This window comes from Thalassophryne amazonica, chromosome 17 (genome assembly GCF_902500255.1).
Source record: "Thalassophryne amazonica chromosome 17, fThaAma1.1, whole genome shotgun sequence".
Classification (NCBI taxonomy): Eukaryota; Metazoa; Chordata; class Actinopteri; order Batrachoidiformes; family Batrachoididae; genus Thalassophryne; species Thalassophryne amazonica.
In genome coordinates, this window is record NC_047119.1 from 2,061,235 (window position 1) to 2,205,413 (window position 144,179).

At 42.3% G+C, this 144,179-nt stretch overlaps 3 protein-coding genes across 3 annotated transcripts; 2 read left to right on the forward strand and 1 right to left on the reverse strand.

The window, feature by feature from the left end:
• Positions 1-33,159: 33,159 nt before the first annotated feature.
• Positions 33,160-70,172, forward strand: aebp1 (AE binding protein 1). The gene is made up of 20 exons (XM_034192270.1): positions 33,160-33,771; positions 47,132-47,776; positions 47,965-48,039; positions 50,572-50,640; positions 50,719-50,778; positions 50,857-50,916; positions 53,287-53,364; positions 54,719-54,828; positions 54,910-55,049; positions 57,282-57,366; positions 57,446-57,590; positions 57,809-57,888; positions 62,383-62,506; positions 63,699-63,895; positions 66,432-66,605; positions 66,685-66,810; positions 66,903-67,152; positions 67,302-67,441; positions 68,066-68,165; positions 69,372-70,172. Exons 1-20 carry the CDS (start codon positions 33,543-33,545, stop codon positions 69,929-69,931), a joined length of 3,447 nt encoding a protein of 1,148 aa, XP_034048161.1. The 5' UTR covers positions 33,160-33,542; the 3' UTR covers positions 69,932-70,172.
• Positions 70,173-85,744: 15,572 nt separating this feature from the next.
• Positions 85,745-119,475, reverse strand: ddx56 (DEAD (Asp-Glu-Ala-Asp) box helicase 56). The gene is made up of 14 exons (XM_034192663.1): positions 119,351-119,475; positions 107,553-107,714; positions 106,769-106,923; positions 103,911-104,081; positions 96,000-96,090; positions 95,651-95,892; positions 93,197-93,328; positions 90,975-91,088; positions 90,751-90,845; positions 89,576-89,649; positions 87,506-87,595; positions 87,329-87,434; positions 87,161-87,261; positions 85,745-86,087 (listed from the first exon to the last, which is right to left on the reverse strand). The coding sequence occupies exons 1-14, from the start codon at positions 119,405-119,407 to the stop codon at positions 86,016-86,018; spliced, it is 1,662 nt and encodes a 553-aa protein (XP_034048554.1). The 5' UTR covers positions 119,408-119,475; the 3' UTR covers positions 85,745-86,015.
• Positions 119,476-121,979: 2,504 nt separating this feature from the next.
• On the forward strand, positions 121,980-141,804 carry LOC117529567 (group 3 secretory phospholipase A2-like). Its single transcript, XM_034192389.1, has 7 exons — positions 121,980-122,526; positions 135,964-136,096; positions 136,169-136,303; positions 137,589-137,902; positions 137,984-138,113; positions 139,204-139,314; positions 141,581-141,804. The coding sequence occupies exons 1-7, from the start codon at positions 122,004-122,006 to the stop codon at positions 141,774-141,776; spliced, it is 1,542 nt and encodes a 513-aa protein (XP_034048280.1). The 5' UTR covers positions 121,980-122,003; the 3' UTR covers positions 141,777-141,804.
• The last annotated feature ends 2,375 nt before the right edge of the window (positions 141,805-144,179 follow it).

Here is a 144,179-nt window from a genome sequence, read left to right on the forward strand (position 1 = left end):
AAAAAAGCACGCGCCAAACACATTAAAAACACATTAAAAAGCACCACGCACACACGTGCCAAACACTCGGAAAAAAAAGCGCACGCCAAACACTTTAAAAACACATTAACGCACACACGAGGCAAAACACCGGAAAAAAAGCATGCGCCAAACATTAAAAACACATTAAAGCACATGCACACACGCGCCAAACACTCGGAAAAAAAAGCACGCGCCAAACATTAAAAACACATTAAAGCCACACGCACACACGCGCCAAACACTCGGAAAAAAAGCATGCGCCAAACACATTAAAAACACATTTAAAGCACACGCACACATGCGCCAAACACTCGGAAAAAAGTGGGCACCAAACATTAAAAACACATTAAAAGCACACGCACACATGCGCCAAACACATTAAAAAACACATTAACGCACACACGCGGCAAACACTCTGAAAAAAAAGCACGCGCCAAACACATTAAAAACACATTAAAAAAGCACACGCACACACGCGCCAACAACACATTAAAAACACATTAACGCACACACGTGGCAAACACTCGGAAAAAAAGCACGCGCCCAAACACATATAAAACACATTAAAAAGCACACGCACACACGCGCCAAACACATTAAAAACACATTAACGCACACACGCGGCAAACACTCGGAAAAAAAAAAGCACGCGCCAAACACATTAAAAACACATTAAAAAGCACACGCACACACGCGCCAAACACATTAAAAACACATTAACGCACACACGCGGCAAACACTCGGAAAAAAAGCACGCGCCAAACACATTAAAAACACATTAAAAACCACACGCACACACGCGCCACAACACATTAAAAACACATTAACGCACACACGAGGCAAACACTCGGAAAAAAAAGCACACGCCAAACACATTAAAAACACATTAAAGGCACACGCACACATGCGCCAAACACTCGGAAAAAAAGTGGGCACCAAACATTAAAACACATTAAAAAGCACACGCACACATGCGCCAAACACATTAAAAACACATTAACGCACACACGCGGCAAACACTCGGAAAAAAAGCACGCGCCAAACACATTAAAAACACATTAAAGCACACGCACACATGCGCCAAACACTCGGAAAAAAAGTGGGCACCAAACATTAAAAAACACATTAAAAAGCACACGCACACATGCGCCAAACACATTAAAAACACATTAACGCACACACGCGGCAAACACTCGGAAAAAAAAGCACGCGCCAAACACATTAAAAACACATTAAAAAGCACACGCACACACGCGCCAAACACTTGGAAAAAAAAAGCATGCGCCAAACACATTAAAAACACATTAAAAACACATTAAAAAGCACACGCACACACGCGCCAAACACATTAAAAACACATTAACGCACACACGCGGCAAACACTCGGAAAAAAAAGCACGCGCCAAACACATTAAAAACACATTAAAAAGCACACGCACACATGCGCCAAACACTCGGAAAAAAAGTGGGCACCAAACATTAAAAACACATTAAAAAGCACACGCACACATGCGCCAAACACATTAAAAACACATTAACGCACACACGCGCCAAACACATTAAAAACACATTAACGCACACACGAGGCAAACACTCGGAAAAAAAGCACACGCCAAACACATTAAAAACACATTAAGCACACGCACACATGCGCCAAACACTCGGAAAAAAAGTGGGCACCAAACATTAAAAACACATTAAAAAGCACACGCACACATGCGCCAAACACATTAAAAACACATTAACGCACACATGCGCCAAACACTCGGAAAAAAAGTGGGCACCAAACACATTAAAAACACATTAAAGCACACGCACACATGCGCCAAACACTCGAAAAAAAGTGGGCACCAAACATTAAAAACACATTAAAAGCACACGCACACATGCGCCAAACACATTAAAAACACATTAACGCACACACGCGGCAAACACACGGAAAAAAAGCACGCGCCAAACACATTAAAAACACATTAAAAAGCACACGCACACACGCGCCAAACACTCGGAAAAAAAGCATGCGCCAAACACATTAAAAACACATTAAAAACACATTAAAAAGCACACGCACACACGCGCCAAACACATTAAAACACATTAACGCACACACGCGGCAAACACTTGGAAAAAAAGCACGCGCCAAACACATTAAAAAACACATTAAAAAGCACACGCACACACGCGCCAAACACATTAAAAACACATTAACGCACACACGAGGCAAACACTCGGAAAAAAAAGCACACGCCAAACACATTAAAAACACATTAAAGCACACGCACACATGCGCCAAACACTCGGAAAAAAAGTGGGCAACAAACATTAAAAACACATTAAAAAGCACAAGCACACATGCGCCAAACACATTAAAAACACATTAACGCACACACGCGGCAAACACTCGGAAAAAAAGCACGCGCCAAACACATTAAAAACACATTAAAGCACACGCACACATGCGCCAAACACTCGGAAAAAAAGTGGGCACCAAACATTAAAAACACATTAAAAAGCACACGCACACATGCGCCAAACACATTAAAAACACATTAACGCACACACGCGGCAAACACTCGGAAAAAAAGCACGCGCCAAACACATTAAAAACACATTAAAAAGCACACGCACACACGCGCCAAACACATTAAAAACACATTAACGCACACACGCGGCAAACACTCGGAAAAAAAGCACGCGCCAAACACATTAAAAACACATTAAAAAGCACACGCACACATGCGCCAAACACTCGGAAAAAAAGCGCACGCCAAACACATTAAAAACACATTAACGCACACGCACACATGCGCCAAACACTCGGAAAAAAAGCGCACGCCAAACACATTAAAAACACATTAACGCACACGCACACATGCGCCAAACACTCGGAAAAAAAGCACGCGCCAAACATTAAAAACACATTAAAGCACACGCACACACGCGCCAAACACTCGGAAAAAAAGCGCACGCCAAACACATTAAAAACACATTAATGCGCACACGCGGCAAACACATTAAAAACACATTAACGCACACACGCGGCAAACACTCGGAAAAAAGCACGCGCCAAACACATTAAAAACACATTAAAAAGCACACGCACACATGCGCCAAACACATTAAAAACACATTAAAAAGCACACGCACACATGCGCCAAACACTCGGAAAAAAAAGCGCACGCCAAACACATTAAAAACACATTAACGCACACGCACACACGCGCCAAACACTCGGAAAAAAAGCACGCGCCAAACACATTAAAAACATATTAACGCACACGCACACATGCGCCAAACACTCGGAAAAAAAGCGCACGCCAAACACATTAAAAACACATTAACGCACACGCACACATGCGCCAAACACTCGGAAAAAAAGCACGCGCCAAACATTAAAAACACATTAAAGCACACGCACACATGCGCCAAACACTCGGAAAAAAAGCGCACGCCAAACACATTAAAAACACATTAATGCGCACACGCGGCAAACACATTAAAAACACATTAACGCACACATGCGGCAAACACTCGGAAAAAAAAGCACGCGCCAAACACATTAAAAACACATTAAAAACCACACGCACACATGCGCCAAACACATTAAAAACACATTAAAAAGCACACGCACACATGCGCCAAACACTCGGAAAAAAAGCGCACGCCAAACATTAAAAACACATTAACGCACACATGCGCCAAACACATTAAAAACACATTAACGCACACACGCGCCAAACACTCGGAAAAAAAGCACGCGCCAAACACATTAAAAACACATTAAAGCACACGCACACATGCGCCAAACACTCGGAAAAAAAGCACGCGCCAAACACATTAAAAACACATTAAAAAGCACACGCACACATGCGCCAAACACATTAAAAACACATAAAAAGCACACGCACACATGCGCCAAACACTCGGAAAAAAAAGCGCACGCCAACACATTAAAAAACACATTAACGCACACACGCGCCAAACACATTTAAAAACACATTAACGCACACACTCGCCAAACACTCGGAAAAAAAAGCACGCGCCAAACATTAAAACACATTAAAGCACACGCACACATGCGCCAAACACTCGGAAAAAAAGCGCACGCCAAACACATTAAAAACACATTAATGCGCACACGCGGCAAACACATTAAAAACACATTAACGCACACACGCGCCAAACACATTAAAAACACATTAACGCACACACGCGCCAAACACTCGGAAAAAAAGCACGCGCCAAACATTAAAAACACATTAAAGCACACGCACACATGCGCCTAACACTCGGAAAAAAAGCGCACGCCAACACATTAAAAACACATTAATGCACACACGCGGCAAACCATTAAAAACACATTAACGCACACACGCGCCAAACACATTAAAAACACATTAACGCACACACGCGCCAAACACTCGGAAAAAAAGCACGCGCCAAACATTAAAAACACATTAAAGCACACGCACACATGCGTCAAACACTCGGAAAAAAAGCGCAAGCCAAACACATTAAAAACACATTAATGCGCACACGCGGCAAACACATTAAAACACATTAACGCACACACGCGGCAAACACTCGGAAAAAAAGCACGCGCCAAACACATTAAAAACACATTAAAAAGCACACGCACACATGCGCCAAACACTCGGAAAAAAAAGCATGCGCCAAACACATTAAAAACACATAAAAAGCACACGCACACACAAAGTGTGTGTGGTTACTCAACTGCATGTAGATATTGTGACAATTTTGCATATTCTAGGATTTATAAGTGAAATAAATACTGTACATAAAACACACTAGTTAAATAGGGAGACTGACCTTTAATGAAATGATCCGAACAGATCCGTAGATTGGCCAAACTGGACTCGGTTGTAAGGTCACTTCTAGCTATCCGTGCTAGCCAGATTACTCGCCTCTTTGAAGACAGTTCTCACGTATTTTCTCCTTTATGCTCGATAATTGCCGGTAACCTGAAGAAACTGTGATTAGTTTCCCTGTTCTTACGATTACTACAGCCGATTATACCACAAAAACTGGGGGTCTATGGGGCAGTGGGCGGGCCTCGGCCGGCCCGGACGCTCAGCTTCTGCATGATGATTGGATGATCTGTCTGAGGCTGAATCCCTTTTTGATTGACAGCGAAATGATGCGAATCAGCGATCTTTTGGTGTAAACATCCGGGGAGCATTTTTTAATTTTCATTCTGTTCTGAGTTGAACCGGAGACTTTCCTAATCCTCTTAGTGCCATTTTCTATGTAAATATTGACTAGCGACAAGTCGAGCTTCTATTTCTGGTGTTTTTTTGTAGCTGCTTGTGTTTGCAGACTGACTTCTATCACTCTTTCTGTCTTCTATCACTCTTTCTGTCTTCTATCACTCTTTCTGTCTTCTATCACTCTTTCTGACTTCTATCACTCTTTCTGTCTTCTATCACTCTTTCTGTCTTCTATCACTCTTTCTGACTTCTATCACTCTTTCTGTCTTCTATCACTCTTTCTGACTTCTATCACTCTTTCTGTCTTCTGTCACTCTTTCTGTCTTCTATCACTCTTTCTGTCTTCTATCACTCTTCTGACTTCTATCACTCTTTCTGTCTTCTATCACTCTTTCTGACTTGTATCACTCTTTCTGACTTCTGTCACTCTTTCTGTCTTCTATCACTCTTTCTGACTTCTATCACTCTTTCTGTCTTCTATCACTCTTTCTGACTTCTATCACTCTTCTGACTTCTATCACTCTTTCTGTCTTCTATCACTCTTTCTGACTTCTATCACTCTTTCTGTCTTCTGTCACTCTTTCTGACTTCTATCACTCTTTCTGTCTTCTATCACTCTTTCTGACTTCTATCACTCTTTCTGTCTTCTATCACTCTTTCTGACTTCTATCACTCTTTCTGTCTTCTATCACTCTTTCTGTCTTCTATCACTCTTTCTGACTTCTATCACTCTTTCTGTCTTCTATCACTCTTTCTGACCTTCTATCACTCTTTCTGACTTCTATCACTCTTCTGTCTTCTATCACTCTTTCTGACTTCTATCACTCTTTCTGACTTCTATCACTCTTTCTGTCTTCTATCACTCTTTCTGACTTCTATCACTCTTTCTGTCTTCTATCACTCTTTCTGACTTCTATCACTCTTTCTGACTTCTATCACTCTTTCTGTCTTCTATCACTCTTCTGACTTCTATCACTCTTTCTTGTCTTCTGTCACTCTTTCTGTCTTCTATCACTCTTTCTGTCTTCTATCACTCTTTCTGACTGTATCACTCTTTCTGACTTCTGTCACTCTTTCTGTCTTCTATCACTCTTTCTGACTTCTATCACTCTTTCTGTCTTCTATCACTCTTTCTGAACTTCTATCACTCTTCTGACTTCTATCACTCTTTCTGTCTTCTATCACTCTTTCTGACTTCTATCACTCTTTCTGTCTTCTGTCACTCTTTCTGACTTCTATCACTCTTTCTGTCTTCTATCACTCTTTCTGACTTCTATCACTCTTTCTGTCTTCTATCACTCTTTCTGACTTCTATCACTCTTTCTGTCTTCTATCACTCTTTCTGTCTTCTATCACTCTTTCTGACTTCTATCACTCTTTCTGTCTTCTATCACTCTTTCTGACTTCTATCACTCTTTCTGACTTCTATCACTCTTTCTGTCTTCTATCACTCTTTCTGACTTCTATCACTCTTTCTGACTTCTATCACTCTTTCTGTCTTCTATCACTCTTTCTGACTTCTATCACTCTTCTGTCTTCTATCACTCTTTCTGACTTCTATCACTCTTTCTGACTTCTATCACTCTTTCTGTCTTCTATCACTCTTTCTGACTTCTATCACTCTTTCTGTCTTCTGTCACTCTTTCTGTCTTCTATCACTCTTTCTGACTTCTATCACTCTTTCTGACTTCTGTCACTCTTTCTGTCTTCTATCTCAGTTTCTGTTCCTACCGAGCAGCGGGTGCTGCTGAGCTCTCCACCGTCACAAAGCGCTCACAGGCGGACAAACGTCACACGAGCCTCGCGCCAGTCCAGCTAGCAAGCTGCACATAATGACAGACAGTTTGAATGTTGTGGATTTTGGTGAAGCCATTTGATAGTCTTCCTTATGAAGAAGCCGTGGCTGCTGTCATGACTTCAGCTCTCAATGGTTTGCAGGCCAAAGTTAAAGCAACAGCCCCCAGGTCAATGTTTGTGCATTGCTCTGTACACAGACTGAATCTGGTTCTGTCTCAGGGGCTAAATGCAGAATATTTTTGCATCACTCTCTGGGGTTTGTCACATTTTTCTCAAAATCCACAAAGAGGATGTCTTTTCTTGAGTCTGCAGGCTGCTCAAGGTTGCCCAGAAATGCTGCTACAGGATGGACTTTCACATCACGGATAGTGAGCACTGTGGCAAACAATTATGATGCCTCCTGCAAACTTTTGAGATGATCATTGCAGATAAGTCCATGGATGATGACACATTAGACTGTGCCAATTTCTTTGTGTTTGTTATTGCAGTAGTCATTAAAACTGGAAATTTGTTCTTGAAAATAGCTGTTGTGAGTTCATTTGTGGGATTGTGGGTGTTCTGGACGAAGTTAGTGTTTTCATGGGTGGTGGGGCGGAGGTGGTGACCACGTTAGTGTGCGCGGGGGGGGCGCACGCAGGGGGTTTCGCCCAAGGGGGGTAAATCACTCTAGGACCGCCACTGCATCCAGGTCTCACAAACATGCTGATCAAGTGGATTTGTGACATAGTCACTGAACTGCCAAACTAAAGGTGACCTGAGACGACGTTGGCTGGGGAGTAATGTGTGAAAACTGAGTCCCATCCAGTTGTAGACTCAACTGCTTCATACTGCAAAATTCAGAGATGTTCACTGGCCCACTGGGCCACAAGGCCTGGACAGAAATCGCTGTCTTTCATGGTCATAAAGTAAGACTGGAAACACCAGAGCAGGACCCTGTGGATTTGGAGCTTCATCCTCCTGTAAAGAAACTGACCTCAACAAACACCTCTGACCCCCAAAAGTCTCTCAGTCTGCAAGGGTCCAAGTAGATAAAGGAATCTCTGAATATGCTCGGCACTTCACACACACTGATCCAAAGTGTGCGTCACCAGGGCCTGTCCTGCTGTGTCAGCGGACGTTTGTGTGTGTGTGTGTGTGTGTGTGATATTAAAAATATGCATCTGTATTCCTTGTTCTTGTCTATTTGCACATGCACAGGGGTGTGCACGGCTGGTGGTCTTCATGAGCATCTTTTATGTTTCCTTTATCTGTAGCTGTCACCAGCAAGGGATTATGGGGGATTACTGTAGCTGTGCTGTGCGCCTCTGACCACTTGAGCTGCCACATAATAAAAAATGCTGATCATACTCAGCATGGTTTAAAAACAAGGTGTGATCCTGGTGGACCACTGATGTTTGTGTGTGTGTGTTAATGTGCAAAATGAACTGACTCAGTGACTCAGTGACTGTGCGCCCTGTGATTACACATCTGTGTCAACATAACTGAGTGTTCACATACAGGAAATAAAAAAAAACTTATTTCAGACATTTCCTTATTTACATTACTGTTCAGCAGTTGTTGTCCTTTCAGCTGCTCCCGTTTGTCCTTCTTGACGTATCTCCAGTGTAACCTTCAGAAACCACACAGCCGCGAGGTCTCCCATCCAAGTACTAACCCGGTCCTGCACTGCTTAGCTCCTGAGACCTGACGGGATCAGACTCACAGAGCAGACCGGCTGCACATTACTGTTCGAAGATTAACGAGAATTTTATTTTAGATTTACATGTTAATTTTCAGTAAAATAGGAATTGTTTAATTGTATAACATACTTGTTTGCATATTATTCACAACATCATCATCATTTTTTCCCTCCATCCAGGTGAATTTATGACCTCTAAATCGTAGGTCCACCCAGGAGGTCAGCACCCCCCCAGACAAAAGATTTAGCAGCAAAGGAAAGTGAGATCTGTCACTTTGGGGAAAAAGTGTCTTTTTGCACGTTCACAGCTGCTCATTGAAGCCATCAGGACTTCAGATAGAAGCTCTTTTCTGACTCTGATGCAGCTTGTGATGACTTGTTCTGTGCTTGTGTCTGCAGGTGAACCAGCTCCCACAAATGAGCATCCTGCTGCACCTCAGGGGGAGGTGATGGTCTGGTGGTTAAGCGTTGGGCTTGAGACCAGAGGATCCTCAGTTCAAATCCCAGCCTGATTGGAAAATCACTAAGGGCCCTTGGGCAAGGTCCTTAATCCCCGAGTTGCTCCCAGTGTGTAGTGAGCTCCTTGTGTGGCAGCAGCTTGACATCAGGGTGAATGTGAGGCATTATTGTAAAGCACTTTGAGCATCTGATGCAGATGGAAAAGTGCAATATAAATGCAGTCCAGTTAGCATTTACCTTCACCTGCTGAGGTCCTACAGACCACCACAGGCCTCGGCCCATCACATGGCTGCATGTTAGCAGGTCAGATCAGGTATGTTCTGGTGTCATGTTTCACAGCATCCACCACACCACAGATTTGCACTGAGTCCCGGGTGGCAACCATGCAGGCAGATGTCTGGCTCACCCCCACCTCCCAAAAGCAGCATCTGTCCACCACAGCCAGCTGAACCTTGGTGTCCATTTGGACTTTTCCAGTTGCTGTGGTCCTCAACACTGAGGCACCTGTGAACGTGATCATGAGTGAGCTGATCCATCATAATGTAAGAGATTCTCATCATCAGAGTTTGGCACAAAGTCATTCAAGCAGGACTCAAAGATCCAAAACCCAAAGACACTCATCCAGGTCTCACAACCAGTCAGTAAGACAGGAAGCAACAGGACACAAAAGACTTGGACCTTTGTTCTCCTGCAAAGGTATCAGCATCTGTTCAGGAACCACATGATTCCAGAAGGTCTTCCCAGGTGTCTCTCCGTCTCAGTAATTCCAAAATTTCATAATTCCAAGTTTAATTTGAGTTTTGAGTAGCTTTAATGTCTGTGAATATTTGAGGGATTTTCACACAAATTATGGTATTGACCTCAGAAAATAACCCAGTTCTTCTGGCAAATTTACATTTTTACACACACACATGCACACACACACACACACCTTTGTTGATGTTTTTACTCTCTCTAATCTGGTGTCGTACAGTGATCCGGTGTTTGAATCTGTAAATATTCATCCAAGAATCAAACTGGTTCTGAGGAGCCACAGACACAGAATCAAATGCTGTTGTTTGATTGCTTTTACAAACTTACCACAGAGATTTAATGAAGATTAATTTTATTTTGATGACTGACAAGAAATTCAAACCATCTTACAAAGCAACTTGGTGCACCTATCTTTGGGCAATTTGGTCCATTCCTCTTTGCATCAGGTTGGATGGGGAGCGTCAGTGCGCAGACATTTTCAGATCTCTCCAGAGATGTTCAGACAGATTCAGGTCTGGACTCTGGCTGGTCCACTCAAGGTCATTCACAGAGTTGTCCTGAAGTCACTCCTTTGATATCTGGCTGTGTGTTTAGGGTCATTGTCCTATTGTTCACTGTATATGTACACTTGTGCCTGTGTGTACAATTTTGACTCTGTGTGAATTAGACAAGATCCAAAATAAATTCAGATGTGTTCACACCACTTCTTGTTTTTGAAGTCATAATGATGTTTGCTCTACAATCATTCCACCTGACAAAAGAACAGTTCAAAGACATCATTAAAAGCCACAAATTCACCATGACATTCATGCCCATGATGAGTATGTATCCTTCCAACCACAACTGAGTCATGTTGGTTGGTGTGTGATGTTTGACCGTGGGTGACAACGAAAGGTCAAAAAGAATTTAGAATGACTATGTCACAGAACTGGAATTTTGAGGTGTAACGTCATCAGTGTCACGTGTCACTGCCTTTAAGATGAAGTGGTGAATGGCCCTTTGTTATCAAGACGGTCGATGCAAGTGAGTAGTTTTCTAGCAAGTTAACCTGTTTGCACTAACCTCTGTCTTGTTCAAGGACAGAGACAGGTTCAATCTGTGTAACTTAAATGAGGAGTATTTTCAGCACAATAAATAAATGTTTTTGCATATTCACATTTTAATAAGTTGATAACTTACAAGATGTTGGTACAAAATTGTTCACAGTTTAAAAAGCAGTTGGTCATAGGTCACAATGGTTTTAAAATAAACAGTTTGACCATAAAACTATAATTGAAATATGTCATTTATTCTGACAAGTGAAGTAATGTAAAAATAAAGATGTTAGAATAATATTTTTGGCTCCCTAGTAACACCAAAGGTCACGCTGGTTGAACAGTTTGCATTAACATGGAGGAAGGGTTGAGTGTTAGTCAGGATGAGCTCAGTCAAAAAGCATTTCCAAAGGTCACTGAGGAGTGTGTGGCCGTCAGGTCATTCATCACACAGACAAGTGTACCAGAAGAGCACAGGAATGCAAACAGCACCCCCGGGTTGCTGCTGTAAACGTGTTTAAGTCACTGTTAACAGCGCTAACAGTTGTGTCTCCTCCTCCCATTTCCTTGTGTAACAGTCACATCTGTATATTTACATGGAGTGAGGACGTAAAAAGACTTAAAAAATCACCCAGTAACCTCCTCAAATTGTTGTCTGACATTTTTAAAAATATCTCAGCATCAAGCATTTGGTATTGAACACATGTCATAGTGTCACAGTACGTAGTATCCCACAGGGCCGTATATTTGATCCTTTTAGTCTTCTTTACAGCCGGACTATGTGTCTATGCTTCCTTTCAAAATCTGATGTGCAAACTAACTAATTATATTATTTAGGTACTTTTGTTACAATTTTGTGGTCCATTTCTTCAAGTGCTTCACATTTCAGAGCAAAATTTTTATTATTTTATTTTTTATGCTACAATACACATAAAACACACAAGCATTAAAAGCATGTAATGCAATAATAATGATATTAACTTTCCCTCCTCCACCCTCATAATTCTGTTATGTTAATGCATTATGTCTCTTGTAATCCTGATCTTATCATTACAGTCTTTTTTAAAGTAATTAAACTGATTTTTTTAAAAAAAGCTTATCATTTCTTCCTGTATTTAAATGAAAATTGGGGGACCCTAACACACAAACACATTAACATGCGTGTGGCCTGAGACCCAACTCTGTGCTAATATTTCTTCACTTTTGTAAAACTTTGCAAAACCTTGTAACTGCTAGAATGGCCAAAGCAGTGGGCCACCCCTCTGAGTCTGGTCTGCTTGAGGTTTCTTCTTGCTCTGGGAGTAAGGTTAGACCTTACTTGTGTGAAGCGCCTTGAGGCAGCTTTGTTGTGATCTGGCGCTATATAACTGAAATAGTAAGACCTGTCAGCTGCTCCCTTGTTTGCACTTGGGGTCACCACAGAAAATCCCAGGTGGATCTGCATGTTGAACTGGCACAAGTTTTACACTGGATGCCCTTCCTGATGCAACTCCACATTACATGGAGAAATGTGGCAGGGGTGGGATTTGAACCAGGAGTGAAACCAAGTGCATTAACCACTTGGCCACCACCCTACTGCTATATAAACTGAAATAAATTAAATTAAATGAGGTACATCACTTGAGATTGGGAGATGTGCAATTCACAATTTTGGCCATTTTATAGACTAAATGAGTGGAAAAACTGACAAGCAACAATGAAAACACAGCGAGCACTCGTACCTCAAGGTTATAATGGCTGATGATAAAACAATGACTTGAATCTGCATCATCAAGATAACCACCATCCTTTCAAAAACACTAATATCTGCAAATGTTTGATCAAATGATGATTGCATCACATATCAGTAACACTCACTGCATAACATCTTTTGGAGGATAGAAATACTGAAAGCAGTCCCACTTAGAAAAACACCAAAGGGGGCCTTTGGCACAACACCGTTACTTTTTCTGGTAAGTATCGTTTTCTGAAGTAAAATTTATTTTCAAAGCAAGCTTGTGTTTCCAAGAATGTTTTCCTTCATTTCACTTCTGTATACTTTCGCTTCACTCTTGAGTCTATTTGTTTCTTTTGTCTCCTTGAACAAAAGCAGGGTCATAAAGGGTCAAACCTACTGGTGCCATCTGCTAATTGTCCCGGTGGGCCGGCCTCGCTTCCATTTCAATGCCAGACACTCTGTAGGTGTCTGTAGCTGAGAACAGACCGGCAGCTGTCCCTCTGTAACACCTTCATGGAATTTGTATATGAGCCCTGTGGGGCCTCCAGTGAGCTGTAGGAGAAGAGCTCCTGATGTATCATGATTGGAAGCTGACTTAACATTAAGGTGGTCCTCTGAGGAAAACAAAACAAACAACATAATTCATTTAGAAAAACATACAGAAGCAAAATCTTGAACATAAACACATAAAGTGTCTGATTTACTAAGATCCCACATAGTAAGTGTTCAGTTGTGTGGCCCATTTAAAGTGTTGTGTGTTGGGGATGAGACAGTTTTGCTGGTGATTTATTCTGAGTAAATGTGCAGGGTAACGTGACGTAGACAGCAGTATGTAAATGAGGATTTTGCACTTATTTATGGCGGTAAGTGCAAAATGAAATGAAATTGCTAGATGCAGGTGCGAGGCACCTCTTTATCCAGATCTGATACACATGGACAGTAACTGAATACTTGAGCAGGAGCATATTTGATTGATTTATCTAATGCTGTCTATATTATATTTATGAGCATCATTTCTCAAATGTTTGTTAATCTATTTTTAAAATCAATTGCACTCGTGCTGTCACTGTGTCCTCTGGCCAGCTGTTCCATGTATCCAGCACTTTCACTGTAAAATGAGAGTTTCCTTAATATTATCTTTACATCGCACTCACAAACACCAAGGTCCCAGAAAAATCTAAGAGTGGAGGAAGGTGCACACAGGTGGACTACATTCTTTGTAGGAGATGCAAACTAAAGAAACTGGAGACTGTAAGGTGGTGGCAGGACAGAGCGTATAGCTACACAGCACAGGATGGTGGTTTGTAGTTCTGTGCCCTGAAACATGTCATCAGCACATGTTTCCAAACTTAAGTCAGATTTTGAAGTAGTTTAAACAAAGGGCAGAGATCAAGGTCAAGGAAAACATTGTCCAAAAACACACTTTTTAAGCTCAATACCAGGAAGCGTGGATGATTTGAAGCAGATATTGATCAGCAAAATATTTACCATTGATTGGTGTGAGTGACTTAATAATGAAGTCACATGGACGTCATTTAGTCAAAAATCACCATTACAGATATTTATTTAGCTACTTATACGTGTATATTGTGTAGCGCATACAGGGTATGCATCGGCCCTCTGACGTCTTTCTTTTCGATTTCTAAACACCCAAATAGTGTTTAAGATTACAAAGAAGAAGAAGAAGAAGAAAAAAAACAAGACTATCAAAAGAAAGAAGGAGCAGTGATTTGCCTTTAATGTATCACATGATGCGCATTTGGATGCACACTGATCAGATGGTCAATAGCGGTCATAAAGTTGTTTGCAGACTTCTAATTAAACCTAAGTGCTTTGTGGTGATGTTACACTTAACAGGACAAATGGCACAATGGAAACTCTGACATGAGAGGAAAAAAGCGCAGACTTCCCTTTGAGGAGTCCATCAATTAGCATCCACACGGCGCATTCACGTGTCCTTCCACCGTAAAAATCTCACGTTTGCAAATAATGACAAGCAAGCCAGAATACAGAACACGAGAGGAAAGAAAAGAGGACACATTTGAACCAGGACGCACAGCCACAAAGGGCGGCGCACGGCGCCCCGCTGAGAGCACACAGCCCGTGCATCTGCGCGTTCGCAGTCCCGTGCACATGCACTGCTGCAACTTTGTGAATGAAACGTAAATGCGCGTGCAGAGGGTGTGTGGTTGTATATATGCGAGCCGCAGAGGCACGGACCCACGCACACCTTGAAATGGAGCAAGCCGAAGTGAAATTCGCGCAAATCCACAGAACTGCTTTTTCTGTGGAAGATATTTTAGACCCAAGAAAATTCATCAAGAAGTCGTCCAGCGTGTCCACAGTACGCCATCCGATTGTGGGAAAGAATTTTTGCTGCAGAAGAAGTGATTTTAAATGACTTTTGCTCGTTTTCAGGTCCGACTCCTCCAACAGATGACCTCAGAGAGGAGCAGCGGCCCGCGGGAGGTATGCGCTCTGCAAGCCGGAGGGGAATGAGGTGAGAAGCTCGAGGTTCACAGGTCCAAGATGAGAGGCCGGCGGATCCGCACAGCCTTCAACCTGGAGCAGCTGCAGCTGCTGGAGCGCAGTTTCCAGAGGTGCCACTACCTGTCGGTTCTGGAGCGGCCACGCCGTCGCCTCCGCGCTTCCGCCTCTCCGACACCCAGGTGAAGATCTGGTTTCAGAACAGGCGCACCAAGTGGAAGAAGGAGCACCAGGGAAGGAGGCAGAAGAAGAGCAGCAGCAGCAGCATCACGGCTCCATCTCCTCCTCTTCCTCGTCCTCTTACTGCGCGTGCAGCCGCTGGGCTGCCCGCCGCGCGCCCCGCTTCGACTGTTTGCGCCGCTGCCGCTGGTGCCTTTTCATCATTATGCGTAAAAACGGTGAGCTGACACTTTGGCACGAAGGAGGCTGTCAGCATCTACAAAACAAACAAACAAATAAACAAACAAAAAGCCGAAGGACTGCACCTATTTAGAGCACATTTATTTTTCAAAGCATAGAACTGGGATGGTGAAGACTTTTTTTTTCTATCTTCAGTCGACCACTGGGTTCAATTAACGTTAACTTTTTGCTTGAAACTGGGGTATCCAGACTTCATTTGAAGGTGGGCTCATAGTGAAGTCACCCCACTGAGAACTCACCCCAGGTGAAGTCACCCCACTTTAGTAAGACAACATTCAATTCTAATATGTTCATGTAATAAATTATTTGCACACACCAGTGCCATAACACGTTTTGTTAGATGATGTTTTAAGGTCGAGGAATGTAACTGTCAGGTAATTGATGGAGAAGCAGGGAGCACTGCCCAGTTCTCCATATCACACTGGCAGCTCCCCAACTTTAAACTAGTCATTCTTAATTATTTAAAAAAAACAATAAGCATGGATAGCTGGAGTGGGGTGACTTCACTGAAAAAAGTGGGGTGACTTTACCTGGACTGGGGTGACTTCACCTGGACTGGGGTGACGTTACCTGGGCGGGGTGACTTTACTGAAAAAAGTGGGGTGACTTTACCTGGACTGGGGTGACTTCACCTGGACTGGGGTGACTTTACCTGGACTGGGGTGACGTTACCTGGGCTGGGGTGACTTTACTGAAAAAAGTGGGGTGACTTACCTGGACTGGGGTGACTTTCACCTGGACTGGGGTGACTTTACCTGGACTGGGGTGACGTTACCTGGGCTGGGGTGACTTACTGAAAAAAGTGGGGTGACTTTACCTGGACTGGGGTGACTTTACCTGGACTGGGGTGACATTACCTGGGCTGGGGGGACTTCACTGAAAAAAGTGGGGTGACTTTACCTGGACTGGGGTGACGTTACCTGGACTGGGGTGACTTTACCTGGGCTGGAGTGACTTCACCTGGACTGGAGTGACTTACCTGGACTGGGGTGACTTACCTGGGCTGGAGTGACTTCACCTGGACTGGAGTGACTTCACCTGGACTGGGGTGACTTCACCTGCACTGGGGTGACTTCACCTGGACTGGGGTGACTTCACCTGGACTGGGGTGACTTCACCTGCACTGGGGTGACTTCACCTGGACTGGGGTGACTTCACCTGGACTGGGGTGACTTCACCTGGGCTGGAGTGACTTCACCTGGACTGGAGTGACTTTACCTGGACTGGGGTGAGTTGGCAGTGGGGTGACTTCACTCGGGAGGGCATTGGAGCATTTTGAAACACTGAATCAGTTTGTGAAGCAATTATTTCATTGTGTTTTGAACATTTTGAAAAAACAAAAAACTTTGAAGCAGTTGTTTCAAGCACCCCAGAACAGCAAACAGATATGAAGCAATTGTTTAACTAGTGTTTTAAGTGTTTTGAAATGGTAACTATTTTTCTGAAGGAAATGGTTTGTTTAATATTTGAGTGTTTCAAAATAAACAGGAAATACCCATTGAAGCAGTTGTTTCATTTAGTGTTTTGAGGCATTTGAAACTGTAACTAATTTTTAAAAGCAACTGGTTCAGTTACTTTTATTTGGATGTTTCACAACAAGAGCTACAGTTTTGAAGCAGTTACATTTAATGTTTGAGCCTTTCTAGCAAATCATTTTCTGAGGTAATTTCATTTGAATATCAAGTCATTTTTTAAAGAGTTGTAACAGTTAGTGTTTGAAGCATTTCAAAATAGTGAATTGTTCTTTTAAGCAGTTATTTCATTTAATGTTTTGAGCATGATGAGACAGCAACTAATTTTTTTGTAGCAGCTGGGTTCCATTTGTGCTTCAACTGTATCAAAAAAGAACATGTTTTTGAAGCAGTTGCTTCATTTGTTCTTCTGTTCATTCCTAAACAGCACATTTTCCACACATCCAAATCATTACTGAAGCAGTTGTTACACTTAGTGGTTCAGTCATTGAAAAAAATGCTTTTTTTTCCGGAACAGTTGCTTAATTTTATTTTTGACGTGTGTCAGAACAGCAAAACATTTTTAAGCAGATGTTTAATTTGATGTTTTGAACATTCTGAAACAGCAACTCATTTTCAAAGCAACAGCTTTAATATTTAAGTATTTGACAACAGGAGCTACAGTTTTGGAGCAGTGGCTTCATTTACTGCTTTGAGCATTTCTAAACAGAAAATCACTTTCTGAGATAACAACTTTAGAATGTTAAACAATTTTTGAAGCAATTGTGACATTTAATGTTTTGAGCATTTCAAAATAGTGAATAATTTAATTTTAAGTAAGTTATTTCATTTATTGTTTTGAGCAAGGTAATGAATGTTTGAAACAATGTTTGAAACAGTAGCTTCATTTTGTGTTTTTTGAGTATTTCTAGTGATCCCATATCAATCCATTCATTTTGTAAACCCACCTGTACCAGTGGCCACTGGGTGAGAGGTGGGGTTGAACGATTGATCAAATCTTAGCTGAAATCGCAATTTAAATCAATGCGATGTGTAAACTGCAAAGACTGTGGTTATTTGATGTCTTTTGTCTGTATTTAACGGAAGACTGGTGATGATGTAATTGCCGTAGTGTATAACGTGGTAATAGCCACTGAGTCGCGTGAACTGGTTTAGTTTGTTCAATCCAGTGTTCATAATGCCTCCAGAAGCTCATAAAGTCTGTCTTAAATGCAAAACTAGATTTCTTACAAAAGGCTGACATAAGCAACTTCTTCACATTCTTATTGATTGATTTATTTATTTTTGAAAAAAATGAAATCTATTTTCTAACTCATCAGTTCCATGTAGTGTAAAATTGTAGTAGTAAAACCAGGACATTCAGTGATTTAACAATGTTTTAGTTTTTAAAAATACATTATTTCTCATTGTTATTATGATTGTTGTGGTTATTGCTGGTATACGAGGTCTGTGATGAAAAAAGTGGTCCTTTTTTATTTTTTTCAAAAAATAAAAAGGATTTGATTCATATGTTTTTACATCAGACAAGCTTGAACCCTCGTGCACATGCGTGAGTTTTTTCACGCATGTCGGTGACGTCATTTGCCTGTGGGCAGGCCTTGAGTGAGATGTGGTCCCGCCCTCTCGGCTGAATTCCTTTGTTTCACACGCTGCTCGAGACGGCGCGCGTTGCTTTATCAAAAATTTTTCTGGACCTGTGAGGAATATCCGAGTGGACACTATTCGAGAAATTAAGCTGGTTTTCGGTGAAAAGTTTAACGGCTGATGAGAGATTATGGGGTGTTTCTGTCAGTGTAAAGACTTCCCACGGAGCAGGACGTCGCGCAGCGCTTCCAGGCGCCGTCGTTGGCCTGTTTCGAGCTGAAAACATCCTAATTTAAGGCTTAATTCACCCAGGACATCGTGAGAGAACAGAGAAGATTCAGAAGAGGCCGGCATGAGGACTTTATGTGGACATTCCACTGTTTAAGGACATTTTGAAATGAAAAACGTGCGCACACACAGATTCGCCGAGTCGTCACGGAAACGACTTGGTGAATCTGTGTGCGCCGCGACAGGAAAAACACCTCCGTGTTGAAAACCATTTGTAGAATTCAGGCGGCTTTTGATGGCTTTCAACAAGTGAGTAACTGAGAAATTGTTTAACAGCTTGGGCATGTTCCAACTTGCCCGTTAAGGTTTCCAACGGAGGTGTTTTTCCTGTCGCGACCCCCCGCGGTCGGGCCCGGCCCGACATGCGACTCTGCCCGCACGTTCTTTCATTACAAAATGTCTGTTAACAATGGAATGTCCGAATAAACTCCTCATGCCGACTTCTTCTGAAAGTTCTCTGTTCTCTGATGACTTACTGCGTCAACAGAGCCTGAAATGTGGAAGTTTTCAACTTGAAATGGCGAGATGCTGCCGCCTTGAAGCGCAGATCGCCGTCAGGTGCCGTGGGCCGTCCTTAAAGTGACACTACCAGACCAAAATCTCTCATCAGCTGTTAAAATTTTTACTGAAAACCAGCTGAATTTATCGAATGGTGTCCACTCAGTTGTGCCTTACAGTTTTGAAAAAATTTTGATCAAACAAAGCAACAGTCTCTGAGCCATTCCTAAACAATGAAAAAACGACGAGAGGGTGGACGACTCCTCACTCAAAGACTGCCCACAGGAGAATGACGTAACTGACAGGCGTGAAGAAACTCTCGCATGCCCACGAGGGTTCAAGCATGTCTGATGTAATCACACGTGATTCAAATCCATATGGTTTTTGAAAAAAATAATAAGGTCCGTTACTTTTATCACAGACCTCGTATATAAAATGTCTTCACAAGTGGCCCTTCACACAAACTGGGTGGGGATTGCTTTCAACCCCTCACTTCTCTGGCTGTGCCCCTGCACTGCCACTGTAATGAGGAGTCAAGACCAAGTCCAGGGACAGGGTTGTGTTTTTCAGAGTTTTTGTGTCAGTAGTTGCCAGATACCCAAATTAATCAGCAAAAGAACTGGAAAAATTAAACTTTTTTTCTTCAAAAAATGTTTATTGCCTTTGTCATTTTATACACACTCTCATACAAAGAGGCAATAAAGAAATAATAGAATAAATACGGTGATAAACCAACCAACCAACAAACAGACAAACAGTGGCCCCTACAGATGGTGACAGTTTTAATTTCATACATATACAAATGCTCTTTTAACAATGGATGAAATTTCCAGTCCCATGTATGTCATGAAAAGTTCCCAAGTCTTATGGAAGACATCATGCTTGTGGTGCAGTCAGCAGGTGAGACAGTCCAGGGAAACGTAACTGAAAACAGTCTGAAGCCATCGTGTCCTATTGGGAATCTGGTCTGAAAACCAATTAATAAGCCAACACTTTCTGTACAAAAAGTGAGCATTCGGTACAGTTTCTTATGAAATCTGTCCGTGACAATAGGATCAGTTAACCTGAGCAACAGAAACAGAGGCTTGCAGTTCAGATTGATTGAGAATATTTTGTTCAGTTCCTGTCCGATCATCTGCCAGAAATGTTGTACTTTTGAGCAAATGCAATGTGTGAGGGTACCAGTCTCAACTTTACACTTTAAGCACAACGGTGAGAATCAGGCTTAAATTCACGGCGAAGATACGGAGAGATGTGGACTGTGTGGAAAATCATGAGTGGAGTCGCTTTAACTCCGTTACAGACACATCAAGTTTGTGTTTTGTTCCTGGTATCTTTCCACTCATCCTCAGAAATTATACAGTTGAGTTCAAAAGTGAAATGTTGACGTCACCTTTAAGTCAATGAGGAAAAAGTAGAATATTGTCTTGATAAATAACTAAATCAACACAAACTTTGACTTTGTCCTCACTTCCTGTTTATCGTTTTCTGTCCACATGTAAACTATTAATCACAGATAAACATTTTCAGGCTGCCGGCGCGTTTGGGGTTTTAGCTCCCAACATGTTTAAAGTCACAGTGAGCCTGTTGCCACAGGAAATAAACATGTCAACAAGTCTGCTGTTTACATTGTTGTTTTTTGTTTTACTTTGTTGTTCTAATTCATGCATTTATTTCCTCTAGGCTGGACTATTGTAATTCATTATTATCAGGTTGTCCTAAAAGTTCCCTGAAAAGCCTTCAGTTAATTCAAAACCCCAACGGTCAAAACGACCCCCTGTGAGCAAGCACTTGGTGACAGTGGGAAGGAAAAACTCCCTTTTAACAGGAAGAAACCTCCAGCAGAACCAGGCTCAGGGAGGGGCAGTCTTCTGCTGGGACTGGTTGGGGCTGAGGGAGAGAACCAGGAAAAAGACATGCTGTGGAGGGGAGCAGAGATCGATCACTAATGATTAAATGCAGAGTGGTGCATACAGAGCAAAAAGAGAAAGAAACAGTGCATCATGGGAACCCCCCAGCAGTCTACGTCTATAGCAGCATAACTAAGGGATGGTTCAGGGTCACCCGATCCAGCCCTAACTATAAGCTTTAGCAAAAAGGAAAGTTTTAAGCCTAATCTTAAAGTAGAGAGGGTGTCTGTCTCCCTGATCTGAATTGGGAGCTGGTTCCACAGGAGAGGAGCCTGAAAGCTGAAGGCTCTGCCTCCCATTCTACTCTTACAAACCCTAGGAACTACAAGTAAGCCTGCAGTCTGAGAGCGAAGCGCTCTATTGGGGTGATATGGTACTACGAGGTCCCTAAGATAAGATGGGACCTGATTATTCAAAACCTTATAAGTAAGAAGAAGAATTTTAAATTCTATTCTAGATTTAATTCTAGAATATCTATCCTCTGCAAACAGAATTAGAATTCTAATTAAATGTTAATTAGAATTAACAGGGAGCCAATGAAGAGAGGCCAATATGAGTGAAATATGCTCTCTCCTTCTAGTCCCCGTCAGTACTCTAGCTGCAGCATTTTGAATTAACTGAAGGCTTTTTAGGGAACTTTTAGGACAACCTGATAATAATGAATTACAATAGTCCAGCCTAGAGGAAATAAATGCATGAATTAGTTTTTCAGCATCACTCTGAGACAAGACCTTTCTGATTTTAGAGATATTGTGTAAATGCAAAAAAGCAGTCCTACATATTTGTTTAATATGCGCTTTGAATGACATATCCTGATCAAAAATGACTCCAAGATTTCTCACAGTATTACTAGAGGTCAGGGTAATGCCATCCAGAGTAAGGATCTGGTTAGACAACCATGTTTCTAAGATCTGTGAGGCCAAGTACAATAACTTCAGTTTTATCTGAGTTTAAAAGCAGGAAATTAGAGGTCATCCATGTCTTTATGTCTGTAAGACAATCCTGCAGTTTAGCTAATTGGTGTGTGTCCTCTGGCTTCATGGATAGATAAAGCTGGGTATCATCTGCGTAACAATGAAAATTTAAGCAATACCGTCTAATAATACTACCTAAGGGAAGCATGTATAAAGTGAATAAAATTGGTCCTAGCACAGAACCTTGTGGAACTCCATAATTAACTTTAGTCTGTGAAGAAGATTCCCCATTTACATGAACAAATTGTAATCTATTAGACAAATATGATTCAAACCACCGCAGCGCAGTGCCTTTAATACCTATGGCATGCTCTAATCTCTGTAATAAAATTTTATGGTCAACAGTATCAAAAGCAGCACTGAGGTCTAACAGAACAAGCACAGAGACGAGTCCATTGTCCGAGGCCATAAGAAGATCATTTGTAACCTTCACTAATGCTGTTTCTGTACTATGATGAATTCTAAAACCTGACTGAAACTCTTCAAATAGACCATTCCTCTGCAGATGATCAGTTAGCTGTTTTACAACTACCCTTTCAAGAATTTTTGAGAGAAAGGAAGGTTGGAGATTGGCCTATAATTAGCTAAGATAGCTGGGTCAAGTGATGGCTTTTTAAGTAATGGTTTAATTACTGCCACCTTAAAAGCCTGTGGTACATAGCCAACTAATAAAGATAGATTGATCATATTTAAGATCGAAGCACTAAATAATGGTAGGGCTTCCTTCAGCAGCCTGGTAGGAATGGGGTCTAATAAACATGTTGATGGTTTGGATGAAGTAACTAATGAAAATAACTCAGACAGAACAATCGGAGAGAAAGAGTCTAACCAAATACCGGCATCACTGAAAGCAGCCAAAGATAACGATACGTCTTTGGGATGGTTATGAGTAATTTTTTTCTCTAATAGTTAAATTTTGTTAGCAAAGAAAGTCATGAAGTCATTACTAGTTAAAGTTAATGGAATACTCAGCTCAACAGAGCTCTGACTCTTTGTCAGCCTGGCTACAGTGCTGAAAAGAAACCTGGGGTTGTTCTTATTTTCTTCAATTAGTGATGAGTAGAAAGATGTCCTAGCTTTACGGAGGGCTTTTTTATAGAGCAACAGACTCTTTTTCCAGGCTAAGTGAAGATCTTCTAAATTAGTGAGACGCCATTTCCTCTCCAACTTATGGGTTATCTGCTTTAAGGCACTTCTGATTTAAAGCTCTCTTTTTCAGAGGAGCTACAGCATCCAAAGTTGTCTTCAATGAGGATGTAAAACTATTGATGAGATACTCTATCTCACTTACAGAGTTTAGGTAGCTACTCTGCACTGTGTTGGTATATGGCATTAGAGAACATAAAGAAGGAATCATATCCTTAAACCTAGTTACAGCGCTTTCTGAAAGACTTCTAGTGTAATGAAACTTATTCCCCACTGCAGGGTAGTCCATCAGAGTAAATGTAAATGTTATTAAGAAATGATCAGACAGAAGGGAGTTTTCAGGGAATACTGTTAAGTCTTCAATTTCCATACCATAAGTCAGAACAAGATCTAAGATATGATTAAAGTGGTGGGTGGACTCATTTACTTTTTGAGCAAAGCCAATAGAGTCTAATAATAGATTAAATGCAGTGTTGAGGCTGTCATTCTCAGCATCTGTGTGGATGTTAAAATCGCCCACTATAATTATCTTATCTGAGCTAAGCACTAAGTCAGACAAAAGGTCTGAAAATTCACAGAGAAACTCACAGTAACGACCAGGTGGACGATAGATAATAACAAATAAAACTGGTTTTTGGGACTTCCAATTTGGATGGACAAGACTAAGAGACAAGCTTTCAAATGAATTAAAGCTCTGTCTGGGTTTTTGATTAATTAATAAGCTGGAATGGAAGATTGCTGCTAATCCTCCGCCCCGGCCCGTGCTACGAGCATTCTGACAGTTAGTGTGACTCGGGGGTGTTGACTCATTTAAACTAACATATTCATCCTGCTGTAACCAGGTTTCTGTAAGGCAGAATAAATCAATATGTTGATCAATTATTATATCATTTACCAACAGGGACTTAGAAGAGAGAGACCTAATGTTTAATAGACCACATTTAACTGTTTTAGTCTGTGGTGCAGTTGAAGGTGCTATATTATTTTTTATTTTTGAATTTTTATGCTTAAATAGATTTTTGCTGGTTATTGGTAGTCTGGGAGCAGGCACCGTCTCTACGGGGATGGGGTAATGAGGGGATGGCAGGGGGAGAGAAGCTGCAGAGAGGTGTGTAAGACTACAACTCTGCTTCCTGGTCCCAACCCTGGATAGTCACGGTTTGGAGGATTTAAGAAAATTGGCCAGATTTCTAGAAATGAGAGCTGCTCCATCCAAAGTGGGATGGATGCCGTCTCTCCTAACAAGACCAGGTTTTCCCCAGAAGCTTTGCCAATTATCTATGAAGCCCACCTCATTTTTTGGACACCACTCAGACAGCCAGCAATTCAAGGAGAACATGCGGCTAAACATGTCACTCCCGGTCTGATTGGGGAGGGGCCCAGAGAAAACTACAGAGTCTGACATTGTTATTGTGGTGAGCTGTGTGGAAGAACAAAGACCAGAGCTTTTGTCTTTTCTGCACCCTGACACAATGAGGTGCTTTATTTTTACACACAACACAGAGACAATGGCAGAAGTCAAACACAGTACACTTTACACTTTACACAAAGAGTGTCATGTTGTTGTTACCATAAGTGTAAAGCACTGATGACTTCCGCCATTCTTGTACGGCTACGGATATGGCTTTTGCTTTCTGACAACTGTGGCAGTCAAAAAACCCACGTGACCAGATTTATGACATCATGAGATGTATCCCGTGTGTTACCCATGAGGATCCATTTGACCCAAAATACATAAACATACCACACAGCAAATGTCAACTCTCCCCAGTTACACACATGCACAGACATACACACTTGGCTTTCAGACAGAGAGAGAGAGCAACACCGGTTTGTGTGGAATCTTGTAACATACATCAATTTGATGCAAAGTGGACACATCATCAGTGATATTACCTGGGGTCACGGAGTGTTTGCGGTTTTTTAAACATTATACACCCTCACCCAGGCGACCCAGCTGGTCACAAGGGAAGGTCTTTATTCAGGGTCTGCTCCTTTCTCTGCCCTTGAGCAAGGCAGCATCTCTACATCTGGAGTTGGTCCCCAGGTGTCAGACTGTGGCTGCACACTGCCCCTAGTGGTTAGATTGTGAGGACATATTTCGTCGTATGTATGCATATATAAACAATGACTTCTTCAAACAGTGACTAAATATAGTCACAAAGTTACTAAATTGGCAACACTGACTGAATGTACAAAGACATAAAATGACATAATTTCCAGCTACACGGTATATCTAGGATGGGCTTTTTCCCTCTCTCTCCTGTTGCTCATGGAGCAAGAGAGAGACTTAAAGGTAACTATTTTTAATGTTTTAATACTTTGGTGAAACAGTTGCATGTTCATTCCTATCTGTAAAAGTATGTCTACGATAGACTGAATATGTTGTTAATGGATCAGATTTAGCTCTGCTGTGTGTGCGCGCGGACGCAATAACTCGCTCAAAACGAGCATTTTGGCACAACGCCAGCTCACAAAAGAGTGATTTTGCAGTCAGTAATGGATGAACACAAAGTTCAAAGTTGGATCACAGTGTCAAAGTGGCTGTGTGTTTAAAGCCACGGAAGAAATAACGCCAGTGAAGCAATGGAAGGAGCACAGAGCTGTGCAGGAACACAGAACGGGCGTGCGCAAAAGAGCAATTTTGCAGACATAACACAAAGTTAAAAGTTGTATCACAGTGACTGTAAGCTGCAGAAGAAATAAAGATATATATATTTTTTGGAAGTGATCCACAGTTGCAGCACTCACTCATTGCAGCCTTGTTTCTTTAGATTGTGTTTAAAAAATGTGACATCTTGAATGGATGCTGTGAACTGAAAACCCACACTTTAAGGGACCGAGTGTGGGAGGTTTGGACCAAACCCATGACTAACGCAGCATTAGTGACCTGTGAGGTTAACCTACTGTATCCCATAAGCAGCCATTAGAGGGCAGAGTGAGGCTTGATGTGGAGCTGTTCTGGGCTGATTTTAGCAGTTAACACAAGATCACAGACACAGAAAGAAAGGAACAAAAAACAGGAGATAAGACGTGTGAAACAGTGTTCAAGACAGCTTGAGCATCTGATGTAGCTGAAAACAAAAGATGCTGGGTTTGACACAAGGGACGAGACAGGGCTCAGAATACAACAGAAAGATTTGAAACAGGGTTCTACACCAAATATGGTTCAAAACAAACAGCACAGGGTTTGAAATAAACCACACAGCATTTGGCACAGAAGAAGTCAGGACTGATAGGACTTGTCCTGACCGATGTGGTGTCCATGCACATCTTCATCCGGTGGGCCTTCTGCAACAAACAACTTCACCACCGCCCAGTGGGCAGATCCCAGCGGGTTTTCCAGCTCGTTTTTATGTCACCATAAATCGTATGAGTATGTACTGCTAAGGTCTGCAGAGCTCAGGTGGATCTTCCACACTGGAGGTTTGTGGGTTTGATCCCTGAGTGTTAAATTGTCAGTCTTGAGAAAGATGTTTAACCCCTGAACTGCTAAACCACAGGCCACGTTGACCTCGAACAAACACGCCATAAGGATTATTCAGGTTCAGCAGCCTCAGCTGATTCCAACAGTTAAACTTGGAGTAGAGACGCCATCACCCTTTGGACTGAACCAGGATGAGTGTAGTTGGTTATATTTATAGTTATTAATGTTTAAACTGTAAAACATTAAGCCTCTTTATCACAAGGGTTTGAACTGTCAGGAATCAAAACTTTCCTTTTCGCTAAGGCTTATAGTTAGGGCTGGATCGGGTGACCCTGGACCATCCCTTGGTTATGTTGCTTTAGACGTAGACTGTGGGGGGGTTCCCATGATGCACTGTTTCTTTCTCTTTTTGCTCTGTATGCACCACTCTGCATTTAATCATTAGTGATCGATCTCTGCTCCCCTCCACAGCATGTCTTTTTCCTGGTTCTCTCCCTCAGCCCCAACCAGTCCCAGCAGAAGACTGCCCCTCCCTGAGCCTGGTTCTGCTGGAGGTTTCTTCCTGTTAAAAGGGAGTTTTTCCTTCCCACTGTGGCCAAGTGCTTGCTCATAGGGGGTCGTTTTGACCGTTGGGGTTTTTCATGGTTATTGTATGGCCTTGCCTTGCAATATGGAGCGCCTTGGGGCAACTGTTTGTTGTGATTTGGCGCTATATAAGAAAAAAGTTGATTGATTGATTGATTTGCATTTTTATTGTAAAGATTCTGTGTCCATCTGTCCATCTGTCTGTCTGTCCATCTGTCTGTCCGTCCATCTGTCTGTCTGTCCATCTGTCCATCAGTCTGTCTGTCCATCTGTCCGTCCGTCCATCTGTCTGTCTGTCTGTCTGTCCATCTGTCCGTCTGTCTGTCTGTCTGTCTGTCCGTCTGTCCGTCCGTCTGTCTGTCTGTCTGTCCGTCTGTCTGTCCGTCCGTCTGTCTGTCCGTCTGTCCGTCCGTCCGTTCATCTGTCTGTCCATCTGTCTGCCTGTCTGTCCGTCTGTCCGTCCGTCTGTCTGTCTGTCTGTGCTCAGCAAAATTCCAGTCCTGTTCCTGCCAGAGTCTTCAAATGAACAGGGAACATTCTTGGGACACAGACCTTGGACAAGTTCAAAGATGGCTAACATGGACATATGTTAAGAGGTCAAAAGATCACATTCTGTTTCCTGTTTTTATGCTCATACGGCCGAGGGTATTTTAGCATTAGTCTTACATTTTATGAGATATCGGTATCGTACGTGTTTTACTCCCTAATTTCTGTATCGGTATTGACCTGAAAATCCGTATCAGTCAGGCTTTATTAAAGCCATTGGATAATTGTGAAATAACATAACAACAACAACATGTTGAAGATTTATCACAGCCAACACACTAACACACACAGCGTGCACACACAAGCACATCTGTATGTCATTTAGTGCATACTCATATCCTCAGATGTCTATAGAGCGGGCCAAAGATTCTGAACACTGAAATCTCTTTCCATTACAAGGACAAATGAGGAACAGATTAAAAGCCGACTAATCTTCATGGAACATATTTTCCTTAAAGCAAATCCTTAATCTCACACCAAAAACAAGCACAAACCTCAGAAAAATGATATTTAAAAAGCAAATTCTCTCAGACAGCACACCAAATGAACAGTTATCAGTTATTGGTGGGATTTCTAAACTTTTACTGTTTATTGCTTTATTTGATTTTATTTTTACTTTTGATAAGCCTTTTTCCAAACAAAGGAACTCAGTTTAAAATCACCACTTAAATACTTGGAGCAGATGGAAGGAAAGAAAAGTACATGACCAGGATAAAAGTGTTTAAAAAAGGAGATCAAGGCTAAAGACATACACACACACACACACACACACACACACACACACACACACACACACACACACACACACACACACACACACACACACACACACACACCACACACACACACACACACACACACACACACACACACACACACACCCTAAATAGGGAATGTTTCAGGGGAAATGAGTCAACAATATGAAAAAAGACCCCCCCCCACCTCTTTATTCTGCACATGGTCTTATTAAAAAACAGATGATGTGAGTGACAGGTGGCATCAAATGATTTCTAAATTTAAAGCCACAAACAGCAAATGTGCTCAGTGTCTGAACAGATATTAATCATAAATAAATCTCATCTTTAGTCTGCTCTCATCTGATGAAAGCAAGATGACCACGCAGAATGGAATGTCCTGTTGACTTCACAGCATGACTCATTGTGCTCACTTTGGGATAAATACTTTGATCCAAACATCTGACATCACTTAATGTGATGACCAGCTGAGGTATACTACAATAAAAACACTGCTTTTTGCATGTAAAGTCAAAAGTTTAAGAGAGACATGAAGAAAGATTAAATGCTTTGTCGTTCGGTCTGTGAGGTTACAAACGTCTGCACTTCTGTAACATCTTCTCATGAGGACATGAGTGATCTTCTTAGCTACATCACTGGTGCCATTAGATTAGATTAGACAGAACTTTATTGATCCCTTGGGAAGAGTCCCTCAGGGAAATTGAAGTTCCAGCAGCATTGTATAGCAGCACACAGGGTAAGAAGCACACAGAGTATCAAAAGTGAAAGTTAAAAAAACAGTTTGCAATATAAATACCAGACATACTGCTTGCTGCTGGTTAACTGGCTCCTACTGTTGCTCTCCTTCCCGTCCTCTGTCTTCCTGTTCCTCCTCCTCCCCCTGAGTGAGGAGTTTTTCAGTCTGTTGGTCCTGCATTTGGGAAGGATCAGTCTGTGTCTGAAGAGGTTCCTCTGGTTGCTGATGATGGTGTGCAGAGGCTGACTGGCATCGTCCATAATGTCCAGCAGTTTGTCCAGTGTTCTCTTCTCTGCCACCGTCACCAGAGAGTCCAGCTTCATGCCAACCACAGAGCCAGCCCGCCTGATCAGTTTGTCCAGCCTGGATGTGTCCTTTTGGATGTGCTGCCTCCCCCAACAGCACACCACAGTGTAAAAGAGGACACTGGCTACTATGGACTGGTAGAACATCCACAGGAGTTTCCTGCAGATGTTAAACCACCGCAGTCTCCTCAGAAAGTCCAGCCTGCTCTGTCCCTTCCTGTACAGTTGGTTGGTGTGGGTTGTCCAGTCCAGTTTGCTGTCCAGCCACAGTCTGAGGTACTTGTAGGAATCCACAGTCTCCACCTCAGCTCCCTGGATCAGAACTGGTCACGGACTTGGTCTGGACTTCCCAAAGTCAGTGACCAGCTCCTGTTGAGCTGCAGATGGTTTGTGTGCACTCTAAAACATGCAGCTGTGTTCAGGGGTGTAGCACCAAATTCTGGGCCCTAGGCATTCGCCATATTGAAGAGACCCCATTTTCTAGAAAAATGGTGCCATTTGGTGCATTCCTGTCTGTTAAAATGCACAGGAACCCCCAACTCAATATAACTCGCTTTCAAGATCACCTCTTTTCAAAGAATTTGGTTAGCAGCTGCTTTCCCTCATTTAGTTTTCTTTCCCTGTCCTTTTTTCTCTTCTTTTTTGAAATCCGGACTTTGATTTTTTTTTTAGGAAAGACATATTTTATTTCAGTCTAAACACTAGGGCTGCAACTAAGATTATTTTACTAATCAGTTCATCGGTCGATTATTTTTTCAATTAATCGTTTCGGTTTTTTTTACTTACATGTGAGTTTTGCCATTATTTCTTTAAGTGAGTTATTATTAAAAGGCCTTTATCACGCAACATCAGCGTTTGACCTTGTAACAAAGTTATGTTATATTCTGGTCAAAAACATACCTGGAGTAGTGTTTAGTTTTATTTGCACATACATACATCACCGACACACCAGAGAGAGATTTCCATCAGGTTTAGATGCCGACAGCAACTATCTCAACCACTGACAACATATTACAGCAAGAGTCCACAAAAGTATTTTAAAGGCCTGACGAAAGTGTAATATGTGATCTTTAAAAACACATTTTCATGAAAAAAGACGCAAATGTGCAGTTTACGGCATTTAATTTTTTTCTTGTGTAAAAATATATATTTTAGATGTGGTTTGACTGAAACAAATTGTCATTAAACTTAAATAAAACAGGGATGAAGTGAAGGTTTAAGAGTAACTGTGTTCACAGGAAACATTTATTTCTATATGCTGATTGTTAGTTGGATTTATCTTTTCTGTTGTGTTTAATCAGGTTCTTTTGTTTCTTTTCTAAAATTATATTGTAGCATTACTGGTTATTATTACTATTATTGTTGTTGATATTATTACTAATATACAAATAAAAAATAAATTAAAAATATTACAATTTGTAATATATTTGACTCTTTTACGACAACAAATGCTGAGCCATGAATTATTATACAGAAAACAAATGTGCTGACAGCTGCAACAGCTTAATGCTAACTTTAACATTGAAAATGCCATAGACATGCTAATGCGTTAGCATTGGTCCCGTTTTTAAGTTATAAAATACATCTATCAACTGTTTCAGAAGAACATAATAGGTCAGATTAACATAAAAAGGTAAATATTAATCACAGACATATGCTCTTTGGAGTTTTAGTGGGGAAAAATTCTGATTAAGCGAAATAAAACGCTGAATCAACAAAGCACCAGGTTGAAGTACTGCTTCAATCTGCGAATCAGTGCTTTGATTGGTTCAAGGTTCAAAGCAAAGCCGCACTGCAGAAACGGTTGATTTATATGGAAGAAACGAAACATTTGCAGCAAAACAAAGTAATTTAACAACTAATCAATGACTAAATTAGTTGATAACTATTTTAATAATCGATTAAATCGATTAGTTGTTTCAGCTCTATGAAACACCTCCACTTTCTGTCAGATCCCGTTTCAGATGTGTGTGTGTGTGTGTGTGTGTGTGTGTGTGTGTGTGTGTGTGTGTGTGTGTGTGTGTGTGTGTGTGTGTGTGTGTGTGTGTGTGTGGCAGAGTGCAACCTGTGCACCTGGACTAAACCATTGTACAACTGTACAGGGGTGGAAGGGCCCTCAGAGATCTTTCAATATTATTGTTAGAATGGAATTATGTTTTGCAACATTTATACATTCATTCTAATTATATTCTTTTACAACATGAATTGTATGGACATTAATAACATGCAACATAAAAATGTATTTAATGCCAGTTTTTTGTGGACCCCCCCCCCATGCTCTTTACCCCCCAGTCTTACGCCCCTGGCTGTGTTTAGTTATGTCCACTCAACTTTACACGTTGAGTTCAACATCCAAAACTTGTAAGAGTTCTTTATGTTAAAGAGACGGAGCAAGTGGACATAACTAAACACAGATGCATGTTTTAGAGTGTGGCACCAGGCAGCAAAGTCCTTCACTGGGCTCCTGTCCTCATCCTCTCTGTCATCCCTGATGCACCCAACGTCTGTGTCATCTGTGAACATCTGGATGTGACACAGCTCAGAGTTGGAGCAGAAGTCCGAGGGTGAAGAGAAGAGGGGCCAGCACCCTGCCCTGGGGTGCTCCGGTGCTGCTGATCACAGTGTCAGACGTGGTGTCCCTCAGCCTGACATACCGCGGCCTGTCGGTGAGGTAGCTGGAGAGAAACATTAGCATGTTCATCTTTTGGGCCATAGCTCATCTCCTATTCAAGGGAGAGTCCTCAAACAAAAACTGAAACATGCATCAAAATGTTTAAGTTCTCAAATTGGATTTCCAGTCGTGTCTCAGTGTGTATTTGAGTTCCAGTCTCTGAAAAATCTGGCCATTTCTTGACAGGTTACAACTTTGAGCCTGTTTGGGACTCTGGCCCATTTTTTGTTTTTCATGTGATGGAGCCAAATTCTGGCTTTGAATGTTTTAACTCTTAGTGGTGTCTCAGATTTAATACAGCTTTAAAATAGCAAAGTTTAACTACTAACCATGAAGCGGTGGCATTGGCTGGTCATGTTCACTGCCATCTACAGTCAAACATTTCTGCCCTTTTCTGTTATAAGGATTTCTATTCAGAAATATTATGGAGCCCCAAGTTGTTTTGAAAGTCTGTCTCTGAATTGTTTCCTATCATTCCATCTCCACGCTGAACCCTAATCCTTGTGAGTTACACTCTGACTGCATGCCGTCCCTCAACCTCACGTTCTACAAACCAAACCAGAGGAAAATGTCTTCTTAAAAGTTGACTCTTACGCCTCTCCTCCACGGAATGTCATATGTGGCAGCTGCTCCTCCCCTTTGCACAGGGAGGAGTGAGGAGAAAAGGGGGTGAAGGGCCATGAGGGAGAGATGTGACTGAAGGAGAATGTGGGAGAGGAGGAGGAGCAGGAGGAGGCAAGGAGGTGTGTTGATCTGCTGCTAAAATCCATTCCAGACATAGGTTTTTCCTGCCCTGGCGCGGCCACAAGGCTGCTTCAGTTTGCAGCCCGTTACATTTTCTTCCTCTCTGCTTGCTGCTGCTCCACCAGACTGGACAAAACGCTCCAGAACTCAGCATTTTGCTCAGCACCATCCATGCCTTCAGAGAATCTCTTCTGACCTGATCACAGCCGAGTATCTGCACACTGAGATATCGATGTCTGCAAAGTTTTCCACATTTGGCTGCTTCCTGGAGTAAATCCCATCAGACTTACTGGCTCTTCGTGGAGAAATGAGGGCTGTGATACTTGTCATCCTGGTCAGTGTCGCACTGTACTGTGTGTCAGTCGATGCTCAGGGACGGGATGATAAACTCTCCGGAAGCCAGACTGCTGTGGAAGATCTGGTTCGGGATGTGGGACAGGAGGATGGACAGGATGCTCTGCTGTCAGACGAACCTGCTGAAGTGGTTGAGACGACAAAACCAAAGAAGAAGAAAACACCTGAGGAAATTGAAGCAGGTTGGTAGTGTTCCTTATTCTGATGGTATCTCCAGAGTTAAGGTTGAATCATATTTGGGTAGTTTGTCTTGAACTCTGTGCTGCTGCTGCAAACACAAGTCTATGTTCCCCGTTACAGCCAAAGTGATATGAAATCTAAATGCCAGACTGGCTTCAAACCTGTCACCTTCTACATGGTCTACATGTTGTGTTGTCTCAGGTCGTTCAAAGCTCTTCATATTGTGCTGCTGCTTTTGACATTTGGCTTCTGTCAGACACAGAAGAACGAGGCTGTTAATGAGACACAGGGCCAGTTTTGCTTTCTGCATCACACAAATGCATGAGAAAACAACACAATACATATATATATATATATATATATATATATATATATATATATATATATATATATATATATATATATATTCTACCTCATTTTCTTATTTTATTGTATTGTTACAAGTATTTTTATTATTGCTTACCCTTGCACATTTTCCTCTATTTGCACCCATCTTGTGTGTTTTTGTAAGAGCTGACGTAACATGTGAATTTCTCCACTGTGAGATCAATAAAGTCTTATCTAAATATGATTCAGGAACAATCGTTTTTATTACAGAATGATTCACTATGATGCAATCTGACATAATTCTTTGTTTAATGACAGCATTCATTTTCCAGGATAAATCAGGATCAGCATTGTTTACCTTCAGATTCATATTTGATGAAAAATCAGGGACCTTCTACAGGTTTTTGCTACTATGGTGCAGGATGCAGCACACTGGTTCTACCACTGGTGGCAGCACTGCATACAGTACCAGGAAGCGCAGCATAAAAGAAGCCCAGAAGAACAAGCCAACCATTATCAGCACAGCATAACTGTCCCCAATCTGAGTTGGTACCATCCTGTAAAAAACCTGTGATGCTGATTGTAATGTTCAAACATTTATCCTTTATACCACCGACCACTGTCAGACATGTTGATTTTGTTTCTACCTCACAGCCAAAGTTAAAGTTCCTGGGACCAGTCTTGTGAGAGCCTCGTCTTGACCTTTGAATTTTTACGAAAGTGGAATACACACAAATAGCTGTGAAAATAAGCTTAATTCAGTTGAGTCATAGCATAAAAATTAAATGGAAAGGACTGGATTTGTATAGCGCTTTTCTGTCTGAATCAGAAGCTAAACGTGCTTTATAATGATGCCTCACATTCACACACACACACACACACACACACACACACACCGATGTCATGGTGCTGCCATACAAGGCGCTCACTACACACCAGGAGAAACTCGAGGATGAAGGACCTTCCTCAAGGACCATTAGTGATTGTCTGCTCTGGCTGGGGTTTGGGTTTGACAGCCCAACACGTAACGACCACACCATCACCTCCCCAACTTGTTAATGTCAAAGGTCCTACTGATGTCCTCCTGACATCCCCTAATTAAGACATGGACCTCCAGGAGAGGTAGAAACAAGTACAAGTTTGGGGTGGTTGATATATATATATATATATATATATATATATATATATATATATATATATATATATATATATATATATATATATATATATATATTACAGTGTATTTCCCATAAGGTATTTCTCACTGATTTTTGAAGATTAGTTGAACATCTCATCTGTCTGTGTCACTCCAATCATTGCAGTAGCGTTGTAGTCCAGTGTGTGGTGCACACCCATAAGGGCCCCTTCACACATAGTGCAGTTTGGCCGAAGTGCGCATGAAGCAGGAACTGTGTGCAAAATGTGTAAAATCGTCCTGTATATTATTTGGAGTCAGTCTGGTTCATTTTGCTCTATTTCATATTTTAGTGTGGCCCTTCTGGACATCCCAGGTAAACAGCACGTACTGTGTTTGGACGGACATGGACTAACAACTGCCCACTGTGACGCACGTGTGTCTGTTTGCTGTCATCATGTGGACATACAACCCCAATTCCAATGAAGTTGGGATGTTGTGTGAAATGTAAATAAAAACAGAATACAATGATTTTCAAATCCTCTTCAACCTATAATAAATTGAATACACCACAAAGACAATATATTTAATGTTCAAACTGATAAACTTTATTGTTTTTGTGCAAATATTTGCTCATTTTGAAATGGATGTCTGCAACAGGTTTCAAAAAAGCTGGTACAGTGGTATGTTTCCCACTGTGTTACATCACCTTTCCTTCTAACAACACTCAATAAGCGTTTGGGAACTGAGGACACTAATTGTTGAAGCTTTGTAGGTGAAATTCTTTCCCATTCTTGCTTGATGTACAACTTCAGTTGTTCAACAGTCCGGGGTCTCCGTTGTCATATTTTGTGCTTCATAATGCGCCACACATTTTCACTGGGCGACAGGTCTGGACTGCAGGCAGGCCAGTCTAGTACCCGCACTCTTTTACTATGAAGCCACGCTGTTGGAACACGTGCAGAATGTGGCTTGGCATTGTCTTGCTGAAATAAACAGGGACGTCCCTGAAAAAGACGTTGCTTGGATGGCAGCATGTGTTGCTCCAAAACTTGGATGTACCTTTCAGCATTGATGGTGCCATCACAGATGTGTAAGTTGTCCATGTCATGGGCACTAACACACCCCCATACCATCACAGATGCTGGCTTTGAACTTTGCGCTGGTAACAATCAGGATGGTCTTTTTCCTCTTTTGTCCAGAGGACAAAAGAGGAAAAAGACATTTACATTTACATTTACATTTACATTTACAGGATAACATTTACATTTACTCTGATGGACTACCCAGCAGTGGGGAATAAGTTTCATTACACTAGAAGTCTTTCAGAAAGCGCTGTAACTAGGTTTAAGGATATGATTCCTTTATGTTCTCTAATGCCATATACCAACACAGTGCAGAGTAGCTACCTAAACTCTGTAAGGGAGATAGAGTATCTCGTCAATAGTTTTACATCCTCATTGAAGACAACTTTGGATGCTGTAGCTCCTCTGAAAAAGAGAGCTTTAAATCAGAAGTGTCTGACTCCATGGTATAACTCACAAACTCGTAGCTTAAAGCAGATAACCCGTAAGTTGGAGAGGAAATGGCGTCTCACTAATTTAGAAGATCTTCACTTAGCCTGGAAAAAGAGTCTGTTGCTCTATAAAAAAGCCCTCCGTAAAGCTAGGACATCTTTCTACTCATCACTAATTGAAGAAAATAAGAACAACCCCAGGTTTCTTTTCAGCACTGTAGCCAGGCTGACAAAGAGTCAGAGCTCTATTGAGCTGAGTATTCCATTAACTTTAACTAGTAATGACTTCATGACTTTCTTTGCTAACAAAATTTTAACTATTAGAGAAAAAATTACTCATAACCATCCCAAAGACGTATCGTTATCTTTGGCTGCTTTCAGTGATGCCGGTATTTGGTTAGACTCTTTCTCTCCGATTGTTCTGTCTGAGTTATTCTCATTAGTTACTTCATCCAAACCATCAACATGTTATTAGACCCCATTCCTACCAGGCTGCTCAAGGAAGCCCTACCATTATTTAATGCTTCGATCTTAAATATGATCAATCTATCTTTATTAGTTGGCTATGTACCACAGGCCTTTAAGGTGGCAGTAATTAAACCATTACTTAAAAAGCCATCACTTGACCCAGCTATCTTAGCTAATTATAGGCCAATCTCCAACCTTCCTTTTCTCTCAAAAATTCTTGAAAGGGTAGTTGTAAAACAGCTAACTGATCATCTGCAGAGGAATGGTCTATTTGAAGAGTTTCAGTCAGGTTTTAGAATTCATCATAGTACAGAAACAGCATTAGTGAAGGTTACAAATGATCTTCTTATGGCCTCGGACAGTGGACTCATCTCTGTGCTTGTTCTGTTAGACCTCAGTGCTGCTTTTGATACTGTTGACCATAAAATTTTATTACAGACATTAGAGCATGCCATAGGTATTAAAGGCACTGCGCTGCTGTGGTTTGAATCATATTTGTCTAATAGATTACAATTTGTTCATGTAAATGGGGAATCTTCTTCACAGACTAAAGTTAATTATGGAGTTCCACAAGGTTCTGTGCTAGGACCAATTTTATTTACTTTATACATGCTTCCCTTAGGCAGTATTATTAGACGGTATTGCTTAAATTTTCATTGTTACGCAGATGATACCCAGCTTTATCTATCCATGAAGCCAGAGGACACACACCAATTAGCTAAACTGCAGGATTGTCTTACAGACATAAAGACATGGATGACCTCTAATTTCCTGCTTTTAAACTCAGATAAAACTGAAGTTATTGTACTTGGCCCCACAAATCTTAGAAACATGGTGTCTAACCAGATCCTTACTCTGGATGGCATTACCCTGACCTCTAGTAATACTGTGAGAAATCTTGGAGTCATTTTTGATCAGGATATGTCATTCAAAGCGCATATTAAACAAATATGTAGGACTGCTTTTTTGCATTTACGCAATATCTCTAAAATCAGAAAGGTCTTGTCTCAGAGTGATGCTGAAAAACTAATTCATGCATTTATTTCCTCTAGGCTGGACTATTGTAATTCATTATTATCAGGTTGTCCTAAAAGTTCCCTAAAAAGCCTTCAGTTAATTCAAAATGCTGCAGCTAGAGTACTGACGGGGACTAGAAGGAGAGAGCATATCTCACCCATATTGGCCTCTCTTCATTGGCTTCCTGTTAATTCTAGAATAGAATTTAAAATTCTTCTTCTTACTTATAAGGTTTTGAATAATCAGGTCCCATCTTATCTTAGGGACCTCGTAGTACCATATCACCCCAATAGAGCGCTTCGCTCTCAGACTGCAGGCTTACTTGTAGTTCCTAGGGTTTGTAAGAGTAGAATGGGAGGCAGAGCCTTCAGCTTTCAGGCTCCTCTCCTGTGGAACCAGCTCCCAATTCAGATCAGGGAGACAGACACCCTCTCTACTTTTAAGATTAGGCTTAAAACTTTCCTTTTTGCTAAAGCTTATAGTTAGGGCTGGATCGGGTGACCCTGAACCATCCCTTAGTTATGCTGCTATAGACGTAGACTGCTGGGGGGTTCCCATGATGCACTGTTTCTTTCTCTTTTTGCTCTGTATGCACCACTCTGCATTTAATCATTAGTGATCGATCTCTGCTCCCCTCCACAGCATGTCTTTTTCTTGGTTCTCTCCCTCAGCCCCAACCAGTCCCAGCAGAGGACTGCCCCTCCCTGAGCCTGGTTCTGCTGGAGGTTTCTTCCTGTTAAAAGGGAGTTTTTCCTTCCCACTGTAGCCAAGTGCTTGCTCACAGGGGGTCGTTTTGACCGTTGGGGTTTTACATAATTATTGTATGGCCTTGCCTTACAATATAAAGCGCCTTGGGGCAACTGTTTGTTGTGATTTGGCGCTATATAAAAAAATTGATTGATTGATTGAGGACACGACGTCCATGATTTCCAAAAACAATTTGAAATGTGGACTCATCAGACCACAGCACACTTTTCCACTTTGCGTCTGTCCATTTCAAATAAGCTCGGGCCCAGAGAAGGCGGTGGCGTTTCTGGATGTTGTTGATGTATGGCTTTTGCATGGTAGAGTTTTAACTTGCACTTGTAGATGTAGCGATGAACTGTGTTAACTGACAATGGTTGTTATGTGTCGGACGCAGCTCGGAGAACCGACCAGCGTTTGAAGGACCCAGTATGAAATAAGCAGAGCACGGTACAAAGGCTAACTGAATTTAATACATAACAGTGAAAATGTAATAACAGAAAGGTGCGGCCTGGCGTGGTGCGCTCCCAGCAGCGCTAATGGTCCGGAGCCAGAAGCTGTTTCGGACCCAAGGACCCCGCCGACACCCCCCAGGTGGCCGCAACAACCGAGTCTGTGAAAGAAGGAACCATTATGTGAGTCCACACTCTACACACAGAACACTTAAAGGTGTACAAACAGCAAACACTTCCTGGCTTGATTACTGATCAGCTTCCAACCTGCAGGCATGGAACATCCCGTTCACAAATCACCACCGCAGTGGAAGCTGATACATGACTAACATACAGCTCAATACAATAAGGTGTGAGGGACACCACATTTACTGACTGTATAACTGTTAGTCACAAAATCTAACGTACCTCAGGAAGTGTGCTGACGAGCGTGAGACCTCACCCCCTCCTCTTTCACAGACCGTGCATCAAACCTGGACATTCTCAGCGTCCGCTGCTGATGAGATGGCTCCCAAGACGACGATCTCACCTGTCTGGTCACAAGGTCGAGTCTCTGGCAAATACACACTGTGCACTCCAGTCTTAAATGCCAACATGCTCCAATCCATCCAGATGCACCTCAGCTGTGAGTCCTGACGAGTCGCAGGTGATCAGGGTGAGGTCCTGACAGCCTCAGCAACACAGCCACTCAGTCCCAAATGCACGCCACCTGGGAGGAAAACAAAAAGACAAACAAAACCGGCAGCCAGGCCCCCCCAGCCATATAACAATGGTTTTCTGAAGTGTTCCCGAGCCCACAAGGTAAGATCCTTTACACAATGATGTTGGTTTTTAATGCAGTGCCGCCTGAGGGATCGAAGGTCACGGCCATTCAATGTTGGTTTTTGGCCTTGCAGCTTATGTGTAGAAAGTTCTCCAGATTCTCTGAATCTTCTGATTATATTATGGACTGTAGATGATGGAATCCCTAAATTCCTTGCAACCGAATGTTGAGAAACATTGTTCTTAAACTGTTGGACTATTTTTCACACATTTGTTCACAAAGTGGTGATCCTCACCCCATCTTTGCTTGTGAACGGCTGAGACTTTTGGGGATGCAAGAATGGGAAAGAATTCCACCTACAAAGCTTCAACAATTAGTGTCCTCAGTTCCCAAACGCTTATTGAGTGTTGTTAGAAGGAAAGGTGATGTAACACAGTGGGAAACATACCACTGTACCAGCTTTTTTGAAATGTGTTGCAGGCATCCATTTCAAAATGAGCAAATATTTACACAAAAACAATAAAGTTTATCAGTTTGAACATTAAATATCTTGTAGAGCAAAAACAAAGAGTTCACTGTGCTTCTGTATAGCACAAACAAATTTGGTGCAACCAGATAGGACTAATTTGTAAAAGAGAAAAATAACTGGTGCAACACAGAAAAATTGTAAATGTAAAAATGTACATACATTTTTGCTTTTTATTAAATTGTCTGCCACTTATTTCTGTGTTGCACCAGTTATTTTTCTCTTTTATTAAATATCTTGTCTTTGTGGTGTATTCAATTGAATATAGGTTGAAGAGGATTTGAAAATCATTGTATTCTGTTTTTATTTACATTCATCACAACGTCTCAACTTCAATGGAAGTGGGGTTGTAAATAAAAACATACGAGGTCTGTCAATAAAGTATAGGTCCTTTTAATTTTTTTCAAAAACTATATGGATTTCATTCATATGTTTTTACGTCAGACATGCTTGAACCCTCGTGCGCATGCGTGAGTTTTTCCGTCCGCACGTCTTTCATTAAAAAAATCTCCTTTAACAGTGGAATATCCGGATAAAATGCTGAAACCGACTTCTTCTGAAACGTCTCTGTTCTCTCACGACGTCCTGGATCAATAGAGCCTGAAATGTGGAGGTTTTCAGCTTGAAACAGGCTGATGACGCCGCCTGAGAGTGCTGCACGACGTCTCGCACCGTGGGAAGTCCTTAAAGTGACAGAATCACCTCAAAATCTCTCATCAGCCGTTAAAATTTTCACTGAAAACCAGCTTAATTTTTCGAACCATGTCCACTTCGATGTGTCTCACAGGTTTAGAAAACATTTTGATCAAACAACGTGCCAGTCTCTCAGCAACTTCTCAGACAAAGGAATTCCGACGAGGGGCTGGACGACTCCTCCCACAAGGAGTGCTCACAGGCGAATGACGTCACCGACAGGCGTGGAAAAACTCACGCATGCGCACGAGGGTTCAAGCATGTCTGACGTAAAAACATATGAATGAAATCCATATAGTTTTTGAAAAAAATAAAAAGGACCGTTACTTTATTGACAGCCCTCGTATACTGCTGTGGTGATATATGCTGTGGGCTGCAGCGTGCACGCTCCCTCGCTACAGCCCACTGACAGGTTGCCCCTAGGTTGAAACGGACTGTCACATCAGAACACGGAGCGGATAATCTGATTTTCACATCACCCATGTGAGCTCGGTTCCATATGATGCAGTGTCAGTTCCGGCGCGCTGTCCACAAGACACGTGTGTTGGGCAGGACAGGTGTGCGGACAAGCTGGGCACATGCCAGGAGATGTGGACATGAGAAGAGTGAACTGCTTTTCATTCATGTCATTTCATGACTGTACGTCTGTGACCATGGGTCATCTACAAAGGAACAGATTGATCATATTTGTATTGTCTGCTTGATAAGAGGGATTCAATATAAAATGCTGTGTTTTTTATGGTGTATGGTTTTTTTAAAATACATCTATCTCTTTGTTGATTTTAGGCATTTTCCCCACACCATTTATAATCCAGTGACAGTAGCTCAGTGATAAAGTTTCGGGCTGGCAATCAGTAAAGTGCAGGTATGAATCCCGTGGGTGATATGTTTTTTTTATTATTATTTATTGCACATCAGCGGCACGATGTGGTTCCACAGGTACCAGCTGGTTTTTAGTTTTTATTTATTCCACATCAGTGGCAAGATGTGGTTCACCTCGCACTGTGTTCCTGCTCAAAAGACACCGTTGCGTGTACGAGCCCTCATGCACGTCTGCCCGTCAGTGCAATGTTTTGTGGTGCGCTAATTCAAACTGTTTCACACTGTTTTGTCATATTCAACCAAACTTCGCACTATGTGTGAAGGGGGCTTAAGACACTGTAGTACATCAATGGAAGTTGCTATTTAACTTGAAGACAGATTACTGTCTTATTTGCAGATGTTTGAATTAGATTGTGTCTAATGTCTACAGTTGAATGCTAATGTTAGCTAGTTTCTAGCATTAGCCTTAAGTTGCAGTTCATCAAACATTAGGCAGCTCTTAGCTAACATTCGGTAAGACAAGGACATCCAGATTCAGAGTATTCACAGAAAGTAAGAGTCCTTGTGCACACTGGGTTTCACATTCTTTTTCTTTAAGCAATTACATCATGAAAGACAAACGGCTGATGATGTCATTAATAAAAGCTCTGGGGACGTCATAATCTGCATCTGCAAATATTAATGCTGACAGCAGCTGGTTCAAACATATATGAATGAAATTCAGTTTATTTATACAGCGCCAAATCACAAGATGCTTCAGAGGAGTAAAGTTGAACTTTATCCAGCCTCGGACTGAGAGCACAGCGGTGGTGTCTGCTACATGGAGACTGTTGGAACATGTTGAATATATGACTTCTGTCATCGCTGCTGCTCCCTGAAGGTTTGCTCTTTATTGGCAGGATTTAAGAAGATGAAGCCAATATGGTTTCTGAAGAATCTTAAGATTTATTTAATCATATCACTCATTAAAATTCTCCCACTGTATAATTTTCTTCTCTCTACACCAGGGCTGCCCAGTTTCTGTCCTATGAAATGAATCTGGGGGAGGGAAATGGGCCAAAAATACATTTTAATTTTATGTCAAAATATGTTTTATGTTTTTGTTTTTGAACAAAATTAACATTTGAAATGTAAAACAATTTTCTGCAAACTCCTTGCAGTTTTTTTTTAAATGAATGTATAGATGACAGAGATCAGATGTTTCTTTTTACATAACATATCTCAAAGGAAAGACACGTGAGCGTGCAGGCAAGACGCTTTGGAAGATTAAGTTGAAAACAACTGTTTTGTCCATCTCTGTAATAAGTGAAACTTTCACTTAACGGAAACATTCATGAAAATGACAGCACACAAGAACCATTCAGTACTGGATAATTCTATGTTTACGACATTTAAATTTCACATCACAAAATGCCCCCCAGGCTGCCTGAGGGCATTTTGTGATGTCAAATGTCTGAATAATTTCAGTGTCTGACAGATCTTGCATAACATTTTTCAATGACGCAGTGATGGCAAAACCTCATTAAAAATCTGGTGGGGGGGTCTTAGCCCACTAGGTGGCTCTATTCATACAAAAATGGGCCGACCATCACGGCGCTCCACAACTTCAACGTGTAAAATTGTGGTCAGATGTGGAACTGCAGTAAGTCTTAATCGAAAACCTCTTTTGCTGTAAACATCGTGCTGGGCAAGACAAAGGGCCAAATCAAAGCGAGGGCGGGTCAAACACGGCCCTTGGCCACATATTGGGTGGCCTGGTTCTACACAGTAAATTTTTCAGAGTAAAATAGACTCTGCAGGAGTACATTTGTTCTCACTCCAAATAGCATTACAGAAATAACTCAGTCATACTCGTGATGACGGATCTGAGAGCATGAATCAATGACGTGTTGCCTCATCTATGATACCACAGACCTGTCCAGGATCCTGGTCCCTGGATAGAAGACAACCCTGTAGACCATGGGTCCATCCACACTTCCTGAAAATAACCATCGATCTGCCAGAACCCGGTAAAACATGAACGTCCCTTCCGCCTTTTCTGACAGCGGGGTTCATCAGCACTGAGGCACCAGTGTGTTGGATTATACTCTGAGAAAAGCCCACATGGCCAAAATGTTGTAGAGTCTATTCCCTCATGACACTTTTCCCTCATCTTTTCTCATAAGTGAGCAACTTTTCTGGACTTATCACCAAATTTTGCATCCACAGTTTGGAGCCAAACTAGAAGAAGAAAAGCTGCAGAAGAAAAGAAGAAAAAAAAAATCCTTCTCTTATCTTATTTTGCTCTTCCAGCTTTTTCTGTGGATGCAGATGTTGTTTGTCTCAAACATCAATTTCTTTACTTTCATGCAACACAGCCATAGAGATTCACAAACGATTCGTGCATTTTCCACATTGATGTCAGTGCAGAGCTGAAACGTGGGAGTTGTTGTTTTAGTGAACAGGCTGTGGATAATTGATGTGATTCAGCTGGTGGTCTGACGTTTTCTTGGCAGCTTGGCCACATTGCTGCTTTTTCAACATGAAACACAACTTCAAACCCGTCTGACCCGTCTGCTGCTCGTCGTGTCAAGCAAACTGGTCAGAAGTGAGTTTTCGGCAGTAGTCATGCACAGAGTGAATCTGTCTCAAATGAGTCAGTGCAAAAGCCTCGTGTGCAAAACACACAAAGCACGAGCAGCAGCAGAAATGTTTCCACGACCATTTTCCATAAGTGAGCAGACAAGATTTATTGGGGGGGCTCCTTTTCAGTAGCACTAATGTTCTCAATATTAACTTTCCACTGAATGAAGCAAAACCACAAGTCAGTGGAAGACAGAAAACTATCTGAAACTAGAACTATCCTGTTTGGGGGGAGCACAGTTTGCTGATAATGCAGCATTTTTATGATAAGTAACTTTGAAGTATGAACCCAATGCTGGATCAGATTAAACTCAAAAACATTCCTTCACTGGTGTCTCATGCCACATAAAGTGCCATTTCTGTGTTGGTGTTTTGCTGACAGTTGTGACATGCGGCCGCCCTGTAAACCTGAGGCTGAGTAATGGAATGGCTCTGATGGGCCGGTGCATTACAACAAACATCAGGAAACAAGTCTAGACGAAGAAAACAAACAGCCCTCTGCGTGCTTGTTGGACTCTGATGAGTGTAAGATGCGGGCGTAACGCGGAGGAGGATGAAACGCAGTTCAGCCTCTTTGAAGATCTCTTCTCTGTAATATTCAATGGAATTTAACGCAAAGCCACATACAGCATAATGTAAAGTTTATAACTACTTACAAAAACAGTGGGCGTGGTCCCAAGTCTGAAGATCACCACCCTTTGATTGCTGATGACAGATCAACAGCACAGCTTTACTGGTAGCCACATCCTCTTTTCTTGGTCAACCACTATAAACCACAAAAACTGAGCAGAGTCGGTCGCTTGAAACAATGTATTGCTGATGTGATAATCACGACATGTGATGCTCAGGTAAACTGCTCCATGTCACTTCAAATCACCATCATTTTTATGAGAGCCCGGCTGATAAATCAAGAAGATATAACTGGCCCCAATGAAGTACTTGCAGATAAATTGGTGTGGAAGGTATTTGTGTGGTAATATTGTTGGAAAATTCAATGACATGCAGAGTAAGTCAGTTCTTTGAACTTCTCTCTTTTTTTATGACACGGCATAACTGGACATGAACAGCAGAGACAAAAAAATCATTTAGAAGCTGCTGATGGAGCAGCACCCAGAAAACAATTAATCCCCGGCTGAAGCTGGCCCTTGATCTAATGGATGGAAGAGAATTCCATAATTGGGCCAAAGATGGTAGAAATTCACTGCGAGGTCATGGGATCTCACAGACGTTGTAACCTGGGGTCATGGACATGGATATTAGGCATCAGCTGGCATAACAACTCAGCTTTTAACAACTTTTTCACTCAGGGTTGCCACAGCAGATCCGACTTGGACCTGCATGTTGATTTGGCACTAGTTTTACACTGGATGCCCTTCCTGATTCAACTCCACATGACACAGGGAGTGGGTAGGAACTGGGAACCAGGAACTTTCTGCTCTGAAAACAAGCACTCTAACTGCTTGGCCACCACCCTGTGAGAAGTCAGAATCCTTATTACTGTGTTTGTCAAGGATTTATGAATGTTTCTGGAATTTAGATGCTTGTCATTTATGGCCTGCAACAGAGCTGAAAAAAGTTGAGGCAGGGGCAATTTATGCTAAACATTTAATGCTGAAATCATCACTTTTACAGCCAGTTTTCTTCAGACAAATCAAGGGATGGATGTGTGAACATTTCTAAGTGACTGAATGTGACTTCATTAAGAAATCAATCGCGATGGTACTGTGTGGTAAGTCTGTGTCAAATAGCTTGTTCTCAGTAAATGAGTGACCATGCTGGAAGTAGATGAGTGAGACAAGACGCCTGTGACAGTTCTGAAAAAATATAGGCTTCTGATGTGAGGTAATTCATCACAATGTCACAATCACATGATAAATGAGGTCACCAAACCATCGTCTCATGCTCAAGTCATTTTATTTTATTTGTACAGCACCAAATTACAACATTGTTGTCTGGAGGCTCTTGTGCTTATTTACTTTCAAGGAAATGTTCCAAAGCACTGTGATTGTTCTGTCAAAAATAATCATGTATAGACTAAAATATATCTGACATTAAGCCATTTCTGTCATAAATGTAACATGTCATAACAAGGAAAGCTGAAGGACGATGGATGAGGACTTTTAATATGTTGTGGAGGCTACTGAGAGGACAATGTTCAGCTTTATCCTGATTTGTTCTGACCTTTTTTCCATTTTGATTGGATTAATGACGTATGTTAAATCTGTATACAATTTTAAACAATTTAGCATTCTTTTCTCTTTACTCCATTCTTTGAAGCCAGGGCAAAGAAAGCAGCAGAAAGGGAGGCCAAAGCCAAAAAGCAGAAAGGCCCCAAACCCACCAAGAAACCAAAACCACCCAAACCAACCAGAAAACCAAAAGCACCAAAACCCACAAAGAAGCCAAAGGTGCCCAAACCCAGCAAGAAAACAACTACCACAGTGCAGCCAACCACCGGGCAACCAACCATCAGGCAGCCAACCATCAGGCAACCAACCATCAGGCAACCAACCATCAGGCAACCAACCATCAGGCAGCCAACCATCAGGCAACCAACCATCAGGCAGCCAACCATCAGGCAACCAACCATCAGGCAACCAACCATCAGGCAGCCAACCATCAGGCAACCAACCATCAGGCAGCCAACCATCAGGCAACCAACCATCAGGCAACCAACCATCAGGCAACCAACCATCAGGCAGCCAACCATCAGGCAACCAAGCATCAGGCAACCAACCATCAGGCAACCAACCACCGGGCAACCAACCATCAGGCAACCAACCACCGGGCAACCAACCATCAGGCAGCCAACCATCAGGCAACCAACCATCAGGCAACCAACCATCAGGCAACCAACCATCAGGCAGCCCACAGTGGAGGAGCAAGAGGAGAAACTGCTGACTGCACTGGGCTGGGACACATGTACGTATGTACCATCTTCATTCCACTTCATTCACCAGACTTCTTAATGTTCTAAAGGCTAAATTATCATCCACATGAACAGACGTGGAACCTTTAAACACTATCTTTTGGCTGTAAAATCTGTATTTGTGAATTTGTAATTTATGAGGATGCGATTCCAGCCACTAATTGTGTCTTTGTGTTTATAGTGTTTGAACGTGGGACCCCAAAGGTGCCCCCAGTGGAAGAGCCTGTTGAGCCGGGCCTAGAAAAGATATTCACGGGTCAGAATCTGAACATTTGCTGTCATAAAAGACAAAAAACTGAAGATATTTATCATTACTTCAGTCGCAGAACATTATGACATTCGAATCCAATTTTCAACATAGTCCATGAAATCAAATCTTCCTGAAAGGGTTATAGACAGAACAATACACTTTAGAGCCTCTTCTGACACCTGCTCAGCCTGAGAGTGGGGGCAGAATGCGTTACAAAGTGAAAACTGGTGCTCATGAGGGGTGTGTTCTGGACTGAGAGTTGGGTAGGATGGTGGAAACCAGTGGCTTTGTTGGTAAGGAAAAGGTTTACTGACATTGACTTTGGGAATGATGCTGGGATCTTCAAATCAATGAATACCGAATGCAACCACCAGAGGTAAAGAGCTGAACTTGTAGAGAGATTCACGTACCTCAGCAATGATGTTCATGTCTCTGCATCCTCGGCCTCCTGAGAAGAGTTTATAGAGTGATGAGGTCAATGGACAGAGGTGTCCTGTGAAGCTGATATTCAGTCCTTTGGGTCCTGGTACTTCCTGCTGTATGGCTGTGAGACGTGGAAGCTAACCAGTGACCTACAGTGTTGACTGGATTTTCTGCATTTTTTTTTTATGTTATAGCCTTATTCCATAATGGATTAAATTATTTTTTTCCCTCAGAATTCTACACACAATACCCCATAATGACAATGTGAAAATAAGTTTTTTTTAGGAGATTTTTGCAAATTTATTAACAATAAAGAAACTAAGAAATCACATGTCCATAAGTTTTCACAGTCTTTGCCATGAAGCTCTAAATTGAGCTCAGGTGCCTCCTGTTTCCACTGATCATCCTTGAGATGTTTCTACAGCTTAACTGGAGTCCACTTGGGGTAAATTCAGTTGATTGGACATAATTTGGAAAGACACACACCTGTCTACATATAAGGTCCCACAGTTTACAGTCAGAGCAGGAATTGTCTGTAGACCTCCAAGACAAATCTGGTGAAGGGTAGAGAAACATTGCTGCTGCTTTGAAGGTCCCAATGAGCACAGTGGCCTCCATCATCTGTAAATGGAAGACGTTCAGATCCACCAGGACTCGTCCTAGAGCTGGAGAAGGGCCTTAGTCAGGGAGGTGACCAAGAACCCGATGGTCACTCTGTCAGAGCAAAAAGCATGCGTTTCTTCTTGGAATATTTCAACAAATTTTGTGAAAATTTGATCATGAAGTCAAAATAAAATGATGTCTGTGTGTTTACTAACTGTGAAATATAACAGTGTCTGTTTCCAGTCAGACCCAACATGTTGTTTACATTTGGTCAGAACTGGTTCTAATAATATGTCATATTCTGCCACTTTATAAAACAAATTCCTGCTTCTGCTCCTTCATGAGGATCCACCATTAAAATATAGTGATAGTAACTGCAGAGCAGTGACAAAATTTATGCAAGTTCATAATAAAAGGCACGTGAAATGATTAATGTCTCACCAACACTTAACAGATTACATTTAATATATCAAATGTGTCTGGTGAACATATGTGTGCACAGTGGTGCAAAATGTGTACAGCGTCATCTTCTACCCTCCACAAACTGGTGCACAGGGCAATGCACGTGCTGTTCCTAGTGTTTAACCGATGCAGCTGTAGTGACACAGAGGACCCATGTAAACAAAGAACTCAAGATTGTTATCGTGAGAAAGCAGGAAATGATTGCACCATTGACCAACAAAAATTTGCTTGAATAGAGAGTTTTCCTGTTATTTATACTGCACAGTATTTAGATACATCTTACATAAGCAGGTTCAAGACACAAGCACATCCTTCTTGTGTCAACAACAAAACTGAATGAAACAACCACTGAATGACAAAAGTAAACACGGATGGAAAAATACAAAACTTCACCATACTGCCTCATTGCTTCACCTCAGGGAGCTTTGGTGGCTACTCTTGGCTGACACTTTGGTGTAGGTTTGTTAACTTCCCAGAAACCTTCTCACTTGAGTTCAATTTTTAAACAGCAGTGTGCTAGGTTCCTGGTGCACTCCTTGTCTTAAAGAGGATGACAAATGACACTCTGATCTGACACTTTTTATGTTATGCACAAATTTACACCCATGACTAATTAAACATGCATATCCATCCCCTTTGTCCCATATGCCCCAAGTGCACTCAGATTACACACTCTCTAAATATCAAACCAAAGTTGGATGCTCTCATATGCACCACAGATCTTGTGTCATATGTTGTCAAGATAGGGCCCTGAGGCATGTGAAGCAAAACACTGTGTGTCTGCTATGAAATCACTCCATACTTCATCCAGGGGTAAAGGCATCGTTTGGTTGACGTGGCGATGCCCAGTACCAGACCTGTCCTGATATTTTGAGGACATCTTCTAAAACATTCTCGAGAAACTGCCCAAAATGTTGAAATATGGCCCCAGTTAAAGGTGGAGAATCTGAATTTAAATCCTGATCAAGAATCAGATGTGTTTAGTTGTTTGTCTTGGTGAGATTATTCCATCAGGTGTATTGTTATTATTATTTGTTATTGTCGTCACAGACAAGGTGCCCGGGCGACGCCCCGTCCACAGAGAGGTCACAACGACTGAGGTGATCATGTACATACCAGGTAACCCTGATTCACACCGAAGTGGCTCTGCGGGAAACTCTTCTGATGTCACACTTAGAAAACCTGTTGCTGTTTCAGAGGAAGCCACCACGGTGCCGTACGTGGGTCCCTGGTACGAAGAGTACGATTACGCTGACCGTAAGTGCACCACTGGGACTGTTTTCTACCCAGAAACCACTGGGCTGTGCTGACGACACGTGTTCTTATGTCCCTCAGTGGCAGCCAAGAAACAAGAAGAGGAGGAGGAGAGGGCTCGGAAGGAAAAGGCAGAAAAAGGTTTTTTCACTTGACTTCCTGCTGCTTACAAAAGATAAAGTGCCACATTTTTACATTGCTAAGACAAATATGTCAGGGATGAGAAGTGATTTTATTTTTTAGAGCAGATTGTGGTGAGAAGAGGAAGGAAGGTGTTTTTCTCTGCTCAGCGTTCTGTGACAGATTATTTTATAATGAGCAGATTGAAGGAATCTCATAACTAATCAAGTCACACACAACAGTTTGGTCAGTTTGGTGTTTCTGTTCCAGTGAATCATTTTTTTTTAAAGGATGTGGTCTGAAAGCCAAATTATTGGGCATGAAGACACCAAGGACTTCAGCAATCTGACATTTGACCTCAGTGACCTTGATCCTCACCCAAATGACTGCCTGAATTTCCCTTGTGGACCTTGCCAGGGCAATTCTGGAACCCACCTAAGTGTGTGCCACTTTAACTCCAAATCATGTTGAAAATGAAATTCCTTGACTTCTGTCAAAATGAAAACTTCAGAAAAATGATCTGGGAAGAGTAGGCCAACAACACACAGGCATACATGCCCTTGACCTCTGACAAAATCTGACCTGGCATGGGCAATCCCAGAACCTACGTACATGCTACGTGCGAAATGGAGGGAAAAACTGAAATTTGGACCTTTGAGCCCAGTGACCTTGACGCCTCTGATTGGCATTTGGCAAATTTGACCTTGCCTGGGGAATTCCAGAATCTACCTGCTGTTTCCACTCCAACATTTTTATTTAGTTACAGAGCATCCAGAAAGTTTTCACAGCACTTCACTTTTCCTAATTTTGTTATGTTGCAGACTTATTCAAAAATGGATTAAATTAATTTTTTTCCTCAAAATTCTACACACAATACCCCATAATAACAATGTGAAAAACCTTTAAGGTTTTTGCATCTGGAGAATCTGGGGAAGGGTACAGAAACATTTCTGCTGCTTTGAAGGTCCCAATGAGCACAGTGGCCTCCATCATCTGTAAATGGAAGAAGTTCAGATCCACCAGGACTCTTCCTAGAGATGTCCGCCCATTGAAACTGAGCGATCGAGGAGAGCCATCAGGAGAGGTGTCCGTCCCATCATTAGGAGGGACAGCTACCCTGTCATTAGGAGGGTGCTAACTAGAGCACAATAGGTGCTAATTAGAGCTATTGTTTAGTCACTAGCCTATAGCAGTCAGCCTCTCAGTAGGAGGGGTCTGGTTAGGTTTAAAACTCCATGTTTTGTGGATTCTGTTTATTCTTCTCTACAAGAGTTAAGACAGAAGTCAGACTACCAGAGCAAGAATTTTAGCTGAGGAAGCTTCTGCGATTTGAAGCGAAATGTCCTCGCGTCAAGCAACCCAGTCCAGTTGAAGATTCAAGCTTCTCTACTATGGAAACCACCTGGACAACTGAGAGCCTACACAAAAACTTCCAGAAGGACAACCATCTCTACAGCAATCCACCAATCAGAGTGTCCAGACAGAAGCCACTCCTTAGTAAAAGGCACATGGCAGCCGAAGGACTCTCAGACCAGGAGAAACAAAATTCTCTGGTCTGATGAGACAAAGAATGAACTCTCTGGCGTCATGTTTGGAGGAAACCAGGCACCATCCCTACTGTGAAGCATGGTGGTGGCAGCATCATGCTGTGGGGATGTTTTTCAGCAGCAGGAACTGGGAGACTAGTCAGGATTGAGGGAAAGATGAATGCAGCAATGTACAGAGACATCCTGGATGAAAACCTGCTCCAGAGCGCTCTGGACCTCATTCTGGGGCGACGGTTCATCTTTCAGCAGGACAATGACCCTAAGCACACAGCCAAGATATCAAAGGAGTGGCTTCAGGACAACTCTGTGAATGTCCTTGAGTGGCCCAGCCAGAGCCCAGACCCGAATCTGACTGAACAACTCAGTGTGAGAATGTTACGATAGACGTGTAACGTGCTCTGTTAAAGTGTGCTGCAGCAAAACAATGTTTTATTTAATTTAATTTTGTCTAATATTATGATTTTAATCAGTGTAAACAACCAAAAGGTGAAAATGTTTTGTAGGAGGTGTGTTGGTGGCTTCCCTCACTCCCCATCTTCATACATGTGTTGTTTCTTTTTTTTCTAGAAAAACCTGAGAAAAGGCTGAAGTGTTTGACTTTGATTTGATCTCATGAAACAGTGAAAACATGTAAAGCTCAAGAGCTCAGCACTTTTTAGCTGCTGCACATCTGATCTTGAAGATGTATTCATTCAATAAACAGCCAAAAGTGACCCATATTTTAGATGAAAAACATGTGAGGGGAACTACACAAGCAAGTATGGGACCGTTTTGTGCAGGAGGTTTCTGGAGAAGTGTGCGTAAGTGAAAATAAGCTGTGTGTCACACTGTTTTCTCATCAAAGCTGAGTGGCTGAGGAAGAAGTGGGAGGAAGAAGAAGAGGAGAGACTGAAGCAGATGTCAGTCGTGGCTGAACCAAAAAGTAAGAGATTTGCGTTACGTTTATTCTTTGTGATTTGTGTAAAGATGCCTCACAGCGCCTGTCTGCATTAAACAGAAGAATGCTTCTGAGAGACTCATTAACTGACAGGATGAATGTTTTCAATTAGCCTATGAGCCAAGCAGGTTCACATTCCTGTCTCCGTATCCATGCCAAACACACACCAAAGGTATGGTGGCCACCCAGGGTGGGAGCTGCAGTCATGTCAGGATCAATGAAGGATTACACAGGGGGCCAACATTTTCAAAAGCTCCAGTCATATTGGAAAAACACACCATGTGTTTGTCTGATCATAAAAGTTCCAAAAAGGTACAGTTTGGACAAAACATGACTGAAAGTTAGGGGGTAAAAACAAAATGGTGACAAAGGCCAAATTCAGTCTGTAATCAATAACTTCTTTTGGCTTTCCCCCTTTTTTCCCAGGGTCACCACAGCACATCTGATTTGGATTTGCGTGTTGATTTGGCACAGATTTCACACCGGATGCTCTTCCTGTCACTACTGCAGTTATATGGGGAACTGGCACATGTGGTCTTCAACCGCAAACCTTTGGATTTGCAAGCAAGTGCATGGAAAACACAAATTTAAACTTTCTCCAGTGCTTCTAAAAAAATGATGCAAATAATTTGTTGACCAACTCTGTTATGTGGCAAAATATGTAATAAAGTCCAGTGGATAGTGACTTTGTTTAGCCATTACTTTGGACACCAAATGTTCAAAACAGTCCAAACTAGTATTTTTTTTTTTAGCTTAACCAGTGATTTGCATCAACTTTTACCAAAATTGCAGCAGTTGTATTTTTTGATCCCTTTGCTGCCTCAAATTGGTCTTTTTTGTTGTTGTTTTTTTACCCCGTAACATTCAGTGACCACTTTTATATTTTGACCCCTGTGCTGTGTCACAGACGTTTGTTTGAATATAACCCAGGAAGAAGAGAAGTTGCCAACATTTCTTTCCACGGCTCAAACAAACAACCGACTGGTCTCTTCTTCTGCCACCTACAGCAGTCACACTCTTTTATCGAGGTGCTCAGCGTCCCTGCAGGCAACCACAAGTTACTGCACCCTCAGAACTTTCTACCTGCCACACCCTGTTCAATAATATTAATTCATGGATCGTACAAACGTCACCTTTTTGGAATCCTTAGGATCAGACTAATAATGTATTATTTGTTACAACGTGACTGGAGCATTATTAAAGTTTCAGCGCTGTGTAATCCTTCATTGATACATTACACTACATTACATTCATTCATTCATTTTTTGGGCCAAATTGTAAGTGCTGTTTAGTCGCCTTAGGTGGTACTAATTTGGTAATAAACTGTTCTTGATGTCAGAATGTCCTCCTTTGGGTTTGGAGTCTCACCGGGTGGAAGACGATCAGCTGCTGGCATCCTCTCAGTCTCATCATGGCTTCACTGTTCAGAGAGGACGCCTCAACGTGCAGGTGTGTGCACGCAGCTCAAAGTGGCATTTCACACAGAAAACACTCATGACATCACCTGTAGCTGAGGCTGCCTGTCTGCAGGGCTCCGATGATGAAGATGACCTGTATGGCGGAGCGTGGTGTGCTGAGCCCGAAGAGAGTAATCACTGGTTCGAGGTGGATGCTCGCAGAGAGGTGGAGTTCGCCGGAGTCATTACTCAGGGAAGAAACTCAGAGCAACAGTGAGTCCGGCTGAAACGTTACTAAACCAACAAATCAAAAGGTTATTTCAGGGGACAACTGACCAGATCAGGCTGAAGAGAAGACATTCAGCTGGACACATCCCTGTATAGATGACATCTTAGCCCCGCCCTCACCTCCTCCATAACTGAGTGAAGGCTTTTACACTGACTGAAGGGCCAAAACCAACAACGTGTCAGGAGAATGCAAACTCCCCATAGAATGGACCTGAGCTACGCTGAACCGGAAACAATCCCATGACCCCGTCATGTGACACAAGCCAATCACTGCCCCACCATGCTGCCTGTTAAATAAATATAAAGCAAACTGGAAACTTCAATGAATCAAAAACTCAGTGCAAAGTTAACAGAAAATATAACAAGCAATAAATTAAACAAATAAAGCTGAGTGAACATAAACGTAGCTAACTGAATATAAAGCTAAGTGAACATAAACGTAGCTAACTGAATATAAAGCTACGTGAACATAAACGTAGCTAACTGAATATAAAGCTAAATGAACATAAACGTAGCTAACAGAATATAAAGCTAAGTGAACATAAACGTAGCTAACTGAATATAAAGCTAAGTGAACATAAACGTAGCTAACTGAATATAAAGCTAAGTGAACATAAACGTAGCTAACTGAATATAAAGCTACGTGAACATAAACGTAGCTAACTGAATATAAAGCTAAATGAACATAAACGTAGCTAACAGAATATAAAGCTAAGTGAACATAAACGTAGCTAACTGAATATAAAGCTAAGTGAACATAAACGTAGCTAACTGAATATAAAGCTAAGTGAACATAAACGTAGCTAACTGAATATAAAGCTAAGTGAACATAAACGTAGCTAAATGAATATAAAGCTAAGTGAACATAAATGTAGCTAACAGAATATAAAGCTAAGTGAACATAAACATAGCTAAGGCTAACTGAATATAAAGCTAAGTGAACATAAACGTAGCTAACTGAATATAAAGCTAAATGAACATAAACGTAGCTAACAGAATATAAAGCTAAGTGAACATAAATGTAGCTAACTGAATATAAAGCTAAGTGAACATAAACATAGCTAACTGAATATAAAGCTAAGTGAACATAAACGTAGCTAACTGAATATAAAGCTAAGTGAACATAAACGTAGCTAACTGAATATAAAGCTAAGTGAACATAAATGTAGCTAACAGAATATAAAGCTAAGTGAACATAAACATAGCTAAGGCTAACTGAATATAAAGCTAAGTGAACATAAACGTAGCTAACTGAATATAAAGCTAAGTGAACATAAACGTAGCTAACTGAATATAAAGCTAAGTGAACATAAACGTAGCTAAAGCTAACAGAATCTAAAGCTAAGTGAACATAAATATAGCTAAGGCTAACTGAATATAAAGCTAAGTGAACATAAACGTAGCTAACTGAATATAAACCTAAGTGAACATAAACATAGCTAAGGCTAACTGAATATAAAGCTAAATGGACTGCATTTATATAGCGCTTTTCCATCTGCATCAGATGCTCAAAGCGCTTTACAATTATGCTTCACATTCACTGATGTCAGGGTGATGCCATACAAGACACTCATTACACACCAGGAGCAATTTGGGGATTAAGGACCCTTAGTGATTTTCTGGCCAGATGGGGCTTTGAACCGAGGATCATCTGGTGTGAAGCCCAACACTTAACCACTAGACCATCACCTCCCATCCAAAACAAATAAAGCTAAGTGAACATAAAATGAACTGAAGCTAAGATAAAGCTAATTGAACATCAGAATAGTTAAACCTAACAAACATAATGGGGTCAAAAGACCCTGAAGTCCTTTGGACAAAGAAAGAGTATTCATTCATTCATTCATTCATTCATTCATTCATTCATTCATTCTCTACACCCGCTTACTCCATCCGATCTCAGCTTCGTAGGGTGTGAGGTCCACCGTGGACAGGACTGTCCATTACAGACAAAACACACACCTACAGTCAATTTCAGGTTTCCAGTTCACCTAATCTGCATGTTTGTGGAAGCAGGAGGAATCAGAATATGTGGCAACTTTCAGAACATGTGAACAGCTTTCAGACATTTTTGACAGCACACACACACACACACACACACACACACACACACACACACACACACACACACACACACACACACACACACACACACACACACATCAGACGCGCAGCAGAAGCTCTTCTTTGGACGCGTTCGTCTCTTTTGTGTTGCAGTGAGGATTTCACGTCGTCGTATTTTGTGGCCTTCAGTAACGACAGTCGCGAGTGGACGATCCTTCACGATGGCTACGCTGAGTGGGTGAGTGGAAACAAACAATGCAAATTAAAAACTGATTCTTTAGAATCTAATTCAGCTGTAACTTTCTCTTGTTGTGCAGTTGTTCTATGGGAATGTGGATAAGGACACGCCTGTGATGAACCAGTTTGTCCCGCCCGTGGTGTCTCGCTACATCCGCATTATGCCTCAGAGCTGGAACGGCAGCTTGTGTCTCCGAGCGGAGATCCTGGCCTGCCAGCTGCCCAGTCAGTACCACAGAGGACAAGTCTGCCTGACCTTCGTGACCTTTGTCACCATCAGTGACCTACACTCCATCCACCTCTGACACAAAACTGACCATTTTTAGCCATTTGTGACTTTTAGATATTAAACCGTGTTACTTTACAGTAGAATCACACTGAACCCACACGGCCTCAAATGTTTCTACACCAACACTTTTCCATCAGCTTTTTGCTTCTTTCAGGCAGCTACCACAGTGAGAACGAGATCAACACTTCAGATGACCTGGACTTTAGACATCATAACTACAAGGAAATGCGACAGGTAAGTTCTTTTTCTTATAGTTAATGATGTACATATTGAGTCATTTTGAGTCCTCAGGTTCTTAATACCTCAGACAGGACCAAGTGTCACGGCAGCTCTAATGTGGTTCTCAAGGTCTGTACTGGGAACCAGGACAACCTGAGGAGAACTAGACTACAGTAACAGGATATTCAGAGGCTCACTTAGGACTAAAACATCAAAGTGGTTTAATGTGTCTGTGACAGCAGAGCCACACACCGTGGACATGTGTGTGTGGTACAAGGGGATCATGGATGGACAGAAGACCTACATTCATGCTCAGTAAGAAGCAGCGAGCAGCTCACTGCCAATAAAAGGATGGTGCTGTTTCAACTGCACTTCCAACAGAATGACCATAATGAACCACAAGGCCATTGGATTGAGTCTCCTGCAGTGGACCATATGAAGGACCAACTCCAACCATGACAGATGAATGTACTGAAGTGAAAATGTTAATAATGGCTTCCATGGCTCCGTGACAAACAATGATCACAAGTTCTGCTTGTCAGTGTTAACACATCTGTAGCTCCAGAGACCAATAAGCTGGAGATGCTTTTCTACAGGACTTATGTGGACACAAGCAACTGGAGAAGGTTGGAAGCCAAAATCAGCGACAGTGAGAGAGACAACGGTGCAGAAAGGTCAGAGTAAAGACAGGTCCTAGCTGAAGAAGGAGTACGGCAAGATGTCCATAAGTGAAGCTCCATAGACGACCAAACAAAACCTGGGTGGTTTGAGCTTAGAGAAGACAAACACATACAAGTCTGTTCTCCAGAGAAGCAACCAAAGTGCTTTCTGAGTCGCAAGGTATCAAAGGTGATACACCAAATCCACCCAGTGCCAAGACCAAGCAATACTGGAAGGACATCTGAGCGAAAGAGACACCACACCAGGCTCGTGGAGCTGAGAGCTGGACACAGCAATCCACCAAAAAAAGCTAACAGCACGACATAAGCACCTGGTGGGACAGACTCCTCTGAGATGGCTAACAGAGGGTTGAACAGTACTCAGTATGAAGGACACCAACAAAGGGACGATTCCTTCAGAATTAAAGGAATCAAGGGTTAATTTCTGGACTATAAGCCGCTATTATTTTCACACGATTTGAACACTGCGGCTAAAACAAAGATATGGCTAATTTATGGATTTTTACAGGCTTTTTCATAAATCCGGATACATCAATTAATTTCCTGAAAGCTGCGCTCATCATGAGGTGTAAATTCACACACAGTGTAAAGGTCTTACCCATTCATTTTAGTGAAGAAATTAAAGTTCCTCTCCAGCACTTTGCGCCAGAGGTGTGCTGTCAGATCAGTCAGCGGAGTGGAGTCTTCTCCCCCACACCCTTCCAAACCGGTTCTCTGTCTTAGTGCAACAAGTTGAAAAAGTCACAACACCTCATGAACATGTCATTTACCACAGACTCCTGTTATGGTTAGAGGTCCAGATGGACCTGGACTGATTCAGGCAGTGGACCTAAACGCTAGGGAGCAAGACACGGAGTGGTTTACAAAAGAAAAGTTATTTATTGTAAGGACAAAATCAAGATGCTGCCTCCTGGTGGTGGAAATAGGGAGCTGCAGTATCCCGAGCCAGTCTTGAAGGAGAACTGAAGGTAGCGGTTTGGGGACCAGGATCAGGTGGGATGCTTGTCTCCAAGACCAGGAACTAAGGGAACTGAAGACAGATGGTGAGTGAAAGCACTCGTAACACTGGAAGCCTTAAACCGTCACAGAAGACGTAAAAATGGGTTGTTCACAGTTCAGGGAATAATGTTCTCCTCTTAGGAAATAAGGTTTACTGTTCAGAAAGAGTTCACAGTTCATTAATTCTCTCCAGATGTCAGAGGTCAAGTGCTGCATGTTTGTGACGCAGTTCCTATTAAGCAGGACGGAGACAGCTGAGCTCTTAACAGTTCAATATCAGAGTTCATGCAGTTCTCAGGAAGTGTTCTTGGAACAGTTCTTTTATCTTAGCACAGTCACAGACAGGAACAAGTAACAATAGGATCCCACTGAGACGAGAAGGAACTTAACTGGTGTAAAGCAGAGCTGCCCTCTGAGCAGAGAGCTGAGGAGTTCCAAGGTGACTTGCTGTGCAGGTATCCAGAAGCCAGGAACCAGGGTAGCGTGGGAGCCAATCAGGAAGGAGTCTGGAACACCAGGAAAGACAGTTCACTCTAATACTGGAATAAGAGAGTTGGCCAGATTACCTTGAGTTTAGCTGCGGGAAGCTCTGACATCTTAGGCACATGGGAGCGACAGGAAGACACGGTCAAGGTCACAGAGAAGCAATCAGGCTTGGTCCTCATGCAACGGTATGGATCATGGGTCATGGAAGAGCCTGTCATGAACCTGACCCCAGGAAAGGTACACCAACCAAGAATCTGGCCCTACTGATCAGAAAGTCTGAGTTTATATAGTCTCATCAGCCGCTCATACACTCCAGGTGTGCGGCAGAGATGATCGGTGAGGAACAGCCTGTGTAGAACTCAGGAGAGGGCGCCATCTGGTTTATACTTTTTACTTATAAGGTTTTGAATAATCAGGTCCCATCTTATCTTAGGGACCTCGTAGTACCATATCACCCCAATAGAGCGCTTCGCTCTCAGACTGCAGGCTTACTTGTAGTTCCTAGGGTTTGTAAGAGTAGAATGGGAGGCAGAGCCTTCAGCTTTCAGGCTCCTCTCCTGTGGAACCAGCTCCCAATTCAGATCAGGGAGACAGACACCCTCTCTACTTTTAAGATTAGGCTTAAAACTTTCCTTTTTGCTAAAGCTTATAGTTAGGGCTGGATCAGGTGACCCTGAACCATCCCTTAGTTATGCTGCTATAGACGTAGACTGCTGGGGGGTTCCCATGATGCACTGTTTCTTTCTCTTTTTGCTCTGTATGCACCACTCTGCATTTAATCATTAGTGATTGATCTCTGCTCCCCTCCACAGCATGTCTTTTTCCTGGTTCTCTCCCTCAGCCCCAACCAGTCCCAGCAGAAGACTGCCCCTCCCTGAGCCTGGTTCTGCTGGAGGTTTCTTCCTGTTAAAAGGGAGTTTTTCCTTCCCACTGTAGCCAAGTGCTTGCTCACAGGGGGTCGTTTTGACCGTTGGGGTTTTTACGTAATTATTGTATGGCCTTGCCTTACAATATAAAGCGCCTTGGGGCAACTGTTTGTTGTGATTTGGTGCTATATAAATAAAATTTATTGATTGATTGATCTGGGGGAAAAACTCACAGATGACAACAGGTTCAAAAACAATCAAAACCAGGGATCAGGGGGCAACCATGACAGACTCCACCTGATCCTGGTGATGAAATCTCAAGAAAAAGTTCAAATGACTCAGTTCTCCATGTGGAGCAGAGACACCGTGCACACGCGCTGGATGATGTACGCGTCAATATTTACTTGTAATGCTTCAGAGAAAGAAGCATTTAGTACGTATTTAAATAAAAGTTAAAAAATCTTTCTGTCTAACATCTTACTATGTAAATATCTCATGTTACAACGTGGAGCGGCTTATCGACAAGTGCGGCTTATTTATCTACAATTTCTTTGCTCTTTTTAAAATTGGTGGGTGTGGCTAATATTCAGGTGCACTCTATAGTCTGGAAATTATGGAATAAGGCAGAATCATAGACATACAGGACAACTGCAAGTAACTGGTTTCCCACAGGTGAATGAAACCATGAGCAAGCAGCACGGAGGTTAGACACAGAAATACCTCCAGAGAGATCCAAGCCATCGAGGCGTACACACTGCCGTCCTTCAGATACAATGCTGGAATACTCGGTGGGCCAAAGGAGAAGACGGAATCCAAAGGAATCACAAGAAGTAAACTCCTGTACAGAGATTTCAGGTACAGCTGGTGGAGCCTCAGCTTAGGGAGGGCAGCAAAATGGAAGCCTAGGCCTCTCCAGGGGAAGCCCCACCAGCAAATACAGGAAGTGGCTGATCTTCATGAATCCTACCAGTGGGTAGAAAAGGCCGGCCGAAAGGACAGCACACGGGTTCAGATCACGGCAGCAGAAGAACAGACACTCAGCTCCAGGCAGGGGTCTACCACACCAGACAGTACCCAAGGTGCACGCTGTGCAAAGATACACCTGAGAGGGTCCGCCACTTATAGTAGCAAGGTGTCGGATACAAGCTAGGAGCCCTTACACGGAGAGACACACTGGAAAGTGTACAGGAACATTTGTGCTGAATATTGGCTGTATGTCCCCAAGTCCAAGTCAGAGACGCCACTGAAGCCAATTTCAATTTTGAAGGGCCCATAAGTAATTGGACAGGTGACTGCTTCTAATTGATCAGGTCAAGATGACTCTAGGCTTGAAACTGTAAACATTATGTGGTTGATGACAGCAGACAGCTAAAACAAAGAAAACATGGTCACTGTCCAAATATTTATGGCCCTTAATGCACATTGATCACAGAATATTACGTTTTAATGACACCTGTCTTTGCGTCCGTCCCGTACAGATGATGAAAGTGATAAACGAGGAGTGTCCCAACATCACCAGAATCTACAATGTCGGAAAAAGCTCGCAGGGCCTCAAAATGTACGCCATGGAGATCTCCGACAACCCAGGAGAACACGAAACGGGTACAAGGCTGACGAAGGACAGGGAGCCACCACAGGATACACAGATCATGCCGCTGCTGATTTCTGCACATTTGGGGGGGCAGCATTTATTTAAACAATGATTGTTTGCTGTGATTTCAGTATTTTGTCAAAGTCGAGAGAAAACAAGTTCAGATTTCTAGAACCAATTGTTTCTAAAAATGAACCCAAAGGACGAACGTGAAGAACAGGCCAAAAACTAAACTTCCTGTCCACAAAACAGTTATAAATGGCTGCTGGTTTGTAATCAGGAGAGCTGTGGCTGCTTTTTTTTTTTTTATTAAGGTCAAGGTGAAGGTCAGGGTCAAATATGTACTTTATACTTTGAACTGATGCTATGTTCTGAAAATTTGAGCCCAACCTCACAGAAAGTAGTTCACTGACATAATGCAGCAGGGCAGATATGTGAAAGAACAGAGTGTCTATTTTATGGGAAAACCACCTGATTTTGCAGACAGTGTTTGATATATTCAGTCATGCATATGAGTTATAGTTTTCAAAATTAGTTTTTATCTCCCATTTACAGTCAATCAAGCAGGGACTTCAACCACACCTGCTCCTAATTTCCACCATGCATGTGATGATAAGTTCAGACGTGTCCAGCAGGAGGAAGCATTATGCAGGAGCCACACAGGTCTATGGGATGTTAAGTCAAACAAAGTTTGCTTTTGTACAGATCAAGTGCATCATAGTTGACCCAGTTTTAATCACTTCATCCTCATTATGTGCCCTTTTAATTTGGAGATGAACTACTTGATGACGTTTGTTATTTTTCAGTTATATCGAGTAACTGGAGGAGATGGACTCATTCACTCACTGGATTTTACTTGCTGGGTGAATGTGGTTTGGGTTCTATGTTAAACATTCTCAAAGTCCCAAAAATTCTTTGTGCTGCTGGAAATCACCAGCTAGAAGCCAAATTTGGATCCATATCCAGAAGATACAGGGATAAAATGCATAAAATACTGGGAGTATATTTATGTCCTCTTCAGTGGAGGAGGTTCTTAAACATGCAGGACAGATATTGTGCTTCATATTGAGGCAAAATGGGAAGATGAAGCTGTTTTGCAGCTAATCTGAACCAATGAGACGTATCGTTGACTCTTGATATGTTTCAAAACAATAACTGATGTGACACTGACACTTCAAATGTTTCGGTCTCACCTGTCACTAGGTGAACCAGAGTTTCGTTACACTGCTGGTCTCCACGGCAACGAGGCTCTGGGCCGAGAGCTTCTTTTGCTGCTGATGCAGTTCCTATGTAAGGAGTACAATGATGAAAATCCCAGAGTGCGCCGCCTGGTGGATGGAGTGAGAATACACTTGGTGCCCTCACTGAACCCCGATGCCTACGAGCTAGCCTATGAAATGGTAAGATGAGCAGCCAAATTAGAGAAGGTTTGTCCCTGCAGGTCCAGGGGCCCTATCTTGACAGAGCACTGAGGCGCTGCCACAGTCTAAAGCACATTGAACAGGTGTATGTGTGCTGTTTTCATCTTCACTTTGTTCTTGACATGATCCATTTGCATGCACTGTTTGAAAATGTACAAAATCCTTCAAATGGGGTTGAGTAAAAATTGTGTTTTATCAGCGTAAATAACCCCAAACTGAAAAATGTCACTCACCCGCCCCATTGCTGCTCACACAAGAAGTCAGAATCTACGAGGTGTTGGTAGCTTCCCACACTTATTTTCTTCATGCACTTTTAGGGCCCTATCTTAGCAACCAGCAGCACACACTGCAAATAAAGTGTGTAACACAAATACATTATGGGTGTGTCCAAGTCCACAGGAAGCTTCAGGGTGTGAAACAGTTGTGTCAAGATTTTGTTCTGAAACCATTTGCTTACTCCTGTACAGAAGCGGAGAAAACGTGGGGACGATAAACATAAGTGTGCACGCCATCTGGTGGTGACACCGCAGTAATATCACATGGATGTGGTGATTATTTATATGAAAGAAATAAGGTCAAACATGTTAGATGTTGTGTGCTGTGTTGTGGTGGTGTTGCATTTTGTAATTGTTTTATGTTGTATATTCTAAAACCTCAACTGATAAAATGAAGCCTGCACAGGTTTTATCATCTACTCACACATCTGCTAACATGGCAGTGAAATCTGAATGTTTATGCACTTTCAGTTCCATAATCGATGTGCACGATCACATTCCTGTCCAAGCGCTGCTCTACTTTGATCCCTCTTGGAATTGAATATCTTTTTCCATACTGAACTCTTGATCTCAGACTTTTCAGTTTTCTTACAGAGTTGACAGTCGGAGTTTTACAAACACTCGTGTCCATCTTCCTTCTTCTTCTTGTTTGCAAATTTTTCAAAGTTTGCAAAGTTTTCATGCTTGCACAAGATCAGACCTCTTGACGTCTTCTTATCTGAGACAGACACGTGGCTTGTTTTACTAACACATACAATGGAAACAGCAGGCAGAACTATAGTACTACAATAATTATATGATAGTTTGTTATTCAGGGTGGTTTGATTGGAAAACTGTAGTATTAATCCAAAATGAACTGATGGCAGGAGAAAGTGCTCATAGCCAAAAGTGACTGAGCACCTTGAAGAGCTGTGTGCGTTTGAACCTGCAGCATTACTGTTTAGATGGTAGACACAGTTCGTAGGTGACAAACGTGAGCCTACAGAATGGCTCTGCAGCGAAATGTGCAGCAGATCACATGTGGAGGCAGCAGGTCTCTGAACTGAAGCCGATGGACATCCTGTGGACAACCCCGTTCTGGTGTTTCCTGACTGCGAGCCCCAGGAGTGATTTTGAGTTATTCAAGTTTGTATTCATCCATCAGTTTTTCTTCTATTGTGCTTCTGATTGTTTCACTTTAGCTTGCTGAGTGAAGAGTAGGAATATGATGCACTAACGCTCGTCCCTGTGCGTCCAGGAAGAGTGTACAGGTGTTGTGAAGCCACTTATCTGAGGTGGACCTGAATAGGATCCTGGACAAACAGCAGCTTTAGCTTTGGACCAGGAGTTTTAGAGTTCTGTGATGTAATATCTGTCTGCTACCTCTCAACAGCAATACACCAGTATTTTGCCAGTGCGCACCTCATTTTAAGACCAACACACCCAAAGCCCATAAATAACTGGACATTGACAAAGACTGTTGCATTTGACCGTTCGTGCTCCAGGATTTGTTGAGCTCAGAATAAGAATCAAAGGCAGCATCAGCGGTGGTTCAGCTACTTGACTTTACCACAGTCAGGATTACCTGATGACAAAAATATGACATATAACCTGTTGAGGGTCGTTGTGAAGCCACAGCCTGTTCCAGTTAATGCTGTCTGAGAGGCTGCGTACCTGCTGGACATTTAGAAATAGAGAGTGGCTATACGCCCAACCGTTGGGTCAGTAAAGTCAATTCGTGAGCATATACGCCAAACCACAACCGACCAATGAGCGTGCTTGTAAGCTCACTTCCGGTTTCAACGCGGGAAGGAAAAAAGGTGGATATTTTCTCACCGGCTGCGGGAGGGTTCGCAGCCTGCGGAGGGGCTGTGATCTAAAGTGGTTCTGTTTGGCTCATCACACCCAGGGAACTGTGTCAAACTAACACCATCTTACAGCCAACAAGCAGCATCTTGTTCAAAAAATGTTTCATCGTTGTTAACAGGCTTCTGTTCAAAATGCTTATGAAGTTTGTCTGTTTTCATCCATTGCAGTGTTTTCATAGTAATTAAGGACGGCGCCGTTAAATGTGTCAAACACACACCGCAATAGAGCCTTAAAAAGTGGTGCAAAAAATGTAGTTTAGATGCACAAAACATGTCAAATACACGATCACGGTTGGGTGAATAAGATAAGACATTATATTTATCTGCCCAACAGTTGAGCGTATAGCCTTTGCCTTAGAAATAATGCTGCTGGCTTCCTGTCCCCTCCCACAGGGCTCAGAGATGGGGAACTGGGCACTGGGCCACTGGACAGAAGAAGGTTACGACATCTTCCAGAATTTTCCCGACCTCAACAGCATCTTATGGGGAGCCGAGGACAGAGGCTGGGTCCCTCGCATCGTACCCAACCATCATATCCCCCTGCCAGAACATGTGCTCAACGGCTCTGTGAGGGAACCTTTACCACACTTCATCTCACAATCAAAACTTTAGCAGCGCGTTAATTCTCTGCTTCCTCCTGCTGCAGATTGCTGTCGAGACGAAGGCCATCATTTCATGGATGGAGCGCAACCCGTTTGTACTGGGAGCTAATTTTCAAGGCGGGGAGAAAATGGTGATGTACCCTTGGGACATGCAGCGTCCGTCACTTAATGTAAGAATACATCACAACAAGCAAATCAACTTGCTTCATCTACTGTACAACTGTCCCGTAGCTTTATTTGCATTTCTTTGGTGTTGGTTAAGTTAAACATCGGTCAACAAGGTTGGAGAACCGACACTGAGATGAATGAAGAGACGTGGGCCCGCATTCAAAGACAGAACGAGGGAGCTCTGAGGGAGACGCCTGACGACGCCATGTTTCGATGGCTGGCGATGTCATACGCCCATAGCCATCTCACCATGACGGAGAACTACCGAGGCTCGTGCCATGCCGATGATGTCACTGGGGGACAAGGCATCATGAACAGAGCGAGCTGGAAGCCGGTGGTGGGCAGTAAGTGGAGCAATATCACAAATGTTTAGTAGGTAAAGTGTGACGCAGACATTTTAATACCATCTGCACAGTCAAAACCCTCAAGTTAAGTAGGAAAGACATTGGGGGTAAAACCCTAAGCCCCGCCTTTCTGTCACCCTCTCCTGCAGGTATGAATGACTTCAGTTACTTGCACACCAACTGCTTTGAGCTCTCCATCTTTCTGGGCTGCGACAAGTTCCCCCATGAAAGTGAACTACAGCTGGAGTGGGAGAACAACCGAGAGTCTCTTCTGTCCTTCATTGAACAAGTGAGAACTGCTGTCCAATGATCTCCTGAAGCAGGATGAAACCCAACAGATACTAAGAGTACTTAGAGAGTGCAACAGTCACGTGTTTGACATCAGTTCAAATGAACTTGGGATTCAGTGGTTTTATGTGTCTTTAATATTTGATTTTTTCAGGCCAAAATGGATCCACTTTATCTCTGATTAACACGCAACACGTCAAACATATTTAATCCATATTGACTCCAAACTGTGTGAATTAAACAGTTACAATCCTGAGTTTGACCTTTCAAGGTCACCCAAGATCAAATGTCACAGGAATTGAAATATTTGAGTTTAGTGGTAACAACAGGCATAACTTTTACTAGTTCTTTCAAACAGTCATATACCAGATTAAATAAATGTTGGGCCCAAAGGTTTGACTGTGACCATGAATTTTAGCAAAATTTCCCCAATTTGAATCACTTCGTCCTTGGCTGACGCCCCAATCATTCCACCAAGTTTGGTCCAAATCAGATAAAAAATAATTTATTTTGCTCACAGATGACAAACACATGGGAGCAAAACCAGTAACCCTGCCGGCTTGGTGCCTCTGTGCACGTGTAATAAACGGACACTGAGATGTTGTCATACTGTTTTCTGTACCAGGTGCATCGTGGGATAAAAGGTGTGGTGAGGGACGTGGAGGGAAACCCACTGCCTAATGCAACCATATCTGTAGACGGAATACGGCATGATGTCAAAACTGGTATGTGTACTTCTGTTTGTATTTGCAGAGAAATTCACTTCAAAGACATAATGGTTTTGTTATTAACATAAAAGTCTGAATGGTATTGCACCCATGTATCTTCAGAACCTGTGGAATGTTATGCACTTCCCTGTGTTTTGTTCTCTCAGGGGGTTGACTCTGTGTTCCACAGGTGAAAAAGAAGTCAGCAGGCCGTAAGGCCTTTCTCTAATGCTGCATTCACGTGTTGGCAGCATGCGGCAGACAGTTAACTCCAGTATTCCATTTTCAGTGAGGAGATGGAAGATTCCCCCACTGAGAGAGTTCCAATAGCAATCATGCAAGTATCAGAAACAGGCAGAAACAGACGAACAATTTAAGTAGAAACAATCAGTTTTTGATCAGATAAGCAGGCACTTCTTTCAATGCACTGGGATTAATATTAGCATTTACCTGAGCAAATGTCTCCACTCTGACCCTGTTTCATGCTAACCACACTTCACGCTCATAATAAGGGGTTGACGGTAAAAGACAGCATATGCTAAAGCTAACTATATGTTGCGAGGTGAAATCCATATTGAAATGTTCCTGCTAGCTTGGCTCGTGGGGAATCCTCCTTCCGCTGACCTGGTCTCACCCTGCTACATGAACTTAGCGTTTAATACAAGCCCGTCAATACTCAGGGGGGGAATGTCAATGTAGCTTGTGTTAGCATGTCGTTGGAAAACTTCCTGTACTCCTTTTTAGTCTGACACATTTCATTGCAGCTTTTACATTTTTCTCTTAGCTGCAGCTAGTGATTGATGTATTATTATTATTATTATTATTATTTCTTAGCATCTACTTGTAATTCAACTCTTAAAAGTAATAAAAGTGATAGACTGTTGCAGCAGGATCTGAACATCAGCCAAAGAGGAACCTGACTAGAAGGAACATGTTTCAGTCTGGATTTCACCTTGCAGCGTATATTATTACATGCTTTTGTAATCATGTACAAAAGCATGTCCCAACTTGCAGGGATAGAAGCTGGGACATAAAGGTCTTGGCTGAGGAAGTAACCTGCAGTAGTCTGATGACCCATTGAAGTACTCGGACTGGTCGGCTTCATACCACAGTATCCAGGAGGAGGTCCGCCTCAGTGGGACTCGGGTCCTCTGTAGGGCGTCTTTTGAACAGTAGTTATAAGACCTGTACAGAGCTCCTAATGCTTGTGACCATTTCCTTTAGCTGCAGGTGGTGATTACTGGCGCCTCTTGAATCCTGGCGAGTACCGAGTGACCGCCAAGGCAGAAGGCTACACACCTCAAACCAGACTCTGCATGGTCGGCTACGACTCCGGTGCCACTCTGTGCAGCTTCACCTTAGCCAAGTCCAACTGGAACCGCATCAAACAGATCATGGCTCTCAACGGCAACAGGCCCATTCGGCTCGTCCCCAAAACAGTGCAAACGACAGCAGCCAGCGCAGTGACGACGCAAAACACCATCGCGGCGACGGACTCAGGCTACGATGCTCAGAAAGTGGAGCGAATCAGAAGGCTGAGGCTCATGCGTTTACGCAGGCTGCGTCAACAAAGATTACGGGCAAAACTTACTACTACGACAACTACTACTACTACGACTACAACCACAACACCACCCACCACCACAGCTGAAACTGAGAGAACGACGTCCTGGTATGACTCCTGGTTCCCTGTGGACAGCTGGTGGACCGACAACCCGTTTGACAGCATCAGCTTTGACTCGGGGCCCACAAAGGAGTATCCATTTGAATACACCATCGACTGAAGACGCCAAACGCCCAGCGTCCCCTTCATAACCACTTCAGCATAGAGCACATCACTTAGAAAATACTGCACACATACTGGCAATTTGTACATTTTTCATAAAGAATTCAGTGGAATGTAACATCTTTAAGAAATCATTCTGTGATTCTGCATGTAGAGATATAATGTGGAAAGAAAGGTCTCTGCTGAGCAGAGCTTAATAAAGAACACAGCACTCAATAAAAAAACAGATCACAACACCACGGCTGGTTTGCTGGTTTGTTTTTTCAAATAAATGAATCAGTTTCTTAATCATGTAATACTAAATGTATCTGACTCACATGAAGACATTTTCTAAAATATCCACCTGGTGTGCAGTTGCAGGTTAATTACATTTAACTGTAAAGCTTTATTGAAAAAATAAGGAATTTATGTTTTGACAAAAACAGTGACATGTACTTTTGAGGAATAAATATTATTTTATCCCATCAAAATGATACCAAAGAGCAGCATCTTAAATTCAAACAATTTACAGAATATTCTCATCAGTATAATAAATGAGGAGGTGTCTCAATCTTAATGAATAAAAAAATTCATCTTACACTTAACCAATCAACAGCTGACCCAGATGGAAGATTTATTATCATTAATGCATCTATCAATCAAACAACATTCACACTTCCATTTGCAAGTGTAGGGAAATAAAACCACTCAAACTCACTCATCTTCAACCGCTTATCAGGATTCGGGTCTCAGGGCAACAGCTCCAGCAGGGGACCCCAGACTTCCCTTTCCTGGGCCACATTGACCACCTCTGACTGTGGGATCCTGAGGCGTTCCCAGGCCAGTGTGGAGATATAATCTCTCCACCTAGTCCTGGGTCTTCCCCGGGGTCTCCTCCCAGATGGACGTGCCTGGAACACCTCCCAGGGGGCATCCTTACCAGATGCCCGAACCCCCTCAACTGGCTCCTCTCAACACGAAGGAGCAGCAGCTCTACTCCAAGCTCCCCACGGATGACCGAACCTGCCACTGGACAAGTGGACAGCTTCACTCCAACGTTTGCTGGCAATGGGCCGTGCAGTCCCTCAGACTGAGCCTTTCCAGGGAACTTTCTTTTGTTTTTTCTTTTTTGCACAATTCAGCACCGGCAGGCTCAGCAGTACCAGATCTATGTCGAGGCATAAGTCCGACGGCACTCTGTGTGATTCCGGCTGTGTGATGGTGGTATAACTGTTCACCCGTGTTGCATCCATTAACACAACATCAGCTCCTGTACGGAAACAGAAACTAACATGTATGATTTTAGGGTATTAGTGGACTGAAAGTTAGCAGAACTAAATTTAGCGTCCGCTGATGGTTTTCAAAGTTAGCTGAAAAGCTAATCTGCTAATGAAAAAGTTAGCTTTGCTAACTAGCAGTTAGCAGAACTGTACCCACCACTGCCTTCCAGGGATCCACCTCCCCAGACCATCACTGACCCTCCACCAAACCAGTCAGGCTGAATAACGTCCCAGAGGTGCATCATGTTCTCCACGGCGTCTCCAGACTCCTGTCACGTGTGTTCAGGTTGAACCTGCTCTCCTCTGTGAAAAGCACAGGGTGCCAGTGTCCGACCTGACAGTTCAGGTGTTCTGTGGCCAACACCAGCCGGGCTCCACGGTGCTGCTCAGTGATCACAGGGCCCCCTGCAGGACCTTCTACGGCCCTGTCCAGCTGTCCTAGAGTAAGTGTCTGTCTCCTGGAATGTCCTCCACACTCTTCAGACTGTGCTGGGAGACACAGCAAACCTTCTGGTAAGGCACATATTAATGGAGGAGTTGAACTACCTGTTTCCCCTCTGCAGGGTCCAGGTACAGCACCAAAACACTAAACTAGTGAAAAATCAGTCAGAAAGATCAAGAGGAAATAAAAAGTCTGTGGTCTCCACCTGTAACACTGGTGGTGTTTTGGGCATCCTCTTACTGTGAATTTCATTAACACCAAAGCAGCTCAGACTGAGTTCAAGCCCAGAAGTTGAACTGACTTGATGCTGTACTTTAATTTCCTTTAATTTCTTGAAGCAGTACATCACAGATGTTCACAAGTCGTTTTTTACAAGTCCAAGTCAAGTCTTCAGTCTCTGAGGAGCAGGATCAAGCCACGTCTCAGATCTCTGGCCGTCTATTCTGTCCAGAACACTGGATTGTTAAATCTTATTCAGATCTTGAATTCAAAGATGTACGATGGAGTTTCCACCGACACAGTCTGACTGGTTCGTCTTTTCCTCGCTGCACTCAGTTCAAATGAAGTAAAATCTACACACTGTTGGTCTGTTGTGTCTTGTAGTTCTACTTTACCCTAAAATTACAATGAGGTGTCAGTGGTCCTGCAGTGACACACGACGTGTCATCAGGCACTCGTTGATTTGAGTGTGTCACACTCCACATTTGATGCATTGTTCTTCTGAAAACCTCCAGGAATCAATTGAGTTAAAACTGTGAAATTATTTTTAAAACTAATTACTCAGACTCAATGTAAAGTTTCATATGCGTCTGTGAATATTTTGGGATGCTCACTGAGACAATTGTTACATCATATTGTACAAATTATCATCCAGCAAACTGGTCATTGTCTGTTCACCTCATGTAGCAAAACCACCAGCAACCATTAGATGGCAACACAACACAAAGATTTCCTTGTTTGTTTTCAAGTCTCATGTTAATTTTTATTCAGTAATTTCCATCGTCAGGAGTCTTCTGCTTTAATTTGATATTAAACTCAAACTATGGTTACACATACTTTATATTGCATGTTGCAGCTTTATTAATTTTATATGGGTCTCAATTTTATAGTCCAGTCTTTTGCACCCACGTTGATCATGTTTTCTTTTGGACCACAATAGAAATAAGTGTTTTCACTTTTTGATCTTGTGGCAGCGGCCGGTCTGCTCTGTGTGAGCCGGACCCAGCAGAATGGCACCGGGCCCATGTGGATCAGTGTGGACGGGTTTATCTGAGAACACCTGCTGATGACCTCTGACATCATCTTCTGCTTTACGATTTATTGTCTTTCTTTAGTTCCATTATGTTGGTCTTGTGGTTTGTGGAGAAATGTTTTTGTTTATGTTTTTAAACATTTAAAGCAACAGACACACACACACACACACACACACACACACACACACACACACACACACACACACACACACACACACACACACATATTTCAGGCACTTGTTTGTCATCTCTTTATCATGCCATGTTGAATTTTGCGGAGCTTCAGCAGAGCGAGTATGTTACTGTATATGTCAACTACGGGAGGAAATGGACCCGGAATGCAAGGCAGTGGACACAAAAGGTAAGGTGCAAAAGGACAGGAGTTTAATGATCCAAAAAATACAAAAACAGCAGTGATAACAAAAAATGACTCCAAGGTCAAAGTCCAGATAATTCCAAAATAGTGCAAAACATCTTAAGCAGGACAAAAAGTAGAATAACAAAAATCTACTGTGGAAAAAGTCAGCTAAGTGTCACTTACGGCAAAGGACTCAATCACTGGAAGAACCAAAAGCAGGAGACACAGTGAATCAGCCCTAACCAACCCGCACTGGCACAAACGAATTAGCAACTTAAATACCTGTTCACTAATTGAACACATGTGGTGATCACAAGAGGGCGGAGCAGAACAAGTCAACAGAAAATCACAGTCAACATACAAGAGACCAAAATGACTGTAATCATCAACTTAGAACTTCAATACCAGCAAAAGCAAAACATCAAAAATCTAAAACAGAATCACAAAAAATAATAAATGCAAAAAAGAAATCCAAAACATACATAAAAAAGATGAAACACAGTAAGTGTGAGAGGCAGGGCCCAAACCATGAGCACCAGCCAAACACATGCACAATCCTGAGTCACAGAGCGTGAACATGGATCTGGAACCAACAGAAAACCATAATACTAGAAGATCAAAAATTAACTAGAGGATCAAAGGGAAACAGAACAACAGAAATCACACCTGATCACAGAGGGCAGAGCCCACTGACAGAACCTGACATGTGCAGCCGCAACAGAAACAAACTACACATAGTCAAGGACAACAAGAAGACATTCATGCATGTATGCATTCCCACATACACACAAAGACTGGCACCTGCCGAGAAACTCAGACACGACAAACCACACATGTATGCAAGCAGAGCAAAACAGATAACATGCATTCCTACATACGAAAAATACATACATACATAAGACAGACAGACAGACACACACACACACACACACGGAGAGACAGATGCACAAAGAAATATAAACCGGACACTAGGCAGGAACCACACCAACAGAACTCCAACAGCGGATTTTCCTCGCCCACTTTGGAGAAGGAGCTGCCATCTTCTGGGGCACGTTGGCCTTTTTGGCCACTGTGGGTGTCGTTTCACCCTGAAAACGGAAAAACATACAACATTCAAACTTCAGTTTATTTGCACAGCATCAAATCAAAACCTGTCACCTTTTGTCCTGCTCTTATTAACATGTTTTCCCTCATTGTCTTCTTTCTTAATCTTTTTGGTGCTGCAGCTGGTGGTGTCTTCCACAGAGTCACCACAGAGGCTTCTGCAGTGGGAGTTCACCCACAGCCAGCTCGCGGCATTCGCCCTACTGAGATATCCCATAATCCCTTACACACCAGAAAGTCACTGCGGTCACACAACATAGAGAATCCACACGACGACAATTACAAATGAACATTATACAACCAAAATGTACTTTTTTATGCTTTTCATCACGTTAATAACAGACTGCTGAATGAGACCCTGAAAACTTGCTAAAACAAATATTCCAAATATACCATGTTTGCTACATTTAACCTGCGTATAACTTCATGAATGCAAACTGAATTTCAGACATTTTATATATATATTACTCTGGAACAAAGAGGACAAACAGTGCTGTAAAGGACAATAAGCAGGACGTTAAAGAGCAAACTTCACTTTCCCCCAGAACGACATGAACAGGAAGTGATCGCGGCTCACAGCAACTCCCGCTGAAAATAACGGAGAAACAACCTGAGCTTCACGTATGTTTACATAAAATAAACACAGTAAAAACATCTACAAACCCAGAGAATATATTCATGAGAGTTTTAGGCACAATATACAACCGCAATTCCAATGAAGTTGGGACGTTGTGATGAATGTAAATAAAAACAGAATCCAATGATTTTCAAATCCTCTTCAACCTATATTCAATTGAATACACCACAAAAACAAGATATTTAATGTTCAAACTGATAAAGTTTATTGTTTTTGTGCAAATATTTGCTCATTTTGAAATGGATGCCTGCAACAGGTTTCCAAAAAGCTGGGACAGTGGTATGTTTCCCACTGTGTTACATCACCTTTCCTTCTAACAACACTCAATAAGCGTTTGGGAACTGAGGACACTAATTGTTGAAGCTTTGTAGGTGGAATTCTTTCCCATTCTTGCTTGATGTACGACTTCAGTTGTTCAACAGTCCAAGGTCTCCGTTGTCGTATTTTGCGCTTCATAATGCGCCACAATGGGCGACAGGTCTGGACTGCAGGCAGGCCAGTCTAGTACCTTCACTCTTTTACTACGAAGCCACGCTGTTGTAACACGTGCAGAATGTGTCTTGGCATTGTCTTGCTGAAATAAGCAGGGACGTCCCTGAAAAAGACGTTGCTTGGATGGCAGCATGTGTTGCTCCAAAACCTGGATGGACCTTTCAGCATTGATGGTGCCATCACAGATGTGTAAGTTGTCCATGTCATGGGCACTAACACACCCCCATACCATCACAGATGTGTAAGTTGTCCATGCCATGGGCACTAATACACCCCCATACCATCACAGATGTGTAAGTTGTCCATGCCATGGGCACTAACACACCCCCATACCATCACAGATGCTGGCTTTTGAACTTTGTGCTGGTAACAATCTGGATGGTCTTTTTCCTCTTTTGTCCAGAGGACACGATGTCCATGATTTCCAAAAAAAATGTGGACTCATCAGACCACAGCACACTTTTCCACTTTGCGTCCATCCATTTCAAATGACCTCGAGCCCAGAGAAGGCGGCAGCATTTCTGGATGTTGTTGATGTTTGGCTTTCACTTTGCATGGTAGAGTTTTAACTTGCACTTGTAGATGTAGTGACGAACTGTGTTAACTGACAATGGTTTTCTGAAGTGTTCCTGAGCCCATACAGTAAGATCCTTTACACAATGATGTCGGTTTTTAATGCAGTGCCGCCTGAGGGATCGAAGGTCACAGGCATTCAGTGTTGGTTTTCGGCCTTGTTGTTTACGTGTAGAAAGTTCTCCAGATTCTCTGAATCTTCTCATTATATTATGGACTGTAAATGATGGAATCCCTAAATTCCTTGCCATGATGGACTCCCGCACTGTTGACATAAGACAGACAGGTAGACAGTTAAGGAAGAGTGGATTTGGATCAGATTTCAGTCTGACATTATAGTTTTATGTTGTCTTGTTTGCATGTTCTGCTTCCATAAGGTTCAGTGTTACCAAATACAAGTATTTCTGTGTACGCTCTCAGTTGTCCAGGTGGTTTCCATAGTAAAGAAGCTTGAATCTTCGACTGGACTGGGTTGCTTGACGTGAGGAGATTTCACTTCAAATCGCAGAAGCTTCTTCAGCTAAAATTCCTGCTCTGGTCATCTGACTTCTGTCTTGACTCTTGTAGAGAAGAATAACAGAAGCCACAAAAGCTGGAGTTTTAAACCTAACCAGACCCCTCCTACCGAGAGACAGACTGCTATAGACTAGTGACTAAACAATTGCTCTAATTATCACCTATTGTGCTCTAGTTAGCACCCTCCTAATGACAGGGCAGCTGTCCCTCCTAATGATGGGACGGACACCTCTCCTGATGACGTGAATGACTCATTACCATGAACAAAAGACTGAGACTGCTTACCTACTACGACATCCCTACTTAGCTGAATTATTAAACTTTACGTACCAGCCCGGGTTTTGCATTCTCAGGGTGCAGGACTACTTTGTGTCTCTAGGGTGAATAAGATGTCTGCGGGTCACAGAGCTTTCTCTTATCATGTCCCTGTTCTGTGGAATGATCTCCCTGCATCAATAAAACAGTCAGACTCTGTAGAGACTTTCAAGTCCAGACTTAAGATGCACTTATTTTCCCTTTCGTATGGCTAGCATACTGGTATAGTATGTTACTATGCTTTTCACTCTATTAATTCATTTTATTAGTAAACAGAGTGTGCCGCGGCCTCAACTTTACCTAAATTCTGGGTCTTTTAGTGAAGTTTAGGGCTAGTGGCCGGCGATCACCTTAGTATTTCCTGTTTTTCTTGTTGTTTAATGCTGAGAAATTATACTGTATTTCTTGTCTTTCTGATGCCTGATTCTGTTTTTTCTCTCTGTTTAAGGTGCAGCTCCATCCAAAGATGGGTGTGGTATTTGTGCTGGAGACCCTCCTGTCCTGTGCACCAACAGCATTTCCTGTATATTTGTTTTGTGAATTGTTCTGTAATTTGTGTCTGTATCATGGCCCAAGTAGAGGGTCACCCCTTTGGGTCTGGTCTGCTTGAGGTTTCTTCCTCAGAGGGAGTTTTTCCTTACCACTGTTGCTCTGGGGGTTGGTAAGTTTAGACTTACTTGTGTGAAATGCCTTGAGAACTCTAACCCGAACCCAACCTGCAGATGTCAAGGGCCATCTATCGAGTGCAGCAAAATGATCATGTTCATCTTTATAGATCACGATCAGTTGATATGTCGATTATCACGACAAACCGATTAGGGAACTTCACAAAGTCCCATCAGAGATCAGAGCAACATTTTGATGTCATGAGGCTCGATCAAGCGAAAGTCAACATGCACCATGTGGAGAGGCCAAAGTGTTATTCTTCCAACATCAGTGAGCAGCAATTTACCACCACCCCGTGACAAATCTGAGAACAGTCAGTCAGAATGATGCAGGAAAACATGAAGACAGTAAGATTTTTCAACACTTGGTTCTTTGTCATGTTTTTTTCCTGTCCTGTATTTTATGTGTCTAAATTTTCTTCACCCCCTAAAAACTATAAATTACAAAAAGTCTAATGTAATTTTGAAATAAGGTGATAGCTAAGCATGAATGTTAACATTTCACATTTTGGTGCAGCCACAGAGCTCACAGCAGAAAAAAAATGTTCTCTTGTTGTTCTGTGTTAGTCATTTTAACATGAGAACTTTACAGTCCTGGAAATATGTTCTAAAAAGTGTTTATGTTGAACAAACTGGCAAACGTTTGTGCTGCTCCCTTGATAAAACCTTAATCATTAATTAAATACAGCCATTCATCCATTTTTCTGAACTTTCTTATTCCAATAAGGGGTGACAGGGAGGGGGGGGGGGGGGGGGCGGCTGGAGCCCACCCCTGCAGGTGAGAGGCGGAGTCTACCCTGGCCAAATACAGCTGCTCACATTATAAAAGCTTTTAAACAAGAGTATGGTCACTTTATGACATCACTGTAAAGAGGCTGACCTGTGATGTCATAAAGTCCCATCAGAGCTCAAAGCACTCTTTGTTGTCGTAAAGCTCAATCATCACAAAGCCTACAAACAAGCATGTGTAGAGGTCACAGTGTTATTTTTAGGACAGCAGGGAGCAGCAATCATCAATCACACTCTGAGAAAATTCACTCAGAATGATGCAGGAAAACATGAAGGCAGTAAGATTCTTCAACAATTGATTCTTTGCCGTGTGTTTTCCTGTCCTGTATTTTATGTGTCAAAAAAAATTCCAAAAGATGATAAATGAAACAAAGTCAAAATGTAATTTTGAAACATTTTTGTGCAGCTGCAGAGCTCACAGCAGAAAAAAATGCTCTTTTTCTCTTGTTCTCTCTCTCTCTATATATATATATACACACACACACACAAATATACTCTATCAAATGCAACTGAAAAAGACATTGGGGCGCCACAGTACAACCTGACCCATTTTTGAGGACATTTAGCGCCACCTGGTGGCTCACGCCATCAGCCTTTTTTAACGAAATTTGCAGGAGTGAATAAACCAACATCTCTACTTTATATAACAGTTGGCAGAATTTTGGGGACTCCTCTTATATTGATTTGATACCCTTTTAAAATCAGGTCATTGGTCAGACATTTGTTTCTGGATCTGCATCATCTGCAGTACAAGAGTTCATACATGACACTTGGATGTGTCTCAAATTGCCCTTTCCCTTGGCAGACTTGAGGATTTAGGTACGGGAAAAATAACTTCAGGAAAATTCTTATGTTCTATTGAACAGGACATATTCACATGCTTGTTGCCATAGCAACTGATACCAATACATATGTATTAGATTGACTGTACATAAGGGAAGGAGAATCAAAAGAAAATATCATCAGATCATACATGCATTCATGTGGTAATTCATGCAGTTGGGTTAGTGAGCATGTGTTCATTGACCTGATTAAAAAGGGGCATCAAACCAGTATAAGAGGAGTCCCCAAAAATTCTGCAAACTGTTATATAAAGCAGAGATGTTAGTTTATCGACTCCTGCAAAATCTGTTAAAAAAGGCTGATGGTGCGGGCCACCAGGTGGCGCTATATGACGCCTCACGGAGCGACTTATTGATCTGTTATAACACCGGACCGAGCCGCTAACCAAATGGGATGTTATGACGCCTCACGGAGCGACTTATTGATCTGTTATAACACTGGACTGAGCCACTAACCGATCGGATGTTATGACGTCTCACGGAGCGACTTATTGATCTGTTATAACACCGCACCGCACATGTTTTCACTATTATTTGATTTCTTTGTGGACTCCAATATCAAGTTCATATGTGAGGATGCCAGAAACAACCATTTAGCCTTCTTGGACTGTGATGTTACGATTGGAGAGAACAGGCAGCTCCATACAGGATAAAGTGCAGAAGTTCTAAAGAACAAAGAGACAGACAGACAGGAGACGGAGCCAAGAAGAAGAGGGGTGTCTCTCCCTTATTTAGCAGGAGTAGGGCAAAAACTACAGAGGATCTTCAGACAGCACAAAATCCCAGTTTACTTTAAACCTGTTAACACCTTGGGACAGAAATTAGTTCACCCTAAAGACAGGCTCCCTAGTTACAAACAGAGCAATATAGTGTATTCTATCAGATGTCAGGAAAACTGTAACGAACACTAAATAGGTGAGACTAAGCAGCTGTTGCACAAAAGGCTATACCAGCACCGCAGAGAGGGCGCTGGTGGACCTCAGTCTGCAGTTCATCTCCATCTTAAAGACACTAACCACACATTTGAGGACAAGGAAGTTAAAATCTTAGCCAGAGAAAAGAAATGGTTTGAGAGAGGAGTGAAGGAGGCATTGTATGTGAAACAGATGAAACCCAGCCTTAACCAGAGAGGGGGTCCCCTGTCTACTATGGGGTACTCAGGTCAAAGCAGTTTCAGTCTTTTGTTCATGGTAATGAGTCATTCACATCATCAGGAGAGTCATCAGGAGAGGTGTTAGTCCCATCGTTAGGAGGGACAGCTGCCCTGTCTTTAGGAGAGTGCTAACTAGAGCACAATAGGTACTAATTAGAGCAATTGTTAGTCATTAGCCAATAGCAGTCGGCCTCTCGGTAGGAGGGGTCTGGTTAGGTTTAAATCTCCAGCTTTTGTGGCTTCTGTTATTCTTCTCTACAAGAGTCAAGACAGAAGTCAGACCACCACAGCAAGAAATTTAACTGAGGAAGCTTCTGCGATTTGAAGCGAAACATCCTCGCATCAAGCAACCCAGTCCAGTCGAAGATTCAAGCTTCTCTACTACAAATACAACCCCTGGCAAAAATTATGGAATCACCGGCCTCGGAGGATGTTCATTCAGTTGTTTAATTTTGTAGAAAAAAAGTAGATCACAGACATGACACAAAACTAAAGTCATTTCAAATGGCAACTTTCTGGTTTTAAGAAACACTATAAGAAATCAAGAAAAAAAGATTGTAGCAGTCAGTAACGGTTACTTTTTTAGACCAAGCAGAGGAAAAAAATATGGAATCACTCAATTCTGAGGAAAAAATTATGGAATCACCCTGTAAATTTTCATTCCCAAAACTAACACCTGCATCGTATCAGATCTGCTCGTTAGTCTGCATCTAAAAAGGAGTGATCACACCTTGGAGAGCTGTTGCACCAAGTGGACTGACATGAATCATGGCTCCAACACGAGAGATGTCAATTGAAACAAAGGAGAGGATTATCAAACTCTTAAAAGAGGGTAAATCATCACGCAATGTTGCAAAAGATGTTGGTTGTTCACAGTCAGCTGTGTCTAAACTCTGGACCAAATCCAAACAACATGGGAAGGTTGTTAAAGGCAAACATACTGGTAGACCAAGGAAGACATCAAAGCGTCAAGACAGAAAACATAAAGCAATATGTCTCAAAAATCGAAAAATGTACAACAAAACAAATGAGGAACAAATGGGAGGAAACTGGAGTCAACGTCTGTGACCGAACTGTAAGAAACCGCCTAAAGGAAATGGGATTTACATACAGAAAAGCTAAACGAAAGCCATCATTAACACCTAAACAGAAAAAAACAAGGTTACAATGGGCTAAGGAAAAGCAATCGTGGACTGTGGATGACTGGATGAAAGTCATATTCAGTGATGAATCTCGAATCTGCATTGGGCAAGGTGATGATGCTGGAACTTTTGTTTGGTGCCGTTCCAATGAGATTTATAAAGATGACTGCCTGAAGAGAACATGTAAATTTCCACAGTCATTGATGATATGGGGCTGCATGTCAGGTAAAGGCACTGAGGAGATGGCTGTCATTACATCATCAATAAATGCACAAGTTTACGTTGATATTTTGGACAATTAAAAGGATGTTTGGGGATGATGAAATCATTTTTCAAGATGATAATGTATCTTGCCATAGAGCAAAAACTGCAAAAACATTCCTTGCAAAAAGACACATAGGGTCAATGTCAATGAGCAGATCTGATTTGATGCAGGTGTTAATTTGGGGGATGAAAATTTACAGGGTGATTCCATAATTTTTTCCTCAGAATTGAGTGATTCCATATTTTTTCCCTCTGCTTGGTCTAAAAAAGTAACCGTTACTGACTGCCACAATCTTTTTTTCTTGATTTCTTATAGTGTTTCTTAAAGCCAGAAAGTTGCCATTTGAGATGACTTTAGTTTTGTGTCATGTCTGTGATCTGCTTTTTTTCTACAAAATTAAACAACTGAATGAACATCCTCTGAGGCCGGTGATTCCATCATTTTTGCCAGGGGTTGTATGAGTACAAAGTATTCACTGACCAGAGCACCATTTCCATTTATGCTGTTGGGAAAAAAAGGAAAATTATTTACTGTCTCTCGGACTGACTATAACTTAAACCTGCACAACTTTTGTATACTGTTCTTAGATTATATTGCACTGTTTTGTATTGTTTGAACAGAGCACCTTTTTTATTATTCATATTGTGTGAGCTCTCAGGACTTTCTAAATATTTGCACAAAACCTGAACAGGATCTCTGGCTTTATTCATGTTATTTCATTTATTTTTTTATTGTTATTTCTGTTATTTTAGTGTGTGTTTAAAGTCTGTTGTCCATTAATATTTGGGGAGGTGTGGGCACGCGACGTTCTGGGGGGCACCAAACTGGCTTGAGCCGCCTCTGAGTTCACCTGTTGATTTTAACAGTTCTCTTTCTTGGGTCTTTGTCAGTTTGGGAGAAACGGGTTTGTTGTGTGTCTTCATTTTGTCATTTGGAACAGTTTAGCGGCCGACTGCTTCATAAAAAAAAAAATAATAATAATAAAAAAATCCTGTTTTATGTAAAAGGAATACGTGCGATAATCAAAATATATCCACTGAAAAACATTGACACATTTAAACATGGATAAATGTTTAAACCTCCCCCCGACCCTGAACTGGTCTAAGTGGTTACAGAAAATGAAACAATGAAATGAGTAAAGAATATATAAAATGATCACTTTCTAGAAAAAAAAAAAAAACATTGAAATTTCTACTCTGACAGTCTGTTTGCAGTCGATACCATTAAATTAACCAACAGCTTCATAGGTTCTTCGTGCTTCGAAACAGTGGACACAATGTTTGAAACAATGACTTTATCAATATGATGGCGACATCTAGTGGGCGTTTATAGGTTCCACACTTCAGGTGTTTACTGACAGTAAAAGATGTGCAAAGAAATATTAAGATCGACAGTTGAAATTATGATGAAAGTGGTTTGTCTAACAGCTTTTTGACCATTAAAGACATTGAAACACCCATAAAAGGTGGTTTATTTCCTGCCCAGGTCATCTGATTTAGATGTAAATCCTGTTTAATTCAAACTGCATGTCTGTTCCAGTTGTTCCTAATTTGGTTTTCATGTCCCCAGTTTGTGACAGATGTTTAAAATAACACAAAAATAATATTGATAAACCTAAATATGTATGAGTCAAATATGCCAATTAAACGGAAATGAAATATTTCAAGACATTTATCCATGTTTAGTGCGCTTGGTTTCAGTTCAGAAGGTTCCCGGTTCAAATCCCACTCCTGCCACATTCCTCCATGTAATGTGGAGTTGCGTCAGGAAGGGCATCCGGCGTAAAATCTGTGCCAATTCAACATGCAGATCCACCTTGGATTTGCTGTGGCGACCCCGAGTGCAAACAAGGGAGCAGCCGAAGGGACTATAATATTAAAAATGGTAAAACAACCAGAAGTATTGCTCAATCTTATTTATGAAAAGTAAATCCACGCCATCTGGTTTCTATAGTGCGCCGGTTATTGCAACCGTAAGCAGCACAAAACACCGACTCTGGTGTGAAGAGACCCATCCAATATGGCGGCGACGCTGGATTATGTTGCAGCAAGTTATGACGCCAAGCTGACCTGAAATGGACCATTATACATTAAATTGACTTTACTGACGAGTCTGACCCATTTGAAAAGCGACCAAATTACATGTATTTGTAGTAAGTTTGGCGATGTTTTTCCATCAGCCAAATATGGCCACCAGAGGGCGCTCGGTGTAAAGTCCGCGGCCACCAGCAGCGCAGTTGGTAGTTTTGACACTGCGGGCAGGTTACATTGACTTTGGACTCAGTGGACCAACATCAGCAGATGACATCACACCCCAAATCATCACTGACTGGAAACCTCACATTGGACTTCCAGAGACCTGGATTCTGTGCCTCTTCACTCGTCCTCCAGACTCTCGGACCTTGATTTCCAAATGAAATACATTTAATTTCATCAGAAAAGAGGACTTTGGGCCACTGAGCACCTCTTTTTCTCCTGAGATGCTTCTGGTATCGTCTCTGGTTTAGGAGCAGCCCGACACTCAGGATGTGACGCCTGTCGTCCATAGTTCCTGGACACGTGTGTGTGTGGTGGCTCTTGATGCCTGCACTCCAGCCTCAGATTTGCCTGACAATCTTCTCAACACTGGTCATCCCTGTTTGTGCAGCTTTTCCTGCCACGTTCCCTTCCAGTCAACTTTCCATTTGGATGCTGTGATCGGGGTTGGAACACCCGGCCCCTTCACTGATGACCTGTAACCTTCCTGCTGACTGAGGATGTCAGTGACTGTCTTCTGGACGACGGTGACTGTAGTTTTATGAAGTGAACCAGACTGAGGGATTCATGGTTTAATGCTGCAAAAATAGTGAGTTAGTCAAACTTGAAATGAAATACACCAATAATGTGATTTTTATTTTTTTGAGCTGCCTATAATTATAAAAAATAAAATTCACACACCGACAGTCAACCCAAAGTTCCCAAACCAACTAACCAGCATGTGGGAAGAAGCTGGAGAACCATGAGAGAACCCAAACAAACACTTTACACAGAAAATACACATTATTTTAAAGTGTCCTGGTTGCTTCATGTATCATAAAACTGTTGTTAAATCTTTAAAAAAAGCAACAGCAACAAACCAAATCCATACACGTGTGTACGAGCCCCTCTAACAATCACATGCTTGACTTTTATTCACCGACTTTTCTTCAGCTTTTAACCAGATGCAGAATAGTGACGACAGTGTTTTGAATTATAACATGATGTTTCATGAAAACTGTAATAAGATCCACCTGTAAAGGTGTAATAAGGGCCACAGAAAGAAAAATACACTTTTTTTGAACAGGCTAATTTTCCTTTTTCTTCACTTTCTGTAATGTAATAAATTTGATCCATTTTTCTTCATGTTTTGATTTGAAATAGAATGTGTAGTGTTGACAATGCATTTGTGTGTCTGGAAATAAAAACTATTATTTTGATTTTTACTCACTTTTTAAACACTATTATTTTATTATTTTCGGTGGGTTCTGGAATTATCCAGACAAATTCTAATTTGCCAAAGTTCAATTGTTGGTTCTGACGTCACGTCTCCACCTTTTGTTGATTTACCAAACTTGGTATGTCAATGAAGGTTGACCTGAAAATAATTCCTTTTGGTAAAAGTTGAGGAATTCAGTTTTCCAACCTAATTTGGGTCAAATGTGGCACATACTTAGATGGACTCCAGAATATTCTGGCAAGGTCAAATAGAGGTCAATATTTGGGAAAAGGTTCAAGCAACTGGGTCCAAGTGTTAGAACGGCGTAAAGCTTACTGTGTCAATGTGCACAGGTACTGTTTGCCTATACTTGAAAAATGGCAAACATCTTCAAGTTTGAATGACTTGGATGTTATTTAATCTAATTATACCTGGAATATCACAGATTAATTAAAAAAACAACAAAACAACAACATTGATCTGAAGCTGCAGTACGTCCATCTGTACTGTTGTCCTTTTTTTGTTTTGTTTTAATCACAGATAAAAGTATGACAAAAGAAGTTGATAAAAGAATGGTTTTAATAGTCACTTGCAAACAGACCTGATGTATCAATAAGTAACACAGAGAACCAATTCCTTGAATAATCTGTTTTTGTTTTTTTTTGTATTCCTGCTGGAGATAGAAAGTTTGCACTGTGGTAACTGTTCACACGCCCAAAACCTCTTAACAGTCAAGGTCCCAGATGGTATTAATCCAAAATCCAGGCCGTTTAAATGTGAGTTGGGTCCAACGTCAAGACACAAACGGCTGAGCGGCGACACAGTTACGACTTCTTTCTGGTTTTCCCTCTGCTGTAGCGAAAACTCTTCAGTGGGTTCTTCCCCTGAACATTCTTCTGCAAAGAAGGAAAGAAGAAGCTGTTCAGTCACCGTAGGCCAAATTAATTAAATGGCATCATCGAGAACCATGGTTCCCAATCCGTGGTCCGAGGCCTGCTGTGTGTTCACCTAAAAGAGGTCATTTCACTGATTAGCTCATCCACCTGCCTGAAGAGCCGAACTAATTCAAATCAGCTGGTTTAGAGGGTAGAACAAACGTTTGGTAGGACTTTTACTCCCTGGAGCTGGAGTTTTCCATCTCTAATCTGCACTGAAGCTGCAAAAAATTAGAAGTACATGTGTCAAAGCCTCCTGGATAATCAACAGTCATTAAGAACATCGTTTTTCTTTGGAACAATCAAAGAGAAAAGGAGAAAACTAAGTTATGTGTTAGAGAGTTCCCTTTTGACTGAGACTCCTGGGTTGAGTTACTTTAGTCTTTAGTTACATGAAAGTTTCTCTTCATACAAACAGCGTAGTTTGAAAAGAAAAAAGTTGGGAACCACAGATCTAGAACTTGTGAAGCTGTGAAAGGTGAACGTGTTAAGTTTTGTTTGTGGCACCACCAGTGACGGTTTCACGGTGGAGTTTCATACAAGAAACAATAATGGCCTCCATCAATGTGAAGACAGTGCAGATGGAGAAGAATTATTCAGGAATTATAGCAGAAAGATGTCCTGGGCTATTTCAAAAACTTGACTTTGTGGATGAACAGACCACAATTACATGTACAGAGGTGCACGTAACTGCCAAAGTCAGTCTCCCCATGAAGACATCAGACATGAATAACTTTCCTTCTTGCATATCTTCATATAATCTACAACCAGTGTGACGTTTCATTAAAAGGTTTGAGGCGTTGCACTAAACTCATGGACACACACAGATGAACTGACAGCACAAACCCTCTTCTACGTAACACTGTTGAGGTCAAAGGTTGTAAAAACATTCTGCACTCACACAACATTCAGTCTCATTATAGAAACTTTGCACAATTTATTACCACCCTTGAAAAACGTCAGCTGCCTATATTTTTTTAACACGACCTAATCTAGAGCCCGTGGATCCCCACGGACAACACGCTAGTTCTCACCTTAAAACTGGTCTTTGTGACACCATGAGAGTTTGACTTTTCCCTCTTCCTCCTCTTCTTGAATGACAGTGGATTTAAGACCCCCTTCAGCGTCTGAGGAACTTGATTGAAAATGAACACGGTTAATGTGAGGAAGCTGACCTGTGGCTGTGCGCGGGTTCGACTTACTGAGGTATTCTGGGATGTTCTTCAGGTGGGGTTTGACCACAGCAGGATGCAGTTCTTTGTCGTGTCTCAGTAGCTGCAGGTCTCTGGGGTTATCTTCAAAATACGTCTGATTGACAGCACAAAGCTTCAGGAAACATCCAGACAGATTGAGTCCACAGTGGAGTGACAGTTCCTCACCTTAAGCTTCTCTGAATTGAGGAGCTCCTGTTTGATCTCCTTCAGTCTGGCCTCCTTTATCGCCTGCTTCGTGACTGTATGCATCGCATCCTACGTAACACAAAACACACAACTGTGCAAGCTTGACACAATCCACCACACTAAAATTAACATGTAATCCATTCAGAACATAGTAAAGCAGGAAAAATGCCTCCGTGTGTCTGCAGGGCAACTGAAACTGGTCAAACTAAAGGTGCCCTCAAAGGTACAAGGAGACAAAAAGCCACTCTATGGCTGCACAGTGTGAAAAAAAATCTCAAAAGAAAATACTGCTAATTTCAATATTGATCTCATCTAAAAATAGTTCAAAGATCTGTATTTTTTTAATATTTGGAAGAAGCCAATAGCAAAAAGCTCCTTTAGGCTGATGTTCTACAAAGCAAACTAATGATCAGAGATGGTGAAAGGAAAAATATGAAACAGGGGATGAAGGTCTGTAGGTTCATTCAGAGTCGTAAAGGTGACAAGCTCATAAGATAAGATGGAATCCAGTGGTGGCGCTGTGCTTTCACAGCTGATGGCTGCTGATCAACGTGTTCAATAAAACCAAGACACAAGACGGATTGGTGTATGAAGGTCAGGTCGTCTTAGTCAGAAAGTCTGTGATTCTGAGTCTTTCCATGTGGTATCACAGGCTGTCGGCGTCAACACCAACCACACCGGCCTCCAGCTGATCTGCATAGAATTTCTAAGTTGAGGCCGACACAAGACCACAACTTCAAACTGGATACAGACACCCAGGAAAATTTACACCATTTTCAATACCACGGTGGGAAATGAAAAAATAAATAAAGATTACAATAATACAACAATCACATCAATGACAACAATTTTTAGGGTGTCTGGCAAAGTCACTCACTCATCTTCAAATGCTTTTCCAGGATCGGGTCGCTGGGGCAACAGCTCCAGCAGGGGACCCCAGAATTCCCTTTCTCAGGCCACACTGACCACCTCCAACTGGGGGATCCCGAGGTGTTCCCAGGCCAGTGTGGACATATAATCTCTCCACCTAGTCCTGGGTTTTCCCCGGGGTCTCCTCCCAGATGGATGTGTCTGGAACACCTCCCAGGAGGCATCCTTACCAGATGCCTGAACCACCTCAGCTGGCTCCATTCAACATGAAGGAGCAGTGACTCTACTCCAAGCTCCCCATGGATGATCAAACTTCTCACCCTATCTCTAAATGAGACACCAGCCACCCTCCTGAGGAAGCCCATTTCGGCCGCTTGTACCCACGATCTAGTTCTTTGGGTCATGACCCAACCCTCATGACCAGAGGTGAGAGTAGGAATGAAGATCAACCAGTAGATAAAGAGCTTTGCCTTTTGGCTCAGCTCCCTTTTTGTCACAACAGTATGGTAGAGTGAACGCAACACCACCCCTGCTGCACCAATTCTCCGTCCAATCTCATGCTCCATCGTCCCCTCACTCGTGAACAAGACCCTGAGGTACTTGAACTCCATCTGGCAAAGTGCAAAACAAAAATACAGCAACATAACTGCAAGTCATATATACAGATGTGTATGTGACTTTGTAATATATTTTGTACTGGTAGTGCAGAGAGGGGGGGAAAAAAAAACCCCTTTTTTTTAAATGTGTGAAATGCAAAAAAGTCCCTTAAAACGGTGTAACTGCATACATCCAGACTGTTGGGGGGGGCTGTGCAGCTGCAGCGCTGCTGAAGTTGTGTGTTCACTGGAGGAAGCAAAGACGGCACCGTTTACATCAACACTGCTGCAAAGGTGAATGAAACTCAATACCAGTTTTTCGTATCGATGAATATCAGAGTATGTTTTTTTGTCAACCTTAGTCGGCACAGTTTGGTATCTAATATTTGACCACGTCACTGAAAACTGCAGACGGCCTTTGTTCCAAAGAAGTGAGAACTTTGGGATCACACCAGAATGTCATCGTCTTAGTGTAACTAACACGGCAAGTCCAGAGAGTCCAGGTCCAGATGGTGCAAATGGACAAAATAAAACACTTATTTTCTGGTTAGACACTAAACTTTGATTTGAAGAGGACACTTACCCGACACCTGTACCTGAATCCTTCAATCGCTTCCATCTTAAATTCATAAGGCTTTAAAACACAATCTTCATTATCTAAACAAAAAACAAACAATGTAAACATACACTTTCTAAAGATCAGTATAAATGTGGTCTTTTCCAACCACGAACAGCAGCTTCTGTTTGTGTAAACCTGTGGTGTATCTGCTGCACAGGAGTTTTTCTTTTGTCCATTTATATAAAGGGGTGTTTAGATCATTTACAAGCTAATTAGATCAAGTCTTCACTTTACTGCTTTTTTTTTTTTTTTTAAGTTTACTGTGTGTTTAATCTGTAAATAAATGAAAGCCAGAAGTCCTTCACCTGGTCCAGTTTGCTGACTGAAATTCTTGTCCGTGGACAACAGACAGATGGCTCCATTTTTAATCACAGCAGTACTGCAACAGAACCTAAAATGTTTAACGGGACGTCTCAGGACCGTTTCCTACTATAGATTCATGACCTTCTGTGGCTTAACCTCAGTGTCTGCGAGTGTCTTCTGGACATCTGTTTCCCCCATAGTTGGGCTTGTGTGAACTGAACCACATTTGAGAAATACATGGTGTTTATACTACATGAATTTTCAAAAATTTTGAGACATGCATTTTTTTTTTTTTTTTTGGAGGAGAAGGCTGTAATTCTCTCTCTCACACACACACATATATATATATATATATATATATATATAAAATGACTGCAACATTTTAGTTTCTATGTATTGAAACTAGAATACATAAAATTTGTGCTCTGAAATACCTGACAAACAAAAAATCCTGAACTTTTTCCACACTATTTTAATTTTTTGAGATACACCTGTACACTGGAGGTTTTATTTTAATATCCTTTTATTGCTCAATGAGTGCACCCAACCTGTTTTTATTATTCAAAAGCACAGTCAGGTATTTCTATATTTGGACAGTTACACCACTGATGTAGTTGTGTGCAGGTCAGCTGTGGTAATGTGCTGCTGCATCCACGGCCCCAGATGATCCACACTGGGTCCTGGATGCTTGGGTACCATATGGATGCTCCCAGGACTGACCTGACCTCATGTAAAGGTTAACCAAAATGCACCAGTCTACGCAGAGTTCAAATAGACATAGTTCAAATGGAAAAGTGAATAAATTGGGACTAAAGTGAGAAAAGGTTTGTGTTTACCTCCTTTGAGGGCCTCCTCCACCTCTGACAGCACAACCATCTCAGTGTGAGAGATGAAAGACAGCGCGGTGCCAGGGTTATCTGCTCTTGCCGTTCTACAAGAAAAGGTATACACACACCACCAGTGTTAAGAGCTTTGTTGTGCTCGACAGCAGGACCAGTGGTCCACACTTCAGCCAGGGACACTAGATTCATTAGTTCAGTGTAACAATAACTGTTCTTACCTTCCAACTCGATGAATGTAGGATTCTACAATTGTTGGAAAATCAAAGTTGATGACGTTTGCAACATTCTGAAAGTCAACACCCCTGGAGACTCCATACTCCTTATCTTTGTGTCTGAACACATCATTCATAAACTAAAGTCAGTATGCAGCCACAACAGCCCCATGTTTTAGAGAAGCCTTGGAGAAGTTACACACTTGTTTTTAATTGGTTTGAGACACTTTAACAAGAAAAGAGAAGAAGAAAATTACCTAAAATAACAGAGCATATGCACTGGGACAGAAAATCATATCCGTAAATAAACTGGTTTCAGCTCAATTCGTGAGTCTATTAATGCTCAAGCAAATTCAAATTTGGTTAACAGAATGTTTGTATCAGCAGTTAATAAACATGTACAAAGACGACTGCATTGCTAATAAAAACATCATAACATTGACAACTGGCCCAAATGACACTCCATTAGGCCTTTTTCTATTCATTTATTTTTTTAAAGATACAGTAGTGTTCAGAATAATAGTAGTGCTGTGTGACTAAAAAGATGAATCCAGGTTTTGAGTATATTTCTTATTGTTACATGGGAAACAATGTACCAGTAGATTCAGTAGATTCTCACAAATCCAACAAGACCAAGCATTCATGATATGCACACTCTTAAGGCTATGAAATTGGGCTATTAGTAAAAAAAGTAGAAAAGGGGGTGTTCACAATAATAGTAGCATCTGCTGTTGACGCTACAAACTCAAAACTATTATGTTCAAACTGCTTTTTTATCAATCCTGTGAATCACTAAACTAGTATTTAGTTGTATAACCACAGTTTTTCATGATTTCTTCACATCTGTGAGGCATTCATTTTGTTGGTTTGGAACCAAGATTTTGCTGGTTTACTAGTGTGCTTGGGGTCATTGTCTTGTTGAAACACCCATTTCAAGGGCATGTCCTCTTCAGCATAAGGCAACATGACCTCTTCAAGTATTTTGACATATCCAAACTGATCCATGATACCTGGTATGTGATATATAGGCCCAACACCATAGTAGGAGAAACATGCCCATATCATGATGCTTGCACCACCATGCTTCACTGTCTTCACTGTGAACTGTGGCTTGAATTCAGAGTTTGGGGGTCATCTCACAAACTGTCTGCGGCCCTTGGACCCAAAAAGAACAATTTTACTCTCATCAGTCCACAAAATATTCCTCCATTTCTCTTTAGGCCAGTTGATGTGTTCTTTGGCAAATTGTAACCTCTTCTGCACATGTCTTTTATTTAACAGAGGGACTTTGCGGGGGATTCTTGCAAATAAATTAGCTTCACACAGTCGTCTTCTAACTGTCACAGCACTTACAGGTAACTCCAGACTGTCTTTGATCATCCTGGAGCTGATCAATGGGTGAGCCTTTGCCATTCTGGTTATTCTTCTATCCATTTTGATGGTTGTTTTCCATTTTCTTCCACGCGTCTTTTTTTTTGTGTCCATTTTAAAGCATTGGAGATCATTGTAGATGAACAGCCTATAATTTTTTGCACCTGCGTATAAGTTTTCCCCTCTCCAATCAACTTTTTAATCAAACTGCGCTGTTCTTCTGAACAATGTCTTGAACGTCCCATTTTCCTCAGGCTTTCAAAGAGAAAAGCATGTTCAACAGGTGCTGGCTTCATCCTTAAATAGGGGACACCTGATTCACACCTGTTTGTTCCACAAAATTGACAAACTCACTGACTGAATGCCACACTACTATTATTGTGAACACCCCCTTTTCTACTTTTTTTTTTTACTAATAGCCCAATTTCATAGCCTTGAGTGTGCATATCATGAATGCTTGGTCTTGTTGATTTGTGAGAATCTACTGAATCTACTGGTACCTTGTTTCCCATGTAACAATAAGAAATATACTCAAAGTCTGTATTAATTTTTTAGTCACATAGCACTATTATTCTGAACACTACTGTACACTGAAACCAGTGTGCGTTTGTACATAACTGTGCACTTTGTACTTGGACACAGTGGGCTGAAAAGAATGCTGTTCTTTAAGACTGACTCGACAAACATGGTCACCAGTCTGTTTTCAGTACTTTTGGGGTACACGTTTTCTGTCAAGCTCCGTTTTAGATGTCTACTTTCAAACACTTATAAAGTACAGATGAATGACACTCTGAAGAAAAACCTCATACTGAATGAAGTCAAGCAGACAAGTTTTAAAATGACCCAATTTAACTCACCTTCCCCCCTTTGCTGCTTTGCCTTTGGTTTTACTTGTCTGGGGCACAGCAGTGGGATCCGCCAAACTCTGTTCGTCTGTGGCGATGATGTAATCGTACAAGCCCTGGTTGAACTGGGTAATGATGTGACACCTGGTGGAGCCACAAGCAAGCCACAACAGGAACATGTTCTTACTCCATAGCACTGTAGATATGACTGGAAGAGCAGCTCAAAACATATGATCTGTTTAACATGTTGTCAATTTGACACTTATATACATATATTTATTATGCAGTTGTACTAAATGTTATGGAATTCAGAAGCAATGAATGCAAAAGAGATTTCTAAATTCTCAAATACTAGGTACACTGTGGATGAAGTTATCAACAAAAGCATGTATATGTCTGTATCTGAATCTAATCCACTTGTTGTGATGTCACGTGGGATGTGAATTCGACTTCTGGGTTCAAACAAATGCATATGCAAAACAATCGCAGCAATGGCTGAACTTTGTTTAATCTCACATTTTTCTATTGATTTCTTCAACCATTCTGGGGCATAACGCCCGGGAACGGGTGAAAAAAAAAAAAATCAATAAATTCTTGAGTCAAACAGCGTTTTGTCTGCTGACGATCCTGGTGGAATATTCAGTTTCAGTTTTCTGTCCTGCTCCACACATCACCTGTGACAGGGGGCATAAAAAAAACTATTTCTAAATATCAATTTGAGTGCTAAAAGTGTTCCAGTTCAGGTCATTACAATGCCTCTAAATTATTTTTGTAATCCTTTCAGATTTAGAGGTCCATCAAGTAGATTTTTTGGTTTTGGTGAGGGGTTCTTTCACTCAACATCAGTGATGACTGTTTATTACAAGGTTGGTGCTTGGAAGCAAGCGTCATGTTTTTCACTTTATATTCATATTGTGTTAATTGGGAAGTCAACCCATGAATGATATTTATTGTATATATTATAAATTTTATGCTGTAAAATGCATTTTACCTCTCAAACTTTTGTGCTGTAATTTTCAATGATGACGTATTCATTTTGAATATGTTTAGGTGGATATTAGGGATGTACCGATCCACAATTTTTCACTTCCGATCCGATCCCAATACCTGAATTTGGATATCTGCTGATACTGATACTCTTCCAATCCAATACCAGAACTCTGTTTGCTTTAATATTATTATCATTATTGTTGATTTTATATGAGGATTTTCTTAAAAAGGAGGCGTTAAAGTTCAGCTACAATTTGCCAGAAGGTGAATCTAAGATGAAAGACTAGATTTGATGTTTTGGTGAAAGTATTAAGTACTTTTATTTTTTTATAGACTTTTATAGCCTTATTTTTATAGACTTAAAGAGAAAAAACAGCACTCTGTCTGTCTGTCTCTACTTCTGAATTTTCAATTTCAGTGGAGCTTTACTGATATGGGAGACATGTTTACATTGTCAAAGCAAGTAAAAATTAAAAACTAAGTCCTCTCTCTGCCTCCCTCCCTCCCTCCGTCTGTCTTTCTCACTCTTTCTTTCTCTCTCACTGTTTTCATGCTGCGCAACTTCGAACTTTTTGGAAACAAGAAGCCTTTCAACTGTAAAATAAATGTATCATCAGCGACTCTCACGTGCAGGATTTTAATGGAGACTTTTTTCTCTTTCTGCAGACAATCTCTGTTCGCTGTCCTTCTCAGCTGCACACTGACCTGTTTTTCATAGCGTTTTACAGCCTCGGGACAGTGAAGCGGCTAACTTTTAAGCACCCATTTTCAGCAACAATTCAGTACATTTTTTTGAAAATACGTGCTTGAAAACAGAATTTGAACCCGAGAGCTGAGCAGAAATTTGCCACTAACTGCAGCTAGAACACTGCAGAAGAGAGCTCTCTCAAAGAGCCGGACTTCAGAAAACCTCCTCACACTCAGCAGTAAACAAGCAGAGAGCAAACAGCAGCAGTTGAGAGAATTCACAGTGGCTCTTCTCCAGTACTGGAAAATTTTGCGGGTTGGATTGGTATTTTCTGATACGTGAATTACGTTGCATCGGAACCTGATACCGATCCGGGGTTGGTCCAATCCCTAGTGGATACCATGAAATGACCTCTACAAACACAAGCTGGAGCCAAGGGCCCAGTGCCGTCAGGCTCTCAGAAGATACAACCAGGCCCTCGCACCAGCAGCCACAAGTTAGTTTTTGGTTTAGGTCCCAGCATTACCAAAGATGATGGTATTATCACAGGTTCTAAACTGCCAACAATGAAACCTCGTCTGCACAAATCCTTGTTTTGAGGTGAAGTGCCACCCAAGTCCCACCCAACAAGCTGATATATGGGGACTTTGTAGGTGAGAAAGGCAGTAAATAGTATCACTGGGTTTTTAAATGTCTCTACAAACAGGCAATAGGAATGTCCACAATCACTTTTAAAAGCACCCACCCACAGGGTTTCACAACAACACAATACTCAAACCTCTTCTCACCTGGACTGGACCGGCAGCTCCGAGTTGAGCACGCAGGCAGGAATTCCAAACTGTTCCAAGAAGAGTTTCAGCTTGTAGCATCGCTCCAATGAGCCCACAAACAGCAGAGTCTTGCCTCGAATCAACTGCAACTTCAGCAGCGTGTAAATGAGCAAGAACTTGTCCTCCTCAGCACATTTAATGCTGTACTGGTGCAACTGACTGCTGTCAGGGAGCTGAGAGCCCTGAAGCTTCAGGACAACCTGAGACAACCCAGAAAGAACTCTTAGACCACACCAATATCTTCTGCAAGAAAAAAACGTTCAGTCAACAAGTAATAACTGAAACACGTAAGCAGAAGTGACTTTACAGGATTGTGCAGCAGCAGCTCCTTTAAGGCCTGAACATCCTCAGTGAATGTAGCCGACATCAGGAATGACTGGTAGATCTTTGGCAAGTGACTGCTCACACAAAAGATTTTCATACAAGTTAATTAAAATGACAAACTATAATATGCACAGTTAATATGCAAATTATGGACAGTGACCGTACATGTTCAAATCTAATAATCTCCGTTTATCAGACCACAGGTCACCATAATATTGGATTTGTATACCGCTGCCATGAGAAAGCAGGATTATGAACTGGACAGGCTGATGAGAATAACTCAGCCACATGGGGTGTGCAGCCAGTACATTCTGAGTGCCGGTCCCAAGCCCGGATAAATGAGGAGGGTTGCGTCAGGAAGGGCATCCGGCGTAAAACAAGCCAACCCCACTATGCAGACTCAGAATCGAATTCCCATACCGGATCGGTCGCGGCCCGGGTTAACAACGTCCGCCACCGGTGCTATTGCCCAACAGGGTGCTGGTGGAAATTGGGCTACTGCTGGGCGAAGACGACGAAGAAGAGGAGGAAAACGTTGCCATGAACAGCGGGAGAAGAAGAAAACTAGAAGGGTGGAAATGAGAGTGGGGACTTTGAATGTTGGTAGTATGACTGGTAAAGGGAGAGAGCTGGCTGATATGATGTAGAGGAGAAAGGTAGACATATTGTATGTGCAAGAGACCAAGTGGAAGGGAAGTAAGAGCAGGAGCATCGGCAGTGGGTACAAGTTGTTGTACCATGGTGAGGACAGGAAGAGAAATGGTGTTGGGGTCATTTTAAAGGAAGAGTATGTTAAGTGTGTTGGAGATTAAGCGCGTGTCTGACAGGGTGATGAGTGTAAAGTTGGAAATTGAAGGGGTGATGATGAATATCATCAGTGCATATGCCCCACAGGTAGGCTGTGAGATGAAGGAGAAAGAAGATTTCTGGAGTGTGTTAGATGAGGTGGTGGAGAGTGTGCCCAAGCATGAAAGAGTGGTGATAGCAGCAGACTTCAATGGGCATGTTGGTGAAGGGAACAGAGGTGATGAGGAAGTAATGGGTAGATATGGTATCAAGGATAGGAATGGGGAAGGACAGATGGTAGTTGATTTTGCAAAAAGGATGGAAATGGCTGTGGTGAATACCTACTTTAAGAAAAGGGAGGAGCACAGGGTAACATATAAGAGTGGAGGAAGGTGCACACAGGTGGACTACATTCTTTATAGGAGATGCAAGCTAAAAGAAATCACAGACTGTAAGGTGGTAGCAGGAGAGAGTGTCACTAGACAGCATAGGATGGTTGTTTGTAGGATGACTTTAGAGGTAAAGAAGAAGAGAGTGAGAGCTCAACAACGGATCAGATGGTGGAAGCTGAAGGAGGAAGACTGTTGTGTGAAATTTAACGAGCAGGTGAGAGAAGCACTAGTTGGAGGGGAAGCAATTTTGGACAACTGGAAAAGTACTGTAGATGTGGTGAGGGAGACAGCTAGGACAGTACTGGGTATGACATCTGCACAGTGGAAGGAAGACAAGGAGACTTGGTGGTGGAATGAAGAGGTCCAGAAAAGCATAAGGAGAAAGAGGTTGGCAAAAAAGTTTTGGGATAGTCGGAGAGATGAAGAAAGTAGACAGGAGTACAAGGAGATGTGGCGTAAGGCGAGAAGAGAAGTGGCAAAAGCAAAGGAAAAGGCATATTGCGAGCTGTACAAGAAGTTGAATAGTAAGGAAGGAGAAAAGGACTTGTACCGATTGGCCAGACAAAGGGACAGAGCTGGAAAGGATGTGCAGCAGGTTAGGGTGGTAAAAGATGCACATGGTAATGTGCTGACAAGTGAGGAGTGTGTGCTGAGAAGGTGGAGGGAATATTTTGAAGAGTTGATGAATAAAGAAAATGAGCGAGAGAAAAGGCTGGATGATGTGGTGAGAGTAAATCAGGAAGTAAAAGAGATTAGCAAGGAAGAAGTGAGGGCTGCTATGAAGAGGATGAAGAGTGGAAAGGCAGTTGGTCCAGATGACATTCCAATGGAGGCATGGAAATGTCTAGGAGAGATGGCAGTAGAGTTTCTAACCAGATTGTTTAATAAAATCTTGGAAAGTGAGAGGATGCCTGAGGAGTGGAGACGAAGTGTGTTGGTTCCTATTTTCAAGAACAAGGGTGATGTGCAGAGCTGCAGTAACTACAGAGGCATAAAGCTGATCAGCCACAGCATGAAGTGATGGGAAAGAGTAGTAGAAGCTAGACTTAGAAAACAGGTGAAGATCTGTGAGCAGCAATATGGTTTCATGCCGAGAAAGAGCCCTACAGATGCAATGTTTGCTCTGAGAATACTGTTGGAAAAGTACAGAGAAGGACAGAAAGAGTTACATTGTGTGTTTGTGGACTTAGAAAAAGCTTATGATAGGGTGCCAAGAGAAGAGTTGTGGTATTGTATGAGGAAGTCTGGAGTGGCAGAGAAGTATGTTAGGGTAGTGCAGGACATGTACAAAAACAGTGTGACAGCGGTGAGATGCGCAGTCGGAATGACAGACTCATTCAAGGTGGAGGTGGGATTACACCAAGGATCAGCTCTGAGTCCTTTCTTGTTTGCAGTGGTGATGGACAGGTTGACAGATGAGATCAGACAGGAGTCCCCATGGACTATGATGTTTGCAGATGACATTGTGATCTGTAGTGAGAGTAGAGAGCAAGTTGAGTCTAGTCTGGAGAAGTGGAGATATGCTTTGGAGAGAAGGGGAATGAAAGTCAGTAGAAGCAAGACTGAGTACATGTGTGTGAACGAGAGGGAGCCCAGTGGAATAGTGCAGTTACAAGGAGTAGAAGTGGTGAAAGTAGATGAGTTTAAATATTTGGGGTCAACTGTTCAAAGTAATGGAGAGTGTGGTAGAGAGGTGAAGAAGAGAGTGCAGGCAGGGTGGAGTGGGTGGAGAAAGGTGGCAGGAGTGATTTGTGACCGAAGAATATCAGCAAGAGTGAAGGGTAAAGTTTACAAAACAGTAGTGAGACCAGCTATGTTGTATGGTTTAGAGACAGTGGCACTAACAAAAAGACAGGAGGCAGAGCTGGAGGTGGCAGAGCTGAAGATGTTGAGATTCTCTTTGGGAGTGACAAGAATGGACAAGATTAGGAATGAACATATCAGAGGGACAGCTCAGGTGGGACAGTTTGGAGACAAAGTCAGAGAGGCGAGATTGAGATGGTTTGGACATGTGCAGAGGAGGGACCCAGGGTATATAGGGAGAAGGATGCTGATGATGGAGCCACCAGGCAGGAGGAGAAGAGGGAGACCAAAGAGGAGGTTCATGGATGTGCTGAGAGAGGACATGCAGGTGGTTGGTGTGACAGAGGAAGATACAGAGGACAGGGTGAGATGGAAACGATTGATCTGCTGTGGCGACCCCTAACGGGAACAGCCGAAAGACAAAGAAGAAGAAGAAGAAGACAGGCTGATGAGAATACAGGCAAGTCTTCCTAGAAGCTTCAACAGGAGCAAAGTCTACAACAAAGGTATCCTGGAACTATCCATTTCCAGTCTCCTAGCGGAGTGCACATGTGGGAAGAGACCAAACACCACATCAGTGTGGTAACACGTTCCCTTGATAGTCCAAACTGCTCTCATCCTGGTTATTTGGAGAAGCAATCTTGGATTTGGAAGCACAATAATTTGCTGAGATAATCCAACCCACCTCACAGGTGTGGCAGATCAAGATGCTGATTAGACAGTGTGATTACTGCACAGGTGTGCCTTAGGCCGGCCACAATAAAAGGCCACTGAAATGTTCAGTTTTATCACACAGTCCAATGACACAGATGTCCCAAGTTTTGAGGGAGAGTCCAGTTGGCATGCTGCCTGCAGGAATGTCCACCAGAACTGTTGCCCGTGAATCAAATGTTCATTTCTCTACCATAAGCTGCATTCCAAAGGCATTTCAGATAATTTGGCAGTACATCCACAGATAATGTGGAGCCACACCAGCCCAGGACCTCTACATCCAGCATGTTCACCTCCAAGATGGTCTGAGAGCAGCCACCCGGACAGTTGCTGCAACAATTTGCAGAACCAAAGAATTTCTGCAAAACTGTCAGAAACCGTCTCAGAGAAGCTCATCTGCTGCTCATCAACCTCATCGGGGTCTCAACCTGACTGCAATCTGTCATTGTAACTGACTTGAGTGCTCACATTGGATGGCATCTGGCTGCTGATCAACTCTATATGAAGGAGATGTGTTGTACAGTAGTGTTCAGAGTAACAGTAGTGCTATGTGACTAAAAAGATTAATCCAGGTTTTGAGTATATTTCTTGTTGTTACATGGGAAAAAAGGTACCAGTAGATTCAGTAGATTCTCAAATCCAACAAGACCAAGCATTCATGATATGCACACTTAAGGCTATGAAATTGGGCTATTAGTAAAAAAAAAAAAAAAGTAGAAAAGGGGGTGTTCACAATAATAGTAGCATCTGCTGTTGACGCTACAAACTCAAAACTATTATGTTCAAACTGCTTTTTTATCAATCCTGTGAATCACTAAACTAGTATTTAGTTGTATAACCACAGTTTTTCATGATTTCCTCACATCTGCGAGGCATTAATTTTGTTGGTTTGGAACCAAGATTTTTCTGGTTTACTAGTGTGCTTGTGGTCATTGTCTTGTTGAAACACCCATTTCAAGGGCATGTCCTCTTCAGCATAAGGCAACATGACCTCTTCAAGTATTTTGACATATCCAAACTGATCCATGATACCTGGTATGTGATATATAGGCCCAACACCATAGTAGGAGAAACATGCCCATATCATGATGCTTGCACCACCATGCTTCACTGTCTTCACTGAACTGTGGCTTGAATTCAGAGTTTAGGGGTCGTCTCACAAACTGTCTGCAGCCCTTGGACCCAAAAAGAACAATTTTACTCTCATCAGTCCACAAAATATTCCTCCATTTCTCTTTAGGCCAGTTGATGTGTTCTTTGGCAAATTGTAACCTCTTCTGCACATGTCTTTTATTTAACAGAGGGACTTTGCGGGGATTCTTGCAAATAAATTAGCTACACATAGGCGTCTTCAAACTGTCACAGCACTTACAGGTAACTCCAGACTGTCTTTGATCATCCTGGAGCTGATCAATGGGTGAGCCTTTGCCATTCTGGTTATTCTTCTATCCATTTTGATGGTTGTTTTCCGTTTTCTTCCACGTCTTTTTTTTTTTGTCCATTTTAAAGCATTGGAGATCATTGTAGATGAACAGCCTATAATTTTTTGCACCTGCGTATAAGTTTTCCCCTCTCCAATCAACTTTTTAAATCAAACTACGCTGTTCTTCTGAACAATGTCTTGAACGTCCCATTTTCCTCAGGCTTTCAAAGAGAAAAGCATGTTCAACAGGTGCTGGGTTCATCCTTAAATAGGGGACACCTGATTCACACCTGTTTGTTCCACAAAATTGACAAACTCACCGACTGAATGCCACACTATTATTGTGAACACCCCCTTTTCTAAAAAAGCAGTTTGAACATAATAGTTTTGAGTTTGTAGCATCAACAGCAGATGCTACTATTATTGTGAACACCCCCTTTTCTACTTTTTTTTACTAATAGCCCAATTTCATAGCCTTGAGAGTTGGATTTGTGAGAATCTACTGAATCTACTGGTACCTTGTTTCCCATGGAACAATAAGAAATATACTCAAAACCTGAATTAATCTTTTTAGTCACATAGTACTACTATTATTCTGAACACTACTGTATATGGTGCTCACACCGGATACTGACTGGTTTTCTGACATAGAAAACAAACAAAATAATAAAACACTTAACATGCTGCACTGTAAATTCATTCCAATGTGAATGACAAGAGATGTAATCCAATTAAGTGAACTTTTAATGAAAAAAGTTTATATTTACACTTATTATATTAACACTTTACACGTCTCAGTGTTAATCTGTGTGACGGCAGCTCTCTGCTGCTCAGACTGTAACTACTATACAACCCCTGGCAAAAATTATGGAATCACAGGCCTCAGAGGATGTTCATTCAGTTGTTTAATTTTGTAGAAAAAAAGCAGATCACAGACATGACACAAAACTAAAGTCATTTCAAATGGCAACTTTCTGCCTTTAAGAAACACTACAAGAAATCAGGAAAAAAAAAATTGTGGCAGTCAGTAACGGTTACGTTTTTAGACCAAGCAGAGGGAAAAAAAATATAGAATCACTCAATTCTGAGGAAAAAAATGATGGAATCATGAAAAACAAAAGAACGCTCTAACACATCACTAGTATTTTGTTGCACCACCTCTGGCTTTTCTAACAGCTTGCAGTCTCTGAGGCATGGACTTAATGAGTGACAAACAGTACTCTTCATCAATCTGGCTCCAACTTTCTCTGATTGCTGTTGCCAGATCAGCTTTGCAGGTTGGAGCCTTGTCATGGACCATTTTCTTCAACTTCCACCAAAGATTAAGATCCGGACTATTTGCAGGCCATGACATTGACCCTATGTGTCTTTTTGCAAGGAATGTTTTCACAGTTTTTGCTCTATGGCAAGATGCATTATCATCTTGAAAAATGATTTCATCATCCCCAAACATCCTTTCAATTGATGGAATAAGAAAAGAGTCCAAAATATCAACGTAAACTTGTGCATTTATTGATGATGTAATGACAGCCATCTCCCCAGTGCCTTTACCTGACATGCAGCCCCATATCATCAATGACTGTGGAAATTTACATGTTCTCTTCAGGCAGTCAACTTTATAAATCTTACTGGAACGACACCAAACAAAAGTTCCAGCATCATCACCTTGCCCAATGCAGATTCGAGATTCATCACTGAATATGACTTTCATCCAGTCATCCACAGTCCACAATTGCTTTTCCTTAGCCCATTGTAACCTTGTTTTTTTTCTGTTTAGGTTGTTAATGATGGCTTTCGTTTAGATTTTCTGTATGTAAATCCCATTTCCTTTAGGCGGTTTCTTACAGTTCGGTCACAGACGTTGACTCCAGTTTCCTCCCATTCGTTCCTCATTTGTTTTGTTGTGCATTTTCGATTTTTGAGACATATTGCTTTAAGTTTTCTGTCTTGACGCTTTGATGTCTTCCTTGGTCTACCAGTATGTTTGCCTTTAACAACCTTCCCATGTTGTTTGTATTTGGTCCAGAGTTTAGACACAGCTGACTGTGAACAACCAACATCTTTTGCAACATTGCGTGATGATTTACCCTCTTTTAAGAGTTTGATAATCCTCTCCTTTGTTTCAATTGACATCTCTTGTGTTGGAGCCATGATTCATGTCAGTCCACTTGGTGCAACAGCTCTCCAAGGTGTGATCACTCCTTTTTAGATGCAGACTAACGAGCAGATCTGATTTGATGCAGGTGTTAGTTTTGGGGATGAAAATTTACAGGGTGATTCCATAATTTATTCCTCAGAATTGAGTGAGTCCATATTTTTTTCCCTCTGCTTGGTCTAAAAAGTAACCGTTACTGACTGCCACAATTATATTTCCTGATTTCTTATAGTGTTTCTTAAAGCCAGAAAGTTGCCATTTGAAATGACTTTAGTTTTGTGTCATGTCTGTGATCTGCTTTTTTTCTACAAAATTAAACAACTGAATGAACATCCTCCGAGGCCAGTGATTCCAAAATTATTGCCAGGGGTTGTATAAATATTTGAAGAATTTTCAGAAACCAAACTTGCACCGAACTGTGAAATCTGTGGACCTTGACACCCTGAATATATAAATATATAAAGCACAGGCAGTCGGTGAAATCAGATTTGAAACTAATCTATTTTGAACCGGCAGTCTGAATGAAACCTAATAGATGGATTATGCATACATAATATTCAAACTAAATCAACCTAATAAAAAATTAAAAAAAAAACTAATAAATAACAGAAGGTGTGTTCTGACCATAACAACTTTTTAAGGTCTGCCTCAAAACCAAAGGAGAAAAGCAGATCAGCTTCATCGATGACCAATGTCTCAAGGGATGAACGCAAGACCAAGTTTTGGGCGTTGAGGTGGGCCAGCACACGGGATGGTGTACCCACAACCACATCAGGTTTCTCCATTAACAGAGGTCTGTCAAACAAAACACAAGACATCAACCAACGTATCATCATCAAACAAATAAACACATCCTTTAACAGATCATAAGCATTATGTGACTCAAATCTTAGAATCTATTCTGTGCTTTATGCATTTTTTGTTCAATTAGTGGCAGATGAAAATATCTGAGTTCCTCCATGGCACGAGAGTCATGTCACTCTGAGCACATTTGGGCTGCTTGGACAAGACTGGCACAGAACAGCATTTTCCAGCTCACATCACTTTCTGACAACTTTGCACAAACAGTTGTGGACTTAACTTTACATACACCCAAATTATTTTACCTTAATGCACATCTTCATTTTGTGCGCTACTAAGTGGAGTTCCACTGAAATCAACCAACTGCTATAAAAGGAATGGCATTTAAAGAACACTGATAGATAGGGAGATTCCTACATAACTCCCCCCTACACAAAGGTTTGGGGGGGGGGGGGGTTATTCACACACAACACTCAATACTTTGTTGATGCACCTTTGGCAGCAATTACAGCCTCAAGTCTTCTTGAATATGATGTCACAAGCTTGGTGCACCTATATTTGGGCAGTTTGGTCCATTCCTCTTTGCAGCACCTCTCAAGCTCCATCAGGTTGGACGGGGAGCGTTGGTGTACAGACATTTTCAGATCTCTCCAGAGATGTTCAATCAGATTCAGGTCTGGGCTCTGGCTGGGCCACTCAAGGACATTCACAGAGTTGTCCTGAAGCAACTCCTTTGATATCTTGGCTGTGGGTTTAGGGTCATTGTCCTGCTGAAAGATGAACCGTCGCCCCAGTCTGAGGTCAAGAGCGCTCTGGAGCAGGTTTTCAATCAATCAATCAATCAATCAATCAACTTTTTTCTTATATAGCGCCAAATCACAACAAACAGCTGCCCCAAGGCGCTCCACATTGCAAGGCAAGGCCATACAATAACCATGAAAAACCCCAACGGTCAAAACGACCCCCTATGAGCAAGCACTTGGCCACAGTGGGAAGGAAAAACTCCCTTTTAACAGGAAGAAACCTCCAGCAGAACCAGGCTCAGGGAGGGGCAGTCTTCTGCTGAGACTGGTTGGGGCTGAGGGAAAGAACCAGGAAAAAGACATGCCGAGAACGGGGGCAGAGATCGATCACTAATGATTAAATGCAGAGTGATGCATACGGAGCAAAAAAAGAAAGAAACAGTGCATCATGGGAACCCCCCCACAGTCTACGTCTAAAGCAACATAACCAAGGGATGGTCCAGGGTCACCCGATCCAGCCCTAACTATAAGCCTTAGCGAAAAGGAAAGTTTTAAGCCTAATCTTAAAAGTAGAGAGGGTATCTGTCTCCCTGATCTGAATTGGGAGCTGGTTCCACAGGAGAGGAGCCTGAAAGCTGAAGGCTCTGCCTCCAATTCTACTCTTACAAACCCTAGGAACTACAAGTAAGCCCGCAGTCTGAGAGCGAAGCGCTCTAATGGGGTAATATGGTACTACGAGGTCCCTAAGATAAGATGGGAACTGATTATTCAAAACCTTATAAGTAAGAAGAAGAATTTTAAATTCTATTCTAGAATTAACAGGAAGCCAATGAAGAGAGGCCAATATGGGTGAGATATGCTCTCTTTTCATCCAGGATGTCTCTGTACATTGCTGCATTCATCTTTCCCTCAATCCTGACTAGTCTCCCAGTTCCTGCTGCTGAAAAACATCCCCACCGCATGATGCTGCCACCACCATGCTTCACTGTAGGGATGGTGCCTGGTTTCCTCCAAACATGACGCCAAAGAGTTCAATCTTTGTCTCATCAGACCAGAGAATTTTGTTTCTCCTGGTCTGAGAGTCCTTCAGGTGTCTTTTGTCAAACTCCAGGTGGGCTGCCATGTGCCTTTTACTAAGGAGTTGCTTCCATCTGGCCACTCTACCATACAGGCCTGATTGGTGGATTGCTGCAGAGATTGTTGTCCTTCTGGAAGGTTCTCCTCTCTCCAGAGGAATGTTGGAGCTCTGACAGAGTGACCATCAGGTTCTTGGTCACCTCCCCGACTAAGGTCCTTCTCCCGCGATCTCTTAGTTTAGACGGGCGGCCAGCTCTAGGAAGAGTCCTGGTGGATCTGAACTTCTTTCAGTTACAGATGATGGAGGCCACTGTGCTCATTGAGACCTTCAAAGCAGTAGAAATGTTTCTGTACCCTTCCCCAGATTTGTGCCTCCAGACAATCCTGTCTCTGAGGTCTACAGACAATTCCTTTGACTTCATTCTTGGTTTGTGCTCTGATTGTCAACTGTGGGACCTTATATGTAGACAGGTGTGTGTCTTTCCAAATCATGTCCAATCAAATCAATTTACCCCAGGTGGACTCCAATTAAGCTGTAGAAACATCTCAAGGATGATCAGTGGAAACAGGAGGCACCTGAGCTCAATTTTGAGCTTCATGGCAAAGACTGTGAATACTTATGGATGTGTGATTTCTTAGTTTGTTTTACTGTTAATACATCTGCAAAAATCTCAAACATTTTTTGCATTGTCATTATGGGGTACTGTGTGTAGAATTTGAGGGAAAAAATCAATTTCATCCATTTTGGAATAACGCTGTAACATAACAAAATGTGGATAAAGTGAAGCACTGTGAATACTTTCTGGATGCACTGCACATCCAAACAGCACTTTAAAAGCCTCGACTCCTGAACCAACTAACCTCTGTGTCGATAAGTCGGCCTTGCCAGATATATCAGCCACTTTGACGTCCCTCCAGCAGTAGGCAGTTAGTTGGCGCATCATAGTCTGAACCTGTTGTCCCAGCTCCTTGGTTGGAACAAGGATCAACGCTCGGACATCCTGCTCACGAACACTCTGAAGATAACACCAGCAACCACAAGGACATGAGTTCAGAGAGCAGAGCTGATGAAGTGTACATTAAAGAGAAAAACTACAAATTCATAATCTGTCATAGCAACGGTTCTAGAATGTTATACAAATTCTTAACCTTTTACATAAATAGTCGTTTAATTATGTGAGAGAAACACAGTGGAGCCTTTTTCTCCCTTGGCTGACACAGTAGTGCTTCCCAAACGTTGCAGTGTAACTCATTTTAAAAATTATTTGATATTTCTCAAATATAATGAATATTACAAAAATGTAACACTACCACGGTGCACAAAAAACAATTCTTTCTTTGCCTGACAAAAATGTGACCATTTGTATGTTATGTAACATTCAAATCTCTAAATGTCAATGTCCTGAAGTTGAGTCTTCATAGATGCTTAATGATGAACCTTCTTTGTATACTGACCACTGAGCCAGTACACTGTAGACACAGTGAAATCTACAGGAAAGAACATTTTCTTGGCATAACAAAAGAAAAAGGAAAGAAGAAAAACAAAAAACAATAGTTCTAAGCACGGCATGAAAACATGATTCCAAGAAAAAAACATTTTAAATGATCAATACTGTGTGCAGCTGTGTGTAACTACTATTTGCACCTGTTTAGAGGTGAGTATGCGCTGCACAACAGGGATCGCATACGATGCAGTTTTTCCAGATCCAGTTCGAGCTTGAGCCAGCAGGTCTTTGCCCTCCAGGCCCAAAGGGATGGCCTTCTCCTGGATCAGAGTGGGCTGTGACCAACCCAAGTCAGCAACAGCCTAAGATCATGACAACAATTTAGAAAGGTAAAACATATACAACTGCAGCTTCTTATACAGGATGTGTGGAAATGTCTCGATTTTAAGACAGGGTTCACCATTTCTGATCATTCTACGTAAGGCTGTGCTCCTGGAGATCATCTGACCTACACATTTTCTGACCATCTCCATTCCACCCAATGTTAATTAAAGTAGTCAGGGGTGCTCAGCCAATGAGGAGCGAGAAAACACCACACTTGACTCATCAGCTGTGGCTGCAGCTGGCACATGGATGAAATTCATTTTTTTCCTCTCAACGTCCTTAATCCCCTAGTTACTCCTGGTGTGTAGTGAGCACCTTACATGGCAGCACCCCGGCACCGGTGTGTGAGTGAGTTTGTGTGAATGTGAGGCATAATTGTAAAGCGCTTTGAGTGTCTGATGCTGATGGATTAGTACTATATAAATGCAGTCCATTTACATGTAGAACATCATGTCAGGGGCAGCCTCCATTCAATTTAAATTTTAATTTATTAATTTATATAGCGCCAACTCACGACAAAGTCACCCCAAGGCGCTTCACACAATTCACAACACCACAAATTAATCTAAAATCAAAATTAAAAGCAAGAAAAACACAATAAAAAGATAAAACACAGAAGAATAAAAGGAAATTACAAAGCAAACACAAACAAATTAAATTAATAAGACAGTCTAAAAAAGTGGGTCTTCAAGTCTTGATTTAAAAGTCTCCAACGTGTCAGACTGCTGAATAATAGCAGGTAGACTGTTCCGAAGAGTCGGACCACGGTAGGAGAAGGCTCTATACCCCACAGACTTCTTGTTCATCCTCGGAACACACAGAAGCCCTGTGAACGCAAGGGCCTCGCAGGTACGTAGGGCTTAACCAAGTCCGCCAGGTAGGAAGGTGCCAGTCCATGAACAATTTTATAAACCAACAATAAAACTTTAAAATTTGCTTTTTTATTTTTGCAATTTGCTTTTATATTTTAAAGGGATATGAAAGAACTTAAAGGGTATTTGTAGGGTTATCTATTCTGATGGTGATTTGGATTCTGCTTATTAATTCTGGACTCAACTGTCCATTTCCAATCTAAAAACAGTGAAAAGTCAAATGATTACATAACCAAATTGCTTAACTCACATTAGTGGAGATACCCTGGATTTGGTCCTCATTCATGATATCAAGGTCACAAATATTGACACTGTGTCTCTTGCATCAGTGGTTTCAGATCACTCACTTATTAAGTTTACAGTGTCTTTGTCTCGTCCACTGGAACACGTAGCACATCGCGTAAGGGCGGGGTAGCCTCGTTTTACTTTTACATTAGAAGAGATGAGTTGACAGGGTATGAAAATTTTAAAGGGTATTTGTAAGGTTTATCTATTCTGATGGTGATTTGGATTATGCTTATTGATTCTGGGCTCAACTGCGCAGCATAGTCTCATTTGTAGGTAGGCGATAAAGGGGTTAAATGAAAGAGCATGTGATGCAAAAATTGTATACCCGGTGTTCTGTTGAGATGTGAGGTCTTGTTGAATTGTGTGTCTCATCGCGTAAATCGACACTTCCGCATCCCCACAATATTGTGCTGTAAATACAGCGTACACATGCAAATTTTAAGTTTTTAAAATTGCAAAGCCACTTGTTGTATTTTCTTTTCTCGGTCAGGGAGTTCAATGCATTAAAGAGAGGCACGTCAACCTGACGCGGGGAGGTGTGAATGTCTGGCTAGAGAGAACTGTGCATGCACAGTTTTGCGGACGGCTGGCCTCTCAACAGGAATGACATCTCATCAGAACACCGGGGACAGCCCCATTATCATTATTCACATTAAATCTCACTAAAACTTACCGACATGACCTCTCCCCCTTTGCCTCATCTTCCCTTCTCCACTGGGAACCGAAAAAAAAAAATTCCACTTTTCACAACTGCTTCAGTGATTGCAGACAAAAAAGTACACCATCTTTCCGCAAGAAGTGATGCAGTGGTCAAATGTCAAGATATCACGCAGGGGTTCAAATGAGGCAGCGCTGCCCCATTGCCTATTTCCACTCCAAAAATGGTAAAAAGTCAAATACAGAGCCAAATATCCACCCTGCTCAGAGTGCCGCTCTCACTGGACAGACATCTCTGCTATTTTAGCATTGTGGGATATCTCGCACCCACAGACTGAGCTCGCCCCACCACTTAAACCATCCTACTCAGTGTGCCACTCTCGTTTGAGCAAAAACACACAGAATGTATCTCTTTGTCCCAGATAGACCTCTTTCAGTGCAGCTTCTTGTTCTGACTTTAACACCAAGTTAACACCCAAGTCTTTCATCACCAACTGTAAACGGTCATCAAAACATTCGTATCTTTCTGAACTCTTCCGCATCAAACTCCATAGTGTCAATGTTTACAATGCTCATAAACTTTTAAGTTTCTTAAATATTTATTATGGCCACTCTTAAAACTTAAGTTATCTTTATAATTTTATTACTGGTAAATTTTAGAATTAATTGAGATGCGATATCCTCATTATCTCACAGGAATATGTCAGAATTATCTGGGAACTACTTTTTGCACAGGAATTCATCAAGCACGTTGGCCGCGGGTGCATACTAACACAGAATACCCAGAAACTGTGGAAAGTTGTTCGGCCAAAAAGAGAGCGTCCACTTTTAGCTCGTCATAAGCTAAGCTAGTGGCGCTTGTGAGAGTGTGCCAACATATCCATCTTGAGAATTAAGAGCCAACTTTTTTTTTTTTAAGGATCAGGTGGGCTGTGATTCAAGCCGACTCAGATTTCAATGAAACATGGCTCAGAGATGGAACCTACCAAGAAATGAACCTTCCCAATATTTCTCGACCAAAAACCAAACTGTGACCTTGCCAGCGGTCATCAAAGTTCAAGGCAAAGATGCGCAAAAACTGATATTTCATTAAATTCCCAGCTTTCAAGTGGTGTAACATTCAGCGCCATCAAGTCCCCAAGCTAGTTTAACTATCAGATGACTTATGGAGGCAAGCTCTTTCACCTTACATACATATTAGGTTGGGGGATCAATTAGGTTGGGGGATCAATGGCGTTGAATATAGGGGTGCTCAAAGTCTGGTCATTTTGTGAAATTGGCTGTATTTAAAGGCCCATAACCCTCTGCGCCATCAAGACCCCAACCAGATTTCAATGTTATCAACAAATATAGTCCCTACTCTATCAAATGCAACTGAAAAAACATTGGTGTCTTGATGGCACTGGTCACCAGGGGGCGCCAAAGTGTTCAACATGTTCAATTTTGAGGACGTTTAGCGCCACTTGGTGGCCTGCGCATCATCCTTTTTAACAAATTTTGCAGGAGTGGATAAACTAACATCACTACTTTATATAACAGTTTGCAGACTTTTGGGGACTCCTCTTATACTGGTTTACATGTGTATTGGCATCAGTTGCTATGGCAACAAGCATGTGAATATGTCCTGTTCAATAGAACATAATTTTCCTGAAGTTATTTTTCCCGTACCTAAATCTTCAAGTCTGCCAAGGGAAAGGGCAATTTGAGACACATCCAAGTGTCATGTATGAACTCCTGTACTGCAGATGATGCAGATCCAGAGACAAATGTCTGACCAATGACCTGATTTTAAAGGGGTATCAAATCAATATAAGAGGAGTCCCCCAAATTCTGCCAACTGTTATATAAAGTAGTATGTTGGTTTATCCACTCCTGCAAATTTTGAGAAAAAAAGGCAGATGGCGCGGGCCACCAGGTGGCGCTAAACTTCCTGATAATTAGGCACATCGACTACTGTGGCACCCCCTGATGGCCAGCACCATCAAGACCCCAATGTTTTTTCAGTTGCATTTGATAGAGTAGGGCCTATATTTCTTGATAAGATTGAAACCTGGTTGGGGTCTCGATGGCGCAAAGGATTATGGGCCTTTAAATACATCCAATTTTGCAAAATAACCAGAATTTGAGCACCCCTATATTCAGCACCATTGATCCCCCAACCTAATATGTATATAAGATGAAAGAGTTTGCCTGCCTATGTCATTTGATAGTTAAACTAGCTTGAGGATGTGATATCGCTAAATGTTACACCACTTAAAAGATGGAAATTTAATGAAAAATCAGTTTTTGCACATTTTTGCCTTGAACTTTGATGACCGCTGGCAAGGTCACCGTTTGGTTTTCGGTTGAGAAATTGTGGGAAAGTTTGTTTCTTGGTAGGTTCCATCTCTGAGCCACGTTTCGTTGAAATGTGAGTCGGCTTGAATCACACCCTAATGTAAACCTGCCTGAACTTTAAAAATATTGGCTCTTAACTGAATGCTTAACTCGCATTAGTGGAAATACCATGGTTCGTGGTATCACACTCACAAATATTGACATTGTGTCCCTTGCGTCAATGGTTTCAGATCACTCACTTATTACGTTTACAGTCTCTCTGCCATGTCCACTGGAACAAGACATTTATTATCATGACGATAGGTCAACTCCTCAACTACAATTGGGCTGTTTTACAATCAGGGTACATAATTGGATTTTAAAGACAAAGTTTGGTTTAATGACGAGGTGGAAATGACCAACAAAATTTTGTTTGCCATACATGGATAACTACTACTGGTCTGTCAGCAGCAATGGTCATTTGGTTTGATTTCCACATTTGTTTACCAGCAGAACTCTAATTAAACCAATTTTTACCAAAATATCTGTGTCATTTCCATAATGTCTAATTTTGATGGGCTGCCAGAACTATTAGGTAACCGCTAAATGGACCAATTTCCCTGTCAAAGCCTGCTGTATAACAATCTAACTCCCAGGATCATTGGTCAGTCGGGAAACTACTTGAAAGAGGCATTCAAAAATAACATGTCTTGTCTGTCAAAAATGTTCTCTCTGTAAATAGAGTTCATTTCAAACTCGAGCATCATTATGTGAATAATATTTTTTTTTTTTTGAAAGAGGTAATAACTGTCTGTGATGTCACAAAATGATGTGGACCTAAACTCTGTCAAACGTCTTAAATAGTGGGGTGTAACTCTCCGTCTGTCAAAAACCGCCCTCTCTGGAAATGCTTATAGTCATCACTATATGAGAATGCAAAAACACAATAGTAGTTGTACTCTTGAGTACATACAGTAGAGGCTTGCCTCTACTGGTGGTTGGCTCTCACTGCGGTATTGTATCACTTCCTGTTCCGGAGCACAGCGGTGTTTTTCTGTATCTGTTAGCTGTTTAATCTGCGCAGTTAGATTGATCTAGTTATCTAGATTACGATTTGTTTCCCAGTGTAATCTTTACGTGCCTTAACTAAAGCACTCCTTCTGCTGAATCACCTCTAAATTATTTACACATTATTCACTTTGCGTGTTTTTAGGAATCCGCTAGCTTAGCGTAGCTACTAGCTCTTAGCCGATTTAGCATGGCGGCTTCTCCTGTCTCTCCCGCACTTTTCTGCTCTGGGTGTGAAATGTTTAGTTATTCCTCGGCCTCCTTTAGCAGTAACGGCACTTGTAATAAGTGTAGCTTATTCGTAGCTTTGGAGGCCAGGCTGGGCGAATTGGAGACTCGGCTCCGCACCGTGGAAAATTCTACAGCTAGCCAGGCCCCTGTAGTCGGTGCGGACCAAGGTAGCTTAGCCACCGTTAGTTCCCCTCTGGCAGATCCCGAGCAGCCGGGAAAGCAGGCCGACTGGGTGACTGTGAGGAGGAAGTGTAGCCCTAAACAGAAGCCCCGTGTACACCGCCAACCCGTTCCCATCTCTAACCGTTTTTCCCCACTCGACGACACACCCGCCGAGGATCAAACTCTGGTTATTGGCGACTCTGTTTTGAGAAATGTGAAGTTAGCGACACCAGCAACCATAGTCAATTGTCTTCCGGGGGCCAGAGCAGGCGACATTGAAGGAAATTTGAAACTGCTGGCTAAGGCTAAGCGTAAATTTGGTAAGATTGTAATTCACGTCGGCAGTAATGACACCCGGTTACGCCAATCGGAGGTCACTAAAATTAACATTAAATCGGTGTGTAACTTTGCAAAAACAATGTCGGACTCTGTAGTTTTCTCTGGGCCCCTCCCCAATCAGACCGGGAGTGACATGTTTAGCCGCATGTTCTCCTTGAATTGCTGGCTGTCTGAGTGGTGTCCAAAAAATGAGGTGGGCTTCATAGATAATTGGCAAAGCTTCTGGGGAAAACCTGGTCTTGTTAGGAGAGACGGCATCCATCCCACTTTGGATGGAGCAGCTCTCATTTCTAGAAATCTGGCCAATTTTCTTAAATCCTCCAAACCGTGACTATCCAGGGTTGGGACCAGGAAGCAGAGTTGTAGTCTTACACACCTCTCTGCAGCTTCTCTCCCCCTGCCATCCCCTCATTACCCCATCCCCGTAGAGACGGTGCCTGCTCCCAGACTACCAATAACCAGCAAAAATCTATTTAAGCATAAAAATTCAAAAAGAAAAAATAATATAGCACCTTCAACTGCACCACAGACTAAAACAGTTAAATGTGGTCTATTAAACATTAGGTCTCTCTCTTCTAAGTCCCTGTTGGTAAACGATATAATAATTGATCAACATATTGATTTATTCTGCCTTACAGAAACCTGGTTACAGCAGGATGAATATGTTAGTTTAAATGAGTCAACACCCCCGAGTCACACTAACTGTCAGAATGCTCGTAGCACGGACCGAGGGGGAGGATTAGCAGCAACCTTCCATTCCAGCTTATTAATTAATCAAAAACCCAGACAGAGCTTTAATTCATTTGAAAGCTTGACTCTTAGTCTTGTCCATCCAAATTGGAAGTCCCAAAAACCAGTTTTATTTGTTATTATCTATCGTCCACCTGGTCGTTACTCGGAGTTTTTCTGTGAATTTTCAGGCCTTTTGTCTGACTTAGTGCTTAGCTCAGATAAGATAATTATAGTGGGCGATTTTAACATCCACACAGATGCTGAGAATGACAGCCTCAACACTGCATTTAATCTATTATTAGACTCTATTGGCTTTGCTCAAAAAGTAAATGAGTCCACCCACCACTTTAATCATATCTTAGATCTTGTTCTGACTTATGGTATGGAAATAGAAGACTTAACAGTATTCCCTGAAAACTCCCTTCTGTCTGATCATTTCTTAATAACATTTACATTTACTCTGATGGACTACCCAGCAGTGGGGAATAAGTTTCATTACACTAGAAGTCTTTCAGAAAGCGCTGTAACTAGGTTTAAGGATATGATTCCTTCTTTATGTTCTCTAATGCCATATACCAACACAGTGCAGAGTAGCTACCTAAACTCTGTAAGTGAGATAGAGTATCTCGTCAAAAGTTTTACATCCTCATTGAAGACAACTTTGGATGCTGTAGCTCCTCTAAAAAAAGAGAGCTTTAAATCAGAAGTGGTATAACTCACAAACTCGTAGCTTAAAGCAGATAACCCGTAAGTTGGAGAGGAAATGGTGTCTCACTAATTTAGAAGATCTTCACTTAGCCTGGAAAAAGAGTCTGTTGCTCTATAAAAAAGCCCTCCGTAAAGCTAGGACATCTTTCTACTCATCACTAATTGAAGAAAATAAGAACAACCCCAGGTTTCTTTTCAGCACTGTAGCCAGGCTGACAAAGAGTCAGAGCTCTATTGAGCTGAGTATTCCATTAACTTTAACTAGTAATGACTTCATGACTTTCTTTGCTAACAAAATTTTAACTATTAGAGAAAAAATTACTCATAACCATCCCAAAGACGTATCGTTATCTTTGGCTGCTTTCAGTGATGCCGGTATTTGGTTAGACTCTTTCTCTCCGGTTGTTCTGTCTGAGTTATTTTCATTAGTTACTTCATCCAAACCATCAACATGTTTATTAGACCCCATTCCTACCAGGCTGCTCAAGGAAGCCCTACCATTATTAATGCTTTGATCTTAAATATGATCAATCTATCTTTGTTAGTTGGCTATGTACCACAGGCTTTTAAGGTGGCAGTAATTAAACCATTACTTAAAAAGCCATCACTTGACCCAGCTATCTTAGCTAATTATAGGCCAATCTCCAACCTTCCTTTTCTCTCAAAAATTCTTGAAAGGGTAGTTGTAAAACAGCTAACTGATCATCTGCAGAGGAATGGTCTATTTGAAGAGTTTCAGTCAGGTTTTAGAATTCATCATAGTACAGAAACAGCATTAGTGAAGGTTACAAATGATCTTCTTATGGCCTCGGACAGTGGACTCATCTCTGTGCTTGTTCTGTTAGACCTCAGTGCTGCTTTTGATACTGTTGACCATAAAATTTTATTACAGAGATTAGAGCATGCCATAGGTATTAAAGGCACTGCGCTGCGGTGGTTTGAATCATATTTGTCTAATAGATTACAATTTGTTCATGTAAATGGGGAATCTTCTTCACAGACTAAAGTTAATTATGGAGTTCCACAAGGTTCTGTGCTAGGACCAATTTTATTCACTTTATACATGCTTCCCTTAGGCAGTATTATTAGACGGTATTGCTTAAATTTTCATTGTTACGCAGATGATACCCAGCTTTATCTATCCATGAAGCCAGAGGACACACACCAATTAGCTAAACTGCAGGATTGTCTTACAGACATAAAGACATGGGTGACCTCTAATTTCCTGCTTTTAAACTCAGATAAAACTGAAGTTATTGTACTTGGCCCCACAAATCTTAGAAACATGGTGTCTAACCAGATCCTTACTCTGGATGGCATTACCCTGATCTCTAGTAATACTGTGAGAAATCTTGGAGTCATTTTTGATCAGGATATGTCATTCAAAGCGCATATTAAACAAATATGTAGGACTGCTTTTTTGCATTTACGCAATATCTCTAAAATCAGAAAGGTCTTGTCTCAGAGTGATGCTGAAAAACTAATTCATGCATTTATTTCCTCTAGGCTGGACTGTTGTAATTCATTATCAGGTTGTCCTAAAAGTTCCCTAAAAAGCCTTCAGTTAATTCAAAATGCTGCAGCTAGAGTACTGACGGGGACTAGAAGGAGAGAGCATATCTCACCCATATTGGCCTCTCTTCATTGGCTTCCTGTTAATTCTAGAATAGAATTTAAAATTCTTCTTCTTACTTATAAGGTTTTGAATAATCAGGTCCCATCTTATCTTAGGGACCTCGTAGTACCATATCACCCCAATAGAGCGCTTCGCTCTCAGACTGCAGGCTTACTTGTAGTTCCTAGGGTTTGTAAGAGTAGAATGGGAGGCAGAGCCTTCAGCTTTCAGGCTCCTCTCCTGTGGAACCAGCTCCCAATTCAGATCAGGGAGACAGACACCCTCTCTACTTTTAAGATTAGGCTTAAAACTTTCCTTTTTGCTAAAGCTTATAGTTAGGGCTGGATCAGGTGACCCTGAACCATCCCTTAGTTATGCTGCTATAGACGTAGACTGCTGGGGGGTTCCCATGATGCACTGTTTCTTTCTCTTTTTGCTCTGTATGCACCACTCTGCATTTAATCATTAGTGATCGATCTCTGCTCCCCTCCACAGCATGTCTTTTTCCTGGTTCTCTCCCTCAGCCCTGGGCACTGGTACAAAGATGCTGCGCCTTCATGCAGATTTTCAAATGGCCGTGGATATTGTCATGGCAACCGTAACTATGTATTGGTAGGTTATTATTACGGTGCTGATGTGACATCCCAACCCTCACCCTAACCTTAACAGCTCAAATCTTACAGAGATACATAAACCCAAAGAATAACTGAAACAAGAAAAGTTGGTTGATCTGAAAGCAGTTAAAAAAAAAAAAAGTCTTCCGTCAGAGAATCGAACCCTTGTCTTCCACATAACAGGTGGGGATATTTACTACTATAATAACGAGGAGTTAGAAACCCACACACTGAGTGACACCACATCCATGATGGAGGCTGCCATAAGAACAGCCCCAAGATTTACAGTTACGACTACCATAACTATAACCACTTCCTTTTCAAATTTAGATTGTAATGGAAAGCAGAACAGACTTAGCCAGTGACACTACGTGTGCTCTTCTTAGCTGCACCTGCACTCTGCTGTCCCATTACATTACGGTTTATTTATTTTACAGGTTTATATAATATATAGTTTTGTCTATTTGACTTGTCTATTTTGTCTATTTGAAGTGTTTTTCTTTTCGCTCCAAAAACCCAGATCAAATTGCTTGTATGTGTGAACTTACTTGGCAATAAATTTGATTCTGATTTTGATTCAAACAACTCAGATTGCAAGGCGACTTCAAACCTACAAAAGATGAACTCAAAGCTGCACAGAGCCACTTACCTCTACTGGACTTTGTGTTTTTTTTTTTGTTTTTTTTTTTTACTATTTTACATACTGTGCAATAAAGTAATTAATTAATTAATTAATAAGAATTTGATCATTAGAATTAATTAATGAACTAATTAATAAGAAAGAAAAATACACAGCATTCTACAGGGCTCAAGGGTGGGTTGCACATTCATAATAACTTTATGGAAAAATAAACAAATAAATAAAATAAAATAATAATAAAAAAAAAAAAATCGCCCCCTCTGTTATTTCACAGAGTTGACAGGTCTGGCCGAGTGTGAAGCAGCTGGGATGAGGATCAGCTCCTCTAAATCTGAGGTCATGGTTCTCAGCAGTAAATTGATGGATTGCCTACTCCTGGTAGGAAATGATGTCTTGCCCCAAGTGAAGGAGTTCAAGTACCTCGGGGTCTTGTTCACGAGTGAGGAGACGATGGAGCATGAGATTGGCCGGAGAACTGGTGCAGCAGGGGTGGTGTTGCATTCACTCTACCGTACTGTTGTGACGAAAAGGGAGCTGAGCCAAAAGGTGAAGCTCTCCATCTACTGGTCAATCTTCGTTCCTACTCTCACCTGTGGTCATGAGAGTTGGATCACAACCAAAAGAACTAGACTGCAGGTACTAGTGGCCAAAATGACCTTCCTTAGGAAGGTGACTGGTGTCTCAATTAGAGATAAGGTGAGACGTTCAGTCATCCGTGGGGAGCTCGGAGTAGAGCCGCTGCTCCTTCATGTTGAAAGGAGCCAGCTGAGGTGGTTCGAGCATCTGGTAAGGATGCCCCCCAGGCGCCTCCCAAGGGTGTTCCAGGCACATCCATCTGGGAGGAGACCCCGGGGAAGACCCAGGACTAGGTGGAGAGATTATATCTCCACACTGGCCTGCAAATGCCTCAGGATCCTCCAGTCAGAGGTGGTCAATGTGGACCAGGAAAGGGAAGTCTGGGGTCCCCTACTGGAGCGGTTGCCCCATGACCCGAATCCTGATAAGCGGTTGAAGTCGAGTGACTGAGTGAAGAATCTACCTTACTCTACGCAAATACATATACAAGTACGTAGCCTGATGATCACGTGACCTATATTGACCAATGACAGAGACGCTACGTAGGGCTAGCCCACTGAACTCTACACTACTAGTGTAGTGGGCTAGCCACGTTTTATTTAAGTGCACTGACCGGTCACGTACCAACAAACAAGCTTACACCACTGGAAGGACATGTTGATTATTTATTTGCTCTCGCTGTATTCTTCAAACTTTAGCATCGGGTTAGCAGGTAGGCGTGACTGTAAAAATGTCACTAAAATGTCAAACGAATACTAAGACTGAGTTTAACTTTACGCACAATGTTATGTCTTACCTTTAACAGACGGTCGTCTAAACCCATCTCATGAAACTGTAACTTATCCGCAGCCATGTTCCCAGCGCGCGCACACGTGCGTCGCAAAATGTTTTCGTCAATCTTACGTCACGCTTCTGCTGCTTCTTCGTCTTCAGTTTTAGAGGCAGTTGACATCCAGCTTGAAGGCGTCGTATTGCCACCTACTGATCTGGAGTGTTGATACAATGAGTTTTTTATTTTTATTGTTTTTTTTTTTTTAAGAAGACTAGAACATAATAATATGCGAAAGACTTTGGACTAACTGCCGAAAGTCGAAAAAAGGAAAAATAGGATAAGAATATAGAAAGTGGTGTGATACTTTTCACATTTGAACAGTGTGACTGGTGAGTTATTTCAGCTTCTTTTTCACTTGGGGTCGCCACAGCAGATCTGATGTGGATCTGCATGTTGATTTAATTGTTCTAAATTAACATTTCCTTAAAGTGTGGATGAACTGTGGTGGCCAAGTGGTTAATGCGCTTGGTTTTCAGTGCAGAAGGCCACATTTCTCCATGTAATGTGGAGTTGCATCAGGAAGGGCATCCGGCATAAAATCTGTGCCAATTCAACATGCAGATCCACCTTGGATTTGCTGTGGCGACCCCGAGTGCAAACAAGGGAGCAGCCGAAGGGAGTTACTGTGGATGAACTGTCAGTGAGCTGTAACAGCATATGAACAATGTTCTGATAGCTATGGATTATTGTTTATCATTGATAATACATGTATAACATAGTATGACTAAGTTTCTAATCAATAGTCAATATGCTGAGCTGGCTGATATGATGGAGAGGAGAAAGGTACACATACTGTGTGTGCAAGAGACCAAGTGGAAGGGAAGTAAGAGCAGTTGGGTACAAGTTGTACCTTGGTGAGGACATTCACCTTATTCACCTTAGGGACACAAATGGTGATGGGGTAATTTTAAAGGAAGAGTATGTTAAAAGTGTGTTGGAGGTTAAGTAAGTGTCTGACAGGGTGATGAGTGTGAAGTTGGAAATTGAAGGGGTGATGATCAATATCATTTCATTTTTTTTTCAATTTATTTTCATTTATATAGCGCCAAATCACAACAGAGTTGCCTCAAAGCGCCTCACACAGGTAAGGTCTAACCTTACCAACCCCCAGAGCAACAGTGGTAAAGAAAAACTCCCTCTGAAGAAGAAACCTCAAGCAGACCAGACTCAAAGGGGTGACACCCTGCTTGGGCCATGATACAAACATAAATTACAGAACAATTCACGGACGAATATACAAGAAATGCTATTGGCGCACAGGACAGGAGGATCACCAACACGAATACAACTCCCATCTTTGGATGGAGCTGCACCTTAAACAGAGAGAAAAAAACAGAATCAGGCATCAGAAAGACAAAAAATACAGTATAATTTGTCAGCATTAAACAAGAAAAACAAGAAATACTAAGGTGATCGCCGGCCACTAACCCTAAACTTCACTAAAAGACCCAGAATTTATGTAAAGTTGAGGCTGCAACACGCTCCAATTGCTAATAAAATGAATTAAAAGAGTAAAAAGCGTAAAACAAAACTGTACCAGTATGCTGCCATATGAAAGGGAAAATAAGTGCGTCTTAACTCTGGACTTGAAAGTCTCCACAGAATCTGACTGTTTTATTGATGCAGGGAGATCATTCCACAGAACAGGGGCACGATAAGAGAAAACTCAGCCATCTCTGTGGAGAAATAGCAGCATGTGCTCACAGACCCTCAGTCTCTCCACACTGAGTTAAATATTAAGGGTGTGGGTGAAATCTGATAAAAAAAAAAAAACCCTCAAATAAAAAATTTCCATGTATTTTCTTAAATCTGTTTTAAAAATAGAAGCTTGAAAATCTTTGTGCTATTCCAAAGTCATTTTTGAACCTTTAGAACAACTGCATCCGTTTTGCAGAAATCTTTGGCTTTGAAGGCGTTAAATTAATTTACAGCGTTTTATGTTCAGTGACATTCATGCAGTTGAGATTCACGCGTGTCCAGTAAAATAAACAGTGATGACGCTGTTTTTTTTAAATTAAAGAATCCGACAAACAATCAGAGGAAAGGAGACACAAGGGAAATAAATCTAAACAGGGTGGATAGAGGAGGAAAGAAAGAGGACAAGAACAGAGTCAGTGGGAGAGGATGGAAAGTCGTGACCAGGAACAAGATGTCTGGGGGACAGGGGAGAGATGAGATGTCCAAGGGACACCCGGGTGTCTGCAACAGACATCAGACCTCCGGAGGAATTCTGATGAGTATGTAAACAGGAGCACATATTCTCCATAACCTTCACTGGCTCGCCATCAGCTACACAATCCATTTTAAGATCATGTCCCACCAACAAAATGAGACACATAAGAGGATCTGTCCGTCATCTGTTCTGACTTCACTGGAGCGCGCGGGGACTCCGCGGAGCTCCAAACGGCGCAGTGTCTCTTCGCTGAATTCCTCTCATCAGAATAACAAACTAATCTAACCTTTGTGCGTGTGGAGGGTGGTGGGTGTGTGTCACTGTCGGGGTCACGAGCGTGTGTCAACACTGAAGGATCGGATGATTTCTGTTTGTTCAGCCTCCACAACACCAGCTGCGCGCGCGCCCCCGGTCTGTCTGTTCTTCTCGTCCCGCTGCTGCGCCATGACGCACGCCGCTCTTGGAGTTCTCGTCATTTTCACGTCATCTCTCCCGCTGTGGACCACAGCAGGAGCGTCGATCCTCTGCCCCTGGACCAAAGTTTTGTCGAACGAAGAGACGCACTACAGTTTTGTCCGCTCGGACCCGTCAGCCTCACCGTCTGCGCGCCTTTACCACAGCGTCTGGTCCGCGCAGCGCGCGCTGCTCGGCTGCACGTGGTCCGACGACACCGGGCTGATCCAGGACTATGTGTCTGCGTGCCGGGAGCGCACGCACGACGTTACCGAGCATCGGAACGGAAACTTTGATTTGGAGTCCATGTTTGCGCCGAAAGAGCCGTGCGTCTCTCTGAACTCCCTGTGGTGCGCGTGGCAAGAAAAGCGCACGCCGAGGACGGTGAGGAGCGCGTCGAAGGACAGTCAGGTTCAAGGTGAACGGTCAGAGGTTAAACGTGCAAAGCGCTTCATCGTACCTGGGACTCTGTGGTGCGGCGATGGGCACAAGGCGCCTTCATATTCAGATTTGGGTAGGTTGCTTTCTGACGTCAACATGTTGACCGAAATGACCTGATAATGTGCCATAAAAACTGAACCCGGTATGGAAGCGCCAAATCACAGCTCCTTGAATGGCGGCTTGAGGTTGTCTCCAAAAGTGAGTCAAGCCCCACAGATGGACATGTTTAAACCTACAACTTTACATCAAGAATAATAATAACAAAAAAAAGTTTTAGTCTTTATATATATATATATATATATATATATATATATATATATATATATATATATATACATATATATACATATATATATACATATATATGTATATATATGTATATATATATGTATGTATATGTATGTATGTATATATATATATATATATGTATATATATATATATATATATATATATATATATATATATATATATATATATACACAAGGTCTGCGAGAAAAGAAACCGACAGTTATATTTTTTTTAAAAACTATATGGATTTGAATCACGTGTGATTACATCAGCCAAGCTTGAACCCTCGTGCGCATGCGTGAGTTTTTTCACGCCTGTGGGTGACGTCATTCGCCTGTGAGCACGCCTTGTGGAAGGAGTGGTCCAGCCCCCTCGTCGGATTTTCATTGTCTGAGAAGTTGCTGAGAGACTGGCGCTGTTCTTGATCAAAATTTTTTCAAAAACTGTGAGGCACATCCGAGTGGACACCATTCGAGAAATTCAGCTGGTTTTCGGTGAAAATTTTAACGGCTGATGAGAGATTTTGGATTGTTTCTATCACTGTAAGGACTTCCCACGGAGCGGGACGTCGCGCAGCGCTCCGAGGCGACGTCGTCATCTGGTTTCAAGATGAAAACCTCCAAATTTAAGCCTCTGTTGACCCAGGACGTCGTGAGAGAACAGAGAACTTTCAGAAGAGGTCTGAATCAGCAGTTTATCTGGACATTCCACTGTTAAAGGAGATTTTTTTTAATGAAAGACGTGCGGACGGATTGGCGTGTCGGCTCGCAGCCGGCATGGCGCGCCTGTCTAATCCGTCCGTTGCTTTTCAGTCGTGTGAATATCCGAGAAATTGAGCATGAGCTGGACATGCCCCAACACGGCGTTGCTTTGCGCCATGCGGCTCCGTCCTGACGCGCGACATTCCGCCGCACGTCTGTCTCAATGTGCCGAAAAAGTGTTGATGTCCACGTCTTTTCACAATTCCTGTGCTAGTCAGACGACATACCGGATCAAGACAGCGTCCAGTTTGGAAATGAACAGCACATTCCACTGTTACAGGAGTTTTTGTCATGGAAAGAGGAGCAGAATTCCACGCGTCGCGGCGGAGCCGCATGGCACAAAGCAACGCCGTGATGAAGCCTCACAGGACATGTTGGGGCATGTCCAGCTCATGCTCAATTTCTCGGATAATCACACGACTGAAAAGCAACCGACAGCCGTCTGAAATCCACCTGAAAGCCGTCCTGTGAGACCAACACGGAGGTGGTTTTGTGCCGCGTAATGAACGGCTCCGGGGCGCGTCCTTTCGCTTTTCTTTCCATGAAAAAACTCCTGTAAGAGTAGAATGTGCCGAAAAAGTGCTGATGTCCACGTCTCCTGCCTTTTTGTGAAAGTCAGACGACGTCCCGGATCAACAAAGCCTTCACGTTGGAAATGATCTGGTTGTTTCAGCGGGGTTTGAGCCTGTCGATCAGCGCTCGGAGCGCGGCGCGCTCTCAGCAGTTGTGGGCGGTCTTTAAACCATCTGGATCACTCCTTAATCTGTATAATCCCCATAAAATCGTCCCTGAAAGCCATATTAATTTTCCGAACGGTGTCCACCTGGAGGTCTCTCGCAGTTTCTAGAAAGAAATTGATGCAGCAAAGCTCCAAATCGTTCAGACATTTATTCTCAATAAAAATCCGATGAGGGGGGTGGACCAGTGCTCACACACAGCCTGCTCACAGGCGAATGACGCAACCGACAGGCGTGAAAAAACTCACGCATGCGCACGAAGGTTCAAGCTTGGCTGATGCAATCACACATGATTCAAATCCATATAGTTTTTGAAAAAATAAAAAGGTCCGTTACTTTTTGGACAGACCTCGTATATACACACGTATGTATGTACTAGCTGAGTTACCTGTTCTAGGTAATGGAGAAGAATTTTCACAAAGTGTGCAATAATTCTTTAAACAAAATTAGGCAGGTGTATAAATTTGGGCACCCCATCCAGGGGTGTAGCACCAAATTCTGGGCCCTAGGTACTAGCCAGATTGAAGACCCCCCCCCCCCCCCCCCCGTTATGTTCTTGTTTATTAACGCAAACACCAAATTTCTAATATGTAGTCAAACCAGGTCTAAATCATGTATACCATAGATCACACCTGGGAGTCACACCTCCAACTCAATATAACTCGCTTTCAAGCTCACCTCTCTTTCAAAGAATTTGGTTAGCAGCTGCTTTCCCTCATTTAGTTTTCTTTCCCTGTCCTTTTTTCTCTTCTTTTTTGAAATCCAGACTTTGATTTTTTTTGTAGGAAAGACATATTTTATTTCAGTCTAAACACTAGGGCTGCAACTAAGATTATTTTACTAATCAGTTCATCGGTCGATTATTTTTTCAATTAATCGTTTTGGGTTTTTTTACTTACATGTGAGTTTTGCCATTATTTCTTTAAGTGAGTTATTATTAAAAGGCCTTTATCACGCAACATCAGCGTTTGACCTTGTAACAAAGTTATGTTATATTCTGGTCAAAAACATACCTGGAGTAGTGTTTAGTTTTATTTGCACATACATACATCACTGACACACCCAGGTGCGTTGGACTGGGGGGGTAAAGGGTACTATGTACCCAGGGCCCAGAGCATGGGGGGGGGGGGCCCCCACAAAAAACTGGCATTAAATACATTTTTATGTTGCATGTTATTAATGTCCATACAATTCATGTTGTAAAAGAATATAATTAGAATGAATGTATAAATGTTGCAAAACATAATTCCGTTCTAACAATAATATTGAAAGATCTCTGAGGGCCCTTCCACCCTGCACAGTCGTACAGTGGTTTAGTCCAGGCGCACAGGTGGCACTCTGCCACACACACACACACACACACACATCCCAAATGGGCAGCGCGGCTTTGCTTTGAACCTTGGCCCCTCTTCATTGGCTTCCTGTTAATTCTAGAATAGAATTTAAAATTCTTCTTCTTACTTGTAAGGTTTTGAATAATCAGGTCCCATCTTATCTTATGGACCTCGTAGTACCATATCACCCCAATAGAGCGCTTCGCTCTCAGACTGCAGGCTTACTTGTAGTTCCTAGGGTTTGTAAGAGTAGAATGGGAGGCAGAGCCTTCAGCTTTCAGGCTCCTCTCCTGTGGAACCAGCTCCCAATTCAGATCAGGGAGACAGACACCCTCTCTACTTTTAAGATTAGGCTTAAAACTTTCCTTTTTGCTAAAGCTTATAGTTAGGGCTGGATCAGGTGACCCTGAACCATCCCTTAGTTATGCTGCTATAGACTTAGACTGCTGGGGGGTTCCCATGATGCACTGTTTCTTTCTCTTTTTGCTCTGTATGCACCACTCTGCATTTAATCATTAGTGATCGATCTCTGCTCCCCTCCACAGCATGTCTTTTTCCTGGTTCTCTCCCTCAGCCCCAACCAGTCCCAGCAGAAGACTGCCCCTCCCTGAGCCTGGTTCTGCTGGAGGTTTCTTCCTGTTAAAAGGGAGTTTTTCCTTCCCACTGTTGCCAAGTGCTTGCTCACAGGGGGTCGTTTTGACCGTTGGGGTTTTTCCGTAATTATTGTATGGCCTTGCCTTACAATATAAAGCGCCTTGGGGCAACTGTTTGTTGTGATTTGGCACTATATAAATAAAATTGATTGATTGATTGATTGATTGATTGAACCAATGAAGCAGTGCTTCGATCTGGTGCTTTGTTGATTCAGTGTTTTATTTCACTTAATCTTAATTTTTCCCCACTAAAACCCCACAGAGCATATGTCTGTGAGTAACATTTACCTTTAAATGTTAATCTGACCTGTTATGGTCTTCTGAAACAGTTGATAGATGTATTTTATAACTTAAAAACGGGACCGATGCTAACGCATTAGCATGTCTATGACGTTTTCAATGTTAAAGTTAGCATTAAGCTGTTGCAGCTGTTAGCACATTTGTTTTCTGTATAATAATTCATGGCTCAGCATTTGTTGTCGTAAAAGAGTCAAATGTATTACAAATTGTAATATTTTATTCATTTATTTTTATTTATATATCAATAATAATAATAATAATAGAAACAACAACAATAACAGTAACAATAACTAATAATGCCACAATACAGTTTTAGAGAAACGGACAAAAAGAACCTGATAAAACAAAACAGAAAAGATTAAACCAACTAACAATGAACATAAATAAATATGGGGATACCAGTCTCCTGGGCCGTCGGGAGCTTCGGGAGGGCCACAAAGTGGGCCGCCTTGGAAAACCAGTCCACGATCGTCAAGATGGTAGTCATTCCCTGGGACGCAGGGAGACCCGTGACGAAGTCCAGGCCGATGTGGGACCAGGGGCGACGAGGCACAGGTAACAGCTGGAGGAGTCCCTTTTCTGGCTGATGAACTGCCTTGCCTCTGGCACAGGTGGTACAGGCCCAGACGTAGTCCCGGGTGTTGGCTTCGACCGACGCCCACCAGAACCGCTGCCGGACCACTGCCACGGTTCTTCGCACCCCTGGATGGCAGGAGAGCCTGGAACCATGACAGAAGTCCAATACGGCAGTCCGAGTGTCTGGTGCGATGTACAGCCTATTTGGTGGTCCGCCTCCGGGATCTGGGTGTCGCATCAGGGCATCCCTGACCACTTCCTCCACGTCCCACGTGAGGGCGGCGACGACAGTGGATTCCGGCAGGATGGTATCAGGTGGATCCAACAGCTTCATTCCGATTTCTTCTTCATACACCCGGGACAGTGCGTCAGACCTAAGGTTTTTGGTCCCGGGGCGATATGTGATCTTGAAATTGAAACGTCCAAAGAATAGTGACCAAGGGGCTTGCCTGGGGTTCAGACGCTTAGCGGTCTGGATGTATTCCAGGTTCCGATGGTCAGTGAGAACCACAAATGGGACCACAGCTCCCTCCAACAGATGTCTCCACTCCTCAAGGGCCTCTTTCACCGCCAGGAGTTCCCGATTGCCAACGTCATAGTTCCGCTCAGCGGGGGTTAACCTGCGGGAGAAGTAGGCACAAGGGTGGAGAACATTATCGGACTCCCTGCTCTGGGACAGCATGGCTCCTATCCCTGAGTCAGAGGCATCCACTTCAACAATAAACTGGTGGTTTGGATCGGGCTGCACCAGAACTGGTGCAGTCGAAAACCGGTGTTTCAATTCCCTAAACGCGGCTTCGCACCAATCCGACCAGGTGAAGGGGACTTTTGTGGAGGTCAGGGCTGTAAGGGGACCAACAACCTGACTATAGCCCTTAATGAACCTCCTGTAAAAATTGGCAAACCCTAGGAACTGTTGCAGCTTCCTACGATTTACTGGTTGGGGCCAATCTCTCACCGCCGCTACCTTGGCCGGATCGGGAGCGACAGAGTTGGAGGAGATAATGAACCCCAGCAAGGACAAAGAAGTGCGGTGGAACTTGCACTTCTCGCCCTTCACAAACAGCCGGTTCTCCAACAACCGCTGCAGGACCTGACGGACATGCTTAACATGGGTCTCAGAGTCCGGGGAGAAGATGAGGATATCGTCTAGATATACGAAGACGAATCGGTGCAGGAAATCCCGCAGGACGTCATTAACCAAAGCTTGGAACGTCGCGGGGGCGTTGGTGAGGCCGAACAGCATGACCAGGTACTCAAAGTGACCTAAGGGGGTGTTAAATGCCGTCTTCCATTCGTCTCCCTTCCGGATCCGAACCAGGTGATAAGCATTTCTGAGATCCAGTTTTGTTAATATTTTGGCTCCATGCAGGGGCGTGAACACTGAATCCAATAGAGGTAACGGGTATCGGTTGCGAACCGTAACCTCGTTCAGCCCTCTATAATCAATGCATGGACGGAGTCCGCCGTCCTTCTTGCCCACAAAAAAAAAACCTGCACCTAACGGGGATGAAGAATTTCGGATTAGCCCGGCAGCTAAAGAGTCCCGGATGTAGGTCTCCATTGATTCGCACTCAGGACGTGAGAGACTGTACAGCCTGCTGGATGGGTACTCCAGCAGCATTTGGAACCAAATCAATGGCACAATCATACAGTCGGTGCGGGGGCAGCGTGAGTGCCAGATCTTTGCTGAAAACGTCAGCAAGATCATGATACTCAGCCGGCACCGTCATGAGATTGGGGGGAACTTGGACCTCCTCTTTAAAAGCATCACCGGGTGGCACCGAGGATCTTAAACACTCCCGGTGGCAGGTTTCGCTCCATTGAGCCACAACCCCAGATGGCCAATCGATCTGGCGATTGTGCTTCACCATCCATGGAAAACCCAAAATAATTCTGGAGGTAGAAGGTGTTACATAAAACACAATCTCCTCCCTGTGATTGCCAGAGACAACCAAAGTTAAATGCTGTGTCTGGTGTGTGATTTCTGGAAGAAGAGTGCCATCTAGTGCCCGCATCTTCAATGGTGAAGGAATGGCCACCAGAGGGAGCCCTACCTCCTTAGCCCACCTATTGTCTAGTAGGTTCCCTTCTGACCCCGTGTCGATCAGTGCTGGGGCGATAAGGGTTAAATCCCCACAGAGGATTGTGACTGGGAGTCGTGCGCATTTCCGTGGAATGCCCGCGTGTGTGTTATGGCTCACCCTTAACCCAGTCTCTAAGGGCGAGCGTTTGGCGTTTAACCATTTGGGGCAGTTTTTCTGCACATGCTTACTCGAGCCGCAGTAAAAACACTCTCCACGGGCCAGCCTCCTCTGTCTGTTATTTGATTTTACTTTAGCCCTGCTCGTGTCCATAGCTTCATCAGCAGGGGGAGCTAGTGCTACGCGGAAAGCCCTGGCTTTGCAGCGGGGTGAGGACGGTGCTGCTTCGGACCTGGAAGGGGGAGGGACGATGCACGCCCGGCCACGTCCTTCGTCTCGCTCCCGTTTATGTTCTTCTAACCGATTGTCTAACCAGATAACCAGATCTATCAGCCCATCTAAATCCCGCGGCTGATCCTTCGCCACCAGATGCTCCTTTAGGGCCGGAGACAGCCCATTTATGAAGGCGGCGCGGAGCGCAACCGAATTCCAACTGGCTCTCGCTGCCGCAACGCGAAATTCGACTGCATATTCGGCTGTGCTTCAAATACGAGGTCTATTAGAAAAGTATCCGACCTTATTATTTTTTTCAAAAACCATATGGATTTGAATCTCGTGTGATTGCGTCAGACAAGCTTGAACCCTCGTGCGCATGCGTAAGTTTTTCCACCCCTGTCGGTTGCGTCATTCGCCTGTGAGCAGGCTTTGAGTGAGGAGTGGTCCACCCCCTCGGCGGATTTTCATTGTCAGGAAATGGCAGAATGATTTGGGCTTTTTTTTCCATCAGAATTTTTTCAGAAACTGTTAGAGACTGGCAGCTGGAAACCATTCGAAAAATTTATCTGGCTTTCGGTGAAAATTTTACGGGCTTCACAGAGAATAAGGACTGTTACTACAGCTTTAAGGACGGCTTTAAGGACGCTTGGTGCGCCACGCTCCATGCTGCCATCGAGAGCGACAAACCACTGGATCATTTCTAAATGGATGGCTCTGTGGAGCCGGACCGTCGTGTGCTCTTTCTCTGGTTATCACAAGAGCTGGACATCAACCATTTTCCGGCAGATTTCACTTTTAACAAGAGATTTTGTCATGGAAAGCCGAGCGGAGGCTTCGCGCGTCATGATGGATTTGCTACTGGAGCGAGACAAAACCACCTCTGTTTTGGTCTCACAGGACAGCTTTGAGATGGCGTTCAGACAGCTGTCGGTGGTTTTTCCATCGAGTGATTATCCGAGAAATTGTGGATGTGCCTGGACATGCCAGAACATGTCCCGTGAGGCTTCATCACGGCGTTGCTGTGCGCCATGTGGCACCGCCGCAACACGCGAAGCCTCCGCTCCTCTTTCCATAACAAAAACTCCTGTAACAATGGAATGTGCCGTTCATTTCCAAACTGGACGCTGTGTTTTATCCGGGATGTCGTCTGACTAGCACAGGAATTGTGAAAAGATGTGGACATCAGCACTTTTTCGGCACATTGAGACAGACGTGCGGAGGAATTCCGCTCGTTGCGGCGGTGCCGCATGGCGCAAAGCAACGCCGTGACAGCAGCATATTTGAAGCGGATTCGCCTCTGTTGGGATGATCAAACACCTGTCGAAACTCCCGGATGAACCCAGTATATGTCGAGAGGAGCTGTGAGTCCTGCTCCCAGAGTGCCGTAGCCCAAGCGCGTGCCTCGCCTCGAAGCAAATTTATGACATAAGCCACCCGGCTGTGGTCTGACGCGTACATCACAGGGCGTTGTGCAAAGACGAGCGAGCACTTCATCAGGAAGTCCGCGCACGTCTCGACACAACCCCGTATGGTTCCAGGGGGCTAATGTATGCTTCGGGGGGGGGGGTCCGTTGAACGACCACTGGATTTTCCCTGTTTTGCGACAGGTCCGCAGGAGGAGTGGCCACAGCCGTGCCTTGTGCGCACGCCTCCACCTGAGCGGTGAGAGCCTTCATCCTACGGCTGAGGTGTATATCCTGTTTGGTTAATAAATCCAACGAAGCAGTGAGGTTGGTGAGAATATGCTGCAACTCACCCAACGCACCTCCTGCTGGAGCCTGTGCACCTTGCATCTCCATTGGTTGTTCACTTGGTGGTATACGCCCCTCGGAGTCCATGACGTGGCCGAGTTATCCTGTTGGGAAAAGTGAATGCACGGACCCACGCCAGGGGGTGTAAATGAACAGTCAATAGAGATTCTAAATAAATACAATTTATTTTGCAAATGTGCACAATCATTCAAATATGCTTTTAGTCTGTCAGTCCAAAAATGGTGACGCGTGGGCAGGCCCGAGGGTAGGACACGCCTATCCAGAGAAGAGCCGGGACCCACGAAGTTCCACCGCCAACAGAGACCTGCAATACACCAGAGCCGCCAAGTCCTGAATCCCCAGGTGGCCACCGCTCCAGCTGTCAGACCCGGTACTGCTGGCAGCAAACAGTCATTAACTCACAGAAATCCTCCTAGAGGAAATAATCCAGATACTCCCAGAGTGCAGAGGAAAACTGGAGAACATGCAGTGTCAATGGTTATACTCAGTAAGTCAGAAGTGAGGAGTGGAGACGCCAACTCCTCCAACTTCCACAAACTCGGCTACAAGCTGCAAGTATAAGTCACAACTGCAAAGACTTCAGTAACAATGAATGTGCGAACGGCACAAAACGGCTGAGATAGTTTACCTGAAAGGTAAGCAGATAACTCAGCAGAGTAGTGGTGTCTCTCCCAGGCTTTTATAGATGAGGTGATGACTGATGGATGACAGCTGACAAGGTGCACCTGGTGATCCAAACAGGCCACTGCGCCCTCTGGTGCCTGAAACCCGCCAACACGCAGTGCGCCCTCTGGTCGTGGGCCAGCAATACCTCCTCTTCGGCGGCCCATACAACACAACCAATGATTTATAAAGAAAAATCATGAAAACGTTTGCATACAGCTGTGTGTTTGTGTGTGTGTGTGTGTGTGTGTGTGTATATATATATATATATATATATATACATATATATATATATGTATATGTAAATATATATATATATATATATATATATATATATATATATATATATATATACAATGTCTGTTAGAAAAGTATCGGACCTTTTTATTTTTTTCAAAAACCTGATGGATTTGAATCACGTGTGTTTGCATGAGTAAACCTTGAACCTTCGTGCGCATGCGAGAATTTTTTCACGCCTGTCGGTTGCGTCATTTGCTTGTAAGCAGCCTTTGTGTGAGGATGGGTGGAGTCTCTTGTCGTTTTTTCTTTGCAAGGAAATGGCGGAACAACTGGAGCAGCGCAACTGCATCAAATTTTGCCAGAAACTGGGTGACAGCCAGGTGGAAACCATTCGGAAGATTCAGAGGGCTTTCGGTGATGATCCTCTGGGCATCATACAGATTAAGGAGCGGTACAACCGGTTTAAAGACGTCCGCACAACGGTGGAGAGCGAGCCACGCTCCGGGCAGCCATCAACATGCTGAAATGACCAGATCATTCCAAAGTGAATGCTGTGATGATGTGGGACCGTCGTGTGACTATCCGAGAAATTGTGGAAGTGCTGATGTCCACCTCTTCCACAATTTCTCAGAGGGTTAGGGTTAGGGTTAGGGTTAGGGTTAGGGTTAGGGTTAGGGGTTAGGGTTAGGGTTAGGCTGCATCAGTGTATGTGTGGGTGTATGCATATACATACATACATACATACATACACATATATATATATATATATATATATATATATATATATATATATATATATATATATATATATATATATATATATATATATATATATATATACGAGGGCTGTCAATAAAGTTACGGTCCTTTTTATTTTTTTCAAAAACTATATGGATTTCATTCATATGTTTTTACGTCAGACATGCTTGAACCCTCGTGCGCGTGCGTGAGTTTTTCCACGCCTGTCGGTGACGTCATTCGCCTGTGAGCACTCCTTGTGGGAGGAGTCGTCCAGCCCCTCGTCGGAATTCCTTTGTCTGAGAAGTTGCTGAGAGACTGGCGCGTTGTTTGATCAAAATTTTTTCTAAACCTGTGAGACACATCGAAGTGGACACGGTTCGAAAAATTAAGCTGGTTTTCAGTGAAAATTTTAACGGCTGATGAGAGATTTTGAGGTGATTCTGTCGCTTTAAGGACTTTTCACGGTGCGAGACGTCGCGCTGCGCTCTCAGGCGGCGTCGTCATCCTGTTCAAGCTGAAAACATCCACATTTCAGGCTCTATTGATCCAGGACGTCGTGAGAGAACAGAGAAGTTTCAGAAGAAGTCGGTTTCAGCATTTTATCCGGATATTCCACTGTTAAAGGAGATTTTTTTAATGAAAGACGTGCGGACGGGTCCGCGCGTCGGGACGCAGCCGCCGCGACGCTCCGCCACAGGAAAAACACCTCTGTTGAAAGCCTTAAGGACAAGTTGGAACATGTCCTGCCTGTTAAACAATTTCTCATATACTCACTCCACTGAAAGCCATCAAAAGCCGCCTGGATTTTACAAATGGTTATCAACACGGAGGTGTTTTTCCTGTGCCGCCGCACCGCGTCGGCTGCGTCCCGACGCGCGGACCCGCCCGCACGTCTTTCATTAAAAAAATCTCCTTTAACAGTGGAATATCCGGATAAAATGCTGAAACCGACTTCTTCTGAAACTTCTCTGTTCTCTCACGACGTCCTGGATCAATAGAGCCTGAAATGTGGAGGTTTTCAGCTTGAACAGGCTGATGACGCCGCCTGAGAGCACTGCACGACATCTCGCACCGTGAAAAGTCCTTAAAGCGACAGAATCACCTCAAAATCTCTCATCAGCTGTTAAAATTTTCACTGAAAACCAGCTTAATTTTTCGAACCGTGTCCACTTCGATGTGTCTCACAGGTTTAGAAAAAATTCTGATCAAACAACGCGCCAGTCTCTCAGCAACTTCTCAGACAAAGGAATTCCGACGAGGGGCTGGACGACTCCTCCCACAAGGAGTGCTCACAGGCGAATGACGTCACCGACAGGCGTGGAAAAACTCACGCATGCGCACGAGGGTTCAAGCATGTCTGACGTAAAAACATATGAATGAAATCCATATAGTTTTTGAAAAAAATTAAAAGGACTGTAACTTTATTGACAGCCCTCGTATATATATATATATATATATATGCCTACACCCACACATACACACTGATGCACTGTAAATGAAATGTGTGATGAATTTTAATTGTGATAATAATTAACCTGACAATTGGGTTCTATTTATGATTGATTTTCTTTTCATATATAAGTCGCACCAGAGTATGCAGTACATCCAGAAAGCTTCACTTTTTCCACATTTTTTATGTTACAGACTACAGAAACCAAGCATGAAGTTAAAGGAATTGTCTGTAGACCTCTGAGACAGGATTGTCTGGAGGCACAAATCTGGGGAAGGGAACAGAAACATTTCTGCTGCTTTGAAGGTCCCAATGAGCACAGTGGCCACCATCATCTGTAAATTGAAGAAGTTCAGATCCACCAGGACTCTTCCTAGAGCTGGATGCCCGTCTAAACTGAGCGATCAGGGGAGAAGGACCTTAGTCAGGGAGGTGACCAAGAACCTGATGGTCACTCTGTCAGAGCTGCATCATTCCTCTGTGGAGAGAGGAGAACCTTCCAGAAGGACAATCATCTCTGCAACAATTCAACAATCAGGCCTGTATGGTAGAGTGGCCAGACGGAAGCCACTCCTTAGTAAAAGGCATATGGCACCCCACCTGGAGTTTGACAAAAGACACCTGAAGGACTCTCAGACCAGGAGAAACAAAATTCTGTGGTCCCAGACCTGAATCCGACTGAACATCTCTGGAGAGATCTGAAAATGTCTGTGCACCGACGCTCCCCATCCAACCTGATGGAGCTTCAGAGCTGCTGCAAAGAGGAATGGACCAAACTGTCCAAAGATAGGTGCACCAAGCTTGTGACATCATATTCAAGAAGACTTGAGGCTGGAATTGCTGCCAAAGGTGCATCAACAAAGTATTGAGTGTTGTGTGTGAATACTTATGTACACGTGATTTTTTTAGTTGTTTTATTTTTAATAAATTTGCAAAAAAAAAAAATTTTTTTTCATGTTGTCATTATGGGGTGTTGTGAGCAGAATTTTGAGGAAAAAAATTTATTTCATCCATTTTGGAATAAGGATGTAATGTAACAAAATGTGGAAAAAGTGAAGTGCTGTGAATACCTTCTGGGTGCTCTATAAGTCACAGGACCTCAAAACTATTTTAAAGATAATGCAACTTAAAATATGAGCCATTGTGTTTTACAATCATTTTAATATTGCATGTGCAGCTATGATTGTGTGATATTCTACCAGCCAGCACACTTACAAATAAATAAAAAATAATTACAATAATTATGGAATAAAAAATATAGCTGACATATTCACATGATGCATGTTACATTCAATAATTCTACTATGAAAGTGATGTGTCACTTTTTGTCAAATAAGAAGTTGTAGTTTTGTAGAAATTACAGCATTTAAAATAAATTCCAGTGGCGTTTGGAAGCAAAAAACAAAAAACAAAAAAAAAACACAGGTCTCAAAAATGTTCTTATCTACAAAATGGGAGCCCTATAAAAATGCTTGTTTTCAGCGTTCATCTGGTGCTTGTTTTTTTTTTTTCCATGAGCATCTTCAGACATGTTTAAAGTCAGGTTTTGTCAGACTCGTTTTTCTGTTTTACAGGGTTTTTTTCAGAGACGGACATCTGCTGTCGAGAGCACGACCTGTGCGAACACAACATCCCGTCCTTTCACTCAGACTTTGGCCTCTTCAACACCAACCTCTTCACCATATCTCACTGTGACTGTGACAAAAAGTAAGACCTTACGACCTTCTAACACATTACCTTGCCTGTGAATGTGTTTCTTCAGCCACCTGTGTGTTGCAGGTTTCGGAGTTGCCTGATGGCGGCTGAGGGCAGATTACCGGATGCGGTGGGATACACCTTCTTTAACTTGCTGAAGGTGAACTGCTTTGAGTTCACTTATCAACTCCAGTGTTCAGAGAGAAATTGGTTTGGAATGTAAGGCAATGACTGACAGGATTTGTTGTTGTTTTTTAACTGTCTATCACAGCATATTGGAGTCCAAAGTGGATCACGATTACCAGCTGCTACGCTGTGAGACAGAGTTGGCAAAGGATGTTTACTTCATAGATCAAATTCAAATTCCTGTAAAAATGTAGGTCTTATTTGTTGCATGATACATTTCAGTTGTTCTGCAGAGTGTCTGAGCATCTTTTTAGCTGCACAAAACCTACGGCTTCATGGTGTAGCACATGGTGCAGCTGATACTTACAGCAGTGTTCTGTTTTATCAAACACAAGATCAGGAAAAACAACACAGTCAGTGTGCCAGTCTGCATTCTGACCAAAGAAGCTGTTGCTTCTTTCTGCTCCTTTTCATTCATGATGAATGCAGCTGTTGCATTTGCCTTTTAAATGAATGAAATAAATAACAAATAAATAAATCAACTTCTGAGTACATGAGTATGAGGAGGGTTTGTCACTCGAGGCTCTTCAGCAGCGTGTGCTTCTGCATGCTGGATTCATCTGTGGTGTGAAGGTGTGACATTTACTTTTTTAGAGAAGATTGATGTTTGTTGTTGTTATTGCAAAGTAGTGATTTATAATCTCAGAAAATGTTTCCATCCATCCATTTTCTACACCCAGTTACTCCAGTTAAGGGTCACGGGGGGCTGGAGTCTATCCCAGCAGTCAGAGGGCGTGAGGCGGGTTCACCCTGGACAGGACACCAGTCTGTCGCAGGGTCACATGCAGAGAAACAAACACATTCACACCTACGGACAATTTAAAGTCTCAGTCCATCTAACCTGCATGTCTTTAAATGTGGGAGGAAGCCAGAGCACCCAGAGGGAACCCACACAGACACGGGGAGAACACACACACTCCACATAGAAAGGTCAAAGGTGAGAATCGAACCCATGACCTTCTGGCTGTGAGGCAACAGTGCTAACCACTTTAATTTCAGGGTACTGTAATCACACAGCATTTGTCTGAACGGTTTAAGACTTGTAGTTAGAGCAGAACTAACTGGATGACTGACTACTGAGATGGTTTTTAGTGGAGCATTTTGTTCTCCTCTTATTTCATTGAAAAGACCAATTGTTTAGTTACTTGAGATTCCCACAAATGGGGGACCACAGAAAGAAAGAAAGATTTGGATGTAATGGCACTACAAGCTGACAGTCTACACTAAAAATGCTGTGATACACAGTTAAAATAACAAAATTACATTTGGGCCTGAGTGTAAATTTGTCGGTGGTGATGTCAGTGTCTGTGACTGACAGGTGTCAGGAGATGAAGATGGGTTTGGTTGCTGTGGCTCAATCACCTTCCCCCTACCAACCTTCTGTCTGGTCAAATGTCTCCGCTCTGAACACCTCGCAGCCGCGGCAGGTCTCCGTCCCTGTGGCTGCACCCACTGCGGCCCCGCCTTCAGTGACATCACCATCTGCCTCCAATGATATGAGCACCACACACACAAACACGTCACAGAAAGAGGGGAACGCGGGAGCTTTTGAAGGCAGCATTGAGCCAGCTGAGACCTCAGATATACAAAGACTCAATCAAACCATGTTGACGTCGGATAGTGACATCACATGTGTGTATTCTCATTGCTGCATGTGTCCTTTTGCATTTTCAAACCTGAAAACTGACAAGTGCTGATGTTTCTCCTCCACAGACCAACAAATGCAGTGTTCTGTCTATAAAGATCTGGATGAGTGCAGAAACAGGATCCTTCCCCGACAGAGCAGATACGACCTTCACAACCCAGAGCCCAGAACCCTGTACCACTGCAGCTGCACTGCAAGGTAACGCAATGACATATGATATGATGAAGAAGAGAGAGTTAAACATACTGTGGATAGAAGAGATCAAGATGAATGGGAGTAAGGAGTAAAGTAAGAGGACACGTGATAGAATGTGAAGGTTGCAAGGAATAAATCTGGGCTGATCTGTTAAACTAGAGAGTGTTGTAGAGAAGTGAAGAAGAGAGTACAGGTGGGTCAGCGGGGGGGTGATTTACAATACAAGGATATCTGCAGGATTGACAAGGAAACTTTGCCAGACCAGCTTATAGGACCTAGAGGCACCAACAACAAGACAGGAGGTGGAGCTGGAGGTGGCAGAGCTGAAGATGTTATAATTGTCTTTGGGCGTGACGGGGATGGACAGGATGAGAAATAAACATATCTTGCCTGTCTGACTTTGTCAGAGAGAAACGGTTTGGGCTGATGAAGGACATGGGTATATCAGGAAAAGGAATCGAACAGTGGAGCTACCAGGTGACAGGACAAGAGGAGGTCAACAAGGTATATGGATGTGGTTATGGAGGACAGTTTGTGTGACAGAAGAAGTTGTGGGCAATAGGGTGAGATGTATCCAGATGATAATCTGTGTTGTTCATGAGGCAACAGGTTTGTTGGATTGCTCCCACTCCTGAGTGTTCGTGGTCCAAACCTCATAACGGTTACAGACAACAAGTGTGAGAAAACGGTTAAACAAATACACAATGAGGACGTTTTGTCATGACATAATCCCAGCTTTATTTTCAGTACCTTGATTTAAGATGATCAAAGTTAGCATATCATACTACTATTACTACTACCAAAATATGATTGCCAAAAAAATTAAAGTTTGACATTCTGTATTTTGTTTCCGTCTTCTTGGTATCATCTAGATGGCACAAATGTATTTCACCTCATGTTTACAGTGCTGTTTGCACATCATGTATTTATTAATAGTACGTTCACACTGTAAATGAGTGTGAATCAGAAAAGACCAAATCAAGCCAATGCACAGACACACACACAGTCAGACACATGTTATATAAGGTGACAGAGTCTGTCTGGATCTCTCATTACTTTGGACTATTGGTTTTTGACATGTTTATCCTTCCAGATTATTCCAGAGTTTGGCAAAACAGGGACAACTGAGCGAAGAGCAGCTTGTTCTGCTGGAACACGTGTCATCGTCCTGCTTCCTGCTGCAGGGCTGCGCAGAAAACAAAAGGTCAGTATTGTGCACACACACAACACACACACACACGCATATAGATAGATATGCATTGTATACTCAACAAAAATATAAACGCAACACTTTTGGTTTTGCTCCCATTTTGTATGCGATGAACTCAAAGATCTAAAACTTTTTCCACATACACAATATCACCATTTCCCTCAAATATTGTTCACAAACCAGTCTAAATCTGTGATAGTGAGCACTTCTCCTTTGCTGAGATAATCCATCCCACCTCACAGGTGTGCCATACCAAGATGCTGATTAGACACCATGATTAGTGCACAGGTGTGCCTTAGACTGCCCACAATAAAAGGCCACTCTGAAAGGTGCAGTTTTATCACACAGCACAATGCCACAGATGTCGCAAGATTTGAGGGAGCGTGCAATTGGCATGCTGACAGCAGGAATGTCAACCAGAGCTGTTGCTCGTGTACTGAATGTTCATTTCTCTACCATAAGCCGTCTCCAAAGGCGTTTCAGAGAATTTGGCAGTACATCCAACCAGCCTCACAACCGCAGACCACGTGTAACCACACCAGCCCAGGACCTCCACATCCAGCATGTTCACCTCCAAGATCGTCTGTGACCAGCCACTCGGACAGCTGCTGAAACAATCGGTTTGCATAACCAAAGAATTTCTGCACAAACTGTCAGAAACCGTCTCAGGGAAGCTCATCTGCATGCTCGTCGTCCTCATCGGGGTCTCGACCTGACTCCAGTTCGTCGTCGTAACCGATTTGAGTGGGCAAATGCTCACATTCGCTGGCGTTTGGCACGTTGGAGAGGCGTTCTCTTCACGGATGATGCGAAGGAGATGTGTTGCACTGCATGAGGCAAATGGTGGTCACACCAGATACTGACTGGTATCCCCCCCAATAAAACAAAACTGCACCTTTCAGAGTGGCCTTTTATTGTGGGCAGTCTAAGGCACACCTGTGCACTAATCATGGTGTCTAATCAGCATCTTGATATGGCACACCTGTGAGGTGGGATGGATTATCTCAGCAAAGGAGAAGTGCTCACTATCACAGATTTCGACTGGTTTGTGAACAATATTTGAGGGAAATGGTGATATTGTGTATGTGGAAAAAGTTTTAGATCTTTGAGTTCATCTCATACAAAATGGGGGCAAAACCAAAAGTGTTGCGTTTATATTTTTGTTGAGTGTGTATATATATATATATATATATATACGAGGTCTGTCCGTAAAGTATAGGTCCTTTTTATTTTTTTCAAAAACTATATGGATTTCATTCATATGTTTTTACGTCAGACATGCTTACTTCACAGGAAAAACACCTCTGTTGGAAGCCTTAAGGACAAGTTGGAACATGTCCAGCTGATAAACAATTTCTCATATACTCACTCCACTGAAAGCCATCAAAAGCCGCCTGGATTTTACAAATGGTTATCAACACGGAGGTGTTTTTCCTGTGCCGCCGCACCGCGTCGGCTGCGTCCCGACGCGCGGACCCGTCCGCATGTCTTTCATTAAAAAATCTCCTTTAACAGTGGAATATCTGGATAAAATGCTGAAACCGACTTCTTCTGAAACGTCTCTGTTCTCTCACGATGTCCTGGATCAATAGAGCCTGAAATGTGGAGGTTTTAAGCTTGAAACAGGCTGATGACGCCGCCTGAGAGCGCAGCGCGACGTCTCGCACCGTGAAAAGTCTTTCAAGCAACAGAATCACCTCAAAATCTCTCATCAGCTGTTAAAATTTTCACTGAAAACCAGCTTAATTTTTCGAACCGTGTCCACTTCGATGTGTCTCACAGGTTTAGAAAAATCTTTGATCAAACAAAGCGCCAGTCTCTCAGCAACTTCTCAGACAAAGGAATTCTGACGAGGGGCTGGACGACTCCTCCCACAAGGAGTGCTCACAGGCGAATGACGTCACCGACAGGCGTGGAAAAACTCACGCATGCGCACGAGGGTTCAAGCATGTCTGACGTAAAAACATATGAATGAAATCCATATAGTTTTTGAAAAAAATAAAAAGGACCTATACTTTATGGACAGACCTCGTATATATACATATATATATATATATATATATATGACATCATATTTCAATTTTATCATATCACAATCATGTTTCAATTTTAACTTGATTACATTACACAAATTTAAAGCATTTTTACTTTATATTTGAAGTGTTTCAAAAATAATGAAAATATCATCTGTTACTTAATATATTAAGAGTTTGTTAGTTTTAATAAGGAGTGTTTGTACTGTTTGTTCTTTGTTGACCAGCTGCACAGCTTTCACAGTCAGAGTTCAGCTTCCAGCACTGGACCAGAGGGATGCAGACAAAGAGCAGCAGCGCCCTCTACAGGCAGTCAAACCGAAGAGGAGGAGAACAAAAAGAAAACATCGTCCTGTCAGACTCCACAAACTGTGTCTCAGACTGGTCCTGTCCAATCTGCACAACACAAGGAAGTCCACATAAATATCGTCAAAGTTATTTTGACGATCATGATGATTGTATATTCATTTATTTTTTTATACCTCCCGCTTATTTCAATTAAGGGTTGTGGGGAGCAGGACGCCAGTCTGTCACCGGGCCACATACAGACAAACACATTCACACCTACGGACAATTTAAAGTTTCCAGTCCATCTAACCTGTGTGTCTTTGGATGTGAGAGGAAGCTGGAGCACCCAGAGGAAACCCACACAAACACGGGGAGAACACACAAACTCCACACAGAAAGGTTACAGGTGGGAATCGATCCCATGACCTTCTTGCTGTGAGGCAACAGTGCTAACCGCTAATCCACCATGCTGCCCTGGATGATGATGATGATGATTATGATTGTTATTATTTGTGTTAAATCGAGATATGTAGGACTTTACAAAAAACTTTTTGGCACAGAATTTACCAATTCTATTTGTTTCGTATTGTGCACGATTCTTCTACTGAAGCACCTGTTCAGATTGATCTTTCTGGCACCAGTGTTCCTCAGATTTACCTTAACATTTAATTCACTGAAGTTCACTTAAACAAAACAAAAAACAGCTTCTACATTCCAAACTTGAGTAGGTAAAATATGCAAAATGCACTCACTGTTAGCATAAAATGACCAGAATATTACTTCATAAGAACTGTTTGGAAAGAAGAAATGCAACAATTATTAGTGGTGTATTGGCCACCTTTTTCCAGGCTTTGAAAAAGCCAAGGCATGTAGTCTGAATGAATCAATAGGTAAATGTGTTCATCTCCTCCAGTTTGTCAACACTGGTGATTTTACTATGTATAAAACAACACACACTGTCATCCAGCATCGAACCCAGTGAAATGTAATGGTGGAAAACTAACATTTGGTGAATTTTGATGCATTACACCAATCAATCAACCAATCAATAAAAACAACCCTTTGTTTTTCTATGTAACACCCCACGGACGTGTCTGCCACCTGCAGTAACTTAGTGGCTCTGGTGACTTTGATGGTGAGGAAAAGTTAACTGAGCTTGACTTTGCAGACGATGCTGTGATCTCTGTGGTATCAGTGGATACTCTGAATTACAGCACTTGACAAGCTGAGTAAATGTAGATTTCACTGGGCTGCATCTGTTGGAGACACAAAATTGTGACAAAATGCAAATGAGTGAAAAACTCTCTGTTGGTATCTTACTGAATACGTAGGTACGACACGTTAGCACATGTCCCCTGAACATGAGTCCAATGTCCCGTGGATTGACACTGAAAATAGGGTTAGAAATCACAGATGTCATCCAGCCTACTGACGTGCGTGTACCATGTGTCGGACCCGGACCAGCTACACGGTAAATTTTGCAATTTTGGTCCCAGTCCAAATATAGTTAAATATACGTACTCTATCACAGTGCTAAATCAACTCTATCACAGTGTAAAACCAACTCTTACTGGAGTAGAAACACTTGATTTGATAAGACTGTAGAGCTGATTTCACTCTATAATAGAGTTTATTTTACTCTATTTATCCTGGCAGAGTATATTTTACTTTGCAAAATTTACTGTGTACACTGTAAAACTCAATGAGTTAGTTGAACTCAAACCATTTGAGGAAACCAATTGCTTTAAACCATTTGAGTTTACCAACTTAAATAAAATAATTTTCAAAAATTCAATTGTTAAAGTTTTAGTAACTTAACAATTTATAGTTAATTCAAATTATTTAAATCTAGTTTATGTTTTTCAATAAAAAAGTGACAAATTTCTGCCTAAAAAATATGCATTACATTTTGGATTAGATTTTTTGGTTTAATTGTTGACTCTGCGTTGCGTTGTTACGATTCCGCCCATTTGCTCCCCTCGTGACGCGAACCCACGACCTCTGGGGTGGAAGTCGGACTCTCTAACCAGAAGGCTCAAACCCAGGGCTCTGGTCTTATGACCGGAGAATCCTATTGAGCTGTTGGGAGTGAGGTTTAACTACATCTGAACAGCACCACCTGCTGGCCTCCGTTACATAAACTCAATTAAAATGAGTGAATGGAATGCACTGGAAATACATCACCAACACTTAATGCTCCCAAACTTTAAATGCACTTAAAAGAACTGAGTAGTTATGACACAATTCCTTTTTGAGTTCATTTAATTAACGGAAATTTTCAAAGTTTGAGTACATTAACTTAATTGTTGTATTAAATGGAGTGTTCGGTTTAACAGTGTACAGAGCCGGGTGGCTCAAGACTGGAGGACTCACTTGGCCGGTTCCAGAAGTACTGTTCCTCTCCAGTCATATAAAAGGAAAGGTGAAAAGGCGAGGAGACAAAGGTCCTTGCCAGTTTCAAACTGTTCAAATCTCAGGCACCACGCGAGTGACACCCTCTCTCTTTGTCTCAGTGAGATAGTACCCTAAGAGTGGGTG

Coding starts and splice junctions, on each gene's coding strand:
- aebp1 (XM_034192270.1), top strand. CDS start 33,543: ATGAGGGCTGTGATACTTGTCATCCTGGTCAGTGTCGCACTGTACTGT. Junction 54,829..54,909: donor GAGGACGCCTCAACGTGCAG/GTGTGTGCACGC, acceptor GCCTGTCTGCAG/GGCTCCGATGATGAAGATGA. Junction 66,811..66,902: donor TGCAGCGTCCGTCACTTAAT/GTAAGAATACAT, acceptor GTGTTGGTTAAG/TTAAACATCGGTCAACAAGG.
- ddx56 (XM_034192663.1), bottom strand. CDS start 119,407: ATGGCTGCGGATAAGTTACAGTTTCATGAGATGGGTTTAGACGACCGT. Junction 107,715..119,350: donor TAGACGACCGTCTGTTAAAG/GTAAGACATAAC, acceptor TCATGATCTTAG/GCTGTTGCTGACTTGGGTTG. Junction 86,088..87,160: donor TCACAAAGACCAGTTTTAAG/GTGAGAACTAGC, acceptor CCTTCTTTGCAG/AAGAATGTTCAGGGGAAGAA.
- LOC117529567 (XM_034192389.1), top strand. CDS start 122,004: ATGACGCACGCCGCTCTTGGAGTTCTCGTCATTTTCACGTCATCTCTC. Junction 138,114..139,203: donor CACTGCAGCTGCACTGCAAG/GTAACGCAATGA, acceptor TTATCCTTCCAG/ATTATTCCAGAGTTTGGCAA. Junction 139,315..141,580: donor GGCTGCGCAGAAAACAAAAG/GTCAGTATTGTG, acceptor TTTGTTGACCAG/CTGCACAGCTTTCACAGTCA.